At 42.6% G+C, this 141,042-nt stretch overlaps 14 protein-coding genes across 16 annotated transcripts; 4 read left to right on the forward strand and 10 right to left on the reverse strand.

Moving 5' to 3' along the window:
• The first annotated feature begins 15,762 nt into the window (after positions 1–15,762).
• Positions 15,763–16,992, forward strand: LOC311103509 (large ribosomal subunit protein mL64-like). Its single transcript, XM_084145084.1, has 2 exons — positions 15,763–16,164; positions 16,575–16,992. Exons 1-2 carry the CDS (start codon positions 15,764–15,766, stop codon positions 16,870–16,872), a joined length of 699 nt encoding a protein of 232 aa, XP_084001210.1. The 5' UTR covers position 15,763; the 3' UTR covers positions 16,873–16,992.
• A 13,305-nt stretch (positions 16,993–30,297) lies between these two features.
• On the reverse strand, positions 30,298–39,604 carry LOC311103911 (tetratricopeptide repeat protein 39A-like; the record flags this gene model as incomplete). Its single annotated transcript, XM_084145536.1, has 17 exons — positions 30,298–30,409; positions 31,981–32,097; positions 32,537–32,651; positions 32,870–32,981; positions 33,105–33,225; positions 33,351–33,442; positions 33,709–33,870; positions 34,028–34,087; positions 34,404–34,471; positions 34,661–34,769; positions 35,039–35,104; positions 35,225–35,324; positions 35,612–35,676; positions 36,486–36,562; positions 36,648–36,706; positions 37,221–37,352; positions 39,510–39,604. 17 exons carry the CDS (start codon positions 39,602–39,604, stop codon positions 30,298–30,300), a joined length of 1,662 nt encoding a protein of 553 aa, XP_084001662.1.
• A 10,106-nt stretch (positions 39,605–49,710) lies between these two features.
• On the reverse strand, positions 49,711–52,165 carry LOC311103913 (tetraspanin-16-like; the record flags this gene model as incomplete). The annotated part of the gene is made up of 7 exons (XM_084145538.1): positions 52,086–52,165; positions 51,526–51,723; positions 51,289–51,363; positions 51,031–51,138; positions 50,741–50,896; positions 50,560–50,643; positions 49,711–49,776 (listed from the first exon to the last, which is right to left on the reverse strand). Exons 1-7 carry the CDS (start codon positions 52,152–52,154, stop codon positions 49,711–49,713), a joined length of 756 nt encoding a protein of 251 aa, XP_084001664.1. The 5' UTR covers positions 52,155–52,165.
• Positions 52,166–54,943: 2,778 nt separating this feature from the next.
• Positions 54,944–64,525, reverse strand: LOC311103593 (tetraspanin-1-like). Its single transcript, XM_084145187.1, has 8 exons — positions 64,419–64,525; positions 61,690–61,765; positions 58,945–59,160; positions 56,714–56,788; positions 56,264–56,371; positions 55,961–56,098; positions 55,707–55,799; positions 54,944–55,483 (listed from the first exon to the last, which is right to left on the reverse strand). The coding sequence occupies exons 2-8, from the start codon at positions 61,744–61,746 to the stop codon at positions 55,424–55,426; spliced, it is 747 nt and encodes a 248-aa protein (XP_084001313.1). The 5' UTR covers positions 61,747–61,765; positions 64,419–64,525; the 3' UTR covers positions 54,944–55,423.
• Positions 64,526–65,921: 1,396 nt separating this feature from the next.
• On the reverse strand, positions 65,922–68,482 carry LOC311103610 (general transcription factor II-I repeat domain-containing protein 2-like). The gene is made up of 2 exons (XM_084145207.1): positions 66,527–68,482; positions 65,922–66,346 (listed from the first exon to the last, which is right to left on the reverse strand). The coding sequence occupies exon 1, from the start codon at positions 68,349–68,351 to the stop codon at positions 66,540–66,542; it is 1,812 nt and encodes a 603-aa protein (XP_084001333.1). The 5' UTR covers positions 68,352–68,482; the 3' UTR covers positions 65,922–66,346; positions 66,527–66,539.
• A 257-nt stretch (positions 68,483–68,739) lies between these two features.
• LOC311104413 (zinc finger protein 653-like) lies at positions 68,740–73,641 on the reverse strand. Its single transcript, XM_084146242.1, has 10 exons — positions 73,278–73,641; positions 73,007–73,044; positions 72,588–72,899; positions 71,902–72,449; positions 71,572–71,746; positions 71,311–71,401; positions 71,058–71,169; positions 70,778–70,892; positions 70,135–70,234; positions 68,740–69,907 (listed from the first exon to the last, which is right to left on the reverse strand). The coding sequence occupies exons 1-10, from the start codon at positions 73,571–73,573 to the stop codon at positions 69,730–69,732; spliced, it is 1,965 nt and encodes a 654-aa protein (XP_084002368.1). The 5' UTR covers positions 73,574–73,641; the 3' UTR covers positions 68,740–69,729.
• Positions 73,630–75,493, forward strand: LOC311104415 (ATPase SWSAP1-like). 2 transcript variants are annotated; one of them, XM_084146245.1, is made up of 3 exons: positions 73,630–73,997; positions 74,246–74,386; positions 74,474–75,493. In XM_084146245.1, the coding sequence occupies exons 1-3, from the start codon at positions 73,734–73,736 to the stop codon at positions 74,801–74,803; spliced, it is 735 nt and encodes a 244-aa protein (XP_084002371.1). In that variant the 5' UTR covers positions 73,630–73,733; the 3' UTR covers positions 74,804–75,493. The 2 variants fall into 2 exon arrangements, with proteins under 2 accessions (XP_084002371.1, XP_084002370.1); XM_084146244.1 differs by having other exon boundaries at positions 73,655–73,997; positions 74,246–74,804.
• epor (erythropoietin receptor) lies at positions 74,898–80,766 on the reverse strand. The gene is made up of 8 exons (XM_084146243.1): positions 80,480–80,766; positions 79,974–80,109; positions 79,604–79,770; positions 79,351–79,502; positions 79,029–79,185; positions 78,790–78,877; positions 78,570–78,657; positions 74,898–78,421 (listed from the first exon to the last, which is right to left on the reverse strand). The coding sequence occupies exons 1-8, from the start codon at positions 80,577–80,579 to the stop codon at positions 77,723–77,725; spliced, it is 1,587 nt and encodes a 528-aa protein (XP_084002369.1). The 5' UTR covers positions 80,580–80,766; the 3' UTR covers positions 74,898–77,722.
• A 3,141-nt stretch (positions 80,767–83,907) lies between these two features.
• On the reverse strand, positions 83,908–93,398 carry LOC311103317 (ras-related protein Rab-3D-like). Its single transcript, XM_084144867.1, has 5 exons — positions 93,251–93,398; positions 90,139–90,378; positions 86,650–86,768; positions 86,433–86,557; positions 83,908–86,222 (listed from the first exon to the last, which is right to left on the reverse strand). The coding sequence occupies exons 2-5, from the start codon at positions 90,376–90,378 to the stop codon at positions 86,035–86,037; spliced, it is 672 nt and encodes a 223-aa protein (XP_084000993.1). The 5' UTR covers positions 93,251–93,398; the 3' UTR covers positions 83,908–86,034.
• Positions 93,399–95,069: 1,671 nt separating this feature from the next.
• Positions 95,070–97,661, reverse strand: LOC311104323 (transmembrane protein 205-like). Its single transcript, XM_084146137.1, has 4 exons — positions 97,536–97,661; positions 96,909–97,017; positions 96,579–96,742; positions 95,070–96,401 (listed from the first exon to the last, which is right to left on the reverse strand). The coding sequence occupies exons 2-4, from the start codon at positions 97,006–97,008 to the stop codon at positions 96,099–96,101; spliced, it is 567 nt and encodes a 188-aa protein (XP_084002263.1). The 5' UTR covers positions 97,009–97,017; positions 97,536–97,661; the 3' UTR covers positions 95,070–96,098.
• A 316-nt stretch (positions 97,662–97,977) lies between these two features.
• LOC311104492 (uncharacterized protein) lies at positions 97,978–100,329 on the forward strand. The gene is made up of 10 exons (XM_084146346.1): positions 97,978–98,000; positions 98,112–98,188; positions 98,329–98,410; positions 98,600–98,822; positions 98,987–99,054; positions 99,156–99,211; positions 99,408–99,496; positions 99,604–99,677; positions 99,830–99,935; positions 100,098–100,329. The coding sequence occupies exons 2-10, from the start codon at positions 98,159–98,161 to the stop codon at positions 100,105–100,107; spliced, it is 738 nt and encodes a 245-aa protein (XP_084002472.1). The 5' UTR covers positions 97,978–98,000; positions 98,112–98,158; the 3' UTR covers positions 100,108–100,329.
• Positions 100,330–102,022: 1,693 nt separating this feature from the next.
• Positions 102,023–104,284, forward strand: LOC311104203 (transcription elongation factor 1 homolog). The gene is made up of 4 exons (XM_084145904.1): positions 102,023–102,087; positions 103,257–103,386; positions 103,507–103,577; positions 103,729–104,284. Exons 2-4 carry the CDS (start codon positions 103,271–103,273, stop codon positions 103,791–103,793), a joined length of 252 nt encoding a protein of 83 aa, XP_084002030.1. The 5' UTR covers positions 102,023–102,087; positions 103,257–103,270; the 3' UTR covers positions 103,794–104,284.
• Positions 104,285–105,879: 1,595 nt separating this feature from the next.
• On the reverse strand, positions 105,880–114,242 carry LOC311104202 (calponin-1-like). The gene is made up of 8 exons (XM_084145903.1): positions 114,040–114,242; positions 108,863–108,984; positions 108,595–108,661; positions 107,837–107,974; positions 107,349–107,465; positions 107,025–107,171; positions 106,618–106,837; positions 105,880–106,200 (listed from the first exon to the last, which is right to left on the reverse strand). Exons 1-8 carry the CDS (start codon positions 114,097–114,099, stop codon positions 106,136–106,138), a joined length of 936 nt encoding a protein of 311 aa, XP_084002029.1. The 5' UTR covers positions 114,100–114,242; the 3' UTR covers positions 105,880–106,135.
• A 9,334-nt stretch (positions 114,243–123,576) lies between these two features.
• On the reverse strand, positions 123,577–137,633 carry LOC311104204 (TLC domain-containing protein 4-B-like). Of its 2 annotated transcripts, none has more exons than XM_084145906.1 (7): positions 137,599–137,633; positions 133,197–133,349; positions 129,518–129,607; positions 126,237–126,295; positions 126,017–126,111; positions 125,774–125,847; positions 123,577–125,666 (listed from the first exon to the last, which is right to left on the reverse strand). In XM_084145906.1, the coding sequence occupies exons 2-7, from the start codon at positions 133,340–133,342 to the stop codon at positions 125,330–125,332; spliced, it is 801 nt and encodes a 266-aa protein (XP_084002032.1). In that variant the 5' UTR covers positions 133,343–133,349; positions 137,599–137,633; the 3' UTR covers positions 123,577–125,329. The 2 variants fall into 2 exon arrangements, with proteins under 2 accessions (XP_084002032.1, XP_084002031.1); XM_084145905.1 differs by lacking the exon at positions 137,599–137,633 and adding an exon at positions 137,244–137,591 and having other exon boundaries at positions 123,578–125,666.
• Between the last annotated feature and the right edge of the window lie 3,409 nt (positions 137,634–141,042).

The raw sequence follows: 141,042 nt of genomic DNA on the forward strand, positions 1-141,042 counted from the left end.
GCTTGATGGTTTTTGCAACTGCACTTGAAGAAACTTTCAAAGTTCTTGAAATGTTCCGTATTGACTGACCTTCATGTCTTAAAGTAATGATGGACTGTCGTTTCTCTTTGCTTATTTGAGCTGTTCTTGCCATAATATGGACTTGGTCTTTTACCAAATACGGCTATCTTCTGTATACCCCCCTACCTTGTCACAACACAACTGATTGGCTCAAACACATTAAGAAGGAAAGAAATTCCACAAATTCACCTTTATGAAGGCACACCTGTTAATTGAAATGCATTCCAGGTGACTACCTCATGAAGCTGGTTGAGAGAATGCCAAGACTGTGCAAAGCTGTCATCAAGGCAAAGGGTGGCTATTTGAAGAATCTAAAAATATAAAATATATTTTGATTTGGTTAACACTTTTCTGGTTACTACATGATTCCATATGTGTTATTTCATAGTGTTGATGTCTTCACTATTATGCTACAATGTAGAAAATAGTAAAAATAAAGAAAAACCCTTGAATGAGTAGGTGTGTCCAAACCTTTGACTGGTACTGTATATGATTATTTTAATATCTGTCAAATATCATGTTGTGTATAGTGTTCACAGATTATCATTTGCAAGAACATTGGATTCATTTGTTCCAGAAGATTAATAACAAAAATACCAGTTTGTCCTTCATTCTGCCATACAATGAGACACTACGCCTAGCCCTTTACTTCGGAATAGTCAGTAAACCCTATGTACAAAACCTAATACCCTAACATTTGTGGAACTATAGATCAACTTAAAATGTCCATAGCTTCTTAAAGGACAAGTGCAGTCAAAAATGTGATTTTCCTGTGTTTTTTTTATGTATGTTTCCACACTATGAGGTTGGAATAAAACTGTGAAATTGTGAAAATGTTCATAATGCCCTTAGTGTACGTTTTGGCCTGCCTGCTGTCATCAATAAGAAAGAGAGTTCCAAACATCTCTGCCAATAACAGCTAGTTTTCAGTTTTCCCCTCCCCACTCAGACCACTCCCAGACAGTCCTAGCAAAATTCTCGCTTGAGAAATTGCTCTTTGCTATGAAGCTATTTTTGTTTCTTTTTGAACATTTTAACTGAAAACAATCACAGTACGGTACTTAATTGTTACCCAGAAATTATTTAATATTGACATAAAAAGGGCTGCATTGAACTTTTAAGGAGAAGCTTAATTGACCACTGATGTCCTGGGAAAGATGGAAGGCAAATGTAACGTCAAAACTAATACATGTAACCACCTGGAAGAGACTCTTAGTCTGCCTGGCCAAATAAATACTAGTTGCATTTAACACAGGCAGGCCTGGCTGCATGCGTCTGCCACTGCCGTTTGGTGCTTGGCGTTGTGCAGCATGTGGCCTACAGATTAAAGCTTCAAATGAGGCTCTCTCCTGTTCATACCATGAATGCACCCTCTGTTTGACTACAAGGCCTGGGTGTGAGAGAGTGGAGGGAATAAGAGGCTGTTTTGGATCTCCTCCTGTACTGAGGGGGCATCCCATTATGATAGAGGACCAGGGGAGGACTTGGTCACATAGAGTTAAACCTGAGTTTCTTTTGCCACAATAAGCAGGATTGGCTTATTTACATGTGGGAAACAGCTCCAAACAGATTTCGGCACAAGACAGGTGCCAGCATTACCATCTGCTTTGAATTCTACCCCCCTTCTTCTCTCTCTCCTCTACCCTTATATACCCCCCAATCCCACTTTATCCAGCTGCTCTCTCCTGTTCTCTTTCTACCCATCATCAAGCAAGGCTCATTCTCTCCCTGCCTGGCTGACACATTTTAAGTACCTGGCTGAAAAGTGAAGAGAAAGCAAATAAAAAGGAATTAATGTACATCACACACACACACACACACACACACACACACACACACACACACACACACACACACACACACACACACACACACACACACACACACACACACACACACACACACACACACTTTCCCTTCAACCGATGTACAAATCAGTAAACATTGGAGGCGTATGTGTAGACCTATCATCCTAAAGTTATCACTGCAGGCTACTACAGGTTTCAGGGTGAGAAGTAAGGAAAGGAACAATTAAGTGTCACAATTTGAGATGAAATACTGAACTCCCATCACTGAGTTCTAATTTATTATACATAATAGGTTTAGAAGACTTCTACCAAACAAGACAATGACTGCAGCCTACATCCCATAGCTCCCTACATTTTTCTTATAGTCGGTTCATGTTGTCCTTAGTTGAACTCTTGGCTTAAGGTTCTCACTCACTGGTTTAGTGGAGGCCCGTCAATAAATCACCTATGAAAGTACATGAGGCCTGCTGCCGCCAACGCCAAACACAGGAAACCGTTGGGACTCCAAATTTATGTTCCATACTATTCTCTAAACTTGCTCCCACTGACTTGAAATGTGCTGTAAGCACTCAGGCCAACCATTTAAACACAGCCTACGTTGGCTATTCCCAAATCCGTTGTTTTTGCCTCTCAAGTAGAGAATATAAAACATTCCAATATGGTGAGATTCACTTTTTGAATAGAATATACTGTATTTCTTGTGAAAATATAAATTGTTCTGCTATAGTTGAGTTATGAAAATAGCATAGTTCAAATGAAACCATATTGTATTTTGTGAGCTTACCCAACGTTGAGGGCCAAGCCTCATTTACCATGTGGTGCCTGTGCGTTGGAGTCTCATTACTCTAACCTGTGATTCGCGCCTTGCCGGCATGAAGCTCCCGCTAATGAGCCCATTAGGACAAAGGAGAGTCCTAAATAAGCAGAAGAAAATAAACAAGCCAGGTGACAAATTGCTGCACGTTAGAGTTGAGACTTCTGTCGTCAGAAACCCACAGCCATTTTCAGCTTGTGCTTTGCTTTCTTCTATAGCCTTACTTTTGAGTTACACAGAGAGTGCCAATATTTTTGGAGGCTTAGAGAGACTTTTTGTCGTTCTTGTGAGGGACACAGATCTCGCAGGTGCTGTTTTCAAAAGCAGCCCAATTGCCAGGCACTTTTTGGCCGATCTTGAATGTTGAGCTGCTTACAGGGTAGCCTATTTTATTTACAGAATGCAGCCTTTCAACACTGTCACAAGAGACACTTTTCAAGATTTTCTCTTGCCTACTATAAACCTGTAACAGTCAGAATAATGAGTGTGTTCATGTTTCTAAAAGTGCAGACAGGGGCGTCATGCACCCCCAAAATCTGAGGGGGCACATAGCAGTAGCGGTGTGTGGGTAAAATCACTGGGGAAGCCAAGCCAGAAAAAAAAGCCATATTACAACCTATGTGTTGTGATAATTGTGTTGTTTGCAGTATAACCTGTTAGTTCATATGCCTTGCCACTGTGATATATAGGCCTTAGGCCGAGACAAGAAGATACAGTGGCAGCATAAATTCAACCACACCTTTGTTTCATCACAAAACTGGAGAGCAACATCTGTCCGGTGAAGTCCACAAAGCATATTGCATGTAACAAACAGTTACATTACCTACAGCATGGTCAAGCAAGTTAATGTTTCCGACGTTTTCGGACCACTAAACAACTATTGATTTAGAACCACGGAGAGTTAACGCAAGTCGCAAAGAAAACAGGAGCTGCCTCCACTATTCCAGCACCATTTCAACATCATCAAATCACCTATGCTTAGTCTAATACCAAAAACAATTTAGTCCAATCAATGTAAGGTAAATATGATGTGGCTGTCCATTGTTCTGATTTCTGTGTTTGTGTGTGTGTGTGTTTGTGCAAGTAGAAAATAACATGTTGACTCACCCTACTTGTAGAGAAACGCCAATGCCCTCTCTTTCATGTTGACGAAACGGTCTATGACTCTGTCATACAGTAGCCTACACGCTTAAATGTTTTGTTGCCCTAGGCTATCTGGCTAAAATGCTTGCTCGCTAGCCTAACTTTCTTTCATGGGCAACGTTAGCTAGCCTTTTTCAACATTAGCCTTCTACATCTAGCTACATATTGAACATCCATCCTCTTAGGCCAGGGGCACGATGTATGAATTTATGGTTGGATCAGAATCGCCATTATAATCATTGGTCAGTACGGAGAATTAAGTAAAACCACAAGTCTAAATCCCTATCTCCATCCATGGCTAATTTAGGAAAGGGCCAATTTTAGCTAGCTAGCTAACCACCGGAGGACAACGAGATGCAACAATCCAAGTTGTTTCTGTCAATGACATATTGCTCTCGATGTGATGTGATTGGAGGGATGCCAAATCCAAACTGGCTTCCCTTGACACTTTTTTTTTGGTGTGCCAGGACCATTCACAGTTGGGCTCACTCAGTTTACCTCAACACTGATTGGCTATTATTTTATAATTTATTTATCAAGGGAGGCCAAATGCTCGCTGGCTTCCCTTGCATTCAATGCTATGGGCGGCTGGATGTCATTTTCTTTTTGACCAGACAGCATCAGATAGATGACCTACACATACAGAGGGGTGCTATTTCGCTCGCTCGGACTCTTTCTCCGGGGAGATACATTCAGCCGATTGTGAAAGCCTCGCTTTCCTTGGCATCCATGAATACACGTTACATGTACACAAAGTACATGAGGATGGCTGTGCGGTGGAAGTTAAAGAATTTTGCATTTTTCAAACACCTGAAACAGCTTTTTCCTGTTATCTAGAGCTATAATCATTATGCTTAATTCTATGTCAAAAATATGTTTATTTTTCTGCACATTTAAGCATACCTCTTGTGCTGTCTGTATCCTCCTGACTGGTGGTTATTTTTTATAAATAAACTAAATATGCTTCTCTGCATCTCTGCTAAAATCTGGGTAAAATATTGAAAGGAATGTGTGTCATATTCAGTAAATGTAGTCCTTGCTTGCTTTTCTAAAGTCTACCAACCTTGCCAGCAGGCATGCCAGCTAAAATAGTTAGATTATCTATCTACTCTAACTTGATTGATAGCCTGAAATGGCTTCTTGGTAGCTAGTTATGAAGTGGGAACCTATCTGGGCTAGCTAAAGCCATAAAATTGCTCGGTGGCTAGTAGTATTACAGAGAAACAACAACAAAAACAAAACATGTTTGTTTTTTTTTGGGGGGGGGACAAATCTGAGGGGGCACATGCCCCTGTGCCCCCTATGGGGATGACACCTCTGAGTGCAGACTGACCATATCCCAAACCTGCCATGCATAAGTTGGCCTGCTGTTGATGGAGAGCTCATTTGGCAATAGATTTTTTATTTTTGGGGATAATCACAACAGCTGAAAAGCAATATGCTTACGCCTACTTACAACACAGTTATAGGCCTTATAAACGACATGACATGCCAGTGTCCCTGAATAAGTGATAATCTTTCAATATAGAGAGTACTGTTCCCCAATGACAATTATGAAGTATTGCCCAGTGCTTTCATTCTGTTCTTGGGAGAGTGTGTGAGAGTGTGACACCCATAATATTGATGTGCATGTGAATTTGTTAGCAGATTTGTTAGTGTACTGAGCAGCAGTACCACTCTGTACGGCCAGGGCACAGTTTGCTGCCTCTAATTCACAATTAACTGGACAGATTCATCCTCACTCTCCCAGCAGATGGTTTGGGAGCTCCAAATTTGTGAGCAAGTGCATGTGTATTGGTTTAGCGGCAGCTGTGGGAGGTAAGCTTTGCCCAATGTTCTGAGTCTAGCAGCTTCATGTGCAAGCACAGATAATAATAAGAAAAAAACCTTGAAATCTCAAAGATCAGGAAATCTCAAAAGAGCTTCTCTGCCAAGCCTTCCGTAAAATCCTCATATCATTCTCTGTATCATCTTTAGAGGCGGCCGCTGGTTTCATTCCAGAGTAATCCTTGAGATTATATCCGTGCATGGTGGACAATGAGCATATTGTTTTGATCTTGTTGCTGTAATCCAGATCAGTGCTTCAGCACCATATGCAGTAGGCTAGAGGTCAGCAGAACTGCAGCATAGACATGGTCTGTGTTGAGTCCTATTGCAGCACTGTGTACCACAGGCGGTTCAATTAGTGAAAATAAATCTGAATGTAAAATACACAGGATTATAATATTTATTTAGGGAGATCCTATCAACCAAGTGATATTTACCATTCAAGTAGATGGTAAAATAACTCCTGTAAAGCCTGATATTTCTGACAGTCATAACCATGCATTCACATTTCCTAAAAATACAACATACACACTGAGACTCAGTGATACCCCAAATTCTTACAGAGGGAGAGTGAAAACAAGGAGAGGATGAGGCCATCTGTTTTACGGTATAATCTGGAGGAGTCAAGGCTCATAAAGAAAGAGAAGACTAAGGCCAAATTGACAGTCAGTGGACAGGACGTCACGCGAGCCAGACGGATTTGCCTTGAGGAGAATCTATCCAGTGTGCACAAGTCCAATCCAGCTGAATCACCGCACTCAAATCTAATGTTTGGTTCTGGTGCTGCACTGTGGTTCCGCTAATGGAAACACCAAACATGCTGCTGTAACATTGGGTGACAAGGGCACCTTGGGTTTGCAGATGTTCACGCTGATGACAGATGGTACCGGTGCGGCTAAGGGAGCGACGGGGCGATGTCTGCGCCAGCCTTGTGCCACCTGCACCCCTCTTAAACTCCCTCTCTGCAACCCATTCCCATATCCCAAAACAGAGGGATAAATTGTTTGTGTGTGTGTGTGTGTCTGTGTCTGTGTCTGTGTGTGCATGTGTGTGAGTGTGTGTGTGTGTGGCATTACTCAGCGCCGTGGGATCACAGGGTACCAGGGATTGGCACGCTGCTACAGACAGTGGGTGTGTCTGAGTCTCTGGTTGGGTCAGGTAACATAGGCAGGATAAGCTGGAAGTCCTTCAGCATTTCCACTTCCCTGGAGATGGAACATACAACAGCACATGAGGTCAAATCTATCTGCCACATCAAGCTCAGATCTCAGGGTTTGCTGGGCTCTAGAGGTAGGCCTATATCTTTACTTTTGCAGTGAGAAAATGCTATAAGTTGCTAAAAATGTCTTACTGAGGTGGAAGTATAAAAGGTGTTTTTCCAATACTGGTATAAAGGGATATGGAAACTCAACGGATCTTAGTTACCAAAAGTATACTGATGCACAGACAGTAGTGATCACATTTGTTGTCAACAATTACTCTAAAACAGAATAAAATGCAATCCGTCAAGTTTGGGTGAGGACACAGATTTTGAAAACAGGCATGGCTTTTTCATCATGACCACACAGTGAGGTGATGGGTTAAAACATAAAGGGGTGCCATTAATTTGCACGGTGTGCCATGTGTAAAGAGACAAATGACTAGCTCCTGAACCACAGGAAACAGAGAAGGGGAAGAAGGGCTGTGAACGGAGAAGAGAGACAGTAATTACCCCCATTCATCTTCATGGGACCCCAGCACCCTGTTATGGAGACGCGCCCCCAGCGGAGTGCATCCCCACATTTGATAAATCTCTCCTTAAATTAGTAGCCACCGGTGGATAGGGCCTCCATCACTCCTTATGCTACCATTCATCATCTCATTAAGAGTTTGGGCCAGGGGTGGGTTGAGGACTCCCAACATTGTGGGAGACTTTGAGCTCTTCCAAAGACAAGCGGTATGGTGTAGGTTATGGTTGTTTATGGTAGGCCTATGTGCAGTCACATTGGATAATGATAAGAAATCACTAATTGGTTTAATGCGGTTGCCATCTTTTGGAGGAAAATATTTTGATCACAGGCCACTTTCCCTTTACCAATTGAGAGATATGTTGCTGCTACTGTTGCTGTTAGGTCTACAATGTAACAGAATGCCAAATATTTTGTTGTTGAAATTAAATCTATCATCCGTCTGTATTTATGTACCCATGTATGTATCTCTGTATGTGTTTACATAAGCGTGAAGAGGATCCATTCATGTGAGTTAATTTGGTTAAAATGCACCAGCGATTATGTGATGGCCCACAGGAAATGCAGTGAGGCTCTGGGAGTCCCAACCTGACATTAAAACTGCACTCTTTGCTGCAAATAAAGGCTCCCCCCCCCCCCCCCCCACGAGTCCCATGGCGCTCCAAACACATCACTAACCGGATCTCCATGTGGTACATCCATTACCGTAAAATACGCCGCCACTCCCCGCTGAACGCTCTACGCTCACCCCCCTCGCATTCTCGGCAGCCCCTTCCTCCATAAAACCGCTTACGCCGACAGTTCTGAATTGGGCTGTGTCCAAGTTTAACATTAGTGGGGGGGAGCTGTAAGAGTGATAACAGCCACAAATTATGCTCCAGTGATAGAATCTGCACATGGATTATTCCATACTCCGCAGTCAGTGAGCTCTCTACCATGAAGATGTTGGTTACATCATTGACTTACAATACAGTCTAAACCACAGTCATATACCCCTCTCTTTCATTTGGATGTGATATCCCATTGTCCATTGAACTTCACAGTGATCACTCAAGTGATTTATCAAGGTCAATTGACAAATGGAAACTCAAAGCTAAAGCAAGATCTGAATTTATATAACAAATGTGTCATAGTTCCTCCAAAAACATAGCAGCACAGCCTTCTCATCCAGTCAGCTTTGTTGTTGCTTTTTATCTTCTACAGTATAAACAGTATGACATCACTGCTGGTAAATTGTATATTTTTAGATTCACTGCGCTTTCATTTGGAATTTGTCTTCATAGCTCGTTTTAAAGAGGAGATGCTGACAAATCTGATTCTTGGTGCCAAATTCTGGATGAAGTACTTTTCAATGTTTATTTCCAACAAGAGATTACTATATTTGGGCCCATATGATTGTTATTTCTTCTTTGTCAACAAATATTAATGCTGACTGTGCAAATGTTATATCAAAGCCAAACATGTATGTGAGTGTCAGTGGAGTCTCCTCAGTGAATTTCATAAAAATATAAATAGTAAAACATTTAAAAATGTATCCTTTTTAGATAAAACTATGCTAAATATAATCACGTCACCAAATAAGTGATTAAAACACACTATTTTGCAATGAAGGTCTACAGTAGCCTCAACAGCACTCTGTAGGGTAGCACCATGGTGTAGCCGGAGGAGAGCTAGCTTCCATCCTCCTCTGGGTACATTGACTTCAATACAAAACCTAGGAGGCTCATGGTTCTCACCTCCTTCCATAGACTTACACAGTCATTATGACAACTTCCGGAGGACATCCTCCAACCTATCAGAGCTCTTGCAGCATGAACTTACATGTTGTCCACCCAATCAAAGGATCAGAGAATGAATCTAGTACTGAAAGCATAAGCTACAGGTAGCTAGCACTGCAGTGCATCAAATGTGGTGAGTAGTTGACTCAAAGAGAGAGAAAGACAATAGTGGAAGAGTTTTGAACAAATGAATTTATTCCAAAACGAAGGAGAAGCAAGAGAGATATAGAGAGATTGTCATTTTCTTTCACTTTCAGTTTCACTTACATAGCTAGCAAATGCAGCTAGCTAGTTTAGCCTACTCAAACACCCTGCTCAAATAGAGGGATGCTATGTTAGCTAGCTGGCTATGACTATCCAACACAACACTGGAACTCTTCAGAGTCAAGGTAAGCTTTTGGTTTTACTCATTTATTGCCACCGGTGAACTGCTTCATGACTGTACACTGTAACGTTACTGCATGATTGTAGCTGGCTTACTAACGTGTTAGTTCTATTAGCTATTACATTTACATTTTAGTCATTTAGCAGACACTCTTATCCAGAGCGACTTACAGTTAGTGAGTGCATACATTATAAAAAAATAAAAAAATAATTCATACTGGCCCGCCGTGGGAATCGAACCCACAACCCTGGAAAACGCTATGCTCTACCAACTGAGCTACATCCCTGCCGGCCATTCCCTCCCCTACCCTGGACGACGCTGGGCCAATTGTGCGCCGCCCCATGGGTCTCCCGGTCGCGGCCGGCTCCGACAGAGCCTGGATTCGAACCAGGATCTCTAGTGGCACAGCTTAGACCACTGCGCCACTCGGGAGCTATGTTGACTATGACCTTACTTTAGCTAATATGGTGACAACGATGTAGGCTGTGTGTAGCGGTTATGATATGGTTTGGAAGGTTTTTTCGCCTGGTCACATACAGTTGATGTGTTGTGCATTGAAGTCCACAAGCGAAGGGAAATGGTGAGAGGAAGGGAGCGCATAGATGCGAGAAGGAATACAACGTGGCTGCTAGGAAAGTTAACTGTGTTTACGTGTGATCAGAGGTGTATTCATTCCGCCGATTCTGTTGAAAAATGTTTCTTAAACGGAAGCAAACGGAACAAAATGGGGATAAACATACTTGAATTTGTCCAATAGAAACTCTCGTTTGCAACTGTTGGACTAATGATTACATCCTATATCAGCTAGATGCAGGCTACAGAGTACAAGGCGGTATTGAATGTGTCAGTCACCTCAAAAACAATTATTGACCTGTGTGCACCTACGTTGTAAACTTTCATTCATAGGCTCGGTTGTAGCAACCTCATGATGGGTAAAGGGAAAATTTGAGTATCATGTAGTAGCCTAAACCTACCACTGTTACATTGAATTGGGTGAATGGAATATGAATGAGTCATCCAATATGCTGTAATAGAAATACAGTGCCTTGCAAAAGTATTCATCCCCCTTGGCGTTTTTCCTATTTTGTTGCATTACAACCTGTAATTTAAATTGATTTTTATTTGGATTTCATGTAATGGACATACACAAAATAGTCCAAATTGGTGAAGTGAAATGAAAAAAAGAACTTGTTTCAAAGAATTATACAAAATAAATAACGGAAAAGTGGTGCGTGCATACAGTGGGGAGAACAAGTATTTGATACACTGACGATTTTGCAGGTTTTCCTACTTACAAAGCATGTAGAGGTCTGTAATTTTTATCATAGGTACACTTCAACTGTGAGAGACAGAATCTAAAACAAAAATCCAGAAAATCACATTGTATGATTTTTAAGTAATTAATTTGCATTTTATTGCATGACATAAGTATTTGATACATCAGAAAAGCAGAACTTAATATTTGGTACAGAAACCTTTGTTTGCAATTACAGAGATCATACGTTTCCTGTAGGTCTTGACCAGGTTTGCACACACTGCAGCAGGGATTTTGGCCCACTCCTCCATACAGACCTTCTCCAGATCCTTCAGGTTTCGGGGCTGTCGCTGGGCAATACGGACTTTCAGCTCCCTCCAAAGATGTTCTATTGGGTTCAGGTCTGGAGACTGGCTAGGCCACTCCAGGACCTTGAGATGCTTCTTACGGAGCCACTCCTTAGTTGTCCTGGCTGTGTGTTTCGGGTCGTTGTCATGCTGGAAGACCCAGCCACGACCCATCTTCAATGCTCTTACTGAGGGAAGGAGGTTGTTGGCCAAGATCTCGCGATACATGGCCCCATCCATCCTCCCCTCAATACGGTGCAGTCGTCCTGTCCCCTTTGCAGAAAAGCATCCCCAAAGAATGATGTTTCCACCTCCATGCTTCACGGTTGGGATGGTGTTCTTGGGGTTGTACTCATCCTTCTTCTTCCTCCAAACACGGTGAGTGGAGTTTAGACCAAAAAGCTCTATTTTTGTCTCATCAGACCACATGACCTTCTCCCATTCCTCCTCTGGATCATCCAGATGGTCATTGGCAAACTTCAGACGGGCCTGGACATGCGCTGGCTTGAGCAGGGGGACCTTGCGTGCGCTGCAGGATTTTAATCCATGACGGCGTAGTGTGCTACTAATGATTTTCTTTGAGACTGTGGTCCCAGCTCTCTTCAGGTCATTGACCAGGTCCTGCCGTGTAGTTCTGGGCTGATCCCTCACCTTCCTCATGATCATTGATGCCCCACGAGGTGAGATCTTGCATGGAGCCCCAGACTGAGGATGATTGACCGTCATCTTGAACTTCTTCCATTTTCTAATAATTGCGCCAACAGTTGTTGCCTTCTTACCAAGCTGCTTGCCTATTGTCCTGTAGCCCATCCCAGCCTTGGCCCGGTCTACAATTTTATCCCTGATGTCCTTAAACAGCTCTCTGGTCTTGGCCATTGTGGAGAGGTTGGAGTCTGTTTGATTGAGTGTGTGGATAGGTGTCTTTTATACAGGTAACGAGTTCAAACAGGTGCAGTTAATACAGGTAATGTGTGGAGAACAGGAGGGCTTCTTAAAGAAAAACTAACAGGTCTGTGAGAGCCGGAATTCTTACTGGTTGGTAGGTGATCAAATACTTATGTCATGCAATAAAATGCAAATTAATTACTTTAAAATCATATAAATGTGATTTTCTGGATTTTTGTTTTAGATTCCGTCTCTCACAGTTGAAGTGTACCTAGGATAAAAATTACAGACCTCTACATGCTTTGTAAGTAGGAAAACCTGCAAAATCGGCAGTGTATCAAATACTTGTTCTCCCCACTGTATGTATTCACCCCCTTTGCTATGAAGCTCCTAAATAAGATCTGGTGCAACCAATCACCTTCAGAAGTCACATAATTGCAAAGTCCACCTGTGTGCAATCTAAGTGTCACATGATCTGTCACATGATCTCAGTATATATACACCTGTTCTGAAAAGCCCCAGAGTCTGCAACATCACTAAGCAAGGTGCACCACCAAGCAAGCAGCACCATGAAGACCAAGGAGCTCTCCAAACAGGTCAGGGACAAAGTTGTGGAGAAGTACAGATCAGGGTTGGGTTATAAAGAAATATCAGAATCTTTGAACATCCCACGGAGCACCATTAAATCCATTATTAAAACATGGAAAGAATATGGCACCACAACAAACCTGCCAAGAGAGGGCCGCCCACCAAAATTCACGGACCAGGCAAGGAGGGCATTAATCAGAGGCAACAAAGAGACCAAAGTTAACCCTGAAGGAGCTGCAAAGCTCCACAGCGGAGATTGGAGTATCTGTCCATAGGACCACTTTAAGCCGTACACTCCACAGAGCTGGGCTTACGGAAGAGTGGCCAGAAAAAAAGCCATTGCTTAAAGAAAAAATGGAAGAAGGTACTCTGGTCAGATGAGACTAAAATAGAGCTTTTTGGCCATCAAGGAAAACGCTATGTCTGGCGCAAACCCAACACCTCTCATCACCCCGAGAACACCATCCCCACAGTGAAGCATGGTGGTTGCAGCATCATGCTGTGGGGATGTTTTTCATCGGCAGGGATTGGGAAACTGGTCAGAATTGAAGGAATGATGGATGGCGCTAATTACAGGGAAATTATTGAGGGAAACCTGTTTCAGTCTTCCAGAGATTTGAGACTGGGGTGGAGGTTCACCTTCCAGCAGGACAATGACGCTAAGCATACTGCTAAAGCAACACTCAAGTGGTTTAAGGGGAAACATTTAAAAGTCTTGAAATGGCCTAGTCAAAGCCCAGACCTCAATCCAATTGAGAATCTGTGGTATGACTTAAAGATTGCTGTACACCAGAGCAACCCATCCAACTTGAAGGAGCTGGAGCAGTTTTGCCTTGAAGAATGGGCAAAAATCCCAGTGCCTAGATGTGCCAAGCTTAGAGAGACATACCCCAAGAGACTTGCAGCTGTAATTGCTGCAAAATGTGGCTCTACAAAGTATTGACTTTGGGTGGGTGAATAGTTATGCACACTCAAGTTCTGTTTTCTTGTCTTATTTCTTTGCTTGTTTCACAATAAAACATATTTTGCATCTTCAAAGTGGTAGACATGTTGTGTAAATCAAATGATACAAACCCCCCAAAAATCAATTTTAATTCCAGGTTGTAAGGCAACAAAATAGAAAAAATGCCAAGGGGGGTGAATACTTTCGCAAGCCACTGTAAGTCCATGCTCATTAAAAAAATAAAGTGTCCTCCCTCCTCTTAAACGGCACTGACTGCCACTGGACTCTGTGTGTGTGTGTGTGTGTGTGTGTGTGTGTGTGTGTGTGTGTGTGTGTGTGTGTGTGTGTGTGTGTGTGTGTGCATTAGTAGGTGGAGGTAAACGTTTACTCTGGCATCCTGCTGAAGTGGCCAAACGTATTGTACATCTGGAGACTCCACGTGTGAACTCACGAAACATAATTATGAGATTAAATGAGTGCAATGTGGAAGGGGTCACAGAAATTAGGAAGGGTACAGTGACAATCATGCAATTTAAAAATTCATTTTACATGTGTTTATAAAAGTGTGGAGACATTTAATATTTAATCAAAATACCATATGGATGTCCTCTATAGGCACACTCACTGGGGTTAGAAAACTGTGAATCAATCCTTATGCATCCATCTCTACTCTCCATGGGAAGCCATGTTTGGTGCCAGGGCCTGCTGGTTTTCCCATCCTCTGCCAACACTCCCCAATAGATACCATGTACATTATCCTCATCCACACCATCACTGTGACCTCCACTATACCGGCCATGACCTTACCTCGATGCCTTTACAGCCAGCAGGCAGGAGGTGCTTGTCCACTAATGCGGTTCAGTTCTTTTCTCTCCTTTTCAACTCAACTCATCTTGTCCACACAGTAACTCTAGAAGTGAAGGTCCCTGCATAGAAAATGAGTTTGGGTTAATGTTAGTCAGTTCATATTTTGTTATCTATTTACAGATCCTCAGATCATTTTGAAAGCTTTTTGTGATAACTAGATTGGTTTATCTTATGATGTCCTACTTAATTCTGTTAAATCTTTATCTATATATCCCTCAGTCAGAAATAGACCATGGCAATGTGCTTGCCATGCCATCCCTTATCTTCTAACTGTTAACAAGCCTATTTGCCAGTGACTGACGTTGATTTGATCCCTAAAGCCCTGAGCTTGGTACTGGATTGCTCCTAAACCAAATTAAGCCTCTGTCACCCCTCTCCTCCTCCTGCCATGGGAACCCTACATCTTTAATGACGATGGAGAGCTTTGCGCAGCTCCCGCAAAACAAAAGCGGTGACATCTGTCTCAGTAAGTGCTGCACTCAAGATCACCCCATTTGTTCTATCTCCCCTTCTTGAAAATACATCTCAAATAAAAGAGGAATCGGTGGGAGGGGGCAGCTAAAAGAGGAAAGGAGGGCAAAGTTAAAACAAAGGATCTTTCTTTCAAAGTGTGTTTTCTGGTTAATTCCCCATATAGCATTCCTAATATTCAAAGAAGGTGTTAAATAGTCTATACTTCTCCCCTGGCTCAGGTTTTGGCTCTGTTGCCCACCTGCCCACTGCTGGTTCCAGGCCCCACTTGGTTCTTGAAAGGACATTTTCCCCCAGATTAATTTATAAATTTGAAACTCAAACCCATTGAAAAATAGTTTCCAAACTAAAAGTGGCTTGCAAGAGCATATGATGGTCGACTCATGAGAGATGTTGATATGATCATCATAATTGATGTCTGTGGCAGAATGTAACTTAATAAGACAACAAATAAGTCAGTTATTGAGCATAGCTCTATTTCATATGCACATGAGCCCTTAAAATAATGTATTTACCTTTTCCAGCATGACTTCCACTGATAAGACTGATTGGATACAGCCCACATTCTGTAGCATACAGTACAACCTTTCAAAATGAAGGCAATTTCGACCTAAACTTCAATATAGGCTATGGATAATAATTTGGCAACACAATAAGATTTGTTTTAATTATAACACTGAATAGGCCTAAAGCCTAAGAGTTTCAAATCAGAATTGTCAAGACTGTCTTTTGTCACAACACCTTTGATACCTCTATGACCCTCTAGTTTATGAAGATGACAACAATAACGGACAGGCAATGTTGTAGTCAGCTATGAGCAAGCAAATGTGACGCAACGAGGGTCCTCCGAACTTTGACACAAAAAATGGCGACCTCCATGCTGTGCAGGAGGACAGCAATATGTAGCTGGGTTATTCGAGGGGTTTCATCCTTAAAATCGTATAATCCTGCCAGCTCACACTGCGGGTTTCTACAGCAGATAGCAAATTATAATCCTAAACCACTAAAATTAAATCTGAAAGATCCATACATACCAGATAGGGAAAGCGAGAAAACTCCGGAATGGCAGAAGACAGCGAAGTATGACCGCAAGCTATTCGGGCGGTATGGTTCTTCGTCGGGAATCGACCCTGCAAAGCTGTGGCCCAACCATGCCCAGCTCAAGGAGATGATAGCAGAGGAGAGGGAATGGAACCCTCCGCTCCAGGTGATGTTGAAGAACGTTGAGGCGAAAACGAAGGAAGCAAATGCGAAACGTCTCGCGAGGTAAACATCCATGCTAACCAAGCTAATACAAGTTATCTTTTTGGGACCCGTCAAATTACATGTTTGTTTCTATGCAACATGCCATACTAGATAGCATTGAGAGAAATTGAGAATGGTAGCTAACTACCTCGTTAGTTACTGCATGACATTTGCCTATATGACTCAAGGCAACTAGTTACATGGGCATGACACCTCTCAATGAGAGGCCTTTGTATGTATGAATAACATAAATAAATATGCTCAACTGTCTGATAGGCTTTGGTTCCAATTTATACTGTTCTTTGATAGTTTTGTGGAAGTACAGCATTTTCTTGACAGGTGGATAAAGCTCTGTCTAACCATACCTTTTTATAGTAGCTTTTATGATTACATGATACTTCGCTAACACCCCCTCCAATCTTCCTCTGCAGAGAGAAATTGGTTGCAGCCAATATGGCCAAGATGCCTAAGATGGTGGCTGACTGGAGGAAGGAAAAACGGGAGGTGAAACAGAAGTTGAAAGACGAGAAGGCCCGTCGTGAAAGGCTGCTAGCCGAGGCTAGAGAACGCTTTGGCTACGCAATGGACCCCCGAAGCCCCAAGTTCCTGGAGATGGTCAGTGAAATCGAAAAGGAGGAGAAGAAGAAAAGGAAGCTGATGAAACGTAGACTAAAAGAAGAACAGAGCCATGCCCCTGCTGCTGCTTCCTCGGCTGATTCCTCATCATAAGGCACATATTGACTGACTTTGTAAATATGACTATTTAGTCAACTTTGTAAATGTATTGTCATTGTCAACTGTGTGTTTTGAATTTGGCTGCTGTAATAAATTAAACGCATTAGAAATAGGCCTAATGTCTCCATCATACCTTACTGACACTCAGGTGTCTTGTTTACTGAGCAATAGACTAGTAGCTAGTATAGAAATAAGGCTTTTCATGTGATACAAACAAGTTTATTATAGGAAAACAATTACACAATGTATTAAAAACAAACAAAATCCACATCTATATTACACCACATTTAGCCATTTGGCACACATTTCTTATCCAGAGACACAGCAGGAAAAACATCAAGAATCACATTCTTGAGTAACGGTCTGTCCTCAACAGATGACAGGAAGCTGTATGTCACATTCGGCATTTGACCAGCCGCCCTCTGTGGATTTCATATAGATGCAGGGGTGGCAGGCCGCATCGTTCTGTGTGTACCAGTTGTTGTAGAAGAATGCTGCATGGTCGGTCCACATCCACTAACCCTGGAGGTAGAATCTCCCGAGCCAGGCGTAGTGGTGTGCCATTCGTGTTAGCTGCTACAAAAAGCTATACTCTGTGGGGTTCCGAGCAGAGGCCAGGGTTCACAAAGAGGATACAGATGTCTGGGCAGTTCACAGACCGTTGTTCATCAGCCTCAGCTTCCCCATTTTCTGGCAGTAGTGGCAGAGCAACCTGAACCAACTTAATTTTCTCATTCCACGGTGACCATTGGAGCACCAACCAGCGGCCCAGTCTCTTCAGCCTCCTCTGGTACTGGAACAATGTTCAGCTGCTCCACCTTCAGAGTATAGATGATCAGGACCTTCATGGTGATACTGGTTCTTTGTCTCTAGTAGTAGGTAAATCACAGGTACTCTTTCTCAGGTAGGCAAGTGATGAGTGGAAGTTGCTCTGCTGTTTATATACTGTCCTATCCCACTTGATTTTATTTTATTAGGATTTCTTAGTCCTCATTTGGACTAATCTTCCAAGCACGCGGCATACAGTAAATTATGAATCTACTAGACCTTTTTATGGTGGCCCTGAACAGATGTAACTGGCAATGTTAATTAATTATTGATAATTTTACTTTTATGTAATGGTTCACACCCTCTTTTCAAAGTGGGTGTTTAAGGAAATGATAGTAAGCAATAAGGATGTTTTCTCTGCACTTGAGTAACATGACCACTCAGTGGCGATTTTAGCATATAAATCTTGGTGGGGCAAACATTTGTTTGGGGGGGATGCATTCCAGCAAAGCCACAACACAATACTAAACAATACATTAATTGCACTATAACAGTGACAAACGGTGCCCACAAGCTGTTAAGGCTTACATAAAGCTGTCCCAACAGCAGAGTCCCAACAGCAGTCCTTACCACACCTTACCACTGCTACACCTGGCTATCAGCTGAGCTTTGTCTGGCAGCGAAACAGTTCATTCAGCCTCATTTACTGACTTTAAAAAAACATAGCTGATATGGCTGACTTGCTTAAACAAATGTGGTTTCTACTGACAATTGAGATGTACAAACTATGGCATAAGGGGACGACAAGTGGATAAGAGGCAATCTGTAATTTTGATTAAGACATTAATGAGCGAGCTAGGATGGAGGTAGTCAATATAACTATTTGTTAAGCACTTTTGAAATGTACAGCGACAGAATTCAGAACATGGGCCGTTCTTACAGTGTTCTCCCTGTACACCAAGTCAGAACCGTAGGATAAGTAAAGGGGGCATATAAGCAGACAATGAAAGCTCTTACAATATTAAATGATTACATTCCTCTAAAACAGGTTATAGGCTACATGTGCACCACCAAGTCAGAAGAGTAGCCGAAATTAAGAGGGGAAAATAGACCAAATTATTAGGGTGAGGCACATGGGCTACTAACAGCTTACTACACAACATACACTTAGTATTAATTTATTTGCTACAGTATACATATCTCCCTGGCATACTACATCATGTATGTAGCAGCATACAATATATTTTTGGACTCACCTTGTTGTGCTGTGCTCACTTGAACAGGAAGGTGGCATGGCGGTCCTTCGTGGGCATATTTTGTCATCAAACTTTGTCATCAAAGTCTGGGATTCTCTGGATTAATGGTGCTTTCAAGACAACTGGGAACTCTGAAAAAAACAAGGTTGAATCATGATGACGTCAGTGATCTTCAGGTCGTAGCTCTAGAAAGAGGCCCGAGTTCCCGATTTACAATTCCGAGTTGGATTACCGTTCAAAACGTATTTTCCCAGTTGGAGCTAGTTTTTTCCCGAATTCCCAGTTGTCTGGAACTCACTGAAGTCAGATTTCCCAGTTCCGAGTTAACAGTTGTTTTGAGCGCGGCAGAAATCATGCTGGATTGACAGCATGGCCAATGTTGAATGTTTATCATTTTAAGCTTGGAAAAGAGACCCTCAATCCCAGAATTGGGACCACACACCCACTCCACTGAATAGCAGGCTAGTGATTGCTTTGCAACCCAGTTAGCCACTGATTCTTTCCAAACCACTCTTTGTTGAATTTGCGATTTCCAATTAGTTTTGTAATGTTTACAGTGGCTTGCGAAAGTATTCACCCCCCTTGGCATTTTTCCTATTTTGTTGCCTTACATCCTGGAATTAAAATGGATTTCTGGGGGGGGGTTGTATCATTTAATATACACAACATGCCTACCACTTTGAAGATGCCAAATATTTTTTATTGTGAAACAAATAAGACAACAAAACATAAAACTTGAGCGTGCATACAGTGAGGGAAAAAAGTATTTGATCCCCTGCTGATTTTGTACGTTTGCCCACTGACAAAGAAATCATTAGTATATAATTTTAATGGTAGGTTTATTTGAACAGTGAGAGACAGAATAACAACAAAAAAATCCAGAAAAACGCATGTCAAAAATGTTATAAATTGATTTGCATTTTAATGAGGGAAATAAGTATTTGACCCCTCTGCAAAACATGACTTAGTACTTGGTGGCAAAACCCTTGTTGGCAATCACAGAGGTCAGACGTTTCTTGTAGTTGGCCACCAGGTTTGCACACATCTCAGGAGGGATTTTGTCCCACTCCTCTTTGCAGATCTTCTCCAAGTCATTAAGGTTTTGAGGCTGACGTTTGGCAACTCGAACCTTCAGCTCCCTCCACAGATTTTCTATGGGATTAAGGTCTGGAGACTGGCTAGGCCACTCCAGGACCTTAATGTGCTTCTTCTTGAGCCACTCCTTTGTTGCCTTGGCCGTGTGTTTTGGGTCATTGTCATGCTGGAATACCCATCCACGACCCATTTTCAGTGCCCTGACTGAAGGAAGGAGATTCTCACCCAAGATTTGATGGTACATGGCCCTGTCCATCGTCCCTTTGATGCGGTGAAGTTGTCCTGTCCCCTTAGCAGAAAAACACCCCCAAAGCATAATGTTTCCACCTCCATGTTTGACGGTGGGGATGGTGTTCTTGGGGTCATAGGCAGTATTCCTCCTCCTCCAAACACGGCGAGTTGAGTTGATGCCAAAGAGCTCCATTTTGGTCTCATCTGACCACAACACTTTCACCCAGTTCTCCTCTGAATCATTCAGATGTTCATTGGCAAACTTCAGACGGGCATGTATATGTGCTTTCTTGAGCAGGGGGACCTTGCGGACGCTGCAGGATTTCAGTCCTTCATGGCGTAGTGTGTTACCAATTGTTTTCTTGGTGACTATGGTCCCAGCTGCCTTGAGATCATTGACAAGATCCTCCCATGTAGTTCTGGTCTGATTTCTCACCGTTCTCATGATCATTGCAACTCCACGAGGTGAGATCTTGCATGGAGCCCCAAGCCGAGGGAGATTGACAGATATTTTGTGTTCCATTTGCGAATAATCGCACCAACTGTTGTCACCTTCTCACCAAGCTGCTTGGCGATGGTCTTGTAGCCCATTCCAGCCTTGTGTAGGTCTACAATCTTGTCCCTGACATCCTTGGAGAGCTCTTTGTTCTTTGCCATGGTGGAGAGTTTGGAATCTGATTGATTGATTGCTTCTGTGGACAGGTGCCTTTTATACAGGTAACAAGCTGAAATTAGGAGCACTCCCTTTAAGAGTGTGCTCCTAAGCTCAGCTCGTTACCTGTATAAAAGACACCTAGGAGCCAGAAATCTTTCTGATTGAGAGGGGGTCAAATACTTATTTCCCTCATTAAAATGCAAATCAATTTATAACATTTTTGACATGTGTTTTTCTGGATTTTTTTATTGTTATTCTGTCTCTCACTGTTCAAATAAACCTACCATTACAATTATAGACGGATCATTTCTTTGTCAGTGGGCAAACGTACAAAATCAGCAGCGGATCAAATACTTTTTTCCCTCACTGTAACTATTCACCCCTCCAAAGTCAATACTTTGTAGAGCCACCTTTTACAGCAATTACAGCTGCAAGTCTCTTGGGGTATGTCTCTATAAGCTTGGCACATCTAGCCACTGGGATTTTTGCCCATTCTTCAAGGCAAAACTGCTCCAGCTCCTTCAAGTTGGATGGGTTCCGCTGGTGTACAGCAATCTTTAAGTCATACCACAGATTCTCAATTTGATTGAGGTCTGTGCTTTGACTAGGCCATTCCAAGACATTTAAATGTTTCCCCTTAAACCACTCAAGTGTTGCTTTAGCAGTATGCTTAGGGTCATTGTCCTGCTGGAAGGTGAACCTCCGTCCCAGTCTCAAATCTCTGGAAGACTGAAACAGGTTTCCCTCAAGAATTTCCCTGTATTTAGCGCCATCATTCCTTCAATTCTGACCAGTTTCCCAGTCCCTGCCGATGAAAAACATCCCCACAGCATGATGCTGCAACCATCATGCTTCACTGTGGGGATGGTGTTCTCAGGGTGATGAGAGGTGTTGGATTTGCGCCAGACATAGCGTTTTCCTTGATGGCCAAAAAGCTCAATTTTAGTCTCATCTGACCAGAGTACCTTCTTCTATATGTTTGGGGAGTTGCCCACATGTGAACACCAAATGTGTTTGCTTATTTTTTTCTTTAAGCAATGGCTTTTTTCGGGCCACTCTTCCGTAAAGCCCAGCTCAGTGGAGTGTACGGCTTAAAGTGGTCCTATGGACAGACACTCCAATCTGTGAGAGTGAAGTCTTGCATCTCGCTCTTCACAATATCTGCGGTGCTGCTTGTGGCAAACGTCATTTCGCAGAGTCTACCTTTAAAAGGTAAAATAAAATTTCATTAAATATGCATGTGTTTGTCTGATATGGACAGAAGTTGGACCAAACTATCTATATCTCTCTATCTATCTCTTTTTACAATGACTTAAAGCTTCATAATACATTTGAACGGTATAAGACAAATAATCCTTCATGTCATGAACCCTCTGTTTGAAGGAATATGTGTAAAGGATTCACATTAATAATTCATGTAATCTTTTATTTGATACTCAAGATTTTTATAGAAAAAAATAAACAGATTTGGATCATGTATTTGAGCCTGTGCTGTGCCAATTCATTAAGTCTTACACAAATATGACCTGTCCACTGTATTCTACAGCTCCCAAGCTCTCTGTGGATATAAGGGTTTACTAGTCTATTCTTTATGGCCCTCTCTATACTTTATTTTATCCCGGAATAGCAAATATTGGTGAGAATCGCTTCAAGGCTGGCAGCTCAAGATTACATTTGCCCAGTGATGACACGAGACAACAGAGTTGCAATTGTGTTTACTTTGTGTAAAGGGGTTCATCCGCTGTGGAGCTTTGCAGCTCCTTCAGGGTTATCTTTGGTCTCTTTGTTGCCTCTCTGATTAATGCCCTCCTTGCCTGGTCCGTGAGTTTTGGTGGGCGGCCCTCTCTTGGCAGGTTTGTTGTGGTGCCATATTCTTTCCATTTTTTAATAATGGATTTAAGGGTGCTCTGTGGGATGTTCAAAGTTTCTGATATTTTTTTATAACCCACCCCTGATCTGTACTTCTCCACAACTTTGTCCCTGACCTGTTTGGAGAGCTCCTTGGTCTTCATGGTGCTGCTTGCTTGGTGATGCCCCTTGCTTAGTGGTGTTGTAGACTCTGGGGCCTTTCAGAACAGGTGTATATATACTGAGATCATGTGACAGATCATGTGACACTTAGATTGCACACAGGTGGACTTTATTTAACTAATTATGTGACTTCTGAAGGTAATTGGTTGCAACATATCTTATTTAGGGGCTTCATAGCAAAGGGGGTGAATACATATGCACGCACCACTTTTCCGTTATTTATTTTTTATACTTTTCTGAAACAAGTATTTTTTTAAATTTCACTTCACCAATTTGGACTATTTTGTGTATGTCCATTACATGAACTCCAAATAAAAATCAATTTAAATTACAGGTTGTAATGCAACAAAATAGGAAAAATGCCAAGTGGGATGAATACTTTTGCAAGGCACTGTATGTCCAATGGCCGATGAGCACCGATACGTTTTATATCTATTGATATATACAGTACCAGTCAAAAGTTTGGACACACCTACTCATTCCAGGGTTATTCTTTATTTTTACTATTTTCTACATTGTAGAATAATAGTGAAGACATCAAAACTAAGAAACATAGGATAGCAGAGGATAGCCCTATTTGGTAAAAGACCAAGTGCATATTATGGCAAGAACAGCTCAAATAAGCAAAGAGAAACGACAGTCCATAATTACTTTAAGACATGAAGGTCAGTCTATACGGAACATTTCAAGAACTTTTAAAGTTTCTTCAAGTGCAGTCGCAAAAACCATCAAGCGCTATGATGAAACTGGCTCTCATGAGGACCAGCACAGGAAAGGAAGACCCAGAGTTACCTCTGCTGCAGAGGATAAGTTCATTAGAGTTAACTGCACCTCAGAAACTGCAGCCCAAATAAATGCTTCACAGAGTTCAAATAACAGACACATCTCAACATCAACTGTTCAGAGGAGACTATGTGTATCAGGCCTTCATGGTCGAATTGCTGCAAAGAAACAACTACTAATGGACACCAATAAGAAGAAGAGACTTGCTTGGGCCAAGAAACACAAGCAATGGCCATTAGACCGGTGGAAATCTGTCCTTTGGTCTGATGAGTCCAAATTTGAGATTTTTGGTTCCAACCGCCCTGTCTTTGTGAGACGCAGAGTAGGTGAACGGATGATCTCCGCATGTGTGGTTCCCACCGTGAAGCATGGAGGAGGAGGTGTGATGGTATGGGGGTGCGTTACTGGTGACACTGTCTGTGATTTATTTAGAATTCAAGGCACACTTAACCAGCATGGCTACCACAGCATTCTGCAGCGATACGCCATCCCATCTGGTTTGGGCTTAGTGGGACTATCATTTGTTTTTCAACAGGACAATGACCCAAAACACACCTCCAGGCTGTGTAAGGGCTATTTTACCAAGGAAAGTGATGGAGTCCTGCATCAGATGACCTGGCCTCCACAATGACCCGACCTCAACCCAATTGAGATGGTTTGGGATGAGTCGGACGGCAGAGTGAAGGAAAAGCAGCCAACAAGCGCTCAGCATATGTGGGAACTCCTTCAAGACTGTTGGAAAAGCATTCCTCATGAAGCTGGTTGAGAGAATGCCAAGAGTGTGCAAAGCTGTCATCAAGGCAAAGGATGGCTACTTTGAAGAATATAAAATATATAATCTATTCTGATTTGTTTAACACTTTTGTGGTTACTACATGATTCCATATGTGTTATTTCATAGTTTTGATGTCTTCACTATTATTCTACAATGTAGAAAATAGTAAAAATAAAGAAAAAACCTTGAATGAGTAGGTCTGTCCAAACCTTGGGACTGGTACTGTATATATATATATATATATATATAATTTTTTTTTAAACTGCACATTTTAGAGTGACCTTTTATTGTCCCCAGCACAATGTGCACCTGTGTAATGATCATGCTGTTTAATCAGCTTCTTGATATGCCACACCTGTCAGGTGGATGGATTATCTTGGCAAAGGAGAAATGCTCACTAACAGGGATGTAAACAAATTTGTGCACATAAATTGACAGAAATAAGCTTTTTATGCATATGGAAAAGTTCTGGTATCTTTTGTTTCAGCTCATGAAAAATGGGATCAACACATTACATGTTGCGTTTATATTTTTGTTCAGTGTATGAGATCTGATTGTCAGAGACTTGAATGAGATTAACATAAAACAGTCAGATCCAAAGACATAGGGATTGAAACTGGCTAAGGTTAGGTTATGGTTACAGAGGGATGAGGCTAGGCATGGGGTTAGCAAACCACCATCCGGAACCATATGAAATCGGAAGGCTGTATATAAACTCAGCAAAAAAAGAAACGTCCTCTTACTGTCAACTGCGTTTATTTTCAGCAAACTTAACATGTGTAAATATTTGTAGGAACATAACAAGATTCAACAACTGAGACAAAAAAAACAAGTTACACAGACATGTGACAAACAGAAATTGAATAATGTGTCCCTGAACAAAGGGGGGGTCAAAATCAAAAGTAACAGTCAGTATATGGTGTGGCCACCAGCTGCGTTAAGTACTGCAGTGCATCTCCTCCTCATGGACTGCACCAGATTTGCCAATTCTTGCTGTGAGATGTTACCCCACCAAGGCACATTTCTGGGGGGAATGGCCCTAGCCCTCACCCTCCGATCCAACAGGTCCCAGACGTGCTCAATGGGATTGAGATCCGGGCTCTTCGCTGGCCATGGCAGAACACTGACATTCCTGTCTTGCAGGAAATCACGCACAGAACGAGCAGTATGGCTGGTGGCATTGTCATGCTGGAGGGTCATGTCAGGATGAGCCTGCAGGAAGGGTACACATGAGGGAGGAGGATGTCTTCCCTGTAACGCACAGCTTTGAGATTGCCTGCAATGACAACAAGCTCAGTCCGATGATGCTGTGACACACCGCCCCAGACCATGACGGACCCTCCACCTCCAAATCGATTCCTCTCCAGAGTACAGGCCTCGGTGTAACGGTCATTCCTATGACGATAAACCCGAATCCGACCATCACCCCTGGTGAGACAAAACCGCGACTTGTCAGTGAAGAGCATTTCTTGCCAGTCCTGTCTGGTCCAGCAACAGTGGGTTTGTGCCCATAGGCGACGTTGTTGCCGGTGATGTCTGGTGAGGACCTGCCTTACAACAGGCCTACAAGCCCTCAGTCCAGCCTCTCTCAGCCTATTGCGGATAGTCTGAGCACTGATGGAGGGATTGTGCGTTCTTGGTGTAACTCGGGCAGTTGTTGTGTTGCCATCCTGTACCTGTCCCGCAGGTGTGATGTTCGGATGTACCGATCCTGTGCAGGTGTTGTTATACGTGGTCTGCCGCTGCGAGGACGATTAGCTGTCCGTCCTGTCTCCCTGTAGCGCTGTCTTAGGCGTCTCACAGTACGGACATTGCAATTTATTTCCCTGGCCACATCTGCAGTCCTCATGCCTCCTTGCAGCATGCCTAAGGCACGTTCACGCAGATGAGCAGGGACCCTGGGCATCTTTCTTTTGGTGTTTTTCAGAGTCAGGAGAAAGGCCTCTTTAGTGTCCTAAGTTTTCATAACTGTGACCTTAATTGCCTACCGTCTGTAAGCTGTTTGTGTCTTAATGACCGTTCCACAGGTGCATGTTCATTAATTGTTTATGGTTCATTGAACAAGCATTGGAAACAGTGTTTAACCCTTTACAATGATGATCTGTGAAGTTATTTGGATTTTTACAAATTATCTTTGAAAGACAGGGTCCTGAAAAAGGGACGTTTCTTTTTTTGCTGAGTTTAGTATACACCAGATATTGAGTCTTGATCTTGAGGATTGGTCTGAGATTACTTCAGACCAAGTAAATGCAGTCTTGCTCTTGTCATGGTCTCAAGACCCTGGGTCTCACTCTCAATATGTTAAAAAATACCTTAATATCATTGCAACCCTAAGGTGTCAGTTTCCTGGACACAGATGAAGCCTAGTCCTGGACTAAAAAGCATGTTCAATAGAGAATCTCCAGCACCCTACAATCATGTATGTACAGTTGAAGTCGGAAGTTTACATACACCTTAGCCAAATACATTTAAACTCAGTTTTTCACAATTCCTGACATTTAATCCTAGTAGAAATTCCCTGTCTTAGGTCAGTTAGGATCACCACTTTATTTTAATAATGTGAAATGTCAGAATAATAGTAGAGAGAATTATTTATTTCAGCTTTTATTTCTTTCATCACATTCCCAGTGGGTCAGAAGTTTGCATACACTCAATTAGTATTTGGTAGCATTGCCTTTAAATTGTTTAACTTGGGTCAAACGTTTTGGGAAGCCTTCCAAAAGCTTCCCACAATAAGTTGGGTGAATTTTGGCCCATTCCTCCTGACAGAGCTGGTGTAACTGAGTCAGGTTTGTAGGCCTCCTTGCTCGCACATGCTTTTTCAGTTCTGCCCACAAATGTTCTATAGGATTGAGGTCATGGCTTTGTGATGGCCACTCCAATACCTTGGCTTTGTTGTCCTTAAGCCATTTTGCCACAACTTTGTAAGTATGCTTGGGATCATTGTCCATTTGGAAGACCCATTTGCGACCAAGCCTTAACTTCCTGACTGATGTCTTGAGATGTTGCTTCAATATATCCACATAATTGTCCTTCCTCATGATGCCATCTATTTTGTGAAGTGCACCAGTCCCTCCTGCAGCAAAGCACCCCCACAGCATGATGCTGCCACCCCCGTGCTTCACGGTTGGGATGGTGTTCTTCGGCTTGCAAGCTATCCCCTTTTTCCTCCAAACATAACGATGGTCATTATGGCCAAACAGTTCTTTTTTTGTTTCATCAGACCAGAGGACATTTCTCCAAAAAGTACGATCTTTGTCCCCATGTGCAGTTGCGAACCGTAGTCTGGCTTTTTTGTGACGGTTTTGGAGCAGTGGTTTCTTCCTTGCTGAGCGGCCTTTCAGGTTATGTCGATATAGGCCTTGTTTTACTGTGGATATAGATACTTTTGTACCTGTTTCCCCCAGCATCTTCACAAGGTCCTTTGCTGTTGTTCTGGGATTGATTTGCACTTTTCGCACCAAAGTACGTTCATCTCTAGGAGACAGAACGCGTCTCCTTCCTGAGCAGTATGATGGCTTTGTGGTCCCATGGTGTTTATACTTGCGTACTATTTTTTGTACAGATGAACGTGGTACCTTCAGGCGTTTGGAAATTCCTCCCAAGGATGAACCAGACAGGTCTACAATTTCTTTTCTGAGGTCTTGGCTGATTTCTTTTGATTTTCCCATGATGTCAAGCAAAGAGGCACTGAGTTTGAAGGTAGGCCTTGAAATACATCCACAGGTACACCTCCAATTGACTCAAATGATGTCAATTAGCCTATCAGAAGCTTCTAAAGCCATTACATCATTTTCTGGAATTTTCCAAGCTGTTTAAAGGCACAGTCAACTTAGTGTATGTAAACTTCTGACCCACTGGAATTGTGATACAGTGAATTATAAGTGAAATTGTCTGTCTGTAAACAATTGTTGGAAAAATTACTTGTGTCATGCACAAAGTAGATGTCCTAACCGACTTGCCAAAACTATAGTTTGTTAACAAGATATTTGTGGAGTGGTTGAAAAACAAGTTTTAATGACTTCAACCTAAGTGTATGTAAACTTCTGACTTCAACTGTATTATAGGGTATTGTTTTTGTGTATTTGTATGATAACTTCACAAACGGAATGTCCATGTAAATGGACAATAAAGTATATCATATAGTATAAGGATGTAGAACATTTATCCCCTGGCCTCTGCCTCACATAGTGCACACTGTTGTGCAGACGGTTTATGAAAGACACTGGGTGAGATGTCATGATCTACTGATTAAGTTCATCAAGGAAGTAGCAGGTAAGGTTATACACAGTATACAAAACATTAAGAACACCTTCCTAATATTGAGTTGCACCCCCTCTTTTGCCCTCAGAACAGCCTCAATTTGTCAGGGCATGGACTCTACAATGTGTCAAAAGCCTTCCACAGGGATGCTGGCCCATGTTGACTCCAATGCTTCCCACAGTTGTGTCAATTTGGCTGGATGTCTTTTGAGTGGTGGACCATTCTTGATACACACAGGAAACTGTTAAACGTGAAAAACCCAGCAGCGTTGCAGTTCTTGACATAAACCGGTGCGCCTGGCATCCACAACCATACCCTGTTCAAAGGCACTTAAATGTTTTGTCTTGCCCATTCACCCTCTGAATGGAACACACACAATCCATGTTTCAATTGTCTCAAGGCTTAAAAATCCTTCTTTAACCTGTCTCCTCCCCTTCATGAATAAGGGAACATAGCTTTCACCTGGATTCACCAGGTCAGTCTATGTCATGGAAAGAGCAGGTGTTCATAATGTTTTCTGTACTCTGTGTATGTACCAGTCATACATCTTTATCTGTAAAGTCATAAAACGTCACCTCTTAATCAAAGTTTGTTATTTATAGGGCAATCTGGACAACGAGGGGTTACCTTCTACTTTGAAATATGCTCCAGTAAATGATAAAACAATAAAAGACTGGCAGCAAACTGACATATTTAATGTTTTTCAAATCATTTAATCACGTTTAACCACGCCTTTTTTTGTACAAGGTCTTGAGAGTGACAGTCTAAACTTTATTTGAAGTAATGAATATGAGGTTAAACTTATTTGAACTGACTATTCTCTGTACATTTCAGCAGGGACAACATACATAAAAAAATGTAGCATGACCTATTGATTATTAAGGTCCTTCTACACTTACTAATAAATATGTTAATACATTTGTTAAAATAACTCTGGGATCAAAGTAATGTCTTACGTTATGTAGTCTTATGTACGTCTGTCTTATTCAGTTATCACCAAAGTGGTGCTTTTGTCAAAATGCTTACAGTAATACTCAATCACTTTTAGGGAAGTTAAAAGCAAAACTATACCTCACATATCAGTACATACGAGCATTACTTCGATTGTTAATGAGTTCATTTCAACAACAACAAAAATTATCCACAAAACAGTGGATATACTGTAGTAAAATTGTTTTGAGCAACTGCCTCCCATCCACTGTTATGGGTAACCAGTACAGTGATATAAGTACCACACATTCAAACACTGAAGATAGAAGTCGACCCTAACCACAGATGTAGCATCAGGGTGTTCATCACCCAGTAGGTAGATAAAATGCCTCTGATCTAGGACCAGCAAATAAGGGCAACTTCTACCAACTCCCATTCAAAACTCAAGTATTTTAATCACGGAGAGACCACCATCCATGAAGGAAGGAGACTTTCCCCATCAAAGCAAGTAACATTTGGAGGCAGGGATCAAAGTGGCTGAGGATGTAAAAGAGAGCAAGTCTTCCTGGAACGTCTACACATGGCAGGGGAAGCAAGTCCAGTGCTTGCTCAGCACAATGACACCTGTTATACTACAGTGCTGTGATTTCATCTTGGTCACTAGTGTCAGCCTTGAGTTTGGAGAGGGCAGCATGGATTCTGAACTGGGTGCGTGACTCCATGGAGTACTCCTTGTAGTTATTTCTGAGGGAACAGAACAAAGTGGATAGGAATCATGAGTAAGACATAGTAACGGGGTAACGTTGTGTGTGTGTGTACTATATACAGTGAGCTCCAAAGGTATTTGGACAGTGAAATTTTTTGTTGTTGGGTTTGTGCCCATAGGCCTGTTGTAAGGCAGGTCCTCACCAGACATCACCGGCAACAACGTCGCCTATGGGCACAAACCCACCGTCGCTGGACCAGACAGGTCTGGGGTGATGGTCGGATTCGCGTTTATGGTCGAAGGAATGAGCGTTACACCGAGGCCTGTACTCTGGAGCGGGATCGATTTGGAGGTGGAGGGTCCGTCATGGTCTGGGGCAGTGTGTCACAGCATCATCGGACTGAGCTTGTTGTCATTGCAGGCAATCTCAAAGCTGTGCGTTACAGGGAAGACATCCTCCTCCCTCATGTGGTACCCTTCCTGCAGGCTCATCCTGACATGACCCTCCAGCATGACAATGCCACCAACCATACTGCTCGTTCTGTGCGTGATTTCCTGCAAGACAGGAATGTCAGTGTTCTGCCATGGCCAGCGAAGAGCCCGGATCTCAATCCCATTGAGCACGTCTGGGACCTGTTGGATCGGAGGGTGAGGGCTAGGGCCATTCCCCCCAGAAATGTCCGGGAACTTGCAGGTGCCTTGGTGGGGTAACATCTCATAGCAAGAACTGGCAAATCTGGTGCAGTCCTTGAGGAGGAGATGCACTGCAGTACTTAACGCAGCTGGTGGCTACACCAGATACTGACTGTTACTTTTGATTTTGACCCCCCCTTTGTTTAGGGACACATTATTCAATTTCTGTTAGTCACGTCTGTGTAACTTGTTCACTTTATGTCTCAGTTGTTGAATCTTGTTTTGTTCATACAAATATTTACACATGTTAAGTTTGCTGAAAATAAACGCAGTTGACAGTGAGAAGACGTTTCTTTTTTTGCTGAGTTTAGATGAAAACTATCTTGGTAAATAGTGTGGTCTACAGCTTATCATGAGATACTCGAGCAAAACGTAGAGACTTCCTTAATATTTGATTTGGCGCACCAGCTGTTATTGACAAATAGACACAGACCGCCACCCCTTTTCTTACCGGAAGCAGCTGTTCTGTCTTGCCGATGAACGGAAAAACCAGCCAACTGTATATTATCCATGTCGTAGTTCAGCCATGACTCGGTGAAACATAAGATATTACAGTTTTTTAATGTCCCGTTGGTAGGATAGTCTTGAACGGAGCTCATCCAGTTTATTCTCCAATAATTGCACGTTGGCCAATAGGACGGATGGTAGAGGCGGGTTACCCACTCGCCAACGAATTCTCACAAGGCACCCAGACCTGCGTCCCCTGTATTTGAGTATTCTCTTCACGCGAATGACGGGGATTTGGGCCTGGTCGAGTATCTGGAATAAATCCTTTGCGCCCGACTCGTTAAAGAAAACATCTTCATCCAGTTCGAGGTGAGTAATCGCTGTTTTCATGCCGAGCTGGAATGCAAGCCTGCTACATCCTACTACAGCTTGCAGGCTGTATCGGAACAACCAGTAAGAGGTGACTCACTTGGCCTTCACCAGTAATTTGATGGCCTCCTCCTTGCGGCCCGTGTCCATGTAGACCACACTGAGCTCCAGCAGAGCGTTGGGCACCAGGTAATGGTCAAACTTGATCTTCTTCTCACTGGAGGTTAGAGAACAGACGGCCATATCATTAACCTCTTAGTCATTTACACTGAGCATGTTCATCTATCACTGACTGTCTCTAGACATTATTCAGAATGCATTTCACTGCTATGAGGTCCTACATAACACTGCATTGCTCAATTTGCTGTGATAACACACTGGTGTGGTTTAATCAAACAGAGAACACATTGTTTGATTAAATACCATGAAATTATTTCCTTTTGGCATGTATGAGTTTGTTAAAAAAACATTGACACTCTCGATCTCAGGAAGAATAGCTGCTGTTTCGGCAAAGGCTAATGGGGGTCCAAATAAACCAATAAACTCGTTTTATAACCTCTCAGCAAACATGATACATATGCGTCTGCATGTATTTACCATCTTGTTATACAACACACAGATCCAGGTGTGTATAAATGAAAGATTACCCATCTCACCTGTTGTACACCTTGTTGAAGCATTCCTCTGCAGCCTGAATGTGTCCCTGGTTCTTCAGACACAGCCCCTTCAGTAGGTGGATCACACAGCGGTCATCCACTGAATACTCATTTGCTGCCAAAACAAAAAAGAACACAGATTATAAAACCATGCATTAAAAATTACTCAACACAGGCTCAAGCAGAATGTGTGTAGAATGAGTCTTTATCCATTCTCTTTTGGTGATATTATAAGAGTAGTTATTGCTTCATGGACAGCTGAGAGAAGTAGGCTGGTTTGGCCCAGTCAGTCTGACTGCCTGAAACTGGTTAGCCCCAGACAGGTTGCATTACCGGGAGATTCCAGCAGGGTGCGCTCTGCCTCCACCAGTGTCTGCAGCATGCCCTCGGTCAGCTCTGGCCGCTTGCTGATCATGGAGAAGCCGTTCCACATGTACATAATCTCCTACCGCAGTGCAGAAAGAGAGAATACTGTCAGAATCACACAAATACAACTGACCGTTAGCATTTTAGCTACAGATTTGTGTATGTCTTTATGCAGTTTTGCGTTTGTGGGGTGGGGTCTTACCAGCACAGGCACTGGGAGCCTCACTGGGCAGCTAGCTTTGTAACGTCTAGCCTTGCGAATGGCAAACTTCTCTGTGGGGGGAGACTTCCCTGCTATCTTTTGCTTGAAGGTGGACACCTGTCTAAGAGAGTGGGCAAAGACAGAAAAAGAGAAGGGGCCAGGAAAGAGAGGGGTGGTCACAATTAAAAGAAGGGACTGGGGAATTTCAAGTTACGTTTTTGTTGTTGTTGTGATGAGTTTGTTTACCTGAAGAGCTCAACCTCATCTTCCCCAAAGGGCCTAGCCTCCCCTGGAGCCAGCATGCTCAGGTAAGCAGCCTTCATGTACACATACATGGCCTGAAGGAAAGACAAGCCTTATTTCCGTCAGGACCCAGCCATACAGTAAGTAGAGTTTAATAATGTCAACAGTCTGTGGTGGGGAGAAAATACTGCATTGGCTTTAAAAGCCATACACTTAGTGGGCAGGTCAAAACCGTTGACTGAATTAAATTAAGAGTGTCTGCTCAAGTGGTTTTGTGTTTTCGATGAACATATGGGCGTGGGAATTGTGTCTTCCCAATTGGGTCCTAGGCTATACTCAACACTACAGCACACTCTCTTGCCTTGGACCAGTGGCTCTCATTGCTCAGTAGGTCTGCGTAGAAGTAGGCCATCCTCCACACGCACTTGTATGTGAAGCACCACATCAGCTCCCAGTAGCACATGTGGTGGAACTGCTTCCACTGCTGCTGAGCTTTGCAGCCATCCTCAAACAGCACCACCGCCTGGTAACACATCGCCATTACAGTACACCCCACCAGGAAAACAGGCACACACTGACTCATTCTAGGCCTATCAATAAAAACACCACTGCTAAATATGACTGAAAAAAGGGACAGATAACACAAATAGCATCACAAAGACATTTAATTTGAGGCTCACCTCATCAATGTTCCCCTTGATCGCCTCAGCCCTGCCTGCGAAGAAGAGAAATATGGCCCCCTGAAGGGAAGTGGAAAGAAACGTAAACATTCTCTGATAACCTGACAACACCATATATATAATACTTTGGCAGTGGCTAGCACTTGTAAAATGACAAACTTACACAATGGTAGCTCAAGCATAAGCACCTCCTCTGACTAAATGACCTATTACATGGTCAGTGCATTACTTACCCACATTACGCCCACATTGTAAACCTATTATTTTAGATTGTGTTTGCCAAGACATCTGTTGGTATCGGTACACATTGTGTTCCATACAGAGTTGAGTTTGCTTTGGGCTGGGTGAGAGCCTGGGGAGGAGGAGTGTCACTCACCTGTGGGTAGCGCAGCCGGAAAGGCTTCAGCAGCTTCTCAGCATCAGCCACGTCCCCCTCACCCGTCCCTGTAGAGTGATAAAGAAATGAAAACACAGAAACCCACAAACACAGTCTACCCTCTCTCTCTTCAGCTCTCTCACACACACACACGTGTATGTTATACATAAATTATGTTGTAATGTATTTCTGTCATGTCCGGACAGCCAAGTCAGTTGTGATCTCCATTCACTTCCTGGTTGTGAGGAGTAGAGTACCGAGTATGAAGGTGAGGAAGGTGTAGTAACAGAGCAACAGCAGAGCACACAGCATGGAGCGCAGGTTGTGTGTAGTGGCACCATCATTCAGCTGGGACAGACCATACTCCTGCACACAAGAACATACAGTATATGCTGAGGGAGAGAGAAACAGAGACAACCTGTAAAGCAGGGCTGCCCAACGCTGTTCCTGTAGAGCTACCATCCTGTAGATTATCTAGCAGACCTGATTCTAATAATGACCTGCTTGATAAGGTGAATATTGGGAATTACAACTAGGTAAAAAACTACAGCAGGCTAGCTCTCCAGGAACAGGGTTGGGCAGCCCTGCTGTAAACCAATCACTTTCTATATACAAGTTAGAATGAGCAACTATACCTTGTCTCCAGAGAAGCCAGCAAACTCTAAAACTTTGAGTAACCGAGGTGGGAACATGGAGAGAGTCTGTGGAAGACAGTACAGAACCCTGTGATACAGCATAAGGACTGACTGACATGTGGTAAAACACGTAATGATGTAACAAATGGGCCATTAATGGAATATGGGGATGCTTGTGGGACATACCAAGTTGAATGCTCCGATCCCAAAAGACACCCCTCCCTCTAAGTGAATGTGGTTGGGTCCTTGGAGAGAGCTGTTAGACTGTATGAAGGTGTGCAGCTCCCTGTGTCATAAAAGGCAATTATGTCATTCATAGTCTAACATGATTATACATAATGATATAATAGGCCGTAATAATGCGGGATTATTACACAATAAAAACACATCTAACTGACTGATAACTACAGACACTTACCAGAGAAAATGGCCATTATTGTTTTAACAACTGAACAGTCTGTTATTGTAATAGCAGTGCATAATTTGGTAAATATAATTATTGATTCCCTCTGTTGATTCACAATCACACTGTATAATGTTAGAACCATTTTCCCCTTCCTCCTGCAAACTTACTTGTAAATCAGGTAACTGTTGCGTACTTTGATTCCTCCTTTGATAAAACTCACCATGTTCTCATCCTTGAGGAAGAGGGAAAATAAAACATATTTTAACATAAGGTGTCAACTGGTGAGACAGTAATGTACTGTATCCACAAATGAATGAGGACAGGGGAAACCTGTTGGATCACGCTTTAAACTATGCACACAGACTCAAAACACCATGAAGCGGAAGGGGCAAACTACAATGTGTTTCATCGACTGATATCTAAATCAGTTGGATACAGTTATCATACATACAGGTAACGACCAAAATAAAGGAAACACCAGCATAAAGCGTCTTAATAGGGCGTTGGGCCACCACGAGCCACCAGAACAGCTTCAATGCACCTTGGCATAGATTCTACAAGTGTCTGGAACTCTATGGAGGGATGCGACATTCTTCCACTAGAAATTACGTAATTTGGTGTTTTGTTGATGGTGGTGGAAAATGCTGTCTCAAGCACCGCTCCAGAATCTCCCAGAAGTGTTCAATTGGGTTGAGATCTGGTGACTGAGACACACACACCCTTTAAACCCCCTATGCTCCTTTAAGACCCCTCTTTCAAAGTAACTGATCTCTTCTTCTAGCCATGGTATCTAAAATAATGGGCAACTAGGCATTTTTATACATTATCCTAAGCATGATGGGATGTTAATTGCTTAATTGACTCAGAAAACCATACCTGTGTGGAAGCACCTGCTTTCAATATACTTAGTATCCCTCATTTACTCAAGTGTTTCCTTATTTTGGCAGTTACCTGTGCATCAATGCTAAACGAAACATCAGCATTGTGTCATTAACCAGGATCAGTAAGATTTAGAATTGAGGACAGGAGGACCTGTCTTACCTGTAGGAAGGTGAGAGCTGCCCTTTGGAGCAAGCATTCAGCATAACACGCTTCAGCATGGAGAGCTTGGAGCTGTTCTGCAAACCCGCACACAAACGGTCAGTGGCTATTTGAAATCTGCCATAATAATAGGATGAGGCCCAATTAGAAAAGCGCTCTTACCTTCAGTTAGACGCTCACCAGGTGATTTACTGATATTACTAGGGGACTTTCGGCGAAACCTAAGAAGAAATGAGACCAATTATGAGCCTAACACAAAAAATCTCATTGAACAATGCATGTTTCTCATGTTAATCACATGGGCATTCATGTGGAACAACATTACAACACGACAGCCTTTCAACCACCTCCAGCAATCTCAAGTGTCCTTGCTTGCTGTAGGCCAGGGGTGAAAACGAACAGGCTCCGGACCTCATAGGGTAAGAGCTGAGTACCCCTAGACCATCAAGAGCCGCTCTGGCCATGCAAACACAGGCAAATTCCAGCACAGGCGCAAAGAGACCTGGTTGCCATGTAAATGCTCTCATTTGCCTGCAGGCTGATGGACAGGGGAATAATAGCCTTAGTGGCATATTAGGCCTAACTGTTAGAGGCCAGACCAGACCAACTGTCTGAATATTCCAGGATGTCCCTCTATTTACCTTTTGTGGATGTTGCTTGTGCCTATAATATGAACTAATGTGTTAAAGAGGACATGAAACAGATGACAGTGTCCATGTACAGTAGCATCCTCACCTCTGGCAGACCTCCTGGGCACTCTTCATGGTGTTGCCTGCATTGACGATGTCATCCTGCTGGAAGGTCATCATAGCCTGCATCTCCAGCACAGTGGCGTAGATCAGAGCATGGTACATACTCTCCTTTACCCTTCAACGCAATACACACAACATCATCATCATACACATCCACTGACAACAATCAGAAAACAGCAAGTATTTATCGTCCAGCGAACTTTTTAATTTCCTTTAGAAAAAAATGTGTCTTGCTTCCAATATAGGGACTGGCTTCACCCATTGGTAATGAGGAAATACAGTGGGGGAAAAAAGTATTTAGTCAGCCACCAATTGTGCAAGTTCTCCCACTTAAAAAGATGAGAGGCCTGTAATTTTCATCATAGGTACACGTCAACTATGACAGACAAAATGAGGGAAAAAAATCCAGAAAATCACATTGTAGGATTTTTTATGAATTTATTTGCAAATTATGGTGGAAAATAAGTATTTGGTCAATAACAAAAGTTTCTCAATACTTTGTTATATACCCTTTGTTGGCAATGACACAGGTCAAACGTTTTCTGTAAGTCTTCACAAGGTTTTCACACACTGTTGCTGGTATTTTGGCCCATTCCTCCATGCAGATCTCCTCTAGAGCAGTGATGTTTTGGGGCTGTCGCTGGGCAACACGGACTTTCAACTCCCTCCAAAGATTTTCTATGGGGTTGAGATCTGGAGACTGGCTAGGCTACTCCAGGACATTGAAATGCTTTTTACGAAGCCACTCCTTCGTTGCCCTGGCGGTGTGTTTGGGATCATTGTCATGCTGAAAGACCCAGCCACGTTTCATCTTCAATGCCCTTGCTGATGGAAGGAGGTTTTCACTCAAAATCTCACGATACATGGCCCCATTCATTCTTTCCTTTACACGGATCAGTCGTCCTGGTCCCTTTGCAGAAAAACAGCCCCAAAGCATGATGTTTCCACCCCCATGCTTCACAGTAGGTATGGTGTTCTTTGGATGCAACTCAGCATTCTTTGTCCTCCAAACACGACGAGTTGAGTTTTTACCAAAAAGTTCTAATTTGGTTTCATCTGACCATATGACATTCTCCCAATCCTCTTCTGGATCATCCAAATGCACTCTAGCAAACTTCAGACGGGCCTGGACATGTACTGGCTTAAGCAGGGGGACACGTCTGGCACTGCAGGATTTGAGTCCCTGGCGGCGTAGTGTGTTACTGATGGTAGGCTTTGTTACTTTGGTCCCAGCTCTCTGCAGGTCATTCACTAGGTCCCCCCGTGTGGTTCTGGGATTTTTGCTCACCGTTCTTGTGATCCTTTTGACCCCACGGGGTGAGATCTTGCGTGGAGCCCCAGATCAAGGGAGATTATCAGTGGTCTTGTATGTCTTCCATTTCCTAATAATTGCTCCCACAGTTGATTTCTTCAAACCAAGCTGCTTACCTATTGCAGATTCAGTCTTCCCAGCCTGGTGCAGGTCTACAATTTTGTTTCTGGTGTCCTTTGACAGCTCTTTGGTCTTGGCCATAGTGGAGTTTGGAGTGTGACTGTTTGAGGTTGTGGACAGGTGTCTTTTATACTGATAACAAGTTCAAACAGGTCCCATTAATACAGGTAACAAGTGGAGGACAGAGGAGCCTCTTAAAGAAGAAGTTACAGGTCTGTGAGAGCCAGAAATCTTGCTTGTTTGTAGGTGACCAAATACTTATTTTCCACCATAATTTGCAAATAAATTCATTAAAAATCCTACAATGTGATTTTCTGGATTTTCTTTCCTCATTTTGTCTGTCATAGTTGACGTGTACCTATGATGAAAATTACAGGCCTCTCATCTTTTTAAGTGGGAGAACTTGCACAATTGGTGGCTGACTAAATACTTTTTTCCCCCACTGTATATACAGTAGCCAACAGTAAACACCTCTATTTATTTTTCTATCTTCCTCTATCTCTTCCATTTCACTCCAGCTTGTGTGTGTATGGTGTTCATTTTCCAGGGCCTCTGTTCTGCCCGTTGAGCCCTGGGCGTCAGCTTCAGTAAACACTCCATATCCTGGAGAAGTGACAGGGCCTGATGCCTTGGGTAGCAGGAAGTGCAACACTTCACTGTTCACTGCACTACACCACACCACGTCACACCTCAACAGTGCTGATGTTGCACTAAGTTACACACCACTCAATGACAAAAGGCTAAAGGCTGCACAAATATGCCTCAAGACACCCTGTACACACTAATTGGCCAATGGAGAGTTTGAAGCACACTTTAGTCCAGATAGAGTTGCACTGTTACCGTGGCCGCAGTTTGTCCAGGCTCTCACTGAAGTGGTTGTTGAGGAAGAGGTCCAGGGCCTCCATACACTCCTCAAGGCACGCCTGCAGGGTCATCTGTGAGGAGCTGCACACACACACACTACAATGGTTACATGGACAGTAAGTATCAGCTTTATTATTGTCTCTCTTCCAGAGAAAGAAAATGTGTAATGGAAGGGCTCTAAAGCCCATAGGTAAGGTAAGTTGCCTGCAACAGTGTCAATACACACATGCACGAGCACCCCCCTGTTCACAGCAGTCTGCACACACCGCTCAGTGTCTTACCTTGATTACTGCATTGTTAGGTTTAGAGCTTGCAAGAAAGGCGTTTCATTTTACTTGTGCACATAACATTAAAACCTGGCACGGGTAGATCCAAAGCTTTCTGGTGCACAGTAAAATGAAGAAAAATTAAGAATATCCTTTTGGCCAAGCTAGTCCTGTCAAAATTCTCTAATGTATGCATTTATTTAGAGTCAGAACTCTTAGAAATCAGCTGCAAGATGATCTAAGAAAACTAGCATTCTTGTATGACTTCAAGATAACAATAACAGTGGGTTTCCCCCTCCACAAAGAGCTCGTCAACATACAACATATGTTCAACATAAAACATGCTTTGTGAGAAGTAATATGTGTGTCTAAAGAAAGCACTAAACTGAAACGACACTTCATTTGACAGGAATAAGGAAGAAAGGAGGGTGAGAGTGAGTCATGCTAAAATATTTTTTTTATCTTCAGCTATTCATGCATTGGCTGGTATTTTGTTGAATTATTTGATTAGTCATGAATCAGATGTATTCTCTTCAAAAGAAAATTCTCAAATAAACCCTCTCACAAAGTATTATTATTAAACTACCATCCTGATTCTGTCCATCTTAATGTCAACACAAAACGAATGTAGAGTAAAATAACAAATATCCTAAATAACTTCCAAATAAAGTAATGCAACTAAGTACTTGATCAGTAAGTACTTGTCTTGATTTTTTTTATATCGGCGTATTTACATTAATTAAATTGATGTTGAATAACTATATAAACCGAACAACCAAGAGAAAATTGTTCAGTGCAGTAGGCCAAGCTGTCTCGATGTTGAAACTTACTTCGCCGCGGCAGGTGCATCTTTCCCATTGGACATTTTTTTCTTCCGGGCACTCTGCCCAAAACACCTGTTTAAAAGTAGCCTACTCAGAAGGGTTTGAGGAAAAACATGAATTAGCAAATTGTTTTAATAACAAGCTGGGTGGAGGGTTGATTGATTCCGCTTCAGAACAGAAATTGAATTGAGCTGTGGAATCTTGTTGGGATTGTAATTTGAGAGGGAGAGTTGCAGAGTAGTCAAGTGCTCGAATGCCGTGTGTGGAAAAGAAGCGAGGACTGGATTGACTCCTCCTTCAACATCACCAGGCTCAATGGGTAATGTCTGGAAGGGATACTGCTTCTGTCAAATTGACGCATTTTGGCTAACTCTAACTCTTTTAGTAACCTTAATCTAATTCTCCTAACCGGCTACATCAACTCGCCTAACCTGCTGCTTAAATTCTCCTAAACCTGCTACGAAAAGTTAACTTTGACAAAAGCTGTATGCCTTCCAGACAAAACCGGCTCAATGCCACGCACACATTGCAAACCTGTCATAACCTTTAATTAAATAATGTACATAAGGGCTCAACGTCAAAATGGCTATTTCTTCGTTTAATAGTCATTGGTCTATAATATGGCCATGGCCCATTGTGTCCAATTTATGCACATCTTGGCAAAAATAATAGGATAAGAAACTGCAGTTTTCCAACAGCCTACATTTTATATTAAGTAATTAATTCGGGATTATATTATTTGTGTGTGTGTGTTTGACTCAGAAAATAAAGGAAAAGGTCACACGCGAAGCCTCTCTTATATCTGACCCTTTACATATTAACATTGTTCTGTAAACTGTATAACTCACTGAAGAGAGATGGAAAACCCTAAAAGTAAACACCAGTTCAGATGAATTCCAGTCTCACTGAAGGCATATAGAGCCCAACAGCGGAGGTGTGTGGCGAGTGGCGCAGCGGTCTAAGGCACTGCATCTCATTACCTAGTGGCATCCAGTGGCGGCTGGCCGATAGAGGGCGCTAGGGCGCCGCCCCCTTAAATAAAATTATTTAAAAAAATAAATAAATAAATAAATAAAAAATAAAATAATAATAATAAAAACATCAGTATGTCAATATTTGTGTGTTTGAAATATGGAATGCACACAGTAATATGTGTAAGATATGATAGAAAATCATATTCGCAACCTTTCCTCTGCCTGTCAAACGCCTCGTCAGCTCTGGGCGATACAGAAAGTGCCCCGAGGAGGCGGGTCTACGTAGCAGTTAAGCCAATTGCTAATTTAAGATATGAATGTATGACATAAAATGTAGCTAATCAGCGATTTTAATTCGAATCCAAGGAGGGCGATTATTTTATCGCCCCAAGCTCGCCCCTGATAAAATAAGGACCGGGCTCCAGTGGCGCCATTTTTACTAGACGACAATGGCGAGCGCAAACGTTACTCCTCCAAGACCCAACCCTAACTCGGTGAAATCTCTCCTCCAAGATCCGTTTGAGAGGAGAACTTTGTCAGAGAAAGTTCGGGTGAAAGAGCTGGGCCCAGATCAACCTGACCTCTCAATCAGACAGCAGGCTAGCGAGAAAGGGAAGCAGTATATGCGCGGCTTCTCCCGTAGCTGGTACACCAGGAAGGCTTGGCTAGCTGGGTGCACTGATGCTAATGCTTTATTTTGCTTTCCGTGCTTGCTTTTTAAAACGACGGGGTCAGATTCAGCATGGACAGGTACCGGAGTGAGGGATATGAAGCACCTGTCAGAGAAGGTAAAGAAACATGAGAACACCAGGGCACACATGGACAACTCTGTAAAGCTAGCTGTATTAGGAAGGGTGAACATTGCTACGCAGCTGGATGACGGCCACAGGATTGCGGTGAGGAAACACAATGAGGAGGTGGATAAAAACAGGCACATTCTATCCAAAATTATCGATTGTGTGAAGTTCTGTGGGGCTTTTGAGTTGGCCTTGCGTGGGCACGAGGAGACTGACTCCTCGGACAACCCCGGCATTTTCCGGGGCTTAGTGGATTTTGTTGCCTCCCTCGACAGTGTGCTGGAGGAGCACCTGAAGACAGCTACCGTTTTTAAGGGCACGTCAAAGACGATACAGAACGAGCTGTTGGACTGTATGCTGTCAGTGCTTAAGGATTACATCCTGGAGGAAGTAAAGAGTGCTGATTTTATCGCCATTCAAGCTGACGAGACGACTGACGTTTCCACCCACTGCCAGTTGGTGCTTGTGATACGCTACATCGATGCTAAAAGTAACGTCCAAGAGCGTTTTTTCGAGTTCATTTTGATCGAGAACGCAACCGCCGACACCATCGCTACAGCGCTGCTGGAGAGGCTCAGCACCATACTCTCACATGGACAAAAGGCCAAACTTATTGCCCAGGCTTACGACGGAGCAAGTGTGATGAGGGGAGCCACCGGCGGAGTGCAGCGTAAAATAGTGGATGTGTACGAAAATGCGCACTACGTCCACTGCTATGCACATCAGCTGAACCTCATCATGCAGCAGGCTACTTCACGCATCCCCAGGATCGGCACTTTCTTTTCCGACCTTGCAGGATTTTCTGCTTTCTTCTCCAGGTCTCCCAAGCGAACCACCGTGCTTGACGAAGTGGTTGCGCATAGACTCCCCAGAGCCTCTACAACACGGTGGAACTTCCACAGTCGCGCTGTAAACACTGTGTACGAGTACAGGGATGACCTCCTAACGTGTTTCCAGACCATCAGAGACTCTGGGAACTTTGATGCCCCGACTGTCAGAGAGGCGGGGGGCTTTGTGAGGATGCTCGAAGACGAGGCTTTCTGTTTTTTCCTGGCACTGTTCCACAAGATCATGCCAAATGTGGACATGCTTTTCAGCCAGCTGCAGAAGAGGAACATCGACCCTGTCTTCATTAAAGCACTTGTCCAGAGGTTCACAGACAGCATGCTAACAATCAGGTAAATAACTATATTTACTATTGGCTGAGAAAGATGTTGTTAGAAAGATGAATAGTTCACTTACAACAGTTTAAAAGCCTAAATGTGTCTGGTCATCAAAGTGAGTGATTATCATAGAGCCGTCACAATTATATTTGTTTTAGTATTTTAAAAGGAAAGAGAAGACACAATCAGACGTTGATAATAATGCAGGAAAGTACTACACAGTTTGTAATAATTATTCAGGTGTCCACCAGGTCAATTTCTAGAAGAGGCCTAGTTGTTATTGAAGATTAACTTTATTGCTAAGTTCACAGCAGAACAAAATGATGTTGCATCCCTCTCACAAATGTAATAGAAAAAGGCTTTAAAACGTAATAACATCAGTTAATTATGTACATCACAGGTTAAAAGCAGTTACTAGACATAGTTTGTGTGTATATACACACTATCTGTCTGTCTGTCTGTCTATATATATATATATATATATATATATATATATATATATATATATATATATATATATATAAAAGTCACTGGTTGTGTGTTGAGGGGGAATTACAGTGAGTTAAGAAGTCTGATTGCAAGTTATCAAATTAAACTTTATTTTTTGGACCCAGGGCCTCAATTCCCTCTTTGTGTGGGGACAGCGCATCTGACGAGCAGCAACAGCCCATCAAGCGACGGAGGATGCTGGGACCAGGAGAACAACAGAGGTTGGCTATAGAGGTAAGTTGTGATGTAATTGTCAGTGTTTCCCCCTAGAACTATTTTCAGGCCTGGTAGTATGTAGCCAAAACCCTGAACAATCAGCACCTTGGTAATCATATACTTGAGTTGGACATAGGCATGTGTCAGTCAGGATCACTTGCATCAAAATAGCTTAATTGCAAATTAAAGCTGATGATGTATCTTTTACAGGTATGTGATACCATCCTGAGTCATGCCAAAGAGAGGTTCTCCTTCACCCAGCACCTCATCAGCGCAACACTATTGCACGGAGAGTTGTTCCCACAACACAGTGTGAAGTTCCCCGATACAGCGCTTGAAACAACCGTGGAGGCGTACCCCATGTTGAACAAGGCCAAGCTCAAAACCGAACTGTCCCTCATCTATGAGAACAGTGAGTTCAAGGCTTGTAGTGGTGCAGTGCCCCTGTACCAGTTCTTCATGGAGAACAACCTTCAGAGCACTTTCACAGAGACTGCCAGCCTCCTCAAGATCCTCATCACCACACCCATGACAACTGCTGAGTCAGAAAGGTGCTTCTCTACACTGAAAAGGATCAAGACCTTCCTGAGAAACAGCATGACACAGGATCGCCTGAACGCTCTGGCCATGCTCTCCATGGAGAAGAAACTTGTCAGGGACATTCCTGACTTTAATCAAAGGGTCATTGAGAGGTTTGCCACTCAGAAGGACAGACGGGCAAAATTCCTGTACAAATAAGATGACAGACACACACACACAGAGCAGCTCTGGCCGCATGTTTCTTTGTATATAGTTGACCTTAGCATAAAAAATCCAGTTATATATGGTACTCTAGAAAGTCTTAATAGTGTCTTTGCTAATATTACTGTATATATGTTGTTTGTATCAATTAATTGTTGCAGTTCTGGAGCACATGAACAATTAGTCACATTTAGTATGATCATAAAATACTGTATGCTATTCTTCCAGTCAAAGGTTTGAGTTCATCCACTTGATATCCATTTCTATATTATACATCCTTTTATACAGTGTAAGATTTCCTATAAACTTTATAATAATTTCATGTTATTGTCCACTTTCCACTCTGTTCTGACAGCATGCCTGTTGCGTTGCCTGTTTACTACCAATGGTGAAAAGTTCACTTTAAATGCAAATGAAAGGCTTGGGTTTGTGTAATATGTTTTTGTGTAAGAATGCCTCAACTTTTTAATATTGGCATTAAATAATTACTGAATGTTTCACTGAGCACTGCTGTCCTGCAGTTTGTGTTAAAATATATCGCGATGGTTACAGGAAAAAAAAAGTATGGCACAGCCCCACCGAGAATATTTTTCACCAGCCGCCACTGGTGGCATCACTACAGACCTTGGTTCGATTCCAGGCTGTATCACAATCCGGTTGTAATTGGGAGTCCCATAGGGCGGCGCACAATTGGCCCAGCGTCGTCCGGGGTAGGCCATCATTGTAAATAAGAATTTGCTCTTAATGATCGGACCCTTTTTTTTCAATTTTCGCCTAAAACGACATACCCAAATCTAACTGTCTGTAGCTCAGGACCTGAAGCAAGGATATGCATATTCTTGATACCATTTGAAAGGAAACACTTTGAAGTTTGTGGAAATGTGAAATTAATGTAGGAGAATAACACATTAGATCTGGTAGAAGATAATACAAACAAAAAAACATGCGTTTTCTATTATTATTTTTTTCATAACCTTTGAAATGCAAGAGAAAGGCCACAATATAATATTGCAGTTTAGGCGCAATTTAGATTTTGGCCACTAGATGGCAGCAGTGTGTTTGCAAAGTTTCAGATTGATCCAGTGAAGCATTGCAATACAGGACTATTTTGTATCAAGTCTGCCCAAATGTGCCGAATTGGTCAATTGATACATTTTCAAGTACATAACTATAGAGAACATACAAAAATGATATGGTAATACAAAATGTAAGTTTACACACTCCCAGGAATGTCATACATGATGGATCAATAGCTTATACACTAACTTTCACACATCTAGATGGACGGGCGCGGTGGGTGTAGAGCCAGAGACAGCAAGGGTTCAAACTGTAGAACCCAGTTCCTACATTTGAATATAAAAATGGATTTTATCAAACAAAACTATGCTAAATTTTATCTCTGGGACCCTCAGGATGACAAATCAGAGCTAGATGACTGAATATAAGTACATTATTTACCTTCAGAGGTGAATGTATCAAACCAGTTGCCGTGATAAGTTTTTTGTTGTTGTGCACTCTCCTCAAACAATAGCATGGTATTTTTTTCACTGTAATAGCTACTGTAAATTGGACAGTGCAGTTAGATTAACAAGAATGTAAGCTTTCTGCCCGTAAAAGACATTCCTATGTCCTGGAAAGTTTGCTGTTACTTACAACAGTCATGCTAATCACATTAGCGCACGTTAGCTCAACCATCCCGGATACGGGACACCGATCCCGTAGAGGTTAACTGACTTGCCTAGTTAAATAAAGGTTAAATAAAAATACACATAAAACCTAGCGGTCAAACAGGGGAATGGTTCCAATCGTTTTTCCACCTTTAATTTTTCCTATAGGGGATTTTAGAAACACTTAAAATAAGGGCTGTGTTTCGTGTAGGCTTACCCTGGCGTAACATTTTGATAGCCATGTAAATCTCTCTCAGACAAGGTGACTTTTATCAATATACACTACCGGTCAAAAGTTTTAGAACACCTACTCATTCAAGGGTTTTTCTTTATTTTTTAAAACTATTTTCTACATTGTATAATAATAGTGAAGACATCAAAACTATGAAATAACACATATGGAATTATGTAGTAACCAAAAAAGTGTTCAACAAATCTTTTTTTATTTTTTTATTTTTTTATTTTTTAGATTCTTCAAATAGCCACCATTTGCCTTGATGAAAGCTTTGCACACTCTTGGCATTCTCTCAACCAGCTTCACCTGGAATGCTTTTCCAACAGTCTTGAAGGACTTACCACATATGCTGAGCACTTGTTGGCTGCATTTCCTTCAATCTGCGGTCCGACTCATCCCAAACCATCTCAATTTGGTTGAGGTCGGGGGATTGTGAAGGCCAGGTCATCTGATACAGCACTCCATCACTCTCCTTCTTGGTAAAATAGCCCTTACACAGCCTGGAGGTGCGTTGGGTCATTGTCCTGTTGAAAAACAAATGATAGTCCCACTAAGCCCAAACCAGATGGGATGGTGTATCGCTGCAGAATGCTGTGTTAGCCATGCTGGTTAAGTGTGCCTTGAATTCTGAATAAATCACAGACAGTGTCACCAGCAAAGCACCCCCACACCATAACACCTCCTCCTCCATGCTTTACGGTGGGAAATACACATGCAGAGATCATCTGTTCACCCACACACAAAGACACGGCGGTTGGAACCAAAAATCTCAAATTTGGACTCCTGACCAGACACATTTCCACCAGTTTAATGTCCATTGCTCGTGTTTCTTGGCCCAAGCAGGTCTCTTCTTATTATTGGTGTCCTTTAGTAGTGGTTTCTTTGCAGCAATTCGACCATGAAGGCCTGATTCACACAGTCTCCTATGAACAGTTGATGTTGAGATGTGTCTGTTACTTCAACTCTGTGAAGCATTTATTTGGGCTGCAATTTCTGAGGCTGGTAACTCTAATGAACTTATCCTCTGCAGTAGAGGTAACTCTTCCATTCCTGTGGCGGTCCTCATGAGAGCCAGTTTCATCATAGCACTTGATGGTTTTTGCGACTGCACTTGAAGAAACTTTCAAAGTTCTTGAAATATTCCGTATTGACTCACCTTCTTGTCTTAAAGTAATGATGGACTGACGTTTCTCTTTGCGTATTTGAGCTGTTCTTGCCATAATATGGACTTGGTCTTTTAGCGAATAAGGCTATCTTCTGTATACCACCAATTGAAATGGATTCCAGTTGACTACCTCATGAAGCTGGTTGAGAGAATGCCAAGAGTGTGCAAAGCTGTCATCAAAGCAAAGGATGGCTATTTGAAGAATCTCAAATATAAATATATTTTGATTTGTTTAACACTTTTTTGGTTACTACATGATTCCATATGTGTTATTTCATAGTGTTGATGTCTTCACTATTATTCTAAAATGTAGAAAATAGTAAAAATAAAGAAAAGCCCTTGAATGAGTAGGTGTTCTAAAACTTTTGACCGGTAGTGTATTCGTCTCTATTTACTCTCAGATTCAAAAATGCTAATTAGCGTCAAAGTAGACATCATGCAAAACTACAAATCCCTGCAAGCTCCTGCACTTCATCTCTAGCTGGCACCTTTGCTAACAGGTATTGTGTCAATTTAAAACTTGCACAACACAGTTCAAAGAATTGTCCATTTAAAGAAATGTAGCCAATTTAATAATTATTACATTTAACTAACATTAGGTAGTTAATCCAGAGATTCTTACCTTTGCCCCGATTTGGCAGTCTTGTCCAGATCATCATGGCATTTGTAGTTCTTTATGATTGCCACATTAGCAGCTAATTAGCATTTCATTTTTGGGAGGTAAATACAGGCGAATATATTGATAAAAGTCACCTTATCCTAGAGAGATTTACACGGTTATCAAAACGTCACACCAGGGTAAGCCTACACGAAACACAGCCCTTATTTGAAGTGACAGACAGTCCCTGTAATCACATCTAAATGGCCTTCAAGTGCCACTTCTTTTATATTATTTTTGAACATATTCTACACCTTATGAACAATAGTTGCAATAGATGTAAAAAATTATAATAAACATGATCAAAGCAAATAATAGTTCTACCTCAATCAGCTATTTTGTTTAAATAGAAGCAGCTATTGCATAGAATTGTATCAAGTCACCTTAATCTTAAATGTAAAAATATGCATGGGAGGTAGGTTAGATTTAAATGTCTTCTCTCTACACTTCACTCATTTATAATTTCACGAGGGTGCTGTTGTCATATTTGTGAGCACTAAAATTAAACTGAGATGATTGCAGAATACATATTCTGTTGGAATTTAACATAAAAGTGGGGCGGCAGGTAGTCTAGCAGTTAAGAGTGTTGGGCCAGTAACTGAAAGGTCGCTGGTTAGAATCCCAAAGTGGAAAAATCTGCTGTTTTGCCCTTGAGCAAGGCAGTTAACCCCCAACAACAACAGCTGCCCGGGTGCCAATGACGTCGATTAAGGCAGCCCCCCGCACCTCTCTGAATCAGAGGGGTTGAGTTAAATGCGGAAGATACATTTCGGTTGAATGCATTCAGTTGTGCAACTGACTAGGTTTCCCATTCCCAGTGAAAACATAGCTTTAAAATAAATATATTTAACTTTTAATATAACCAAAATAACAGATCAGATTTCATCTAAGGAAAACACACCAACTTTTATTGTTTAGCAGAACTTTATTGTTGCCTGTGGGGGTTGTTGGTGTCCTCCAGGTGTGGATGGACCCTTTGGCTTCACCAAGGATGCCTCATGAGCCCCAGCTTCACAAACAAAACCATGGCAAGGATCATGGAGGATAACTGCAAAGAGAAGAGAGGATAGGAAAACAATGACTTGAAGCCAAGCAACATTATCTGTTCAGCAACCAATTGCTATAGAATAGATAGTAAGCAAACTAAGAATACTTGTCAAAGAATGTCTCTTTAGGTCCTAATGGTGAGCTACTGTAGAAAAAGTATTACTATGCTTTAACAAGTACAGTTGTTTCCATCAATAGTCCTTAGGTCTGAGAGAGGTTAAAGTTATCCAGAAGACCTTGAGGGAGCAGTGTAACTCATAGGGAGATTCTCAATTGGGCAAAAGTCCTCTCCTCGACTCCTCCGTCCTCCTCTCCTCCATGACCCGGAAACCGATGTGGTCAAGTGGTCGAGGACAGTTGAAAATCGTTAGTAGGCGAACAGAGGAGTTTGCTCCCCTCCTCGATTACTTTGTTCGGCAAAGGATACTGAAGTGCATCCTCCGCAAAGAGTTTTGAAATCTGCCACACACCCTTTGAATCAGCTGTTTACTCGGAGGAGAAAAGCGTGCACAGATTTAAAAATGATACTTTACTAATTCTTTTATCTACATTTCTTTTTACCACTTTACACATGTATTTTGCGATTCCTCCTCTGTAAACGTCATCTGCTTGATGACGAGTTAGTGGAGAAAGAGTCATTTCATACAAGCACTTTTTTTTTTTTACACGTTTCTTATCCTCGACTCCTATCCTTGATTACCTTTTTCAAAAAGAGGCGAGGAGAAGACGGAGGAGAGGACGCAAGGAGTCAAGCAAAACCAATTGAGATTCTCCCATAGCATACCTCCATCATACATATGCAGCCAGCTGCTGATCCCAGGATGACACTCTGCTCTCTGATCACTGTGATGACCTTACCAAAGCAGCTCTTGGGGAAACACACAGGGGGCATTTGGCTTAAGGCTTTACAGCATTAGAGCACAGACTGATACAACATAGTGCAGTGAGGCACTGGGTTTGGTTACCTGTGGTTGGATCATACTTGGAGTGATGGTGATACCGTCACAGTCTGCAAGGGTCTTGTTCACGCAGCATGTCTTAGGGTAGTTCAAACCCGTGGTTGTACTGAACACAGAGCCCTTGAAATCAACTGTTGTGTTCTCAAAGCCACAGCATTTGAACTAAGAGATGAAAAACCAATAAAGAAATGAGAGACATTAGCTGTAATAACTACTGTCTGGGATGCTCTGGTGGTCGAAGGAACCAAATAGTAAAGCCAAGCCTATTTGGACCTTTCCCCATTAGAGCATCTCACCTTGATCATGACTGTGTTCCATGCTGTTGAGATGGGGTCTGTTGCCGCTGGGCCCATATAGGCAGTCATCAGGGAATTCTTGCTTGCGTCACGTACCATTAAGCTAACCTGTCACATATAGACATCACAGTTTATTGAAAGGCATAGCCTGGCTAGGCTATTTCATACAAATAATTCAATAATTTACAGGGCTCTACATTATGATATAGGTTCACCTACTTGATAATACAGATGCCAGCAGTGTTCAATTATTCTTACCAGATTCCGGTACGTCAAGACAAAAATAGTCCCAATGATTTCAGCAACAAACAGCATTGTCACGATGAAGAAAAACTGTTCAGGGTACAAAAAAAACAGGGATAGTGAAAATGTTGCCTCTTATTGAAGCTTGCAGGGGGAAAAGAGTGGGACATTTACAACTCTGCAGTAGTATAACACAGTAAGACAATTATTGTCAGGTGCCTTGAAAATGACTGCACAACTGTTGTCTCTCACCAGCATGATGAAGAAGCGGTTCTCTTTCCAAGCCCCACAGCAGCCGATGAGACCCGTGAAAGACAGCACTGAGCCCATACCAATACAGATGTAGCTGATGTAGATGAGCTGAGACGAGTAGGGGCCAAGGACATCCACAAAGGTAGCTGCTCCATATCTAATCCATGCACCAAGCCCCAGCAGCACAACGCCACTTATCTGGAGGGGAGAGGATTGTGCTGTTCTTTCAGTATTTATTTTTTTCATCATCAACTAATAAATTGCATTTGAGTTGTTATGGACTTGTCTATTTTTCTTCTATGTTTTGCCAGATAGATTTCTGAGGCTAGGTAATATTACAATGACAACAGCAGTAGTTGCTGTCTTCTTCTGTGTGTTTGACTTTTGCAATGCATTCACAACCCTAGGTTTTATGAGAGGGCAACTATATTTCTGAAGATATAGCTAGCCAAGAACAGTTTACATGATAGGTTAAAAATAATGTAAATTATTTGCATTTCAAACACAGGCACAGTTCAACGGGGCTTTGTTTGCTAGCTAGGCAACAGTTAGCTACTTACAACAAGTATCACACAAAGCAGCAACATCAAATACCGCATCCATGTGTACAGTTTGTCATGTCTAGCCATTTTGCGAGTTCGACCTTCTATAATCAAAGGAGAAAAGACATGACAAAATTATACAGAACAGGATAGGCTTATAATAATACTAGCTAATGAGACACATTTTTGGTAAACAGCTGAGGGATGGGGCTGAAGAAATGTAACTACTCTCAAATTCATAGATGGAGCTATGGAAGCCAGGACTGACAATCCATTAGATCCAAATGTTAACCATGTTTTGAAGCTGTACAGTGTTTGTTTATAATTACAAACAATGGAATAAATATGCATATATTATTTTGGGTTTTAATGTGGTAAGCAGTTTAACTAACGCTAAGCTCATGATAAATGTATGAGTTATATTCTTCAAGAGTAAATAGCTAGCTAATAGTATCACTAACTAAAAATATAGATAAAAAAATTGATGTACCAATCCCAGATTGCCCCTTTAATGTATACGACACAACAGTGGTAGGCCTGATCACCGACAACGATGAGACAGCCTATAGGGAGGAGGTCAGAGACCTGGCCGTGTGGTGCCAGGATAACAACCTCTCCCTCAACGTGACCAAGACAAAGGAGATGATTGTGGACTACAGGAAAAAAAAGAGGACTGAGCACGCCCCCATTCTCATCAACGGGGCTGTAGTGGAACAGGTTGAGAGCTTCAAGTTCCTTGGTGTCCACATCACCAACGAACTATCATGGTCCAAACACACCAAGACAGTCGTGAAGAGGGCACGACAAAGCCTATTCCCCCTCAGGAGACTGAAAAGATTCGGCATGGGTCCTCAGATCCTCAAAAAATTATACAGCTGCACCATCGAGAGCATCCTGACTGGTTGCATCACCGCCTGGTATGGCAACTGCTTGGCCTCCGACCGCAAGGCACTACAGAGGGTAGTGCGTACGGCCCAGTACATCACTGGGGCCAAGCTTCCTGCCATCCAGGACCTCTATACCAGGCGGTGTCAGAGGAAGGCCCTCAAAATTGTCAAAGACTCCAGCCACCCTAGTCATAGACTGTTCTCTCTGCTACCGCACGGCAAGCGGTACCGGAGTGCCAAGTCTAGGTCCAAAAGACTTCTCAACAGCTTCTACCCCCAAGCCATAAGACTCCTGAACAGCTAATCATGGCTACCCGGACTATTTGCACTGCCCCCCCACCCCATCTTTTTACGCTGCTGCTACTCTGTTAATTATTTATGCATAGTCACTTTAACTCTACCCACATGTACATATTACTTCAACTACCTCAACTAGCCGGTGCCCCCGCACATTGACTCTGCACCGGTACCCCTCTGTATATATTGCCTCCCTACTGTTATTTTACTTTACTTCTGCTCTTTTTTTTCTCAACACTTTTTTGTTGTTGTTTTATTTTACTTTTTTATTAAAAATAAATGCACTGTTGGTTAAGGGCTGTAAGTAAGCATTTCACTGTAATGTCTGTATTGTATTCGGCGCATGTGGCCAATAAAATTTGATTTGATTTGATTTAATAAATTACTAACATTAACGATCAAGTTCGAGGTGGCTTGGTTAGATTGCTAACGCGGCAAGCTAGCTATTAGCCTAGCTAGACTAGGTACTGTAGCTAGCTAACGTTAGTGACCTGACCATGGATCGCTTGCTACTGGTAGGTAGCTAATTTAGCTAGCTAACGTTAGCCAACATGTTCCTTTAACATGCCCAAAATTAACTAGTCAACCCTCTATGTTTAGACGTTATAGTTAAATTAGCTAGCTAAAGTTAGCATTAGCTAGCATAGGCAAAATGGTCACATGAAAAAATAAGGACCGTCTGTCCTTACTTTTAATAGGTCCAGACGATTTAGGCCTACTGCTATTAAGGCCTACTTGCTGCCAACTGTCTGTGTCTGCCTGGCCAACAGGTGTCATGTTCTCGGTCCAGTCACACACTTCGGTCAAAGACAGCACAGTATGAAGAGAGTCTAAAACTGCTTCACCAATAGAAATCCCCGATCACACTTGTAGACGATGTCATGGCGACGTCATGGCGACGTTGGCTAGCTAAACTCTTGCGTAGAAATATGTCATCGGGTCTACCTGTCGTCTCACACCGAACTGCGCATGTGCAGTCCTTGAAATCAAATGCACTCCTTCGATATAAAGTTTTTTTTTGCGAAAATGAAAACGTGTCAGTTTGTCGTCACTTTCACGAGGTTGGAGTAATAACATCTCGAATTTAGGTTGTGCCTTTAGATTTCACTTCTCTCATTGACTTTTTGAACCACAAACACCGGCCTGGTCGGTTTGGTCTGTTTCGCAAGCGTTCCCGGAAGTCTCGCGATGTTGTGCCTCTGGGTTTAGCAACTCCGTGCTGTTGTGAATCTCCGTTTTGCATCCTTTCTGAACAGACAGACACTAAAGAAAGAATCTCCAGTAGCCAGTGGCGATTTTAGCATGTAAATCTTGGTGGGCCAAACCAAAACAAAATAGAAGTGGGATGCATGCCAGCAAAGCCATTACACAACACTAAACAATACATGAATTGCACTATAATGGTGACAAACGGTGCCCACAAACTGTTAGGGCCCACATAAAGCTGTCCCAACAGCAGAGTCCCAACAGCATGTTTTTTTGTTTGTATTATATTTTACCAGATCTAATGTGTTATATTCTCCTACATTAATTTCACATTTCCACAAACTTCAAAGTATTTCCTTTCAAATGGTATAAAGAATATGCATATCCTTGCTTCAGGTCCTGAGCTACAGGCAATTAGATTTGGGTATGTCATTTTAAGCGAAAATTGAAAAAAAGGGTCAGATCCTTAAGAGGTTAAACTTATTTTCAGAGTGTTGCAAGTTGCAACCTTTTTATTCATTCTCCAGAGCATGTGGCATCTGTAGAAAATCAATTAATAAAATAATAAAAAGTGGCACATATATATATTTCCTGACAGTGAATTGATAATGTTATTTTAATATAAACCTTGATGATACTGTGCAGAGTGGAATGGACATAGGACACATTGCATTGCTTCAATCTAAATGTAAGACAGCATCATTTTCAGGTGAAATATGTATACAGTACAAGATTTCAATACAAATAGACATTTTCCCATATCCAATAATCTTGTACAGGATTTAATTTAAGCTGGCTCAGTTCAATGGTAGGGTGCCTCTCCTTATCACAAAGCTTCCTTAGATTTTTCTTCAGCCTTGGTGATTTCAGAGATTGTTATGCATCCATCCCCATAGTTGTCCTAAGGAGGGTCCAGAGATGCCATCCAGGCAGATGTCTCTATGGCCCTCCCTCCTCCATTGGTTTTCAGTCAATCTTTGAGCCTATTATGCAGTACAAAGTCATGGAGACAACCATCGCCAATATCTAGGGAAACAGGAACAGTAAATAAATGCTTAGGTTATGCAAAACTTTTAAACAAAGCCCACTGTGCGAAACTGAACACATCACATTCTTTTTGTTGAATTTGCATATCATTTGCATCAACGCATCTACATTTGTGGTATTTAAAAAAAGATCAAAACAATGAGAATGTGACCTTGCTATGTTTGATAGAAATTGACTGAGGAAGGGAAGGAGTCAACAGTACCTCAAGGACAGCGATTCCCAATGCCACTGCCACAATGCCAATACTGTTTTGATCAATCAGTTGCTTAAACTTTTGGAAGCAGCCGGTGATTGTCTGTGGGGACACACAAATGTAATACAGTTATTTAGACAGGCGAGGCCACTGGATGTCCAACTGTAAAGTGTGTTACATTCCTAAATGGGCCTTCCATTGATGAGTTTGAGTATGGATGGAGTGTGATTAACTTGTTGAGGTGATGAGTTCAGAGCTCGTACCAAGTTTGGACCCGCACTGACTACATTACAAAAGCTGGAAAAAGCACTGTGGCAGCACTGTTGAGGATAGAGATGGGTGTCTTTTTCAAATGGAGAGCCAGTGAAGTCTGTATAGTTATAGAATCCACAGCACTTCAGCTAGAGTGGACACAGAGACAGTTCATATTAGAAAAATTATATTGACAAAACTGAAAGATTTCTAATACACAGGCAAATATAATAATGTTATTTGAGACATTATTTGTAGGCCTAATATGTTATTTCCAAGGTATTAAAACAGTCCGGCAGGATATTGTAAAGTACCGTATCCATAGTAGCATTCCAGAGAGCGGTGACGTCTGAATTTGCTCCATAGTCCTTCCTAATGTTCTGAACCGCTTTGGTGCCCAGTTTCTCAATCAACTCACCTGCCTGAAAGACATAACACAAATCACACACTCTTAGAAAAAGGGTTCCAAAAGGGTTATTCGGCTGTCCCCATAGGAGAACCCTTTTTGGTTCCAGGTAGAGTTCCAGTTAGAACCCTTTTGGGTTCCATGTAGAATCTTCTGTGGAAAGGGTTCTCATGGAACCCAAAAGAGTTCTACCTGGAACCAAAAAGGGTTAATCAAAGGGTTCTCCTATGGGGACAGCCAAATAACCCTTTTAGGTTCTCGATAGCACCTTTCTAAGAGTGTCATCAAATTCTCCACAGAGTCCTTACCCCCCTTTAGCAATATGAGGTGAGTGAATGGGCTCTCTATGTACGCTTACCAAGGGTTTAAATACCAGGATCACCACTGCTCCAGCCACCTCTGCGATGAACACCACCAACACGATCACAAAGAACTAGAAAAAGAGGAAAATGAGACCGTAAGGAAGAGAGATTGAGAGATTGACTGAGAAAACTGTTTACAGTGTATTTACACACATTTGATACATACTGAACAAAAATATAAACACAACATGTAAAGTGTTGGTGCCATGTTTCATGAGCTGAAATAAAAAGATCCCAGAAATGACCCATAAGCACAAAAAGCTTATTTCTCTCAAATTTTGTGCAGAAATTTGTTTACATCCCTGTTAGTGAGCATTTCTCATTTCCTAAGATAATCCATCCACCTGACAGGTGTGGCATATCAAGAAACTGATTAAACAGCACGATCATTACACAGGTGCACTTTGTGCTGGGGACAGTTGTGCAGTTGTCACGCAACACAATGCCACAGATGTCTCAAGTTTTGAGGGAGCGTGCAATTGGCATGCTGATAGCAGGAATGTCCACCAGAGCTGTTGCCAGAGAATGTAATGTTAATTTCTCTACCATAAGCCGCCTCCAACGTTGTTTTAGAGAATTTGGCAGTACGTCCAAACGGCCTCACAACCGCAGACCACGTGTAACCACGCCAGCCCAGGACCTCCACTTCTGGCTTCTTCACCTGCGGGATTGTCTAAGACCAGCCACCCGGACAGCTGATGAAACTGTGGGTTTGCACAACCAAAGAATTTCTGCACAAATTGTCAGAAACAGTCTCAGGGAAGTGCATCTGCGTGCTCGTCATCCTCACAAGGGTCTTGACCTGACTGCAGTACGGCGTCATAACCAACTTCAGTGGGTAAATGCTCACCTTCAATGGCCACTGGCATGCTGGAGAAGTGTGCTCTTCACGGATGAATCCCGGTTTCAACTGTACCGGGCAGATGGCGTCGTGTGGGCGAGCGGTTTGCTGATGTCAATGTTGTGAACAGAGTGCCCCATGGTGGCGGTGGGGTTATGGTATGGGCAGGCATAAACTACCGACAACAAACACAATTGCATTTTATTGATGGCAATTTGAATGCACAGAGATACCGTGACGAGATCCTGAGGCCCATTGTCGTGCCATTCATCCGCCACCATTACCTCATGCACAGCCATATGTCGCAAGGATCTGTACACAATTACTGGAAGCTGAAAATGTCCCAGTTCTTCCATGGCCTGCATACTCACTAGACATGTCACCCATTAAATATGTTTGGGATGCTCTGGATTGATGTTTACGACAGCTTGTTCCAGTTCCCGCCAATATCTAGCAACTTCGCACAGCCATTTAAGAGGCATGGGACATCATTCCACAGGCCACATTCAACAGCCTGATCAACTCTATGCGAAGGAAGGGCCTCCTGAGTGGAGCAGCGGTCGAAGGTACTGCATCGCAGTGCTAGAGGCGTCACTACAGATCCGGGTTCGATCTCGCGCTGTGTCGCAGCCGGCCGCGACCTGGAGACCCATGAGGCGGCGCACAATTAACCCAGCGTCGTCCAGGTTAGGGGAGGGTTTGGCCGGCTGGGATGTCCTTGTCCCATCGCGCTCTAGCAACTCCTTGTGGTGGCCGGGCGCATGCACAATGACTTTGGTCACCAGCTGTACAGTGTTTCCTCCGACACATTGGTGTGGCTGGCTTACGGGTTAAGCGAGCAGTGTGTCAAGAAGCAGTGCGGCTTGGCGGGTCGTGTTTCGGAGGACGCATGGCTCACGACCTTCGCCTCTCCCGAGTCTGTACAGGAGTTGCAGCGATGGGACAAGACTGTAACTACCAATTGGATATCATGAAATTAGGGAGAAAAAAGGGGTACAAAAAAAAATATATATATAATAATAATAATATGCAAAGTAGTTGTCGCCCTGCATGAGGTAAATGGTGGTCACACCAGATACTGACTGGTTTTCTGATCCACGCCCCTACTTTTTTTTAAAGGTATCTGTGACCAACAGTCATGTGAAATCCATAGATTAGGGTTTAATTAATTGATTTCAATTGACTGATTTCGTTATATGAACTGTAACTCAGTCAAATCTTTGAAATTGTTCCGTTTATATTTTAGTTCCGTGTAGCTACCTACTCTACTGTGGAAAATCCTTAAAGGAGAGATGAGGAGCTTGACAATCAAGCTTGTTGACTGAGTCAGTATAAAACACACTGGTGACAACATATACTGAATAGCTCAGGTTTGAGGTGACCTACCAAGAGCAGCATACACCTGCTCTCCTTCATAGCGCCACAGCAGCCCAGGAAGCCTATAACCAGCAGCACTGCCCCCACAGCAATCAACAGGTAGCCCACGTTGAGGATCTGGCTCATCTCCGCCGGAGCATCTTTTATCCCCTGGAGGAACCCCAGGATGGAGCCGCTGTCCACCTTCACCCAGATCCCCACGCCCAGGATGGCAGCGCCCGCCAACTGGGGGAAGAGAGCATAGCATTGTTGGGTGGTTTCCATTCATTCAATGAAGACCACATCAACTGCTGCCCTTTGTCTTACCTAACATGCACATACAGTGCCTTCTGAAAGTATTCATACCCCTTGACTTATTCCACATTTGGTTGTGTTACAGCCTGAATTCAAAATGGATTAAATTGATTTTTCCCCTCACCCATCTACACACACACACACACACACACACACACAATACCCCATAATGACAAAGTGAAAACATGTTTTTAGAAATGTTAGCACATTCCTTGAAAATGAAATACAGAAATCCCATTTACTGTACATAAGTATTCACACTCTTGAGTCAATACTTTGTAGAAGCACCTTTGGCGGCGATTACAGCTTTGAGTCAGTGTATGTCTATCAGCTTTGCACATCTGGATTTGGGGATTTTCTTCCATTCTTCCTTGCAGATTTTCTCAAGCTCTGTTAAGTTAGATGGGGAGCGGCGGTGAACTGGAATCTTCAGGTCTTTCTACAAATGTTCAATTGTATTCAAGTCTGGGCTTTGGCTGGGCCCCTCAATGACTTTAATATTCTTGTTCTGAAGCCATTACAGCGTTGCTTTGGGTGTATGCTTGGAGTCATGGTCCTGTTGGAACGTAAATCTTCACCCCAGTCTAAGGTCGTTTGCACTCTCAAGCAGGTTCTCATTAAGGATTTGCCTGTATTAGGCTCCATTTATTGTTCCCTCTATCCTTACCAGTCTCCCAGTCCCTCCTGCTTAAAAGCATCCCCATAGCATAATGCTGCCACCACCATGCTTCACGATAGGGATGGTGTTAGATAGGGATGGTGTTAGATAGGGATGGTCTCATCAGACCACAGAATCTTTTGCCTTGTGATCTCAGAGTCTTTCACGTGCCTTTTTGCAAACTCCAGGGAGTGCTGTCATGTGCCTTTTTCTCAGTGGTGTCTTCTGTTTGGCCACTCTCCCATAAAGCCCAGTTGGTGAAGTGCTGTAGAGACTGTTGTCCTTCTGGCAGGTTCTCAGCCAAGGAACTCTGTAGTTCTGTCAGAGTGGTCATTGGGTTCTTGGTCACCTTCCTGACCAAGGTCCTTGCCCGGTTGCTCAGTTTGGTTGGACGGCCAGCTCTAGGCAGAGTCTGGGTAGTTCCATATTTATGGAGACGACTGTGCTCTTGGAAACTTTCAACACTCTAGAAATTATTTTATACCCTTCCCCAGATATATGCCTCATCAAAATTCTATCTCGGAGAGTTCCTTGGACTTCATGGTAAGGTTTCTGCTCTGACATGCACTGTCAACTGTGGGACCTTATATAGACAGGTGTGTTTCTTCCTACCATATCTCAGACTGCCCATCTTAATCTTTTCTTTTTATTGGCCAGTCTGAGATATGGCTTTTTCTTTGCAACTCTGCCTAGAAGGTCAGCATCCCGGAGTTGCCTCTTCACTGTTGACTTTGAGACTGGTGTTTTGCGGGTACTATTTAATGAAGCTGCCAGTTGAGGACCTGTGAGGCGTCTGTTTCTCAAACTAGACACTCTAATGTATTTGTCCTCTTGCTCAGTTGTGCACCGGGGCCTACCACTCCTTTTTCTATTCTGGTTAGAGCCAGTTTGCGCTGTTCTGTGAAGGGAGTAGTACACAGCGTTGTACGAGATCTTCAGTTTCTTGGCAATTTCTCGCATGGAATAGCCTTCATTTCTCAGAACAAGAATAGACTGACGAGTTTCAGAAGAAAGTTATTTGTTTCTGGCCATTTTGAGCCTGTAATCGAACCCACAATTACTGATGCTCCAGATACTCAACTAGTCTCAAGAAGGCCAATTTTATTGCTTCTTTAATCAGCACAACAGTTTTCAGCTGTGCTAACATAATTGCAAAAGGGTTTTCTAATGATCAATTAGCCTTTTAAAATGATAAACTTGGATTAGCAAACACAACGTGCCATTGGAACACAGGACTGATGGTTGCTGATAATGGGCCTCTGTACACCTATGTAGATATTCCATAAAAAAATCAGCCGTTTCCAGTTACAATAGCCATTTACAACATTAACAATGTCTACACTATATTTCTGATCAATTTGATGTTATTTTAATGGACAAAAAAATTGCTTTTCTTTCGAAAACAAGGACATTTCTAAGTGACCCCAACCTTTTAACGGTAGTGTATATATATATATATATATATTTTTTTTAATAGCTCCTTCGCATTCTCTGACATTCATTCATTAACATTTGATTATTTCACACTCTATAAAATGGTCCAAAATGACATGTCTGTGTCATAAAAAGTAGTAAAACCACGACAAATGTCATGTCTGTCCTTTTGTTTCATGTTCTCATAACGTTTTCCCGTTGCAGTTTAGATACTGTTTTTCTGGGACACAGAATAAGGCTAAGGAGTGATAAGGAGCGATAAGGAGTGTTTTGAGTGCCTGCAGATTCATTATTGTGAAGCATAAATGAACTCCATTGCTATTATCATCAATAATTTACTCAGAAAGATAAAAACATATCCAACTTACAAAGATGATGCCATTGAAGGCAAACATCATGACTTTGAGAAATCCGAAGCAACCCATTCTTGATGAATTATTCTGCCTGGAAGAAAAGAAGAGGAAAAGGGAGAGAAAGGGAACAATGTTATGATTAATCATCTATGGTAATGATGAGAATGTTTACAAATTCTATGGGACTTTGAATCATTAAGATGAGATCAGAGGTCAAAAGTCGGAACTAAATCTACTGCCTTTGTCAATAGCTTGCTGTCTATAGGCCTGGTTAGAGGAGGAAGCATAATGAGCAAAGGTTCTCTTTAATTAAATGGTGAAGTACCATCTTAATATGACAGCTAAAGTATGTACTTCTTACCTTGTTATTTATCAATGATATTTTGGAAATTGCATGTTGAGGGTTTTGGTCACAATCTTATCTTGCAAACTTACACCAGGAACCTTTCTGCACTTCCTGAATAAACATTTGACTCATTTTGAATGATATTGGAAGGTGACAGTTATGGTTTTGTGGACACAGAATCAGTCACTAAGGAAGCAAACATAAATTCTGTCAAACAACAAAGACAAAGCGTTTCTTTACAACTTTAGAGTTGTTCCGTGTCATTTGCAATGAATTGTTATGTCTGGCTATTTACGAGACGGATTAACAATTCTACACACTCCTTGATGCTGTTTGCTGTCTCTGACTTACCAGGAAACCAGCCCTTTGTCATCTACAGTAAGACGTGGGAGGGAAGGAGTGGGGAAAAACCCCAGCCACTTAACTTATCCTCCCTATCGCCGTATCGTTCTAGAACAGTCAAGAGCGCCCTTGCTTTTTTTTTTACTAATGTCATATGACATTTACTGACCAGTCCACTTTCCCAACACCAATGAGAGTTAAGTGAGCCTTTGCTTTAGAATGAAGGAAAGTCCACAGGCAATGACAAGGCAGCATGTCCCACTGTATTTTCATTTAAATGGACCCCTGAACAAATAAAAGGATGATCAGTGTTATGAAAATAGATTAAAATGATACAGAGGCAGACCATAATACCATGTCTGAAAACCCTCCTTCACCTGGGGCCACTACATTTTCAATGCAAAAGACATCTAATTACAAGAAAACTATCAAAATGTTGAACATGGTCTGCTCTTCAGATGAGAACAGTGTCCATCACCTGTCCAGACTGTACAAGGAAGTTGTAAGGAACTTAATCTTCCTCGCCCTCAGTGTCAATCGGGGGCCTATTAAACACAGGAGCCCACTACACACACACACAGATACATTGCAGGTTTATGACCTGTCACATTTTGCTAGTTAAACCATCTGTGGATCATCTCATCCTGCTCTGTTTTATGACCCCATGTGGTGCCCTTTACCGCTGTGTGCGTTTAGGACTGTCTGTCCCTAGTGTGTCTGACTGCATATGACCCCATAGGACGGGAACAGTGATTGAGTGACTAAACGACAGCTAGTTTGTACTGTACTCTTAATAACGGCAATAACAAAACAACAGCACTCTGTGGCAGTAGCACCAGTAGTGTGACAGGGAACTCTGTCAGGGAGTTTCTGATTGACGCGTGTCATTTTCTTTGTGATTGTATGATTACAGTATCCATAATAGTGTGTTTATCTTATACGGTCCCAGATAGAGTACTTAGAAAGAGAAATGGCATCGGCATACAGTACAAGTACTGAGAGATGGATGCTAAATGTCAGGATGTTTATCACTGTGTCAATGTTTAGCCATGAGCATCAGGTTAATCATATGAAAGGGGCCAGTGGGCGCATAGCAACACATCTTGAGTTGGTTTTCCCCCTTTCATTCCCAGAGCTTTTCTTGCAAGTGGCCACTCAACTTCCGCCTTCACAAAGCCATAGGCAACAGCAGTGGCCATAGTTGGCCTGGTGATGTATTAACAACCACAGTCACATCTAAATGACTAACCAAACATCCCAGCCAGGAGCCATGAACATTCAGTACAAAGACACCAACAGAAATGTTGAGGACTGCCATTTTGAGCTAGACTGTGAATTATAACCTCAGGGCACTGTATTGTAATGAGTCGACACATTATATTGGTCCTTTCATGTTTTGAAAAATAAATGGACACTGTTATTTACCCTTGTTTGAAGGCAAATGCAACACGAAGGTGAGTATAATATACAGTAGCTAGGGCCCTTAGGACTTTACATGCTTTGAAAATTAAAATGCAATAAACACAAAGCAGCTAAATAACCCACAATCCCAATGTAAAGAACATAATTTAGATAAGAGAAACCTAAAAACGAAATCAATAGCTACAATGATCAGGTGAATTTCCTGGAAAGTGTTCTTTAAGCTGCTGAATAATATGACAGAGTGAGTGGCATAGCTTTGTTGATATCATGTTAGGAATAATGTGGTATTCCGTCATGAAGACTGGGATAATGAATTAATCCTCTAGGGAGCCAGTGGGGACACACCTGGTGACAAACATTTCCCTTGTTATTCTCACTTACAATAACCTACCTTACAATGGAGTGGTACAACAGGTTACGTTGAGACCAGTGGAGGCTGTTGAGGGGAGGACGGCTCATAATAATGGCTAGAACGGATCCAATGGAATGGCATCAAACCATGTGTTTGACGTATTTGATACCATTCCACTGATTCCGCTCCAGCCATTACCACGAGGCCGTCCTCCCCAATTAAGGTGCCACCAACCTCCTGTGGTTGAAACGTAGAGAGAAAGAGAGGGAGTCTGAGGCTTACCTTCACTGAGGTGATGGAGGCTGTTGCTGGGAGAGCGAGTGTGGGTTTACAGGAGTGTGGGAGTCAGTAGACTGGCTGATTTACCGTGTCCTCAGAGAGTGTCCTGTATTGCGTTTTTCTCTCTCCTACACACACTCTCTCTCTCTCGTTCTCTTCCTGTGCTTCTCCGTGGCTGCAGGTTGGTTATAAACAGGGAGGGAGGGAAGGGGAGAGCTGAGGCAAAAAGGTGGGTTTGAGGCAGGCTTCAGAGGCAAGGAGCTCACTTCCCTGTGGAGTAGAAGTCCCACCTGAGGGAGTGTCACAGCAATGTTAAAGCTACATACACACAGGCATAAGCACATTCTTTTATCACCATTTTTACCTGTGGCATCACTGTATATTCAAGTGGGATTTTGGAGACGTGAATGGTATGGAAGCAGAGAAGGAATATATATCTATAGATTTTAAAGAAAATAGTACATACTATAAGACCTAACTTAATTTTTCACATGACTATGTGAGTTCCATTGAAGTCATTGTTTTATAGACATAAGATAATTAATCAGCCGGAATGTTTCTCTTGCTTAGAAATTAGCTCAGACTTTGACCTCATAAGTCTTCCTATGACACACACTTTTTTGTATATATTTTTAAAAAATGTAACCCCCCTTTTTCGTGATTACGATCTTGTCTCATCGCTGCAACTCCCCAACGGGCTCGGGAGAGGTGACGGTCGAGTCATGCGTCCTCCGAAACATGACCTGCCAAGCCGCGCTTCTTAACACCCGCTCGCTTAACCCGGAAGCCAGCCGCACCAATGTGTCGGAGGAAACACCGTTCAACTGACGACCAGGTGCCCGGACCGCCACAAGGAGTTGCTAGAGCGCGATGAGCCAAGTAAAGCCCCCCCTGCCAAATCATCCCCTAACCCGGACGACGCTCTGCCAATTGTGCGCCGCCCTATGGGACTCCCAAATAATGTTGTTGACTCATCCTATACTCGTATGTGGCCAAAGCTTAAATTGGAGAAAACCCCCTTTTTTTAAAACACCTCAAACTTGTATCTCAAACAGACGGTTTCAACAACGCTTACTATTTCCTCATAGAGTATGATGTCATCCTACTGAGGAGGATGAGCTGCCCAATCAGCGGTCTACTCATTAATATTTTTTACAACCGGTATACGCCCAACACCATTCTGTTGTTGGGTACGCCCACACCATTCCAACACAGAAAAGCTGATTTTTAACATACTTAATTTAAATAAATTGGAAGTAAAACTATTTAACTCATATTGTAATGAATTACCCTATCGGTCATATTTAATAGAAATCTGGAAATACTGGACAGTTACTTTAATACAGTACTGCGGTGAGTATATGATTTTAGCTAAGTCTAATGACCATTTATATCAGGTTAGAGCAGGGGTCCCCAAACTTTTTCCTGTGAGGGCCACATAACTTTTCCCTTCTCTGATGGGGGGCCGGTGTCCGTTTGTAACAGAAAAAGTGTGACGATCGTAGGGGAGCTTAAAAAATTTATTGTTTTCCAGAAAGCCACACATAACCAAATAACCCTTTCCAGGTTCTTTACAGAAAAAAAGTCAGGAAACAAATAATAACACTATTAATGAAATAAATAATAACTAAATAACCCTCTCTGAGTTCTTCACAGAAAAAACAGGAAATAAATAACACTATTTATGAAATAAATAATAACTAAATAACTCTCTCTGGGTTCTTCATAGAAAAAAAGCCATGGAACATTAACTTTCTGTTGTGCCATGCACAATCTTAACAGATAAAAGTTCAGCTCAGTTGTCAGAGCAGAATCTCTCTGACACATATGAGCAGTCTCTTAAAGTTCTTGTGTTCCTTCCTTATAATCCTTTTGTAGGTTCCAGTAGGCTTGTAGACACCGCTGTTTGCAGCTCTCTCTCATCAACTTCCCTGTGAAAACCACAAAGGAAGCAGGTTGAGAAACTGAACTAAGTGATACAGCACCTACACAGCACAATACATTTCACTACCAGTATGGTTGTAAAGATGGATTTTATCCCAGTAGATTTTATTATGATTATATTTGTTTATGCTCAGAATGACTCATTCAAGTCAGAAAAGTGAGCTTACCTATGTATGTTCATCAGTGTGAACTGTGGGCCTGCATCTGGCTGGTGAGAAGTTGAATATCAGGTTCCATTCTAGTTACAGCCAGTCTCAAGCACTGATGCAAATGTTCATCTGTCAATCTTGATCTCATCGGAGTTTTCAGCAGTTTCATGCGAGAAAAGGTTTTCTCGCAGATATACGTGCTGCCAAAAACTGTGGACATTTTCATTGCGTGTTTTTTGATGTTTGGATATGTGTCGTTTGGGAGGGCGGCATAGAAGTCAATGAGACTGTTGGGCTTGAATGCGTCTTTCAGAACATCACAGTTCTGTAACTCAGCCAACTCAAACTGATATGAAGGCTGGGCTTCATCAATGTCGGCAACAAAGGGGTTCTGAAAAAGACGGATTTCTTTTGCATGAACATGTAGTTCACTGAATCGCACACCGAACTCCGCCTTCAGCATTTCCAGTGCTTCCACGCACTTTTCAGCTGGGAACGGGACCGCTGGGTTCTCTGTCGACAGGTTTTGGGTAGCAGGAAGATGGACGAAGTTGCGCTTTTTCACTTGTTCCAAAAGCAGCGCTAATTTCACCTCAAATGCTTTTATGTGTGAATACATGTCGCAAATGAGTTTCCCCTCGCCTTGTAGCTGCAAGTTAAGGCTGTTAAGTATTTCTGTCACGTCTGTTAAAAATGCGAGGTGCCATTTCCATTCTGGGTCGATCAGCTCTGGGACCGTTTTGTCTTTTAAATGAAGAAATGCGTTAATTTCGGGTAGCAGCTCGTAAAAACGCCTCAAAACTCTGCCCCGGCTCAGCCATCGGACCTCTGTGTAGTACAGCACATCTCCGTGCGTAGACTCCAGTTCAGACAGGAATTCTTGGAACTGCCTGTGTTTAAGTCCCTTTGCTCTGATGAAGTTTATGCACGACACCACAACCTTCATTACAGAATCCCACGTCAACACTTTGCAGCACAGTGCTTGCTGGTGAATTAGGCAGTGGACTCGTAGCGGGGCGGTGAGACCCCTTTTTTCCAACTCCCGGTTCATGCGTCCTATTAGACCGCGAGTTTCGCCCACCATGCTAGGAGCCCCGTCAGTCGTGATGCTAGCTAGCTTTGACCAGTCCAGGTCCAACTTCTCCATGGTTTGGCACACTTTGTCAAAAATATCCTCTCCCGTTGTAGTCCCTTTGAGACTTTGGAGGGCTGCCAGCTCCTCGCATATCTCAAAGTTTGCGCTAACTCCACGAATAAAAATGAGCAGTTGCGCTGTGTCTTGCACGTCCGTGCTCTCATCCAGTGCTAATGAAAAAAGGTCAAATTCTTTCGTCTTCTGCTGCAGCTGGGCATATACATTACTCCCGATTTCTTCAACGCGTCTGGTGATTGTACTCGCCGACAGACTTACGGCATTAAATGCATCTTTCTTCTCGGGACACACCTCCTCCGCGACAGCATCCATACATTTCTTAACAAACTCTCCGTCAGTGAAAGGCTTACCGCTGCTTGCTATCAGTTTAGCAACCCGAAAGCTGGCCCGAACGGATGCCTGGTTCAGCTGAGCTTGGCGTACAAATGTATTCTGCTGAGATAGTAGTCCACTTTTTAGCTTTGAGAGTTTGTCTGCTCGTATTTGGCCTTGCAAGCTATCGTACTTGTCTTTGTGACGGGATTCATAGTGTCGGCGAAGATTGTATTCTTTGAATACCGCCACCGTCTCTTGACAGATGAGACAAACAGCCTTTTCTTTGCATTGAACAAAAAAATAATCGTTTGTCCACTGCAGGTTAAATACCCTGCATTCTGAATCAATTTTTCTCTTACCTAACCTTTTCGCCATTATTCCGTTCTCTCTTTGACAGGGCCGGGCCTAGGATTTTTTTTCTGGAGGCCAAATAGGAAAAAAATCCGATAGCGTCTCTGGTATTGTTCAGAGGGCCGGGCCAAATGTGCTGACGGGCCGTATCCGGCCCGCGGGCCGTAGTTTGGTGACCACTGGGTTAGAGCATTAGCATTCAAGTACCTTGACTAGCATTCAAGTACCTTGACTTACTCAACATCAATTAAATTATTTTGAACATTTATGTCACACCAGCCATTGGTGTCACATCTGGTATGTGTCTTACATTCATCCCACCATGCACTAAAAATACATGTTTGCCAGTTCATTGTGTGTCAACACTCACATTATGACTTTCCTTGCCACATCAGACAATCCTAAACTCCAATAGAGTACTCCTTTTTTAATTTTACATTTGTCTCAAACAAATGTCTCTTCCAGAAATATGTACATAATCTATTTAGGTCATATTCACATATTTTACATTGATAATTTCAGTGATACAGAAAACAGGAAAAGAACATTACTATAAATTAGCGATTCTGCTTTGGATCTTTAGAAAAAAAAGGTTTTCAAAAAGGACATTTGCCATTTTAGAACCACAAGACAACATCACTCTGTTCATAGACATACAGCACAACATAGACAGACCTGAAAGATGATGCAAGACTTTCACTCAAAAAGACTACTCCTTGGTCAGGTCAACGACAAAGACTGTAGACCAAAATATTACCAATTCTCTACTTCAATGTAGGCAGCCCACTTGTGTGACAACACAACTCTTCTTGCTGAATACATGACATCATGTCCTTTACATCCATGTACATTGTTACAATTAATACTCAATAGGTTACATTTTCATTTCCCCATGAATATGTAAGTTATGTTAGTTTGGGAATTTTACCAGCAGGCATCAGTTCATGTACATGTATTGACGTGAGAACACAACCATTAACAAAAATGACTTTTTTTCCAACAAGTACATTACAACTATGTGGATGACAAGTGTATAAAAATGAATTTAAAAAATAGAAAATCAATGGATATGTTAATAATATGGTATAGAGACAGTATGGTTTAGAGGCGTACAACACGTTATGTAAACAACTGTGCTGAAATGTACTACACCAACAGCAAGGCTGCCTCTGTGAGCTGTGTCCAGCACAGCTTTGAGAGCAGGGTCTAAAGCCCATTATAGGGAGGGAGAATAAGCAATGTCCTTAGTGTTCATTCAAAAGAGCTGCTCTTTCCCCAAAAGGGCATACCTGTCTCTATGGGCACTCTTCCTCTCTTGTTCTTTGTGTCAGACAGATTCAGTCCCTTTCTGGTCTGACCCTGGCCAGTTAATATTTAGTGCACATTCCAGCAGCACTGCCCTTCACGTTGCCTGTTTGTCTGGGTGGCTCTTTAACTTGTGGAACTTAACGCTGTCAAGCTTTTCAAACCTCTTGCCGCAGTGTTCGCAGGTGAAGTTGTAGTGGGCCTCGGGGGTGTGTTTCTTCATGTGCCAGTTGAGAGATGCTCGCTGGCGACACTGGTACCCACAGATCTCACACCTGCAGAAGAGGTAGAGGGGTGGAGGAGGGAGACAAGATGAAGGGGAAACATTAAAGATTATTCTAATCTGCAGAAAATGTTTTTAGGAGTGCAACCAGTAATGTCATTTCTGTTTGGCAGACAAAATTGCATATATTGTACAAAACATAAATATAAAATGTGTAGAGAAAATGAAATAAACTGTCTGGGAGTAAAAACATGTGAGTGATCAAAGTGTTTCACTCACTGAAGGGGCGTCTCTCCTGTGTGCGTGCGCCGGTGAACCTCCAAGTGATTCTTCCGTTTGAACGATTTCCCACACGTTTCACAGATGAAGTCTCGGACTCCTACACAAAGTTTGATGAAGAATTAGATCGGCATCTGCGACAAACTTTGTTGAAAAATGAGGGGACAAAGTTAGTTGGGATTGGGCACGGTCTGGAGGCGCAGAATTCAGATGCTTGTAATGTTGAGTCACTATGACTCAACATCAACCTCTCTGCTGATTGGGGCTCTCATCATTTAGATTGTATTTGGAAGTGGTTCAGAATCACCATTAGACATTATTGCTGAATGCAGCCAGTGTATTTAACAGCCATTGTATTTGGTAATTTTACATGGCCATTCTACAGACCAGTGTAAAGTTGGGTGATTTTATAACCAGGTCAGCAATCATTTCACGGGCAGCACGGTTAGATGAGAAGCGATTGTGAAGCATCACTCCTTAAAGTTCCATGCGGTCAAAACCATTCGCTTTAGAGACGGGTTAACATCCAAAGCTGTATTATACATGTCATAGCAGGATACATATGACTACATTACTACTATCTCATGCGCCAATGTATATCAGTATAGCCCAGATTTAGAGTTGTTTGTATGTGTGTGCCCACCTGAGTGGATGATCATGTGGCGATGCAGGTGGTTTGACAGATAGAACTTCTTCCCACAGCCAGGGTGGGGGCACACCTTGGTCCTCCCCTTCCTGTGAACCAGATTCACATGGTTCTGCAGGGAACATACAAAGAACAAAAAGTACATATTATGAATCACAGCATGAAATGGTAGTTACAGCAACATGTACATTTCTATTTCCTTTATTCGGAACTTGGTCGAGGTGTTCCAAATCAAGGCAAAATCTGAAGTGGAGAGTGCCTGAAAGAGTCTATTTACCTGAAAGCTGCTGATGGCTACATAGACCTGACTACAGCCTTCATACGGACAGTGGAACATCTTGAGCATTCCGTCTGCCTCGATGACAGGACCTCGTCTGCTCCTCCTACATCTGAAATAGAAAAGGGAGCGATGCCTGTGGTTAGTCTACAGAAGTGCTCTGAGGAAGTCAAGACGGGAATGAAAATGGCATGTCCATCCAAGTTTGTCTCTACAGATGTGATCCCCATAATTCTCCATGCTGGCCACTCACCTGCTCAGGCCTCTTTGTAGCTCCCTCTCACAGGTGGGCTCCAAGCCATGAGACTCAACACTGGGCTGGAGCAGCTCCTTGTCACTCAGGCCTGAGGGGTTGATGAGAAAAATGTCTCAAACCATTGGAATAGCAACATATTCTTCATTGATTCTTGTCAATGTCAGTATCCTTTAATAACCATATACAGCAATTACAGCATATTCTAATGCATTATCTGTCAGTGTAAGCAAAGGCTAAAATACTCTGTGCCAGCAGTACCTGTGATGGAGTCTTCCTCTGTCGTCCTAAAGTCTGCCCCTGACTGGCACATTTGGTTGTAAGCCACGCCCTCTATGACAGTGCAGGTGACCTCCTCCACGTCTCCGCCCCCCATGTTGAGCTGGATGCCCTCGGACGCCAAAGCCTCGTAGCTGGGGCCAGTGATGATGATCAGCTAGGAATGACAGGGAGAGGGACATAGGATAGGCTACATGTTAATATGACTACTATATAAGGCAGTGCTTTCAGAGACGACAAATACTTGATTTTGATAAAATTCCAAGACAAATGACTAATGAGTATAAGACCCAACACGTTTTTTTTTTTTACCTGAGAACCCTCCAGAGTTCCTCGCTGGTCTGGTATCTCACAGCTGGTCCCCACAGTCTGTAGTGTCTGAGAATCAAAGAGCTCCCCCTGCCCAGGCACCTGCATAGAGACTGGGACTGGATGGAGGTTGGGCTGAGTGTCTACACCAACTGTGTCACACATTTTCTGTGTGGTGTCCTCCTCATCGGTTTTGTCCAGTCTGTCAGTTAGGGATGCAGTCACTACAACACACTCGTAGCCATCTTGTGATGTACCCACTCCTTCATCTCCTCTGTCTCTTCTCAGGTCCTCCGCCTCCTCCTCTGGGTTGATGTCCTCCCCTACAGCATTGTAACCTGTCCCCTCGTTGTCAGACTCCTGGGCTTGCTGTCTGCCTGCCTCCATCACCACCTCCATCTCCCAGACAGACTGGTTCTCAGAGAGGTGCTCCGTTAGTGGAGTATCCCTAGATGGGGCCTCCATCCCTGGGAGCTGGCTGAGTGCCGTGGCCTGCTCCACCTGATTGATAGTCACCGGAGCTCCGGCCACTTCCAAATCCCCTCCTGCATCTAGGAAAGGGTACAGAATACAGATGCATTTAAATACAGGTTACCTGGTTTATGTCAAATCAGTGGTTCCCATACTGTTACATGTGACCCAGAACAATTAAAAGCCAAATTAGTATCTGAATGTACTGTATCTCTTACCAGTGAGCTGTCTGTGGGCATCTGTCTCTCTCCTCCTCCTCCTTGTCATGATTCCTCCGGTTTCCTCTGTCCCAGTGTCCCTGTCAACTTCCTCCTCCGTCTCTGTCTCCATCTCAGGATCGCTGGTCCCTCTTGGTGGCGAGGAGAGGTGCTGCACAAATGAATGGTCGGCATCACACTGCCAGATAGCAGAGGTGGAGAATCCAGGTTGTGGTTCCAGAGCTCTGAGCTGCGGTTCATGTGGGCAGGTCTGGGAGTGATCCTGGTACCAGGTCACCATGCTACAAAGGCTAGACACTCTCTCCTTCTTCCCTGTAAGAAAATAAGTATCAACAGCGACATAAATGTATCAATCAATCCCTCGTGTAGGGCTACCTTTCTTCATGGGTAAGTGGATAAAATGTGTCTTTCTTTCTTACCTCTTTTCAGTTTTGTACATACTTCGGGGGTGGTCTTCCTAGCGGCCAGGAATATAAATATGACAGTAACTTTATTGCATGAGGATACTGTGTTAACGTTAAGCACTATTGAGTTGATAGCACGAGCTAGCTAACCCAATTGATTAAAGGGGGAAAGGACTCACATTTATCGGAATGTCAACAGAGGACGAGAGAGGGGATATGCTACCTAAACAATATTAGTTACTAGCTAGTTTGATATTCTGATTTTATGTATTATTCGTAAACATACCCTCCGTATTTTTTCTGGTATCTCTCCCCATACGTGGAGTTGAGCAGGATTAGGTACTCGGCAAGTCCAGCGTCACTCAAACTCGTTCGCCGGCGAAGCTCACTCCAAACCTTGTGAGATTCTCCAAGATAAACTCGCCTAACATCATACTTCTTGCGGGACTCGAGACGTCTTTGTGCTCGGTCAGAATCCGTGAGCCTGGGACGGCCTCTACAACGCCTCAAAATTGATTTTATTTGATCCCCGGCTTCTTTAGCGTCCAGGGGACCCTCTTCTCCTCCATAGCCATCCGCCATCTTGACAACAGCTGTCTGTTGTTGTTATTCCTAGCGGAAGTTGTCTTACGGGAAGTGACACCACGTGGCGGGAAACGAAAATGTTCTTTGCACATCATGCAGAACGTTTTATCAACGATAAACCAAGTTCATACATGTAGATAGATAGCTAAAGTAAGATATGGCCGATATTTTGACGCTCGTCTTTAAGACATTTATCCAACACTCTGGAAAAACAAAGGATTTGAAAATCATAGCACCATCAAAATGCAGTACATTGGTGGTCGGAGACTGTAGCATCAACCGTTCGTTGCTGCTACTTGCGGCGGTGACGGCTGCCGCTGAATTGGGGCTCAAAGTGTCATTTTTCACTCAAGTTCAAATTCAGAGCCTTCCAGGATCGTTGCAGGAATCCATGTCCAACCTGAGCCCTGAAAATTTGAAGGTAATTAGCTATTCTTGTACTACTAGGCCTTAATAAAAGCTACCTAGTTTGGCTAGCATTGGTCCAGCATCTGTGTTATTTTGCACAACCTTGATAAACATAACACACAACACTCTCCATTGAACTCATCGTTGGTTAGCTCACTGACATTACAATTTCTTATCTTGACACCAAGCACTTTAAAAAATGCTTTCCTGAAAAGACCTAAGCAAACAGTTCTGATGATTATTGGCATTACTTTATTGCAGAAAATCAAGTTTGCATACCCCAGGTCCTTGGAAGATTTGCTTCAGGACGTGGCCTCTTTGCATGAATCAGCCTCTGGATCTGCTGCCCCTCCGTCGCTGATCATCGTGGACGGACTGGAGGGCTACCTGCGCGGGCCTGGGGTGAGTGGTGGCCTTCAGCAGGCAGAGCAGTCCTCTGCTGCACACATCTCTGCTCTGCTGTATGACACGGCTTCATTTCTCACACAGACCTTGGAGGAGAGAGCCGCTAGCCTGGCTCCCTGTCGGGTCATAGCCTCGTTCCAGTCCGAGTGGGAAGGGCATGCTGGTGGGGACCCCTCAGCCCCAGACCCTGTCCTCTCAGTGTTAGACCGCTACTTTCAGGTTAGGTGTACCTTGGACCGAGACTGGAACTCTGCCCCTGCTGTAGCAGGACCACAGAACACGTGGCATGTTTACCTCTCTGGTGCTGGGATCACAGAAGCCTCTCTTGCTAAGGATGAGGAGGACTCAAGTCTGGCACGAGAATGGCGACTGGTCATTCGCCCCAATCGCTCAATGGAGTTTACAATGGTTTGAAATCCATTCAATGACTTACCAGTGGACGAGGAAGAAATAAGAGACATGCAAAAAACATATATATACTTATATCAAGCAATTGCATTCCCAAAGACTGAGATGCAAGGGGAACAGTTTTTTCCAATGCACAGAATGGTTTACACTAGTGTTTAAAAAAAGTTTTCAGCAAGGTTTTTGCGTGAATTAAACTCAATCTTACTGTTCCTGACTGCTCTGCCACACTATAATTTTAGTTTGTTCTCCTCCCTTGCCCTGTTGTCTTATCTCTCCTACACAATGTGACTTCACATTTACCCATTCAACTCCCATTACATTACTTTTTTTGTCTAACCGTTGTACCTGTGGTGCTTTCGAAGATCATTTGTAGAGGGAAGATTAGGCTGATGCTATAGACGGGATAGCAGAGAACGTCACAAACGATCCACACCCTTCAATGGGGCAGAAAGCCGTGTGTTGTCATTCTGGATGGCCAGATAGCTAGCAACAATGACAAGAAACTGCCATGTGGGGAATCTTAAGTGGCTCGTTTCAGCTAGTTTTATCTTGTTCTTGATACCAATTCTTGTTTTGACTGATGTCACTTCTATGCTAATATGGCAAAAAGTTGCTAGCTAGCTAACCAACAACTGTAACAATTTATTTGAGAGACAACAAGTGCTCATTGTACAACTTTAATAAACATTGGAGACTAAATATAGTGTACATTTTGTCAACAATCTAAGCCAACCTCATCCATTTTCCCCCATAGTTGTGCACCCGTCGGTTTTATTGCTAAACAACCAACCCATCTATAGCTATTAGCTATCAGGGACTATTAGAATGTCTCCCCACGTTTTTCTCAACTAAAGGACAACAAGAACATCAAATGGTACACAGTTTACAAGCATTTCGCTACACCCGCAATAAAATCTGCTAAATATGTGTTTGTGACCAATAACATTTGATTTGATTTGCTTTAATGGCATACATTTTTAAGTCATATTAGTACAAAAATACATTGTGAAGATATCTAATATGGCGGTGCATCAGAATTGCTTAACATTTATGTTATATTTTAGGCATGATATTGACATTTTTGTTGACTATAAAGAGATACAGAAATTATAGATTGCCAGAAGTTCAGTTTAGGTAATCATCACAGTATTATCATAAAATGTAATGAAAAAATGAGGGAACATTCACCAGTTTGTTTAGAAACTAACACTGAAAATAACCGAAAAGCGAAGGATTTAAAAATAGACAAATTAGGAACTAGTTAATATTCTAAATGTTTAATAAACTAAAAATAAACAAAACATGTTTGATTGGAGCCTTTATTCTAAACAAATTTTCACGTTGGTTGTTTTTAAAAGATTTTCCCTTATTTACTAGGCTATGTTCTATACCTGTGTTCTGTGAGGGGATTGTGCTCCTTATCTTCTCTGGACAGATCAGGACCTCAGCTCATTATGCTAAGATATACGTCACTCATAAGGAAATTGTTGTGAACTTCACTTGTTATGACATCAAATACCCTTTTCCCCAATGCCTAGGCTATTCAACTACTGTCCACATTCTAAGGCCGGGACAATACCACTATCTCGGCAAAGAAACAAGACATTAAACGGATTTAACTTCTTTAGGAAATCATTTTATTGTCATCCAGAGTCATGTTTATTTATTTTCCAAGCTATAGCACACTATTTTACCTACAGCAGGTTTTTAAAGGACCAAAGAGTTTAGTCTGCTTTGTGTTTTCATTTTTGCCATGGAAGAAGTAATGCAATACCCTACCACCCTCAAACTAAACTCTGGACCTCGAAACCAGTTCCACTGCATTTTTTTCATTGTTCCCCTCTAATCAGGGACTGATGTAGACCTGTGTGTATGCAATTAATTATCAGGTAGAACAGAAAACCAGCAGGCTCCGGACCTCGTAGGGTTAGAGTTGAGTATGCCTGCCCTACCACATTGAGTTGTCATATTCACATGTGCTTATGTATACAACTGTATTTTTACAAATGGGACAACTTAAAAAAGGACAGTTTTTTCAATCTAACTATACATTTAGCCAAACCACAATTTTTGTTTGTTGGGTGGGAGGAATTACCTACATTTTCAACAAACTGGTGTTTATTTAAACCAATTTTTTATTTATTTTTTAATTATTTACAGTTTCAACAATTATGGCCTCTCAAAATGTATGATAATATGTAAGATTCAATGAGGTGACAATTAGATAGACAGATATACAAACATTCATACACTGGAACCATGATGACTTTTACAACCTTTGTTGATCTAAGCATTGCAAGCAAGAGGTGTACAATAGCATCATACTGAAATGTGACACATTGCCTAAACACTTTCCTGCACATCCTACAGTACCTCTTCATTCTTGCAGGAGCTTCATGTTAAGACCAGGGTTACACCAAGTGATACTCTTGTACAATACACGATAGACAAACACAATATTTACAATTAAGTGTCAACTTTATCTAGTTATTCCAGTAAAAATATAGAAAATAACCTTATAAATGTACCTACAAGATCCAATGATCTTAGATTATACACATTACATGTGTTTTATAATATCAGCTTTAGAGTGTTTCAGTTGTTCATGTATTTCTCAAACAGCTGCCTTCTGATGAAGGGATATTGTGAGAATGAGCTTATGACATCCAAAGAAATATACAATCCTTATCAGGGATAATTTTGACTTTTCCTTACCAAAGCCTTTTAGTTTACATTTTAGTTTGTCTGTTATCGCATAGTTATGAGAGTAGCCTACATCCTGGCTTTTTACATTCCACTGACAAGAAGATCGAGTCAATGTAGAAGCCTTGGCCAAACATCCCAATGGCAAATATTCAACTGTTTTTCAGCTTCATTGGACCTTTAAGCCTCAGTTCATAGCCTGTTACATAGCTTAGCCTTAATTCAGAATGCAAAGTGGATGGGCGTACCTATGGGTCTTCTGTGTGCAGGGATTTCGTTCTTGTACTCATTGGTATAGATAACTCCCTTCCCAATGTCATCGATCTTACTCGAGCTCATCGGACTGTAATCCATGGAGACACCCGAGTCGGCCACTGCCATGTAGGTGTACCCGGGGCCCTTGGGCGGCCAGGTGTGGTTTGGGTACTCAAAACTGGACTGTGACGAGAGGCGGCCCGACCCTGAGCTCTGTTGGAGGGAGCCTAAGTCTGACCGAGATTCAGAGGATGCCCTTCCAGAGGCAAAGAGAACCTGCAGGGGCAAGGTTTCCTCCAATATGTCATCAAGAGGCTCCTCCCCACTGTGGTTCTGAGCGTTGAGGGTGACGTAGGCATCGTGGGACTCCAGTAGAGACGACTGGGACCGGGGTGCAGGGTGCTGATGAAAAGCCCGGAGCTGGTCCATCAGCCAGTGCTCCTGGGGGGTTTCTCTCCACCCCTCCATCAATGCAGAGTCCACCCTCTTTAGCTTCTTGTCTTCATCCTCCTCCTCCTCTTTTTCACCAAGTGCCTCTGAGGCCTTGGGCGGCAAAGCGGGACCAAGGCTAACCTCTGAGAGGACCTCTAGTGGAGTCGGGAATTCCTCGGAGTAGAAGTAGGCTGGCCTCAACCATAAGCCTCCAGTGCTGTGGCCCAACCACTCCTATTGACAAACCGAATGAGAGAGGTTCAGGAGTCTGCACTAATATTGAGTCAAGATGAACAGACTACAATACACACAAAGGATATAGATAAACACTGCACAAGGTACTTCATACTGACTTTCATATTCCAAGGATACAAAGACTCACCTGAAAGTCACCGCCATAAACCGTAAAGAGGCCTTGGAACTTGCTTTCAGGGGTGGGAATGATTGGCCAGATGTTCTTCAACAGGAACCTGAGGACAATATTGTACAGCCTTATTCCATAAATCTACCACTGAGGATGTCTCTACAGAGGAGATCTCTAAAGAGTGTAGTTACAGTGGTATACTAAGAACTATGGAAAGTTGTTGTTTATGGAAACTGACCTGCAATGGGACATGAGCACAATGAGAGACAGCAGGGTGAGGACGAGAGCGATGATGAGACTCAGGGACACGATGAGAGGGTCCAAGTCTGCAAATAAGATGGCACAGCAACAAGGTTACACCAGGGATGAAATCCAAGGGAGGGAGCCCTCACAAATAGAACAAAGATGTTTAGCTCATAAGACAAACACATTCTTTTGGTGACAATGTGAATGTTGCTGCAGGAGAAAGAAGCTTACCACCAGGCATTGTTTCCATCAGTACCGGGTCAGTCCAGGCGCTCCAGTAGCCGCTGTAGCTGATGCCGTCCAGTTTGACACGAATGCGCACATTGTACTTGGTCCCTGACTGCAGACCACGCAAGATGAGCTCAGAGCTGGCTTGCACCTCCTCCACCTGAAGACAAGACGATAATGCATTGTCATTGACACATCTCTGCAGAAGGCCAATAAAGGAACGGCACCATTATTCACAAAGACTTCAAACGTTTCTCTTGTCTGGTAACAAACTTCTACCTCTGATATAAGCGTGTGTGTTGGTGAGGTGTGTGTTGTTCAGTACCTTTCCAATGTGGCTCCCTGCCATGGCGTAGCTGACCTCGTACATCATGCTGTCGCTCATGTACTTGAGAGAGGGAGGCAGCCAGCTGGCCTTCAGCTGCCCCTGCTTCCCTGTACTCGTCACTGTCAGATTGGCAGGCGGGTCTAACAGGACTGACACACAGACAGGAGAAGAACATTTCATTCCTAAATCCTGAGAAAAACAAATGGAATTGTTCCCAAAAGTCACCCACAGCGAAAACTCTATAACTCACAGACAAGTTCAACGAAGAGACTGCGGTTGTGGATCAGCAGGCCATCCTGAAACACCCGAATGTCAAGGGGCACAAATAATTGAGTCTGGGACAACCTGCAAAAATACAGTCTCTTGCCGCCTGCTGCTGGTAGGGCAGTTACGGCACACTCACAGCTGTTCTCATTCCTGCAGAGGAGGAGAGACATTTGGATTGTTTACACACTTTGTATCAAGTTTCTAGGCTAAATATACAATTGAGGTGATCATACTTCAAAACACATATTCATAGCAGGTACCCTCTACCAAGACCCTCTACCAAGACAGCGTGAGAGGATATGGTACACGCAGCAGCAATTATTAACTGAACACTTTGCCAGATCATGACTTACTGGTATGTGTATATGAATGAGTACTGATCAGCAGAGCCAGCCCTTTTCTCATCCTCCTCCCAGAAGCAGGTGAGGTCCCACATCCCCTCAGCAAAGCACTTTGGATTCTCTGGCTCAACGTGGAGGAGCAGAGCCACTGTGTGGACAAGGGAGGGAAGGCTTAGTCCACAAGGAAAATGGGTTTTGGGACCTTATTGGTTTTGACAATTTAGTAAACACTGCTGAAGACTTAAAGTAAGTCCCCAAACAGCTCCAGAGGAATGACTATTGATGATTAGTGATTATTATTAACAGCTATTAAATTCACCAAAATGTGCAAGGAAACACCAAAAAAAACTTTAGACAATTGATAACATGTCTCAAAATCTTAACCCAAATCTAAAACATCAAACATATGTCGAAATACAAAATATAACATGATTTAAAAATAAGTGTTGTAATTGTAAACACTTGTGTTATAGAAGGTGAAGAAAACAAGTAGGATATTTGGGGAAAATGTGTCCTACCTTTAGTTTCCAAAGCTTGTGCACCATGCACCATGGACGCCTTCTGAGCGTAAAATAATACACAAAATACCAACAGCTTATTCAGGTTATCATTTGTCATTTTTTTGTCTCCTCTGAGAACAAAGCGGCCTACGCGTTCTGTTGTACTGCATAACTGGTAGACAACCTGCTCCAAACGTCTGTTTTCTCCTTCTCGCTTCGTGACAGTCGGTCTCTGAGATACTATGGATAGCGCAACTCAGTTGTGTGCGTGCATCACAGGAGATAAGGTGTGAGCAAGTGTCCAAGCCAAGCTGTTTACTTTCTTCTCAAACCCAACTGTAGAGGTGGAGCATTCAAAGTCACAAAGTATTTTCACTCATGTCTGTGGGCGGGACTAGAATAAGTTTACAACGTGCTTCCAACGGGACAATATGTCCCACCAAACCACAGGAACCCTTGGAGAAAGCTGAGGGCCACAACACAACTCTAAGTGACAACTGCATTTAGTTGTAGTGGGCTATTTTTTCGACATGCATAATTGAGGTTCCTTATTGTGAGGAACAAAGGAGGCACGTGGCAGACATACACAGGTAATGGGGTACAAGTGTAGGCCTAATAACTGAAACCACACATGGAGCCAGTGAACTCACAACTCACGTAAACGGTCTCTTATCTCTGACCTACACCCATGTTTTTGAGCTCGACCTGCGCTATCTGTATTGCAAGGAGTAGTGTCCCGTGATAAGCATGGGGGCGTTTAGACTCATCCCAACCCGAGTGGCGCAGTGGTCTAAGGCACTGCATCGCAGTGCTAGCTGTGCCACTAGAGATCCTGGTTAGAGTCCAGGCTCTGTCGCAGCCGGCCGCGACTGGGAGACCCATGGGCGGCGCACAATTGGTCCAGCGTCGTCCAAGGTAGTGGAGGGTTTGGCCGGCAGGGATGTGGGTTTGTTTCCCATGGGGGGCCAGTATGAAAAAGGCTGAGGATTCCTCCTCATTTGGCACTAAGGAAGATCACTGATAACTCTAGCAGACACCAGTATATGATGTAAGACTATGATGTAAAAATATTAAAAGGTTACAAAACATTGGAAGGAGATTAACTGCAAAGGACACAAAGGCTGTGGGTAACTGGTAGGTGACAGGAAAGGGCACCAGGAAACCTCTTATTGTTGATGAGGACCATGGCAGTGTGGTTTTCTGTGTCGTTAGATAAAAAAACACCACAAACCCCCCTTTATCCAATGGGGAAGGGAGGTAGGATGTAAGGCCATAAATTATAGATGGTATCACCATAAAGACTAACCTAACCACATAGAACATGGGTCTCAAGCCTTTGTCCGCTTGAATGCATAGATGTTGTGCTTTCACAAGTTCTAATCATCTAAACGATTTAGCATCAGGATTGCACAATAAAACGACAACTCAGCATTTATTTTGTAATGAAGTCTTTATTTTCATAAACACATATTAGAAAAGGCATATACATTGAATAAGACATTCCATCAAACAGTTCCAGAGCCTTAAATAGGAACAAAACAAATATACATTAAGACACAAAACAGTATGGTTCCCCCTTAATAGTATAACAAACCTCCTATATAACCTATGGAATGCAAGACAACACATAACTAACCAATTCCACAGAAAAAATAAAGTTGTTGATGTTGAACATAATTATCAAATAAATATGTTATGGGACAGAGTACCACCATTTGGTAGTTCTTTAATCAACTGACATTAAGGTCTTTAGATAAACTGGGTATCAGTGCATCAGCATGTGATTTAGAGAAGTCCTCCTCAGGACTTTCAGTAAAGCCTCACCACTTTCAATCCAGTTACCTTCAGCAGCAGAAAGAAAAACACTTTAAATACAGTGACAAACACCACCCAGGAGAAAGCTTTACAACTTGGGCATAATGCAGATGGAATGTGGGTCTAGTGTTTTTACACAGCTACAGTGGGGGAAAAAAGTATTTAGTCAGCCACCAATTGTGCAAGTTCTCCCACTTAAAAAGATGAGAGAGGCCTGTAATTTTCATCATAGGTACACGTCAACTATGACAGACAAATTGAGAAAAAGAAATCCAGAAAATCACATTGTAGGATTTTTAATGAATTTATTTGCAAATTATGGTGGAAAATAAGTATTTGGTCACCTACAAACAAGCAAGATTTCTGGCTCTCACAGACCTGTAACTTCTTCTTTAAGAGGCTCCTCTGTCCTCCACTCGTTACCTGTATTAATGGCACCTGTTTGAACTTGTTATCAGTATAAAAGACACCTGTCCACAACCTCAAACAGTCACACTCCAAACTCCACTATGGCCAAGACCAAAGAGCTGTCAAAGGACACCAGAAACAAAATTGTAGACCTGCACCAGGCTGGGAAGACTGAATCTGCAATAGGTAAGCAGCTTGGTTTGAAGAAATCAACTGTGGGAGCAATTATTAGGAAATGGAAGACATACAAGACCACTGATAATCTCCCTAGATCTGGGGCTCCACGCAAGATCTCACCCCGTGGGGTCAAAATGATCACAAGAACGGTGAGCAAAACTCCCAGAACCACACGGGGGGACCTAGTGAATGACCTGCAGAGAGCTGGGACCAAAGTAACAAAGCCTACCATCAGTAACACACTACGCCGCCAGGGACTCAAATCCTGCAGTGTCAGACGTGTCCCCCTGCTTAAGCCAGTACATGTCCAGGCCCGTCTGAAGTTTGCTAGAGTGCATTTGGATGATCCAGAAGAGGATTGGGAGAATGTCAGATGAAACCAAAATAGAACTTTTTGGTAAAAACTCAACTCGTCGTGTTTGGAGGACAAAGAATGCTGAGTAGCATCCAAAGAACACCATACCTACTGTGAATCATGGGGGTGGAAACATCATGCTTTGGGGCTGTTTTTCTGCAAAGGGACCAGGACGACTGATCCGTGTAAAGGAAAGAATGAATGGGGCCATGTATCGTGAGATTTTGAGTGAAAACCTCCTTCCATCAGCAAGGGCATTGAAGATGAAACGTGGCTGGGTCTTTCAGCATGACAATGATCCCAAACACACCGCTCGGGCAATGAAGGAGTGGCTTCGTAAGAAGCATTTCAAGGTCCTGGAGTGGCCTAGCCAGTCTCCAGATCTCAACCCCATAGAAAATCTTTGGAGGGAGTTGAAAGTCCGTGTTGCCCAGCGACAGCCCCAAAACATCACTGCTCTAGAGGAGATCTGCATGGAGGAATGGGCCAAAATACCAGCAACAGTGTGTGAAAACCTTGTGAAGACTTACAGAAAACGTTTGACCTGTGTCATTGGCAACAAAGGGTATATAACAAAGTATTGAGAAACGTTTGTTATTGACCAAATACTTATTTTCCACCATAATTTGCAAATAAATTCATAAAAAATGCTACAACGTGATTTTCTGGATTTTTTTTTCCTTCTCATTTTGTCTGTCATAGTTGACGTGTACCTATGATGAAAATGACAGGCCTCTCTCATCTTTTTAAGTGGGAGAACTTGCACAATTGGTGGCTGACTAAATACTTTTTTCCCCCACTGTATAAAGGTTAAGTTATAAGTCTCCAGTACAATGTTTCACACCACAACGAGACCACTTGCTCGTGGTAGGAGATGAAAAGGGGAGATAACTTGATAAAATCAGCCAGCTAATATTAAACAGCGAGTCAGCATCAGCAGTTCACCCAGATGGATAAGTCTGTCTTTGTGATAAGCAACGGGAGAGAGTAAGCGCTCATGAATACTTTTGGCGGGCTTTGACCCAACCCCTCAGCTTTAGCGGTGCTTTGGCATGAAAACATAAGGCAGCTATCATGCAGAGACAGTGCCTGACCCTAACGGATGGCCAGTGATCAGTGTGGGGCTAGTGATAGGGAAATTGCAGTGTCTGTTAGTAACAGAGGGCCAGAAAAGAGACAAGGGGGAGATGCATGTCTCCAGTCCAGTTGGGCCTTGTATCCCACAAGTTATTTTTTCTTCTGAAGCGCTGGGGCACTGAAGCCATCCAAGCAGTACAATGGAATGTACTGTACATTCTTTGGGAGCACCATTGGTCTTGCAGTTGAGCATATGATTTGGAAAATGAATTAGCATGTGTCATGCTTGGCCAATCACCACACTTTAATTAGGCTACTTCATAGACAGTAACTTAGAAGTAAGAACAGTACAGTAACATCATGCAAGTAATGCAGGCAGTTTACACTGGCACATCCAGATTACAGGACAGGACACACTGTTGAGAAGTCGTGTGCAATTGGGTTGGAAAGTGTAAGAACAGTGAGTATGAAGGGCGGCACAGAGGGGTGAGCGAGGACATGCCAGAGCAGGTCACGTGACTCGCGTCAGTGTCACTAGTGTTATACGACTTCCTCCCAGACAAACGTCCTGGAGCACAACTCAAGGCCAATATTGCTCTAACATTGTTTGGAACAGAATCTCATACTTTGACCGATTCACCTTATCTTTCCCGTAAGCAGTAGTGGTTAAGAAAGTTTCGAGTAATAGCGCACAATTATTCTGAGGACATGGCAAAATGGCAGTGTCACAGAGTAAAGCATGGAGGTCAGGTAAATAAGGAAGCAAAAGGCCAAAGCAGCAGAATAACTCAGTTTTGTGATTGTCTGGATGATGTTATCTGATTCATTAATAACAGTTCCATCTAGATTTTGAGCAAGGATACGCTGGAATTAATTAGTCAAGACCAGACCGTTGGACAGTAAGAAAAAGGCAGCACTCAAAAGGGTACAACAATGACAACCCCACACTTCATTTTAACCATTTAGTTTTCCTTAGCCATTTTGTGCTGACATATTTGCGCTGTTCAAGACTTCATTCGGTCATACAACAGCCGAAATATGACAGCAAAACGTGGATTTTTGTTGGATTTTTATTCAGGTTTTGGGGTGCTGTCTTCTTTCTATCTGGTTTTGGATTCTGATAAGTTTAGTCCAATGAATACATTCAAAGCAGAGCACCTAGCCAAGGGGCATCCAAGACAAAAGCACCTTCTGCTCTATTTGAGTCTTAAACTATTATATTTTCATTCATTAAACTCTGAACACAACAATGACCTAAAATAATGACTACTGGAAACTATTTCATTATAACAAATATTCTTCACATTGGCATTTCTTTAAGCTGATTGAACTAGTTTTGCTTTAAAAGTAAAGCCATTAAATAATGGTTTCTCACAATAAATACTTTAAAAATGTTTGCCAGAAGAGCAGAGGGGAGGCCATGTGGTAGAGGCAGTTGACGGGGGGGGACTCGGATGAATACCAGCCCACCACAGAACTACTGTGTGAAGGCCACAGTACACAAGAGAAATGGGGCCTTTTCAGCTGGGACAGGAAGTAGAGCAGGGGATATGTGGGATAGCGCTGGATTGACCGAGGGGAGGGGACCGATGGTTATTTCTGCTAGCTGCTTTATGATTTTCAATGTAGTGGCTGTGTTAGGGGGTGTGAGGTTGGGGTGTAGTTTGAGAGGTGTACTCGCTCTACTTTAGGCACAGTGACAGGGTTTGGTGTGGGGCTGTGAGGAGGAGTGAGGCGGTATTTAGCAGCCACAGCCCCCATGGTTCTCTGGAGGCGAGTCCTGTAGACTGGTGCCCCTGTGGTTGGACATCAGGTTGGCATCTCCGTCCATGCTCTCGTTCATCTTCTCACAGATGACGTCTACCAGCCGCTCAAACACCTGCTTCACGTTGATGTTGTCCTTGGCGCTGGCCTCGAAGAACTGGAACCCTGTCAGACAGAGACGGGGAAATAGAGTAGAGCAATGACTTATTGTGGAGAGATTTCAAGAAAAGCAGATGAGATATTTAGGCTTAAGTGTTCTGTGTCCTGCTATATCTGTGTGTAAGTGTGTTCTCATGAGGTCAGTATGCTGTGGTTGTGTGACCTCTTGGTGTATAGTCTTTGCGAAGACTGCATGCTGTCGTGGATAGTACTCACCAAGATCTTCGGCCAGTCTCTGGCTATCCTCTGTGGGGACTAGCCTGTCATCCTCCAGTTCACACTTGTTTCCCACCAGGATCACCTGTGCGTTGTCCCAAGAGTATGTCTTAATCTGAGTTGCCCTGTATGACAGAGGTGAGAGTAGACAAATGCACAGTCTGAGAAGGCAGCAGGGTCAATATTGAAATTATGGAACCTTCCACCTTTCACTCACCAGTCCTGAACTGCGTTGAAGGAGTCCTGGTTGGTGATGTCATACATGAGCAGGAAGCCCATGGCTCCTCTGTAGTAGGCTGTGGTGATGGTACGGTAGCGCTCCTGCCCCGCTGTGTCCTGTGGGGTACATGATGGATGGTCATTCTTTACTGTGTTTACAGCAAACAGGTCAGGTTTGGGAACATGTTAAATTGTGTGGTATTTTGTGAGACCAGAAGGGGGCAATATTGACTAAGGCCTACAGAATTGAGACGCCAGAGGTGACTGTGTGTGTACGCTTTTAAATATTCAGCAAGTCTAGAAAAAGACTACAATGATTAATAAAAAAAACATACCAAATGGATATTTGACATAAATAAACATACTTCTGTGATACAGTGCCTTGTCCTTTAAATTGTCCTATCAGCCTAAACCTTCCCACCCAAAGCCACTGAACTTCAGAATATTATAAATTAAAGTGTCAGATACATGATTAAACAGAGTAACATCTACATATGCCATGTCCATCAACATAACTTCTTGTCAAACAACAAACCCTGGCCCACTAACAAAAACCCAGTGAGAATAAAAAGAACACAGAGGGCGTCAGATGTCTAACAGCTCTCGAGTGGCGCAGTGGTCTAAAGGCACTGCATCGCAGTGCTAGCTGTGCCACTAGAGATCCTGGTTCGAATCCAGGCTCTGTCGTAGCCGGCCGTGACCGGGAGACCCATGGGGCGGCGCACAATTGGCCCAGTGTCGTCCAGGGTAGGGGAGGGAATGGCCAGGGTTGTGGGTTCGATTCCCACGGGGGGACAGTATAAAAAAAATTATGTATGCACTCACTAACTGTAAGTCGCTCTGGATAAGAGCGTCTGCTAAATGACTAAAATGTAAATGTAATGTAAGCTCTCTGGTGCCGCAGAGCTGTAGACACCTGTTTATTGGAAACATCTTTCAATTAAGTAGAGGTTGAGTGTGATGTCAGAGTTGCTTCCCTGGAAAAGGTTAACATGAAACAAGTTGGCATGGCAACTATCCTTGGCTGTCGCTTGGTAACCTGGCCTGGGTCCCTCATTTGCATCGGAGGACTTTACATCACTGAATCGTGAGTGAGGGGGCCGGATGGGGATGGGGGGAGGTTGCCCAGGTAACAGTAGGGTCACTGAGGTTTATGAATGTTTCATTAGGACTAATAGTGTGCAGGGTAGTCAGCCCAAACGAACTGCCACCGATTTTAGAGATTGCAAGAAATAGAGCTGTTCTTAACATAGAGCAGGTGCCAGGCTAGAGAGACAAGTGCTCTGTAAGTGTGTGAGTCAGTGTATCCACAGCGGGGTACTTCTGTTAAATGACCTTACCCAGAAGGAGAGTCTGCGTCATTTTTATTTCATTTATGTATGAAAGATACCAGATGCATATCTTCTTATCTGATATGTGCAGACATGATGAAATATTTGGCAGGGTAATGGAACTTACGGTAGCATTAACCAAATACACTGTCCCCATGGCTCACACTGTCTCCATAACTATCTATACACCAAGTAAACAAAAGACGGTCCGCCGGTCCAAAAGCATATGCATGATGACAGTGAGTGTAAAATGGTTGGGGGTCGGAGCCATTGACATCACTAGGACCCTTCTCAGCATGCGTCACCTGGTCCTGCCGCCCACACAAAGCAGGGACACACTCTAAGCCCTATGCTTTGTGGTTCTGACACCAGGTGTGTGTGCCGTTGTGCAGTTGACATATTGCCATGTGGTGTATCCTCCTAGAATAAACAGTATGGTTCAGGTTGAGATTTTTTTTTAAACCATGATAAAGATAATTTAAAGCCTTTCTCATGCCACACAAAAGGAGGAAAGCTTGCACCAGTGTGGACAGGGCACCAACTGTTCACTCTTCATAGAGAGGTGAGACTCAGAGGGTTTGAGTGAAAACAGGATGCTGCGGATTAAACGCCCCTGGCCATTCCGGATAGGGTTGAGCATTAACTGTACACTTGCTCTCGAAGCCAGGGCTCATTTAATGGACACTTCCACACCTTCAAAGTACACGGAGGCAAATTGAGGAGGGTTTTATTTTCTGATTTGAAACTCACTGGATGTTCATCAGATGGCATTCAGTGCTCCCGGCCACCGCTGACAACATTAAGCCAAATCATGTGTCAGAGGTGGAAACCGGGTCAGTGCGTCAGTCAGCTTGGTTTGTGTGTACATTGGTGTGGACACGTTTTCTGCTGATTCATCTTGATAATTGAATACAATACAATAACATATTGGATGTTTGTCTTGTTTAATCATATGTTTAAACAGCCTTCACTGTACGTGGAACTAGTTTGCCTTGAAACACTTTCAGACGTCAGGGGACTAGGCTACATAGAAAGAAATGTATGGTCAAATCTGGTAGCCACAGAAGTATTTCCACAGAATCTGATATTTTTTCCACTAATTGGTCTTTTGACCAATCAGGTCAGCTCTGAAAAAGATATGTGAAAAGATCTGATGTGGCTGGTCAAAATACCAATTAGTGGAAAAAAGATCAGAATTGGTCTGCCTGTCCAATCACAGCCTTAAAGTGTCTAGAGCATGTGGTACCAGCAGCAGCAACACATTGCAGTAGTTTGAGATGAGAAACTGAAAGCAAGTTTTCAGCAAAACATACAAAAGAAATGGAGAGTAAAATCATTGGTGGAAAAAGTACTAAATTGTCATACTTGAATAAAAGTAAAGATACCTTAATAGAAAATGACTCAAGTGAAAGTCACCCAGTAAAATGCTACTTAAGTAAAAGTCTTAAAATATCTGGTTTTAAATGTACTTAAATACAGTGGTGGAAAAAATACTCAATTGTCATACTTGTGTCAAAGTAAAAATGACACGCTATAAATCTAATTCCTTATATTAAGCAAACCTGATGGCATGATTTACATAGAGCCTGGGGGTATACTCCACCACTCAGACATCTTTTAAAAACGCAGTATTTGTGTTTAGTGAGTCCACCAGAGGCGTTATATTGATAGGTGTGTAAATTAGACCATATTGCTGTCCTGCCTGAGCATTCTAAATGTAATGTGTACTTTTGGTTGTCAGGGAAAATGTATGGGAGTAAAAAGTACATATTTTCTTTAGGATTAAAGTGGAGTACAATTTGTCAAATATAAATAGTAAAGTACAGATGCCCCAAAAAAACTACTTAAGTAGTACTTCAAAGTATGTTTACTTAGTTACTTAACACCACTGGGTAAAATGCAAGGGCCTTGCAGATGAAAGTTGGTGATTGACCCACTATAGAATTATCAGCCATCTCAGTCAGAAAAACTACATTAAATAGCAAAGGATTTGGCCTATGGATTTATATTCCGGTTTAATACAGAAGACAACTTTCCTCTTTTGATGGGATGTGTATGAGAGTCCACTATGATGGCAAAAATGTGGCACAAAGGTGGCAATCATGTTGTAGAGACCATAGCTGGCATGTGGGACAAAATGCATAAGGCTAACTCACCCATATCTGTAACTTTATCCTCTTCTCATTGCGGAAGACGGTCTTGACCTTGAAGTCTATGCCCACGGTGGACACGAAGGCTGAGGTGAAGGAGTCATCAGCATAGCGGAACAGGAAGCTGGTCTTCCCCACACTGCTGTTGCCAATGATCAGCAGCTTGAACATGTAGTCAAAGTTCTGGTCAGCCGCATCCTTCTGAGCAGGCTGCTGCTGAAGGCGAGAGTCATTCACTGACGCCATCTAGAGGGGAAGGCAGAGGTGTGAGAGGTGATACTACAGCTCAGGGTGAATTAAACACCAAATCATCAGGATTATTTGAATTTCATAACAATACAACTCAACAGTTAGGTCAAATCAACATAGGCCAGGCCCAGTCCCCTAAATTGTTATGAACCAGTAATGAAAGGGAGGTTGCGGGGAGTTTTCAAAACCTGCTCATGTCATAGCTATTATGACTCAGTCACTTGCAGGCTGCAGCATCTGCCACTGGGTATTAAGTTGCACACCATAAAGACCATTTAGTGTCTGTCACTCATTCTTAAAAAAGTGGGAGGATGTAATGACTGCAAGGCATGGGCGTGAAAGGAGAGTCCATGGCCTCCCCCCTTGTCCTCAGCGATCAATCAGGGCTGCACACCACAGCTTCCCTCTGATGAGGACTGTCTCCTTGGAGACCGGTCCAGAACAAAGCCGCTAGGCCCATTAGTGGGCTAGGCCAGCTAGCTCAGCACGGCCATCTCAAGAAGTAGTGATATTTCACAACAAAGGGGAATGTAGAGGACGGTCCACAGACAGTATTGTGGGGCAAAGAAAAGCTCTTGTTGAAGCTGTATCTCTATGATTCCATGTTTGTGCCCACAGAGATTATAGGTGTGTGTGTGAGTGAGTCACTGCCCCTTACTTATAACATGGGGGATGAGCTGTGCGGTAAATGTGTTAAATAAGGCAACTGCATGATGTAATGGCCAAAAGGATTTTGTAAAGATACTGTGCAAAATGCAGGTCTGTACTATAATCCCCTATCACAAGGCACCAGTCAAACTTTCATCTGACCATAGCTTTGTGGGTCTAAAGTCATTGGATCATAAGTCCCACACTGTGTGTACAAAGAATATGCGGGAAACCCATTGGATCATGTTGTTTTCCCCTCAGAACGTAAGCCTGCTAAATCCTGGTCACGTCATGCACATTTACACTGTTGCTCAAGAAGTCTTAAGGCAAAATAATATTTTGGGGAAATATTTTTCTACCTTAAATCTGTGACAACTGTTGTACTGCTGAGACATTTACATGCACATTTTTAGTCATTTAGCAGACGCTCTTATCCAGAGCGACTTACAGTTAGTGAGTGCATCCATAATTTGTTTTGTTTTTTTATACTGGCCCCCCGTGGGAAACGAACCCACAACCCTGGCGTTGCAAACGCCATGCTCTACCAACTGAGCTACATCCCTACCGGCCATGCCCTCCCCTACCCTGGACGACGCTGGGCCAATTGTGCACCGCCCCATGGGTCTCCCGGTCGCGGCCGGCTACGACAGAGTTGCCTACATTATCCAATAGCGCTCAATTCAATATCCAGTTGTACCATAATGATATTATTCTCCAAGATATTAGAGACCAAAGTTACTGAATGATGAAGTGTTGAGAAACACGTGGCCACAACTCTTTGTGGACAAGTAGCATTAGATTACTTTGAGTAGGGGGTGATGAATTTAATACTGGCATGCCACACCATCTGCCACAATAACGGGTACATCTCTGACGGGACAGATATCACTGTATCACAGAACAGGCCTCCACTTAGTAGAGTTGAAATGGGAGTAATTGTTTATGCACTGGAGAAGCATTAGTTCTGTAAAACAAATAGAGGCCATTATGGTGAATAGGCCTAGCGTGGTCTCAGCTGGCACTGTTTGCGGAGTAAGGTCCCTCGAGTTCACCGACTCCCTGGCTGTTGTAGGAAAGTAACTCTTGATTGGTTGGCAGCTGTCTGTTCCCTATAAAATAATGGTCGTAAACACAGGTGAGGGAAGTATGTTAGTAAAATGTAGTGGTTTCAATATACCTGGACAAGCTCAAATCAATAGCACAATAAGTAGGCCTATACTTTTGGGTCAAACTCACCCACTCTACCCATCATATTGAAAGTTGTCAAGTGTCCATTCTCCATCTCTATAAGCCCTTGATCATGACTCTCAGTTTCATTACATTACACAAGTCATTGGACGAAGGCATCTTCTGTATGGGGGAGTTTAGTTTAAGAGCCCCACGCTCAATCTGTACATTAACAATCGTCACTTGAGGTACTGTTTTGGAAGCATAAGGACCTTATCTTTCATATCAGTGAGAAATAATTTTCAAAAAACAAAAAGGTTAAATTGATACACACCTTGATATGGTTAGTGTTCCCACAAGGCCATGTCACAGAGCTTGTTCACTGAAGACAAGCGGTGACCACCTGTGCTAATTAGCTATCGAGCGTGCTCTGAACACCTGTGTGTAAGCATAACTCGGGAAGTGTAGCAGACGTGTAGTTTTGTCAGATGGAGGCACCCACAGCTGTATGGATCTGTGCAAAACTGCTACAGTAAGTGTGTGCATCTTTTTTATTTGAAGGACACTTTTTCGCTAATGAATGGGGCATATGTTTTGAAAGCCATATAGCAAGCAATGATTGACGTTTCTAAACGTTGAAATACAGCGTCGGGATTGTAGTTCACATGAGGTAGTCGTGGGTGAAGCTAATGGCTGAAAACTAGGGAGAAGGCAACTGCCGCCTAGAGTTTGACAGCTATATCGCTATATGAAACAGAACTGCCAAAGTAGACCCTATGCAAAGAATGGGGGTGAAGAAAATCCATAGCTGACAATTTGTCGTTCGGTACTTCAAATCGCACCAGGTGCTCGAGGATTAATTGGCGGTGGCAACACTAGCAAGTGGCTCGAAAACCTGTTGTCACATTATAGAAACATGTAAAAGTCCAATGGAGTTAAGTAAATGAGAAGAGTAAACGAGAATACAATGGCCAGCAAATCATTTTCATTTGGACATGAAGGAAGCTGGACAAAGGCGCAGAAAATATTTAGCAAACTTTTTCCAACCACTTACCTAATCTTGGATACGGAATTTCTTTGCCTTTTCCTTTCAATGTTATTTCCTTTCAAGTGAAGAGTGAAAGTTCCCTAGGGTCTTCAACAACCTGAATTCTATTTCCGCCCACCGCTTTCTGCCTCGCCGTTTTCCTCTGAGCGTTTGTGGAATAGAACAGGCAGCTCCCGGATCTCGTTTGTGTACAAAGGAGCACCCTTCGAGAGCGCAGCAGTCAGTGTAGTGGCCACCTCACAGGACAGTATTCACACAGAGATATAATCTCTCTCACACACACTTCCAGCGAGCAAATTCCTGTACTTTATGATCCCTCATTCAACTCTAGCCTGTTTGGAAATAATAGCTTTCACAAATCAAGGCAGCATATACAGTATGTTTGTGTTTGACTGATGTTAATGTGTATTAAATTGTTGAATAAAATAGGGAATATTCTCAGCTGGGTCAGTCTTCTGATCTGAACTTCATAGAGATGCTCTCCAGTCTGCCAACCTCATCATTTATTAAGTATAACTCAACATTTGATAATGCAGAGTTGCAGATCATTAGAAATACACAATTGGGATCACTGCAAAATAAGTTCATATTTTCGTGCCGATACTGTAGGCCAACTTTGGAAAAAGCATCCACCAGTTAATAAATCTGAATTATTTCCATGAGTGAATAAGTGCACATCCATGACACTTCCTGGTGTTTTAGACCAGGGTTTCCCAAACTCGGTCCTGGGGCCCCTCTTGGGTGCACGTTTTGTTTTTTTCCCTAGCACTACACAGCTGATTCAAATAATCAAAAGCATAGTGATGAGTTGGTTATTTATATCATCTATGTAATGCTAGGGCAAAAACCAAAACCAGGAAGTGTCATGGATGTGCACTTATCGTGTTATGCAACATACTGTATGTTTTAAATGTATTCCTTAAAAACGTCTGTCTGTATAAGGTGGGACCTTGTAAGCTAAAAGTTACTTGTTATTATTGAATGAATTACCTCTTGAGCTGACAAAAATCCTAGTCCCCGAAATCTGGTAGTAGGCTGTTTTAAAGAAAAAAATAGGTTTTGTTTTTATTGGATAAAACTGTCCGAAATATAAGTATGACATATGGCTGGTTTCAGCTCGCCGCTGTGCTTCCAATGGTGTGCATTATACTGCAATACAGTGGATGTCAGCGGTACTACATGACCTAGTTTAAGAATCTCTGCTAAATGTTCATTGTCTCAGAGGCGCATGTGATGTCCACAGCTATAGATGGAGTTCCGTGTGAGGTAGAGAGAACTGCAAGATAATGTTTCTCGTCTGGTCTGGGAGAAACCAAAAAAAATGCAATTAGTCTCTGTAGGAATTTACATTTGCCCACCAGACTTCTTAAAGGTAGACTCAGCTATATGACGTATGTGCAAAAAGTCAACCGCATAGTGGGTACATTTCCACAGCAACTAAGAGCGTTGAAGCGCAAGGCTAAACTTCTCAGCTGTTTTGGTCCCGTACCTACAGTACCACGCTCTAACAGCGTGAAGCGAACCCATGCACATATACTGTGTGAGAGTGAAGTCTTGCATCTCGCTCTTCACAATATCTGCGGTGCTGCTTGTGGCAAACGTCATTTCGCAGAGTCTACCTTTAAAAGGTAAAATAAAATTTCATTAAATATGCATGTGTTTGTCTGACATGGACAGAAGTTGGACCAAACTATCTATATCTCTCTATCTATCTCTTTTTACAATGACTTAAAGCTTCATAATACATTTGAACGGTATAAGACAAATAATCCTTCATGTCATGAACCCTCTGTTTGAAGGAATATGTGTAAAGGATTCACATTAATAATTCATGTAATCTTTTATTTGAAAAAATAAACAGATTTGGATCATGTATTTGAGCCTGTGCTGTGCCAATTCATTAAGTCTTACACAAATATGACCTGTCCACTGTATTCTACAGCTCCCAAGCTCTCTGTGGATATAAGGGTTTACTAGTCTATTCTTTATGGCCCTCTCTATACTTTATTTTATCCCGGAATAGCAAATATTGGTGAGAATCGCTTCAAGGCTGGCAGCTCAAGATTACATTTGCCCAGTGTTGACACGAGACAACAGAGTTGCAATTGTGTTTACTTTGTGTAAAGGGGTTCATCCGCTGTGGAGCTTTGCAGCTCCTTCAGGGTTATCTTTGGTCTCTTTGTTGCCTCTCTGATTAATGCCCTCCTTGCCTGGTCTGTGAGTTTTGGTGGGCGGCCCTCTCTTGGCAGGTTTGTTGTGGTGCCATATTCTTTCCATTTTTTAATAATGGATTTAATGGTGCTCCGTGGGATGTTCAAAGTTTCTGATATTTTTTTATAACCCAACCCTGATCTGTACTTCTCCACAACTTTGTCCCTGACCTGTTTGGAGAGCTCCTTGGTCTTCATGGTGCCCCTTGCTTAGTGGTGTTGCATACTCTGGGGCCTTTCAGAACAGGTGTATATATACTGAGATCATGTGACACTTAGATTGCACACAGGTGGACTTTATTTAACTAATTATGTGACTTCTGAAGGTAATTGGTTGCACCAGATCTTATTTGGGGGCTTCATAGCAAAGTGGGTGAATACATATGCACGCACCACTTTTCCGTTATTTGTTTGAATTTTTTGAAACAAGTTGTTTTTTTCACTTCACCAATTTTGACTATTTTGTGTATGTCCATTACATGAAATCCAAATAAAAATCAATTTAAATTACAGGTTGTAATGCAACAAAATAGGAAAAACGCCAAGGGGGATAAATACTTTTGCAAGGCACTGTACATCCCCTTGTTGACAGACAATTTGGAAACCTGCAACCAAGTACAACACCACATATACACAAATAATCTCTAAATGGTGTGTAAATTGAGAGCTGTGTACACTATGTTGGTGGTTGTGCAGATAAACCCAATCAGGTTGCATAGGTTGGACAGACCATGATAGCGGCCAAAGGTGCTCTTGTAGGCCTTGTACTTGGGGTCCTGCTCCCTGAGTTTGGCGAAGGCTTCCCTCTGGCTCCCTCTCCCTATCTGGTTCCCCAGGCCATGCTCCTGCTCCACCTCCCGCAGCTTGAACATGACCTCTGTGGCTGACGGGCCGAACCACTGTGCATTTAGACCTGCCATGATGACTGCCACAAAGTACAGGGCCATCTATAGGGGAAGAACAATTTTTATTCAGAATTGTCAATGACATAGATGACGTCTATAATGTAGATACAATCATTATCTAAATCGGAAATAATTATTACATTTTGATCGCGCAATCTTAACGCTTCAGCGTTACAGATTGAATCCAGCCCTAAATTACAATATAGAATGTGATATGACCTGCAGGCTTTCGTGCCAATCCAGCAGCTCTCTGGGGTGGTAGACTGCATATACGGCAAGGCTGACAGAGTTGCTGCCCAGTAGGCAATAGAAATAGACAGGGAACAGCTTGCTTTGCACCAGCCCAAAGGTGTGCAGTGTTACCTGCTTCACCAGTGCAAAACCTGTGGGTGGGAAAAGGGATAATGGAAGTGAATAAAATGGGGAGACATACTGTGCCTCAAGTTCTTCATCTTGGCTTTTTTTTTATATGCCACTTAGATTGTAGGGTTTTGCTAACACTCGAACTGATTTCCTCTGCTCATCCCCTATCGATCCCAGTGTCATCACCTGCTATAAAGGAGACCCACAACTGCATTCCCCATGCGAAGGACAGCACCAGCAGGTGCAGCACTTTCACCAAGTCTGTGGGCTCCCCTTCTGTGACCATGGTACTGATCTGGGGGACAAAAAGAGAAAACAAAACTAGATAAATGTTAGCAAGCAAACCAGATGACTCATTAAGTTTCATTACAGCATTGGGGACACAAAACAAAAACACTTAATCCCCACTCAAAAGCCCTCTAATTCAACAGAGACCTTTGAAGCCCCTTGAAACAGCATCATTTGAGGACTGGAAAGTGACTGGAAAGCTTGATTAGCATGCACGTGATAGTGGCTTCGAGAGATAAGAGTTCTGACCTGTTTTCTAAGACTAATACTTCAAAGTTGGATAGCTAGCTAACTAAAATTCTAAAAATGATATACTGTTAATTGAGGATTACATACTTAATTCAATGCAATATCACATTTTGGGAATTGGAAACCATGACAGTGGAATGGCATTTGTCAGAAACTACATATTTTGCTAGCACAACTGACGTTAGCTAGCTAGGTGAGTTACACAAGTTTGCTTCTAAATGCGCGCATGCATGTAGTGTTGCAGTGCATTCCAAAGAGAGGAAAATGGCTTCTTACCTGTTTTCCTTATTTTTCTCAACTGAAAAATAACTATCTGGATGTGGTATGTTGACAGAAGGGAAACACTCTTTTCTCAACTCCCGTTGATTGAACACTAGAACAACACTTCCTATGTCAAACGCCAATTTCCGTTAACCACGCCCCCTAAGCAATATCTACAAATCACATTATTTCAGAATGAATATTACGTGAAAGTTATAACCCACAAACCAATCATCACTGAGATAAACCATATCGATTTTTACGGCCCTGCCTTGTCATTGTGACATACCCTTTATATCCACCCACTTACAATTTAGTTGGCTCAGGTCAGTTGACATGGACGACCAGAGGGCCTTGGTGAGTTGAAAACACATTTGGCACTCAATGTCATACAGTAGTACCAAAATAGTTTGTTAGAATGATTTTTAATACAATGTCGATTGTTGTTTCAGTTTGAACCACTGCCCCCTCCTGCTGAAGGTGTGTATGTGTTATTGTGTCAATGTGATTATCAGAAACAACATAACTTGAGAATGCCTGGTGTAATACTGTATGTTCATTGTTCACTGACTTTCTTGTGTTGTCATCTAGTAGCAGTAGGTGAATCTCAGGAGTCTCTCCGAGATGTTGTGGAAAGAATGAGGTCAGAGATTGAAACACAAGCCAAGGTGACTGACTGCTTCCTTCTGTAGAATGTAGTATGCATTTTTGCCATATTCACGATTGTCTACTGTTTTCTTTGATGGCTTGTATTGGTTACTGTTTTATTCAGGGGATATTGTTTCAATAAATATTTCCCGTTTTGTAGACTATTGATTCCCTGTGCAAAACTCTGTTCAAGCATGAGGCAGAGAGGACCCAGAATCTTAATACCATGGCAGTCCTTCAATGTAAGGGAGGACACAACACAATCACGCCTGAACCACACCTGACTCTTGATTCCCTGATTTATTTAATTTTTTTGAATGCATGGGTTACTCTTTACTTGAGTTGAACCCTCTGTCATAAGGGCTAAATAGCACTGTCATAACAATTACTTAACGATGACATAAACTGTACTCCTGTCCTTGTTCCTCCAGCCGAGGTGCACCATTTGGCTGCGCATGTAGCCACCCAGCACCTTGAGGAGCGTTTTGAGGGCCTGCGCTATGAGGTCTCCACTGAGCTCCACTACCTGCGCTGTCTCCTGTCCCACTCTCCCTGCTCCTGTCCTACTCTCCAAGCCTCCTGCTCCAGCACTCACCCCTCAGACATCCAGAGGCAGGCTGCCATAAACCACATCTCTCAGGAACTCTACCACAGGTAGATCTGGATAAGGCAGTCTGAAATTGTGACAGGTGTAGTGGGGATAGTTTGGTGAACTACACTTGTTTGATGATAAGTTGACTTTAGTTCAGTGGGATAATGCAGTAATAACAAGTAATTCCCTCTCCATTTTTTTCTGTGTATGTTGTCTGTTTCTTCAGTCGAAGAGTCCTGTGGGAGCAGATTGCTGAGCTAAGGGAGGAAGTCCACAACATTCATGGCCTGCTTAGCAAGTTTGATTTTATGTTTTTCAGAACAAGACCTTCTTCCATGATGTTGTTCTAATGGAGGCTTTTTTAAAACCTTACTCAGTTTTCCTTTCCTTTTTAGAAAAACAAAGAGATGAAACTATGCGCAGATTGACAGAAAAATACTGCAAAGATATGGTATTTCAGAGCTCACATTTCTCTCCCCCAAATCACTTTGACCTGAATGATTTCACTCATCAAACAAATGATACAAACTTTACACTTGAAACAATCTTCTGAACTGTACTTGGGCTATAATGATGTGGACTGCTGAAGCTTATCTAATGTTATGTGACATGTTCTGGAATATGTGTCTATCTGTCTCCATTTTCAGTGCTTGGAGAGGATGATTGACAGCTGTCAGATGAAGGACGACACTCTCAGACTGCAGAGGCCTCAGGACATGCTCAGGTCAAATGCAAGGTGAAAGCTCTGTGGTTAGACTAGACAAGCATGGGAAGCAATCTGACAGACTGCTATTACTAAAGGAATTATGATGATGCATCCCTATAACAAGTGTTCTCCCCTAGGTCCGATGTTTCTGAGTTACAGAATAAGCTTCAGACTATAACAATATCAAAAGGCAAGGCTCCCAAGAAAACGGGTAAGATATATGGTAATTGACTTTCCATTGATTTACAAAAGATGCGGCATTTGCATTGAAATACAAAGTGTATTTTTCTGTTTGTTGAGATCAGTTTTTATTGCTGTGTGCATGGTCTCTTGCATTGCATATTGGCCGAACTGAGAGAATAGGACAGAGGGTTATGCCAGCCAATTCAGATTCAGATGAAGGGCAAAGTGGAACATGTTCCAAAGGAATGACACCAAAGATCAAAGCAGAAATCAATGTGTCTGCCAGGTAAATCAAAGCACACTAATAACATGCTTTGCTGTTTTTCATCTATTACTGACAACAGTAATTCATGTTATATCATCAAATTAATAAGCACACGTGTTGTTATGTGTATGTTAGAAGGGTAACCACATTAGAACTGAATTCTTAATTTTGTCTCCGTTGCAGAAGGAAATAAAATTCATCGCTGGAATCCTCTATCTACCTTTTGCCCTACCTTGTCTCACACTGTCTTCTTAATGACAGTCAAATAAAAATAAAATTAGGCCTACACGGACAATTATGTTTGAGCTTTGTACATTCAACACATTTATTTATGAATAATTCAGGTAAAAGGCAGATTTTTTGTCAATAATTATATATTGTAGAATAACACAGGAGGTTGGTGGCACCATCATTGGGGAAGATGGGCTCATAGTAATGGCTGGAACAGAATAAATGGAATGGTAATCAAACACATTATTTCCATGTGTTTGATACCATATCGTTCACACCATTCCATTTATATAGCCCTATTTGGTAAAAGACCAAGTCCAAGAACAGCTCAAATAAGCAAAGAGAAACGACAGTCCATCACTACTTTAAGACAAGAAGGTCAGTCAATACGGAAAATGTCAAGAACTTTGAAAGTTTCTTCATTCTTCAAGGAATGGAAGACCCAGAGTTACTTCTGCTGCAGAGGATACGTTCATTAGTTACCAGCCTCAGAAATTGCAGCCCAAATAAATGCTTCACAGAGTTGAAGTAACAGACACATCTCAACATCAACTGTTCAGAGGAGACTGTGTGAATCAGGCATTGATGGTCGAATTGCATCAAAGAAACCACTACTAAAGGACACGAATAAGAAGAAGAGACTTGCTTGGGCCAAGAAACACGAGCAATGGACATTAGACCGGTGGAAATGTGTCCTTTGGTCTTGAGTCCAAATTGGAGATTTTTGGTTCCAACTGCCGTGTCTTTGTGAGAAGCGGTGTGGGTGAACGGATGATCTCTGCATGTGTATTTCCCACCGTAAAGCATGGAGGAGGAGGTGTTATGGTGTAGGGGTGCTTTACCAGTGACACTGTCTGTGATTTATTTAGAATTCAAGGCACACTTAACCAGCATGGCTATCACAGCATTCTGCAGCAATACGCCATCCCATCTGGTTTGGGCTTAATGGGACTATCATTTGTTTTTCAACAGGACAATGACCCAACACACCTCCAGGCTGTGTAAGGACTATTTTACCAAGAAGGAGAGTGATGGAGTGCTGCATCAGATGATCTGGCCTCCACAATCCCCCGACCTCAACCCAATTGAGATGTTTTGGGATGAGTCGGACCGCAGAGTGAAGGAAAAGCAGCTAGTCTCCTGAGTGGCGCAGTGGTCTAAGGCACTGCATCGCAGTGCTAGCTGTGCCACTAGAGATCCTGGTTCGAATCCAGGCTCTGTCGCAGCCGGCCGCGACCGGGAGACTCATGGGCAGCGCACAATTGGCCTAGCGTTGTCCAGGGTAGGGGAGGGAATGGCCGGCAGGGATGTAGCTCAGTTGATAGAGCATGGTGTTTGCAACGCCAGGGTTGTGGGTTCAATTCCCACGGGGGACCAGTATGAAAAAAAAATATATATGTATTCACTAACTGTAAGTCGCTCTGGATAAGAGCGTCTGCTAAATGACTAAAATGTAAATGTCTAACAAGTGCTCAGCATATGTGGTAAGTCCTTCAAGACTGTTGGAAAAGCATTCCAGGTGAAGCTGGTTGAGAGAGTGCCAAGAGTGTGCGAAGCTGTCATCAAAGCAAAGGGTGGCTATTTGAAGAATCTCAAATGTAAAATATATTTTGATTTGTTTAACACTTTTATGGTTACTACATGATTCCACATGTGTTATTTCATAGTTTTGATGTCTTCACTATTATTCTACAATGTAGAAAATAGTCAAAATAAAGAAAAACCCTTGAATGAGTAGCTGTGTCAAACGTTTGACTGGTACTGTGTTTGTAATTATTTGGGGATTGTATCAGCGGTTTATAAATTCTAAAAGGCGGGTTGATATATTTGACCAATGACAACCCGAAAAAACTCCTTACTCTTCCAATCAGATGAAAGAACTCAAAATAATTTCCGGATACAACTTCACATTGTTAGCGTCATTACTTGGGTCACTTATCTGGTAAGAAAATGCTTAATCCAGCGTGTTTTATTATATGGCTAACATGCAAACAACTAAATTATACATCTGGCACGATTTTAAATTACGTGTGTGATTCTCCTATTTGTTGATTGTGCATAGCTAGCATATTACAAAGCCAGTGTTCGGTAGCTAGCTAACACAAGCTAACTTTATTTTCCTCGCGCTCTATTAGCTAATACTATCTAACGTTAGCTGTCTCTTCAGAAATCATCCCAAAATAAACGGTTCATGCAATTAACAATATTGTTGGAAATGGACTTGTAGAATTTGCAGGACGTTTTGATAGAATGCAGTATTGTTGAGCTCATATATTATAGCTGCAAGCTAAAAAAAAAAGTCCATGCGAGGGGGGGAAACTAGCTACTACACACTTGTGCAGTGTGAACATGGCTCCAACAAAAGAAGAGTAACGTTAATCATCGTCAACATCTGACTTTTTTTAATTATCGAAAATAAAATGTAATTTGCATTTATGTGGAAAATACGTTCCAAAAACGTGTTTGTTTACACAAGCGTCATGTATTAGCTCGCACATGCGTACTAGCAGATGGTCTATAGTGGCAGAATATTGCTGCGTTTATAACATCTCGTAAATTTGCAAATACGAGCATACGACTGGGAAAAATAAATGTAAACGCCCCTCCAACTCGTCATTACTAATGGGAAACTGTCTATCATCCCTGTGCTCCAATTTGCTGGACTGCCCATATGATGAACTCTGACGTCACCTAAGAGAAATACCTCGATAACAGCAATTAAATTAAAAAACAAAACATGATTTATAAAAGTTTTTTAACACGAATATGTCTATGAGATTGAAATCTGTACATTTTCGTTCATGGTTGACGCAGCTTGTTTGCCATTAACCAGCAATCGGCATTCTCAACGAGTTCAAAGCACATGAACACACACATCTCATTGTTCCCAGTTTACAAGTAGTATTTTCCGAGTTTACGAGATGTTAAAAACGCAGCATATGACTCTTTGCCCAAACTCATTTGATTATCAGCACCATACACTTGATATAATAATGTATGGTAGCTAACATGATGAACCTAATTCTTTTGTATATAAAATTTGACCGTCAACGGAGAACTTGTATTGTAAACTCAGAAAAATGTAGCCAATGTTGCTATTGTATTTTACAGATTATACATCGAGAATGGGACGTCGAAAATCAAAGAGGAAGCCACCTCCCAAAAAGAAACTGACGGGTAACTTGGACACCCAATTCACCTGTCCTTTTTGTAACCACGAGAAGTCCTGTGATGTCAAAATGTAAGTTCACTTGGTTGTGTTGAACAGTATATTGTCTGGCTGTAAGATGTGATCACTGATTACATGTTGACACATATCCTAACACCCTATCCAAATGCACTTTTTATTTTATATTTTCAGGGAACGCACTCGAAACACAGGAATAATATCGTGCACCGTCTGCTTGGAAGAATTCCAGACTCCCATTACTTGTATCTTTTTGATTCTTTTTTATCACTATATTCACTTATCTACACACCACATAGCTCACAGAATGGGTTGTGCATTTGTTATAAACATTTTCAAATGCTCTCTTTACAACTCTCCCTCCCAAATGAACTTTTCCTTGACATTTGTCTCCAGATCTTTCAGAACCAGTGGATGTTTACAGTGATTGGATAGATGCTTGTGAAGCAGCCAATCAGTAGAAGTGGTCCCCCTGACTCTAATTCCTGTCTGACCTCACCCCTCAGTCCCTATGATGGGTCACATATCTCTGGCTGGGCCAGGGCTTTGTCAAGTAGTGATTGTGGAGAACAAAAGAAGATGGATAACACCTGTGAAATCTTCAGTGTCTACACACTAACGGATTTGATATGAAGAAAGATACACTTCCTGTCCTCCCTCTCTGTGACAGGGTGGGATGGGGGTAGGGCAATGAAATGTCCCAATGGTCCTGATCTTTGAGAATCCCACTAAGTTTCAACCCACCTCATCATTTGTTATATTTTATTGTTGGTAGATATTTCTTTAGACTTTCCCAAGCTGCCATGTCCCCCTTTAGTGGAGCAAGTAGAGTTCATTAATACAAATTTAAAAAAGGGGTGATCCTGTAGTTCTTTTTAGTTTTGTCATGATTTTTATTTCTTTTTTTTTTGTACGGGAATGACTTGATCAATAAACACAACAATGTAATTCACACCTAACTGCATCTGTCAAATACTGCTGAAATGGTTAATATATTTAGAACAAATATGAATGAAAAATAATCTGATATGGCCTGGTGGCAACAGTTTTTCACTCACAACCCAAATGAAATAATTGTAATTTTGATGTGTTTTATTGTATTGCAGCTAATTTCATTTTAAGTGAAAGCCAAATAAATACAAGATTTTCAGAAGACTGAACAATTGATAGTCAACAACATTGACACACATTTTAGACCAGAGGGTAATATTGCCAATTATATTTTGGCTAGGCACTGTTGGCTCTCATTCTAAACTAAAAATATTTTCTTAATGTACAATTGACTTTGCATATAGCTATTGGACATGTTACTATACAGAATAAGTTAGGTGTTTTAATAAAAGACGCCTCTTGTGGTACATAAGACTTTTACCTTAAGTCTGGAATGTAGTCTTTGTTTTTTCCCAAATGTTAAAGAGATTTCAAAACACTAGATGGCACACTAATGTAGGAAAAAAAATGCAACATGGAGACTTCTGCCTTCAGATTATTATGGGCTCAGCATCAAACAACGTTCCCTTTAAAGTATTAAGCCTTCAAAAGTTTGACAAATCATCACTATAAATTCCTGAGATCGGAACCTCAGTAGGGACACTCATGTAGCTTTATCTCCAATACCTCCTATTTAAAAACATATCACAATACTGCCCAGTAACAGATATCAGGACCTATCATATTTAACTTAAAGGGATAGTTCACCCAAACTAAAAAATAACATTGGTTTCCTTCCTGTAAGCAGTCTATGGACAAGGTATAACAGCAATCCATGCTTTGGACATGAGCATGCAAGGCATAGAGATGGGAGTTCTGTGGAATGTTCCAGGTGCAACACAGGAAGTGTCTGATCTTGAACAAGCCCCTTTTAGCAAGCAAACAAGCCTGCTTTTCAAAGGTTTGTTCAAGTTTGCACAGTTTAATGTTTAAACCATTAGCGGCTGTGTTAGGCTACATTATCCCGAGCATAAATATGTTGCTGACTTATGTTATTCATTTGCGACTGCTGGTACAAGGTGATTACTTAATGAATCCACAGAATGACCGTCACATCTTGCAGTGCTCAAAATCACATTACATTCAAGATCTGCGGTGGGTACACCATATCATGTAGTAGTTAGTGATACAGGGTCTGCTGTATTGTGCTTTGACTAAGTGGATGTTAATTAGACCGTTATCTCGTGTATAACAGCGTGCAGATGTTATGGCTCTCTGACCTGGCTTGTCCTACCTTTCTTCTAGTCATTAGCAATTCTATCCATGTGCATATTCTAGCAAGGTGATGCAAATAGCGCAACAATATATTAAAGCTGTGTGCCTTGGAGACTTTATAGGGGGATTATAATTTGTCTCATGCAAACTGGCCTACATGACATCCACATTAACATAGCTGGCACAATGGCTAAAATTGAATCTGCACTGTTTACCACTAATGAAGTATGTGAGATGGGTTGAATACTGCTGATAATACTATAAATATTCGAATCTATTTGCTTTTCACGATGCCTTTGGGGACTCACATTAATTAAAGTATCAGGTTTGAGAACCCTACTGATCTTCCAATGATTTAAAGAATACTATAAAAATGGCTGGTTGGCAGGCCTGTGAGCTCGAGCAGGGATGTCAGCGCAGCGCAGAGGTGCAAACACAGGCAAAGTCATAAGGAATACATCTGCTCAAAGCTACTAATCCATGTCCCTGTGTCCTGGAAGACTCAGTCTGATTCTGTTGGCCCGTGTCATCCAGAGGGATTGAATCCCAGAGTGGTCTCTGGTTCCTCAGGGGTTAGAGGTTAACAGCAACACGTCGGTCATTTCTTCTTTCCATTCAAGGAACTTTTTCCTGTATTCTCAATGTTTAAGCTGGATGGGGGATCTACAACAGAAAATCTCAAATGTAATAAACTATAAAATATCTATAACTAAAATATGACATAACCTTAAGATTGATTAAGGAATAGGTCTCTTGATATTTTTAGTATTTCATAGTACTTATTTTCACCATATTTGAATAGAAAAATCTCCATTGCAAAGTTGGATACTGCTCAAGGGGGAGAGGGGTGTGGCCCACTACATTAAAGTGATTTAAAATAACAAGGTCAAAGCCATTGAACCAGGCATAAATCCCCTCAAAGGATGAAATGATTTGAATGGTTGATCACAAAAACCACTGCCAGGGATGAGGATAATGAAAACAGTAAATAACAGTTTGGGTGGTCTTGCTGGTGGAGAGGGGTTCTTGGGAGGAGGGGACTGGGGTTATCCTGTTCTCTTTAGTCATAGTACATAGTACCGTCATACTCAGCCCTCTCCCCGTTGTTGACGAATTCATCGGGGTTGGAGCAGTACTTGTTGTCGTAGACCTGCCGAGGGAGGCCGTATGTGGTCATGCCCTGTTGGGACGCCATCTTGTTGGTGCCCATCTGCAGTGAAACGGTGGAGGTGTCGCAGTCCTCCAAGCCCAGACTCTTGTCATAGATGTGTCTCCTGGTGCCAGGGGCCGTCATGCCAGACTGAGCGAGGGAGAGAGGAAGAAAAGCAGGGGAGGATTAGATATAGGCTACAAAGTGTAATATTTTATATAATATTAATTGCTTTCATGATAGGCAGAGAGAGGGAAAACTCCCAAGATGTGCAGGATGTTAGTCCATTCTATCTCTACCAGAGAATATTTATTTGTGAAATCAAATGGCGCCCCACCTGATTGGCACCCTTATTGGTGCCCATCTGGAGGCTGATGGTAGACTGGTCCAGAGGGTTCTCCATTCCCCCCCTTGGGTCGTACAGGTGACGTCGCGTGCCATAAGATGTCATGCCCTTCTGGCTAGCAAGTTTGTTGGTACCCATCTGGACAGACAGCCAAAGGTAGTGCATTGGTTATGCCTGAACTATAATACCATTAAACCAATCCTATCGGCCAAACTCAAAACAAATGAATGTATGTTTTAACATGTTACTACTACATATATTCCACCTGTAATAACAGTGATATCTTAGTGTATATGATACAAAGACTGCTCTGACCTGCAGGCCGATGACATTGCGCCCTTCCTTCAGCATGTCTGGGGCGAAACGCCGCTGGTGTGCTGTTGCATACTTCACTCCCATATCATACTTGGAGTGGAAACCTTTGGACTGGGCCTGGGGAAAGAGGGGAAGGTTAGAAAAACGGATTATGATTTTAAAAAAAATATATATATACACATATGATTTAAAAAAAGATATATACATATATAAAACAAATGAACATTAAAAATATACTCTAGAAAAAAAAAATGAAAAAATTAGAAGAAAAAAAAAGTGGTTGTCCCACTGGCTATCATAAGGTGAATATGCACAAATTTGTAAGTCGCTCTGGATAAGAGCGTCTGCTAAATGACGTAAATGTAATAAATGTAGAAATTATGGATCCTCACGTGAAGTAGAAGTAGGTTTCTTACAAGCCACTGACAATACTTTCTGAATACCGTACTGTACAATGCACTGAGATTACTCTATGGGTTTCCACTCACAATTCCAGCCAGGGTGATGAGCGTGCTCTGGACCTGGGTGTAGTTGGTATTCTCAAACAGGTCGTTGGCCTCAAACAGATCGTATGGCTTCATTCCATAATCTGTGATGGCTCGGACAAAATTGCCAATGTTTTCCAGCTGGGCAATGAAAATGAAGAAAATAGAATTAGCCAAGAGTAAATGATCCACTGAGGTAAAAGCAAGAGTACACACAAAGAGGACACCAGTTACTGTGTTATTTCTTATTTCTTTAAACAGTCATTGTACTTGAGACTCAGGACTTCAGAATTATCAGCTGTCTGGGGTTTTCTTCAAAGCATTACCAACCTACTAGTTGGATAATCTTTTTCTCTTTTATTCCTGACAAAGGGACCACCACATGTGAGTGCATTTATTCTTAGTAACATTGTATGTCATGGATGATTCTTTGGAAGTGCCTCAAACCCTTAAAAAAGTGCTGTTTTCTTTTTGAGTCTCATACAAAGAGAGTTGAAGACGCACGCTGAGATGAGCCTCATTTAACAACGCAGCTGCAGTTTGGAATGTAAATAAATAAACACTATGCCAAGCAAAAGACTACCGATCTGGCTATATATTTTAGCGAGATCAGTGGCTGAAAGGTATGGAGTGGAAAAAACTACGGACTCTTGGCATGCTTATGCTGCTCAATATAATAACTATAGCCTACTGCACATCATGATGGGCATGATGTTATATAATAATACAAAAACAATTCCTCTGTCTCAGAACAAGCTTACCTGATGCCAGTTTTGAGGGGAAGTGTTAATCTTTCTCACAGATCCTGGCTGAAGTGTGTTGATAAGTCTACACACAAGGAAAGAGAAAGCACAGAACAACAGTCAAAATACTGTTCTAACAGTCATCATTAACAGTGGGGAAATGAATGAGGCTGAACGATATTAGAAGCCACAGAAAGTAATATGGTCATATGACACACAATATGCTCTGCCATTCTGCATGACATTCTGTACGGCCACAGTACTGAGGAGAGTATCGCTCACTCACTCGCACAAGATGACCCCATCCTTCAGGTTCTCCATGAAAGGATCAGCGATCTTCTTGCCTGTTACGTCCTGGATCCACAGCCTCAGCTCCTCCTCCTTCTGGGGGTCATACTTCTGGGCCAACTGAGGAGGCAGAGGTCAAAGGTTATACAGTGCATTCGGAAAGTATTCAGACCACTTCACTATTTCCACATGTTGTTACGTTTCAGCCTTATTCTAAAATTGATTAAATCTTTCAATCTACACACAATACCCCATAATGATAAAGCGAAAACAACGCAGTGAAGGGGTCTGAATACTTTCCGAATGCTCTGTAAATGTGTTGGATTTGACTGCATCCTAACATCTGCAGACACTCAGGTTACAGTCTTGTAACTGTCAGTTCTGCGTGATGAATGATCTTGTGACATGTGCTCAGCTACCTGAAAAATACTAATTATCTTCCAACAAACTGTAGTCACAGAACTATGATAATCATTAGAGCAGTTATCCCTCCTTCTACCGTTTCTTTTCTCATCTTGTAACAGAGGGATGACATTCCTTTCCACTTTCCTTTGAAAGCCTACCTGTTGTAATAAAACCTAACGATGAAGAGTAGAGTAAAAATCAACAGGAAGAAAATGAAAAATGGCCATGGGACATTCCTTTTTCCTGCATGGAGACATTGATTCTCCACTTCCTTGTATTTCCTTTTTGGCACAAACGCATCCCCCTAATACCAGAGATTCTATGGTGGGTCTGTAGCCCCCCTCTCGCTCTGCGCTCTCTCCTTTTCTGAATGTTCTATGCACTCACAGTCTGGGAGAGTGCTTGTGAGACCAGGAGCCAACACAAACAGGTATTTCAAAGCAGCAGGGTTTGCGTAGCTTTCAGTTCATCACACCAAACTTGGGAGAAACAGCTCTCCCTATTACTCCTCTCTGTGCTCCCTCTCTCACCTCTGGGTTTTCCAGAATCTGTCTTTTACAGTGAGGCGATCTACTCAGGCAAACCACACCTGATAATGAGATGCCAAGACCTGCAGACAGCACTTGCATCCAGCCAAGGTATTTTGGTCGGATTTTGATTCAACTTTTTCATTGTGGAGGTCAGGAATGTAATCAGAACTGGTTCCTTTATTTAAAGACGTATAAGTCTTTGATGCCAAAATTGGCACTAGATGCCAAAATTGGCACCAATCCATTGATTATATCATTGTTTTTCATGTATGAACTCAGTGGAGAGAATATAAATTAAATCAGTGTAGGCCATGGCATAAGGAATAAAATGGTGTAAGTTGATCCTAAATAAAATATGAATAAGTGTATGGTAGATACAAATGGGTGAAAGTAAGCCGGAATGGTCCGGTATGGAGTACCAGCAAAATAATTAGTGGGTGTACACCATACTGGTAAAACATGAGCCTATCACAATAATTAAAACATAGATTTCAAGAAAGCTGTAGGCTATCACACTATTTATCATACCGCATGTCATTCGCATGAAAAAATGAGCGAATAGACTTTAAAACTTGTGGACTACACTCCAAAATGCAGTGTGGTTCAACAATAACACAGACATTTTGTCAAGGCAGACATGAGTGGCCAAGACACGCGCGGAGAGCAGTGTACGCATCAATTCAGGTTACAAGACCTGTGTAGGCCTAATGAATGACGATGTCATTCATAACACTTTTTGGTGTTTTGTAAGTGATGTCTCTTTGCATTTATCAAAAGGCACTACTGTATAGATGCCAGAATTATTTTAGAGTGGAGTAGCCTAATAGTTGGAATAGTAACTGAAGTCAGGACACTGACTGTAGGCCTCACGTACAGTAGCCTATTATAATATGAACTCTTGCAGAATTGTGTTCCTCACAGTAAAATTATAGACCAAATGTTAATTTTGTCTCGGGAACAGGGGTGGAGAAATATGATTTATTTCTTTCAGCATCTTGATAGAATGCGATTGAGCGCTTTTAGGGACCTGTTGTGTAGCCTTAACGTGCAATTTCTTTCAGCTATATTATTAAAATTTTCAACCACATAAAATATGCATCAAGACAAACTGAAATACTATCAGAAACATGTTGGATCGTTTTCACAGCTTTTCATTTCCTTTAAACCGGTCAAACTGATGTCATTTGGAAATCTCCCTGGTCCCTAGACGTCCTCGCTCCATGAGAGAAGCAGAAATGAAAGATAAACTTTACCTATGTCAACTATACTGAACAAAAATATAAACGCAACATGCAACAATTTCAACAATTTTACTGAGTTACAGTTTATAGAAGGAAATCAGTCAATTGAAATAAATTCATTAGGCCTAGATAGTTTGTGTGTATGTATTGATATGTGTGCCTTTAAAAAAAAGTATGTAGTTCTGTCCTTGAGCTGTTTTTGTCTATTAATGTTCTGTATTATGTCATGTTTCATGTTTTGTGTGGACCCCAGGAAAAGTAGCTGCTGCTTTTGCAATAGCTAATGGGGATCCTAATAAAATATCAAAATACCCTAATCTATGGATTTCACATAACTAGGCAGGGACGCAACCATGGGTGGGCCTGGGAAGACATAGGCCCACTGGGGAGCCAGGCCCACCCAATCAGAATGAGTTTTTCCCCACAAAAGGGCTTTATTATAAACAGAAATACACCACAGTTTCCCCCTCCCTCCCTCCATGCCGGATGTGGAGGTCTTGGGCTGTCGTGGTTACACGTGGTCTGCGGTTGGACGTACTGCCAAATTCTCTAAAATGACATTGTAGGTGGCTTATGGTCGAGAAATTAACATTAAATTATCTGGCAACAGCACTGTTGGACATTCCTACAGTCAGCATGCCAATTGCACGCTCCCTCAAAACTAGAGACATCTGTGACATTGTGTTGTGTGACAAAACTGCACATTTTAGAGTGGCCTTTTATTGTCCCCAGCACAAGGTGCACCTGTGTAATGATCATGCTGTTTAATCAGCTTCTTGATATGCCACACCTGTCATGTGGATGGATTATCTTGGCAAAGGAGAAATGCTCACTAACAGGGATGAAATATGCTTTTTGTGCACATGGAACATTTCTGGGATCTTTTATTTCAGGTCATTGAAAATGGGACCAACACTTTACTTTAGATTGTTGATAATGCATTGATCATTCTATTGATTTATGACATTATTAGCAAGGCTTTATTTAGTATTCGAGATGAGCATCAAGTAATCACAGAAGAGATGCTGCAAGGATCTAATTATAGACAAGTTGACAAACAAATGTTTTAAAATTATAAGCAGAAAAATATCTAAATGAGGCTTAAAAACTATTCCCGCACCCCCTGTTGTTCAGACGTCCCTGCCTTTTGAAGTAATTAATTGACAATCAGATGAAAACACATGACAGGTCCTGTTTATGCCACATTAAAATGTAGGCTAATACATTTTAAAAGTTAAAGGACAAATCTTTACTATTAGGCCCGTAGAGATCCTATTAAATTAATAGGGATTCTATATTCAATTCTATAATTAGACCCATATAGATTTTTTAAAAGTGTGTACACACATAGGAGGTCCCTGTACCGTGAATAAATTAAATGTACTTTCACCCCTGGATACAAACAATCATGTTGAAGGTTGACATTCCAGTGAATCCACAAGGCCTTGTTCTGTCTGCCTCAACAGTGTTTTGTCATTCCCCACTGGAGTGTAAATTGTTTACAGAGAGACACTTGCTCAGGTTGTAAGACAGAGCTCAGGGACACCTTAAAAGGAGGTTTAGGTTGCTGACGTACCTGTCTGTCAGTCTCTGGAGCATATCCACTGTCATCTGATGTCATGCCACTGGCATTTACCATCCACAATCTGACATCAGCATTATGACCTTCCATGGCCTCACAACTACCATATATATATATATATATATATATATATATATATATATATATATATATATATATATATATATATATATATATATATATATATATATATATATATATATATATATATATATATATATATATATATTTACTACAGCACTAATGACCATGATGGCCAAGTATAAGGAAATGTTTGTTTGAAGAGTGCCCCTATGAAAGTGTGGACAGGAAAGCACTTTGTATGCAGGAACCAGGGCTCTTCCAACACAATAAGGTTGATGATAGGGATAACACATTCAGTTGTCATTGACAGACATGGAGTTGAGAGTTCTGGAATATCCTGTGATAGTTCTTTGATCCCATTGGCAGAGTCATGCTGTGTCCAAACTGAACATGGGTTGTCAGCAGTTATGACACATGCACACATATTGTGCATCGCTGTAATCGCACTGTCACTGAAAATACAATCTCTCCCAAACATCAGTGGGTGTTGACAGCCATGGTTGGTGTTGATGACTAATTTAGTCCTTGCCTAGACTTTAAAGGGGCAATCTGCAGTTCAAACAATAACAAAGCGGTCCAACCCGCCACTGATTTGGTAAATATCTTAGGGATGGGTCTGTAGAAATGTAACCACTGACGGGCTCTGATGATGGGATAAGAAAATTGAACTAAGCTCATGAAGGATTTATAAGTCATATTCTTCAAGAATCAATGGGTATCATGAATTTAAAAGTCAAAAAATTAATGTAGTGATCAGACTGCCCCTTTAAAAAATATATACATACTGGTAGCCTTCTAGAGACACCTTGAAACCAGGCCTTGTGGGCTCATCTGGGAGTAATTATGTCATTGTGCTCTGTGACAGACAGGTGAGGTGATCTCACCTGTAATCTAAACGACCCAGTTCAAAGTTATCAATCAGAGAAAATTAGTTTGGATGCCCTCACATATTAAACGATGAAGTAAACTGTCAGTATGGTAGGCTACCATTTATCAGTATAGGCCTAGGCCCTAGGCCTAATGAATAATCCATGACCACCTTTGACAGTCCAATTAGACAGTCCAAAAAGCCTACTCGACAAAATCTCCTAACAGAAAGCCAAAATATAATATTGGCCCTCGATATATCATTGGTTCCCCTACAACTAATAAAGCAGAGAGGATGCACGTGCTGACAACAAGATATGCGAGCGTGAAGTGCGCATCTTCCTGAACGCGACCATTCTCTTGGCCCACTGATGTCAATTACGCAAAGACCCCATTATTTTCATTTCAATTAAATGGAAAGCATTTAAAAGGAAAGCTAAGGCTACATGACATGCGAGATACATACCTTACTTTTGACCTCGGCAGAAAGTCCGAAGGATGGTCCACTTTTGAAATTCTTTGACATAGTTATCTTTGATTATTCACAGAGATTTTAAAATTGTGAAATACACCCCACTATCCTGGCACGAGAAAACTCACAGCAAAGTCCTCTTTATCCCTGGACTCCAATGGATCTGACAGACCCGCGGATGTTGCAGGAGTATTCAGATTCTGTACCGTTCTGCTCGCTCTGGTGAGGCTGTGGACCACTTTCCAACTCTTTTCTCAATCTTTTTTAAACTCTTCCCATCTGTGGATTTCTGGAGTGCGGCGCGATTGGCTAGGGCCGCCATCCAATCCCGACGTTGCCTCTTCCTCTGGGTGATGTCACCAGAATGGCATTAGACTCGCTCAGTGTCACTTTTTCCACCTTAAGGGGAATTGGATGGAGGATCCTTTTCAATTTCCTAATTTTACTGCATCCAATTTCACTTTCATTACCAAATGAAATAAATATCAAGCACATCACAAATTCATAGACCTATAGCTATATTTGTCAGGCCTGAAAATATTGACCAATCCATCATAAACCTGAAGAACCTTGGTTTATATTGTTGGGCAAAGAGGTTCAAGACCAGTGTAACCCTAATTATGGTCATGGTCAAGGACGGTTAAGAAAGCAGATATTAAAAAGGTAGGCTAAATGGATACTTTCTCACTTGAGCATCTTTGATTGATCACTTTCTTATGTAAAATGATTTCAGGATGAATAGCAATATGATTAATCCTGATAATAATACATGAAATGTATTCCAAATGTATTTACTTAGTGATTCACATTTGATAAGTATTCTTCCTTTACCATTTTCAACCCTGATGCTCTACAATTCCTGTCTAGGTTTTTCCATATCAAACTTGGAACTAAATACTTGAATCTACTTGTTGAAATGATCTGTTTGGCGTGTTAACACACTGGTGGTTTGTTGTAACCGAGTATTGGTGCTAAACCGTGTTATTGGAGGCTGGCATGCTAGTTGGCTATGGCGTCATAGGATTCGGTGCCCTGGACGGTTTTCACGGAAGAATACTGTACCAACTTAGCTAGCTGAATAAACTAAGTTAGAGTCTATTCCTAGAAAACATTGAACCGCTGTAGTTTACAACAATTATAATTTCTAAAGTGGAAGTTGGGAGAGTTATATTTGAGTGTTTCAGTGAAACGTAAGTGAGGGAGGCCCCGCTCTCTCGCTTTCCCAGATGTTTAGTTCATTTCATTCCGATCTCCTTTGCATTATTGTAGCCTTTTTCTGTAGCCTGTCAACTATGTGTCTGTCTATCCCTGTTCTCTCCTCTCTGCACAGGCCATACAAACGCTTCACACCGCGTGGCTGCTGCCTCTCTAACCTGGTGGTCCCTGTGCGCACGACCCACGTGGAGTTCCAGGTCTGCGGCCAACAAGGCTGAGTTCATCTCATGCTACCCTCCAGTCCCTCGACTTCTTGGCGCTGACGGAAACATGGATTACCACAGAAAACACTGCTACTCCTACTGCTCTTTCCTCGTCTGACCATGTGTTCTCGCATACCCCGAGAGCATCTGGTCAGCGCGGCGGTGGCACAGGAATCCTCATCTCTCCCATGTGGACATTCTCTCTTTTTCCCCTGACCCATCTGTCTATCTCCTCATTTGAATTCCATGCTGTCACAGTCACTAGCCCATTCAAGCTTAACATCCTTGTCATTTATCGCCCTCCAGGTTCCCTTGGAGAGTTCATCAATGAGCTTGACGCCTTGATAAGTTCCTTTCCTGAGGATGGCTCACCCCTCACAGTTCTGGGTGACTTTAACCTCCCTACGTCTGCCTTTGACTCATTTCTCTCTGCCTCCTTCTTTCCACTCCTTTCCTCTTTTGACCTCACCCTCTCACCGTCCCCCTACTCACAAGGCAGGCAATACGCTTGACCTAATCTTTACTAGATGCTGTTCTTCTACTAATCTCACTGCAACTCCCCTCCAAGTCTCCGACCACTACTTGGTATCCTTTTCTCTCTCGCTCTCCTCCAACTCTACTCACTCTGCCCCTACTCAGATGGTAATGTGCCGTCGCAACCTTCGCTCTCTCTCTCCCGCTACTCTCTCCTCTTCCATCCTATCATCTCTTCCCTCTGCTAAATCCTTCTCCCTCCGATCTCCTGATTCTGCCTCCTCAAACCTCCTCTCCTCCTTTTCTGCATCTTTTGACTCTCTATGTCCCCTATCCTCCCGGCCGGCTCGGTCCTCCCCTCCTGCTCCGTGGCTTGAAGACTCATTGCTTGCTCACAGAAGAGGGCTCCGGGCAGCTGAGCGGAAATGGAGGAAAACTAGACTCCCTGCGGACCTGTCATCTTTTCACTCCCTCCACTCCGATCCTCATTTATTAAGTCAAATGACACCGCTGGTCCTGCTCACACTACCCTATGCTTTGACTTCTTTCTCCCCTCTCTCTCCAGATGAAATCTTGTGACTTGTGACGGCCGGCCGCCCAACAACCTGCCCGCTTGACCCTATCCCCTCCTCTCTTCTCCAGACCATTTCCGGAGACCTTCTCCCTTACCTCACCTCGCTCATCAACTCATCCTTGACCGCTGGCCATGTCCCTTCCATCTTCAAGAGAGCGAGAGTTGCACCCCTCCTCAAAAAACCTACACTCGATCCCTCCGATGTCAACAACTACAGACCAGTAACCCTTCTTTCTTTTCTCTCCAAAACTCTTGAGCGTGCCGTCTCTAGCCAACTCTCCTGCTATCTCTCTCAGAATTACCTTCTTGATCCAAACCAGTCAGGTTTCAAGACTGATCATTCAACTGAGACTGCTCTTCTCTGTGTCACGGAGGCTCTCCGCACTGCTAAAGCTAACTCTCTCCTCTGCTCTTATCCTTTTAGACCTATCCGCTGCCTTTGATACTGGGAACCATCAGATCCTCCTCTCCACCCTCTCCGAGTTGGGCATCTCCGGCGCTGCTCACTCTTGGATTGCGTCCTACCTGACAGGTCGCTCCTACCAGGTGGCGTGGTGAAAATCTGTCTCCGCACCACGTGCTCTCACCACTGGTGTCCCCCAGGGCTCAGTTCTAGGCCCTCTCCTATTCTCTCTATACACCAAGTCACTTGGCTCTGTCATATCCTCACATGGTCTCTCCTATCATTGCTACGCAGACGACACACAATTCATTTTCTCCTTTCCTCCTTCTGATAACCAGGTGGCGAATCGCATCTCTGCATGTCTGGCAGACATATCAGTGTGGATGACGGATCACCACCTCAAGCTGAACCTCGGCAAGACGGAGCTGCTCTTCCTCCCGGGGAAGGACTGCTCGCTCCATGATCTCGCCATCACGGTTGACAACTCCATTGTGTCCTCCTCCCAGAGTGCAAAGAACCTTAGCGTTACCCTGGACAACACCCTGTCGTTCTCCGCTAACATCAAAGCGGTGACCCGATCCTGCAGGTTCATGCTCTACAACATTCGCAGAGTACGACCCTACCTTACACAGAAAGCGGCACAGGTCCTAATCCAGGCACTTGTCATCTCCCGTCTGGATTACTGCAACTCGCTGTTGGCTGGGCTCCCTGCTTGTGCCATTAAACCCCTACAACTTAACCAGAACGCTGCAGTCTGGTGTTCAACCTTCCCAAGTTCTCTCATGTCACCCCGCTCCTCCGCACACTCCACTGGCTTCCAGTTGAGGCTCGCATCTACTACAAGACCATGGTGCTTGCCTACAGAGCTGTGAGGGGAACGGCACCTACCTTCAGGCTCTGATCAGACCCTACACCCAAACGAGGGCACTACGTTCATCCACCTCTGGCCTGCTAGCTCCCCTACCTCTACGGAAGCACAGTTCCCGCTCAGCCCAGTCAAAGCTATTCGCTGCTCTGGCACCCCAATGGTGGAACAAGCTCCCCCACGACGCCAGGACAGCGGAGTCACTGACCACCTTCCGGAGACACTTGAAACCCTACCTCTTTAAGGAATACCTGGAATAATATAAAGTAATCCTTCTTCCACCACCCCCCCCATAAAAAAAATAAAAATAAAAGTGGTTGTCCCACTGGCTATCATAAGTTGAATGCAACAATTTGTAAGTCGATCTGGATAAGAGCGTCTGCTAAATGATGTAAATGTACTAATTTTGTTGTTGTTGATATCTCTTTGAAAAGAAGCCAAGAAAAAGTGATAAACACCCTTGTTGGCAAGTGTTTTTCTGCCATCTTGTCATTACACATACACCACCCCCATACACCGCCCTATACCCACACATATAGTGTGTTCCATAGAGTTTGATTTGAGGTCGTTGGTGTGACCTATATGGCTTGGGGGCCTGACGTCACTTGGAACAATGAGCTGGTTTTCCTCTTATACCCCAGTGTTTCACTCCACTGCTCTGCTCGTCCACAGGCAGATGACAAGGGAATGGAATGCAAAAGCCAGCGGGCTGTGGAGCGTCAAAGGGGAACAGGCAGCACTGCTCCCCAGAGTCGTATGATGATTCACCCTACTGCTGTCTGTCCCACTTTCACTCTCACACACATATGGTGGCAATGCGTTAACAGACAGGGCATGAGGGGAAGGTTCTGGAAAGAGCACTTTGAGGGGAATGGAGGATGGGGAAAGGGGTTATGGTGGTGCTGTGGGAGTGCTGGAATAGTGGAGTTCAAAGCTCACAATGATGATTACAAGTAGTTTTTAATATAGGGGTTTGTAGACAATGATGGACAATTAATGACATATTCCAGTTACAGTGTAATTACACGTTGGAGCATATCATTGGGACACAAGTGTGTTTTTTTGCAGGGCTTCTCAAATGAAGAAGAGAGGAAGTCAGGTGGACCTTCTCTGCCTGCGACCAAAACAAATTAACTATGTCCACCAGTGGAGAACAACCTGTTTTATAATGGTTTCTAGAAGATCACAGACCTGCCAACATTATAAAAGTAAGATTTGGGTTGAGAAGAGTAATATCAATGCCTCAGCTCAGACATTTGTAATTGCACTGCATTGTTGCGTAAAATATGTCAAGAATGTTTAGACGATAGATGAGTTTCAGCCTGATAGGCTAGCTGTAGTGGTAGTAGAAGTTTGAGTTTGGCAGACATCTTTACACACAGTAGCCTATAGTGTATAAACCAAGAGTTTACCAAGGATAGACTCTTACTGAGCTACTGATCTAACTATTGAGCACCATTAATAATGTTAACAACTATGTTATAACCCAATAGTTTACATTTAATAACAGGACATAGTCATGAAAAGAGTTTGAGGAACACTGTGAATCTGAGTGTGCACACTTTCACAATAACCAGAAAAAGATGCACTAAGCAAAGCTTAGATAGAGATTGTTTGTGAAGATAGGACTCATAAACCATAAAGGGCCAATCAGCAGTTGAAACAATAACCACTGTTTTGGTAAAAATCTGAGGGATGGAGCTGGAGAAATGTAATCACTCTCAAATTCATAGACAGAGCTATGGATGCAAGGAATGACCATCCATGATATCAACATTATAGTTTTAACCATGTTTTGAGGCTATAAAGTGTTTGTTTACATTTACTTTCTTTACAAACATTGGAGTAAAACAGGCTTATATTTTGGGTTCTGATGGGGTACGACAGTAAAACTAAGCTCATGAGGCATTTAAGTTAAATTCTTCAAGAATCAATGGATACATATCATTAATTTATGTCTAAAAATGGATGTAGCAGCTGTTGATTGCCCCTTTAAAGCTCACCTTAAAGTCTTGCTTTAGGTATGAGGCTGCGACTGTGATGACAAACTAAAATTATAGTGGAGCCTTATGTAATGTGGCCATAAACAGACTGCCAGTGAAATACAGAAGCGCACAAGCACAGAGAGAGAGTAGCTGAATGCGGGACCAAGCAAGGATCTTATAAACATCTCAAGGAGAGAAGAGGCACACAGGAGGAATTTGGACACTTTATTTGGGCATGATGGGAGAAGGAAGGGCCATAACTGGCTGGAGTAGCAGCCAAGATGTAATGTGATGTGAAAGTGGAATCCCTCAAACTGATAATCAACTACTGTTACATATTTGCTGTGCTGTGGGTCTTTTTTGGGTCATTTACAACAGAACATATGAGGTGAGGTAGAGGTATCATCCAGTGACAGGAAGCATAGGGAACATACCACACCTCCAGATTGGAAACCTCTGTTACGATGGTCTGTTTATTTGAATGCTAACATACTGGAAATACTGTCTTGAAGAGATGACAAGGTTCGGATAACATTACAACTTTAAACTCAAACTGAATTTGAAACACAAGAGTAATTAAAGAGCCATTAGAGAGGGTATACCTTGGTAGGAAAGACAGCTAGGCTAAAAACAGAGCTCAGGCAAAGGGAGCTGAGAAGAGAAGACAGGCTTTGGGAGAGCTAAGAGATCCAAGAGAGGCAGACAAATTGCGCAAGTCATAATATTTGACAAAGCAAAGAAATAACGTGCACGTGTGTAGCTACAACTGTTGAGAAAGATGGAGAAGCAGCGAGAGACAGAACTGCTGTTGTGGATCGTAGAGGGGCATTTCCAAAGTTCCAGCTCCCCCCTCTCCACACACTCATTCAGTCTGCCTGGCTATTTATGGTAGAAGGCCTCCTCAACCTAGGCTGAGAAGAATTCAGAAGGCTGGGTACTTAGCATCATAATTTGGGCTGTCTATGTACAGTAGGACTGAAAGTTTAAATAACTTCTAGGCTTGACTAATACATTTTTTGGTTAATTAATACCAAGTGTCTGGGTGCGTTTATAAAGTGTTTGTGTATAATAGCTGATCGCAAAGTGCTATTTGATAAACTGGTTAAAAGTCATGTGAAATCCCCACTGAATTGTCAAGGGTTTTAAGTACCTTGTAAAACAAATCTGTTATTTTTATAGCCTCTCAGAAGTCTGGAATGTTGATTTCAGAGTTGTTGTTTTTTAGTCTGGGAAAGCTTTCTGCATAAATACCTCCTCAAACATCCCAATAATGAATGCATTACTTTAATGTAACAATATGTTGCTCAATAGGGCTGGCTAAAGACATGGGGAGCATGCAGGCTGAATGGAACTGCTGAAAGCTGGAAAGATGCTATGTAAAAATGGAAAAGGAGATTTCACAAATATTTATAGACCTAAATTAACGAATCCGTGTTTTCAAATACACTATCTACATACAGATGTGACACAAGTAGCACCAACTGATTTGCAGATTCAGTCAAACTACAAAAACATTACAAGCACTGACGTCTGTGTATTTATGTTGTGTGCTAGTGTAGGTGACTTGGTGTGTGTTTTATGAGTGTGTAGCAGAAAAGATTTTCATTGAGTCACATGTGACCATGTTTGGTAAAGCTCTCCAGGCACAGTCTGTGACCCAGCCCCTTGACCGGCGCACCCTGTAGAGCTGGATTCAATCAGAGCCCAACAGTGGCTCAGCTGCTTCTTTCTCCACCTCTCTCTAACTACTGTAGAATGGGCAGAAGATGAGGGGTAGCTGGCACCCTCTCACACAGGTAACTTATCTATCCTGTTGCCTAGTCACTTTATCCCTACCTATTTGTACATATCTACTTACATTTCCTCATACCCTGCACATCGACTCTGTACTGGTACCCCGTGTATACAGCCAAGCTATCATTGTGTATTTATTTCTCGTCTTACTTTTTTAATGTATTCTGCATTGTTGGGAAGGGGCTGTAAGTAAGCATTTCACTGTCAGTCTACACCTGTTGTTTATGAAGCATGTGACAATTAAAATTTGATGGACTAGCTGGACTGGACTGAGCCAGACATACCTTTGAAGGCTTAGAACCACCCAACCTCAGAACACTGCTGTACGCATTCTGACTACTATACTATGATGCATCCAACATGCAGTATTTTTCATAAAATTGTCTCAGTTTGTGTACACCAGTGTAAACAAAATACATGAAAGTCAATGGTGTTTGAATTCTTACTCTGAAGCCAGAAAGCAATGATTGAGACAAAAATAAATGTCTGTCTTCAAATTTATTGAAGAGCAAAACTTTCAAGTAAGTCTCAACTTTCAGTGCTACAATGACATCATTAGTAGTGGTCATTGTAGACAATCTAAGTCACATGGTGTTGAGACAGGGGCCCTAAGGCCTGTGTATTGTTCTTTTCACATTAAAATATTCAGAAAATAATAATGTAACAAATTGCATTGCATTAAAATAAGAAATTTAAAAAAGAAAAAAAGAACAAAAAAGAAAAACACTGGCAACATTTGATCTATGCTTTTTTTCCTCATTAGTTTGTGTTCACTCGTATCATTACGATCATCATCACTATCATCACTTTATATTAATTATTTTCTTGCCTTAAATGTATTCCATCTCCGCACCTCCTTGTGACATAAATGATGCGACTGCTGCGGTCTACAAATATGCTCCACAGGTGAAGCAAGACTATCCGAGAGAGTCCACAAAGAGCTGGGGCAAGACTTCATTGGGTTATTTTCTGGCCAATCCATGGCATTTAGTACCAAATGGCTAAAAGTCTTGTGATGCTGCTAAGTTCAACCTTACAAAGATGAAAATACCTGCAATGCAGCTGAAATAAATGCAACGGTCCTACCAGTTCTTCCAGGAGCTACAATATGTCCTAATTTTTCACCAGGGCCTGAGACCATTTGTACCTTCTCTAAATACACAATGTTAGCCTTTCAAAAAGAGATAAAAGGCCACATGGTTATTTCTTGCTGATACAAGTGCACTCGGGCTTGATGTTACTGAAACCGCCATGTCACTTCCTCATTTCCAAAAACCAAAACTTTGACGATTTTAAATCACTCAGAGGTCTACATTGCAATTCAACACACCACAGACGCACTGCAGTCAGTGACAAACACTACACATCCAACTAACAGTTTGTGCTAACATTGGACAGAAGTACAACCTCTTTCACAGGCATCCGAAGCTGACTTAAATGCACACCACAGCCTACTGGAGAACCAGAAATCTCATTATCAGGTTACACATGTACTTGACTAATGAATGATACAAACATGTTGCACTATTCACAGCTTGAAGTATTGGAGGACTGGGTGAGAAGAGTGAGCAGAATCCCACTATCTTCTCAACCGACTTGAAGTAGCTAAATAACTAAATGTCAAGAATTACATTTCCAATCTCATCTTCATCCTGGTCATAACCAGCAGCGTGCCTCTTTAAGCCACTTCCCACTCCTCCTAATACCACTAAACCACCACAACATTCATATCGAGGCCTGCTCCCGTATTCAGAAGAAACACAAGCAGGCCCTACAGAGGGGTCAACTTTGGATAATACTTGTCTGGATTCATTATTGTGCAGGGTACAAAAATATATACATAACAGTATCCATAGAGAGAAGAGATTACAATAGCAAGAAAAAAAGGAAAACAAACACTAGTTTTACATTAAAATGTCATGCTAATCTCTACCTGACTGCATTAGATTTCCTGTTTGCGTAAAGGCACGACAATACAACCCTCCTCGGTGGTACATGGAGGGGGCTCAAAAAGTTATTGCTCCATCATGGGGAGTGTGCTTTAATTCCACAGTGAAAAGTCGAACATTTCAGACCCCCGTCCCAAACGATCTCAACGCTTTATGGACAGGAGGGGGACAGAAAACAAAACACTTAACATGCACTCAATACAGTTGGGTGAAAAACATAAAATGCACTGATTAAAATTAATTGCAGAGGAACCCATAGATTAATGCAATTCATATTTATCCTGTTTAGTGATCCAAACTAGTTATGGGAGACTATAAATCATCATAATCCAAAGTTTCCTTAACATGCTCTGTGAATTGAAATCAATCAAATCAACTTGATTTGAAAGGAAGATTTCCAACTGAGTTATACAGTATGAGAGCACATAACTACACCTACAGTATAACATTGCCAGTTTATGGCTGTTGTCAGATTGGTAATTCATAATTGATCATACATGAATATCTATATAAACTATTTTGAACATCATATTTCTAGCATTCCTATGGCTGACATTCTGTAGGCGGAAAAGCACCTAAGCCAGGAGAATGCTTCCCCCCAAAAGGGACCCGCTCTTGTTCCAAATTCAGTTCTCACAAAAACACAGAAAATAGAAGAGAGAAATGGAAGTTAAAAGCCCCAGCGGTGCCTCAGATAGAGAACAAGTGTGGAGTTTAACAGTAGTGTTACACTGCAGTGGCTGGGAAACTCTCCAGAGAGAGAGAGAAAACATCCTTTCCAGTCCACTGAACTAGAGATACTGGATGAGATCTTTTCAAAGGCTAAAACATCTTTACAGAAGGAGAAAAAACCTCATTGTGATTATTCTCATATGGAGGGACTGACAAGTCATTATAAGGCAGGGGAGGTAGAACAGAAGCATCAAACTGGATGGATTTAACCACTCCGCTGTGACAGAGGGTTATGATAGTGTAGTGAAGTTAAGACGCGTTGATATCAATTCCTGGTTTTGAGGTTGAGTAACAGGAGGAACAAATGGGATAACTGAGACCCCAGAGTCCGAAACAGAGCAGAGCCAGACCCTGGATGAGATGAGGCAAAAGCATCCAATGAAAAACAATGATTCTGGAGAGTTAGCGGTAGGATCCAATCCCCACATCCCTGTCTCCTTTTCCCCTGGATGTGCATCCAGGCTGTCGATGGGAAATCCAGTGGTGATTCAATCTGAACTGTTGCTGTGAGCGGGGGACCAGTCTGGTGGCGATGTAGGTGGTGTTCATAAAAAGGAGGCCACAGCAAATGCAGTAAGAGGCATTGTGGTATCTCTGTCTGTCAAACTAGCACACTAAGAGGTCCTTATTCTGTGGGCCAAGCAGGAGGCTCTCCTCTGGGTGGACGGGTCATGGAACTGAAAAGAGTAAAGGATGGTGGCCGGGGGAGAGGGGGAGTTTCTGACAGAGCCAGGGTACGTTTTCTTATTTTATTGCTTTCTACCTGTCCATCACAGGCACTTCAGATGACTGGACTTAGGTTGAAGTTGAACAAGAATGAGTGTACTTAACAGCTACTCTGCCATCTCCAACCAAACCCAGCCAGGGTACCACCACACCATCGATGAAACACTGAGGTACAGAAGCTAGTGTGGAACCAGTCTCATTCTGTGAGGCTGAAACTGATCAGGACCTGACCCATTCTGCTACGTTATTTCAGGGGATGGAGAGAATAGCAAGGCTGGGGCTAGTAGGGGCTATAAGAGCCCTTGAAGTCCTGTCTCGCTTTCACAGAGTCTCTGTCTATGTCCCCCCCTCCTGCCAGTATCTCTTAGTCTGTGTGGGTATTCACATGGTTCTGCTTGAGCGGGGAGACCTCTTTGGCCTTCCTGCCGCTGGCGCCCATCATAACCTTGTAGCAGCCGCGGGCGATCTTGTACATCCAGATGGTGTTGAGGATGTCCAGGGCGATGCAGGATGTGATCCAGGCCACCTGAGCACCGATGCCCAGGCGCTCAAAGGCCTCCGTGCCGAAGGTGGAAAATACCCGGGCCCAGTAGGGCGGCATGACGAAGATGCGCACCATGAAGAAGACCACTGCCATGGCCATGCCGTTGGCCACCACCAAGCGGTCCGAGCGAGGGTACTTCAGCACCTCGTAGAACCACCTATACATGGAGGAGAACAGGAATAATGTCAACACTGACAGAGATAGGGGCTGATAAACAGGAGAAGGAGTATTCATAAAACTATAGTAAAAGTGGAGCTAGCTTACCTTTGGTTCACAAAAGGTGTGGATAACTCTGAAATGAGACGGAAGTTGGCGAAATAGGGAAGCACGCCACGAGACTGCAGAGCATAAAGATGTATTACCACAAATAGACATGGGCAGAAATAAACTAAAACAAACTAAATGTGCAACACCTTTAAAAAGAACACTGAGTATTTCAATACCAAAACCCAAAGAAGCATCTAATAATAGCCATTGTGCTCATGGTATTTATTCCACCAGACTCACCAAGACATAACCATATGCATAGAGCGCCGCCAAGTGGTGACAGACAAAAAAGCTGTCCCCCATTGTGCTCCAGTTGGTGGCCAGAAGCACAAGGTCTACACAGAACAACAAGTGGGTGGTTAGCACACAGCTTATTATTTCCATCTACTGTCCACAGAGAAATGTGTATGGCTTATTATTATTATTATACAAGAGGATAAACATGAGGAGAGAGACTCACCATAGAGCAAATAACCACATGTTATGGCCACATTAAGTTTCACTAGTCCAGGCTCCCCCCTGTACAGCAAAAACAAAACAAAGTGTTATTTCAGAATAACAGTTGCCACATTACAGATGAATGCTAAAACTAAAACAAAAGCTACTTACGATTTCACATAAATCTAGTGAAGTCTACAGAACATTCTACATACAAAACATTCTACATAATGTATTATTGCAGAGTCTACTGCAGGGGTCTCCAACCTTTACTAGCATGAGAGCTACTTTTTAAAATGAAACGTCACAAGCTACAATTTATTTTCTAGCTTTCAAATAGGCACATTCTTCTCTTCTCTCCCCGGGTCCTTACTGCACAAGAGAAAGTAGTGCATTATGTTTACTGTCAATATACCTGGTAAAATGCATTTTTTGTGAAATTCCCCTTTAAATTGCGCATCTGGTCATTTAACATTTAATTGAAAAGGTTGAGGAAAGTATTTCTGTCAACCCACAAGACGGTTATCACATCTACTGGCTACACACGGAGTGATAGACAAACGCGCTTACCACACACAGACACGGGCAATATTGCTGGAAATTAATTGGCAGATATTGTGCTAGGCTTGGCTTTTTAAGCCAATAGTGGCTAACCAGGGGTGGGATAATGTCAACGTTGCGTTGATTAGATAGTAGCTGGGAGCCTGCGGTGTTTGATACTTGTGAGGTTTCTTTATGACAGTTTGCGGTGGAACACGTGAAAATTGCATGTACCTTCAGAATTCTTTAAGGAGTTACTCATAGGTGGGCTGCGAGCTACTGGCAGCTTGCGATCGACTTGTTGGAGACCCCTGGTCTACTGAGTAATGGCCATGTCATGAGTCATAGTCTTGCTACTACTAAAGATAACTGTGTCCAGGGAAGGTCCAGTTTAAACAGCACTGTGTTGACAAATGCGTTGTGCTCACATAGAGGGTGTGTTTCTGTTTGCCTGCTGTATCCTTGTGTGCTCTTGGACAAATACGTGTCAGGATGTGTGTCCATGTGTGAGTAGTAGCCTGCATATAGTACATACTGTAAGAATGAGTACCACTGTTCTCTTGACTGTAGGAGTGGACTGTATGGCTCAGGTGCTTGGACAAGGTTTTGGCAATGCCATGGTTATAGGTTCATTGTATCACATGGGCCACATTTACTGCCTAGGCCTGTGTGTTGACTGTACTGCAAGTGGCTCTTAACAAGAGCATCTGCTAAGTGACTGTGGTCATAATAATGTGTGTCTGCCTCAGTAAAGTGACATTGTAACTGATATTGGCCTCTCTCCATCACAGGGATCCTGTTGCTGCGGGCTGGGTCATGGCTCCTCTGTAACAGCACACCACGACGTGCCCTCTGGATTACACAGGAGAGGAGGGCTCCACATGACACCGCCCTCACTCACCTCTCCCAACCTTCACCCCAACGTACCAGTCTGTGTATGTCTGAGTGCAACATCCTCTCTGACCCCCACTTCTAGACTCATGTAACCACGATCAATGTTATGTGCAGCCAATCGTTTCTCCACTTCATCATGTCTACTGTACATCCTGGAGCCTACCATCAGCCTAATCTATTCACCCTTGTCGATATAGAGAATCAAAGCCATTCATAGATAAACTTGTGAATCAGTTAAAACTAAGAGATAAACTTCAGATAGTAGGGGTCAGGATGAAATGGGTCCAAAGGTTATCCGATGACATCACTGATCCAGGTACGGCAGGGCGGCAGATAGCCTAGCGGTTAGAGGCAAGCCAGCAACCGGAAGGTTGCCAGTTTGAATCCCGGGTCCGCGGGAAAAATCTGTTGGGAAGTGAGCTGGCAACCAGAGGGTTGCTGGTATCAAATCCTAGATTCCATTGCCTGCCGTTGTGTCCTTGAGCAAGGCACTTAACCCCCTACAACAACAGTGTGGTACCTCTCCAAAACCTGTATATTTACGTGTATGTATGTGTCTTTCAGAGGGATTGGGTTAAAAAGCAGAAGTCAAATTTCGGTTGGACCTTGTGTGCATTTGACCAATAGTGATCTTAATCTTACAGTAAGCCACACCTGGGGTTACATCAGTGAACTCTGATCAACCAACTGAGCACCATTGTTTAAAACCAATTGAGTCTGTATTCTGCTCCCACTGGTTACATCGCACTTTTCAAGCTCAGATAAACGCTTCGGATTGATTGGATTACGATGACAAAACCCTGGCAGAACTACCAGATTGACGTTGCGAGAAGCTGAATCTGTCACAATGCAGGTTTTAGGGCAGTTAATTCTGTGAAGCCCAGCACAATGCCAGTCTGTGGCATGTCTAAATGACGCTGTAATGCAATCAGATTGTCTGAAGATTTAATGCTTACGCCATTCAGTGTTGCAATAAGAGGAACTAGCTACTGCGCTAGCAAAATAACATGGCTAACAGTCTAAAGAGGAAAAGTAAGAAACTAAAAGAGATTGACAGGAAAGCAAATACGTAAATGACACAAAAGGATAGTACCAATACTACACAGACACAAAGACAAAGGAAAAAACCAAGACAACATGGCTGGGGGGTACAACAATCACACCCCTATGAAAGTAAAGGAACAACAAAGAACAGAGAAGGAAAAAGAGAGTAGTCTAAATGTGTGAGACATTAGGACAGAGCAGATGAAGGGTGGTGGCGGGGCTCCTCCCCATTGGCCCTTTGCTTTCCCTTTTCTCCGCTCCATCAGCAACAGACAGACAATGAGAGCGAGGGAAGTGCTGTATTGATCATACAGCCAGAGATGTGGGGTGCTGCTGGGGGGGGGTCAGGGTAGGGGGGGGACACACCAGAAGGAAGAGGGGGGCTGTAGACTGGGCTGCTGTTGTTTGCTATGAAAAGGAGCCTTGTTGGCAGGACTCTGGCTTGTCTGATCAGAGGAAGAGAAACAGAAGGAGAGAGAAGAGAGAGTAGAAGACAGAGAAAGAGAAGGGATAGGGAGGGAGTGAGGGATAGGGGGAAATTACCATTCCTCTCTTTCAGGATTCAATGATGTAAATCACACAGTCAGCAGTAGGAGAGAGAACATAGAAAATACAATGAAAGGACAAATCCACTGAATATACACCTCTCTGGAGACTCCACTGAGATTTCTCCTCTACTTCTCTCTGACAGTGGGGAATGGCAGCGCCATCATTCCCCTAATGTATAGATCGTCCCTCCCTCCCTTCTGTTTCCTTCCCTCCCTCTTGGGGTAGGCTAGTAGCCATGGCTGATGGAGTGACAGACAGTATTTCAGTTCATCTTACCAGACGGGGTCTGCGTTGACGGCATCATCAAACCACAGGATGTAGAGACAGAAGAGGCCCACAATCAGAGCATGGACAGTGGACACCAATCTGGGCAAGCACACAGAAACAGGGACAGTTAGCGCAATGGCAGAGAATGATGCAAGACTACCACCACGGCAGCAGTAATACCAATAAACAGTTCAAGTAACATAACAATAACATCCTTTATAGCACTGCGAACACAATGAAGAAACCTAAGCTCATTTGGGCCATGTGGAACCTTGGCAATGGAACTAATGAAGGAGAATCGTGTGTGTGTGTAACCATTATCAGGTCTCGTTGACCTCTGGGAATCTTTATCTGGGCCAGTGCTCCCACGGCTCTTATCTCCCCTCACACACAGTCCCCTCACTGTCACCAGACCCTGGGCACACCAGCTGTCCCACAGGCCTGGCAACACTGGCTCCACAGACCAGCCACTGTACGAGTACCATCATGTTATTTTAGTGTCACCATTATAAAGTGACTGTGACAGCGTATAACAGCCATGACCAAGACAGAGTGGAATTTTTTGGGGGTCAACGACAGTCGCTTATGAAACAGAAGGGGCAAGTGCGTTTGCTCTCCCGCTCACCCACTTGAATATCTAGCTAGTGACGTCGTGTTCCTTAGCCTATGCCTCAGGCCTCAGGCTTACATCCCTGCTGTGCAGCTTTCTGTAAATATTCTCTGTGCCCCTTTACAACTAAGGCGTAAATAAACGAAACACACTGACACACTCGGAGCCGTTATGCAATCCAACTGCAGCCACTATCAGTGCTTGACCTTTGGCTTGTTGTGCCATGGTACACACATCCTGTCGCAGTGTTCAGTGTGCATGACCCACTGTATGAACTGAGGCTCAGGGGGGTAAAGGGCAATGTTCCCTCTTAGCTGCCCGCGGTCACGCAGTAGCCCTGGGACTGCCACTCAGAAGAAATATCAGCCCACAGAGAGAAGCAAAGATTGAACTTCACTCAACTTTCTAGCAGTGGTCACAAAAAGGTTGATTGCGATCGACTGGTATATCTCCAAGGCATTCCTAGTCGATCGCCAAACATTTCTGTAAAAAACCTAATGATAAAGCGTTGTGTTCCTATTTTTCTTTTTTATTCGTCTCGGGCTGTTGGCAGTAGGTGCACCTGATTCAGCTGCCCTGCGCGCCGGGTAGGAGAACTGTTGCCATTTTGAACCAATTCATATGTCTGAAGGTACAAACTCTGCCTTCCCGGCGGGCCCGGAGCAAATCAAGTGCACTATAGGTCTACCGCTGGCCAATCGGATGGCTCAGATTACCGTGAGGGCAGTAACGTAGCAGGCATAAAGGAAAGCTACAGCAAAATTGATACTGTGAGATTTCAAAACCATGACTAGAGAGACTGTCAACGAATACAGCAAAGAGCTGCTGTTTTTATGAGTTAGTTCATGTTGAAGTTCTTACTCAGCACTGTCAACACTTTGTATTCAACACTTATAAGCCATAAAATGTGTGTTCTTCCCATTTCCACTCAGCCCTACAACAAGCACTGCAGCAGTAATGAATGGGTAGGAAAGTGTATCAATAGGCTTGTGTTGTTGTTATTAGCCGCTTGGGTCTTTTTAATATCGAAGAATATTTCACTTTCTCTGTTCATTAGAGTAACAACATGAATTTAAGCATGACACAGAAATAATGCGGTGCGACTATAACAATGCAGCCATCAGCTGGAAGACGGTGTCCCTTTTTGGTCAGTGTCAGTGGAGGAAAGGGAGAGCGGATGGATGTTGAGAGGCGGACCCTCATTCTGCTGTTCTCTCCCTCTGCTGAGACTGACCATCAGATGCAGGCACCATCAGCCCAGTAAAATAAAAAGCTAATTATTTAAATGTATGCTCACTCAGCTGTGCCTCACAAGTAATACAACAACGGATCTATTACCAGTGTGATCATATAGCCTACCTTGAATATAGAACTATAAATGTTAAAAATGTCACAAACATTGGCAGGGCAATTCAAGCAAAGCCAATATGTGGTGATAATGTATTGGGCCTATGGCTTACTGCACAAACCTGATTGCTACAGTACTGTTTTTAATTGGTTAATGTTGCATAGGCGTACGTTCTTTAAGTCATGTTTTTTTTTAATCTGAGCGATAGATCTCAGCTTGTATTTTGACTCAGAAAGTGATCTTGACTCAGAAAAGGTTGGTGACCACTATTCTATAGATTTCCCTGTTAACACGATCAACATTTCCCTTTACTGTGGCAATTGTGATCGAATCAACGCAATATTACCCACTTTCAATGCAACATACCGAAACAAAACCAACTATGCAAGAGATTTTGTTGTAGGCAGAACGCATTGGAGTAGAATTCTATTGCATTGACACGCACTACTCAGCCTGTACTCTACACAGACCAGTGCGACATAAACAAATCAGAACTGCAGTAGCTCTATATGCAAATAGACCATATATGGATCTGTGCCATTTACTTTGAACTGGACTGTGTTTACAGCATGCGTGGTCGTGAGTAGAAGCGCTTGTTTTGAGATCAAAGCGAGAGCTACATGTAGCCACGTGCACATTTTGTTCATATCCTTTGCTAGTTAGTGAGTTATTAGCCCAGTTATAGATAATATGTAGTCAGCAATAGGGGAGTGACTGCTTCCTACAAGAGCACAACCATGTACATTTCTAGACATATTTGAAAAGCGAGTCAGGTAAAAGGTGCAGTGTTGTATTTTGAGACCGGCTTGAATAAGCTAAGTAGCCATAAGGCAGAGGGGAGCATAATTTGTCTGATTCTCTGTAATAATGGTATGGAAATAATAATGCATTTTATTTTGTAAAGTGGTTTCTTGCATCAAATACCACAACATTTTCAGTCATCTCCTGGTCTGAAGGACAAGTGGATAAACAGGTTAATGTCAAGCCCTGCATGTTTTTTTCAAAAGTCTCATGGAATGTAGGCCTACATTGAACACCACACATTAGCTGCTACTGTAGGCTGAATGATAGAACAGCTATTTCCATGTTAAAATGTTATGGGATGCATTTTCTCCCTTGTTTTTGATGGAGGCCTACATTATGATCAAATAGCCACAGTAGCCTACATGGACACTGTTAAAACTGTAACTTAAAGCGGGTACAGCCTCAGTTTTTTAGGGAACATTGGTAAAGGGTTAATGGTGGGTACAGCCCACCAGGTCAAGACAAACTGATACCAGAGAAGAGATACCATCCAGTACATGGAGTACCTCATTACAAAACGGCAATTGGCAACTTTTGAACTTAACCCCAAACTAATTACACGTTTCTGGTCTTTGAATTCAAAGCCCAGCCCCTGACGTGTACTATGGATTGTTGATAAGATGACCCATGACAACCTAAATGACAATACTGTAGATAGATAATTAAGACCTGTCTGATTAGAGCTGCAGTATCAGCACAATAAAACCATTTGAACGCAAAACCAGTCCACTAGCAATGTAGAGAATCAATATCTACACAATCATTAACTTGTTAGCCTACATTTTGATCATTTCAGACCTCAGATTTCACATGAATATCAGTGTGCCTGGGTTAATGTCTGATAAAGGTGGGTTATAGCAGAGTGGGTACAGTACTAGTCTATAATGTGAAACCTGCTAGAGAGGCCTGTTGGAAGGGTATTGTACCTGGAGTTCCACTCAGTGAGCTTGGTGGGTGGCAGGCGGCTGTAGCCAGGGGTGAAGGTTGAGGAGAACAGTGGGCTAGCCACGGAGAAGAGCAACTGAAACCCCACGAAGCTACCAGCCACCACGGTCAACTCTCTCGTCTCCATCACTCACCTACAGTATACCACACCAGGAGAGAGACAGGAAAAGAGAGGGTGAGAGGCATGTACTGTTACTGTACAGAAGACACAATACCCCTAGACTGGCAGGGGGAATGTAGAGGGGGGCCGGAAGGATGGAGGGAATAGGAGAAGAAGTGGAGGATGGAAGGGATGGAGGAAAAACACAGTGGCAGAGGAGGGACAGGAGGGCAAGGGAGAGAGCAATTGAAAAGGAGATGGTGGTAAAAGAGCAGAAACAAGAGAAAATAACTCCTTCATTATTGGAAAAATATTTTGCAAGGGGATTAAATGTGCAATTGTGTTATAAATGTCAAAAATTTTATAAATTGATTTGCATTTTAATGAGGGAAATAAGTATTTGACCCCCTCTCAATCAGAAAGATTTCTGGCTCCCAGGTGTCTTTTATACAGGTAACGAGCTGAGATTAGGAGCACACTCTTAAAGGGAGTGCTCCTAATCTCAGTTTGTTACCTGTATAAAAAGACACCTGTCCATAGAAGCAATCAATCAATCAGATTCCAAACTCCACCATGGCCAAGACCAAAGAGCTCTCCAATGATGTCAGGGACAAGATTGTAGACCTACACAAGGCTGGAATGGGCTACAAGACCATCGCCAAGCAGCTTGGTGAGAAGGTGACAACAGTTGGTGCGATTATTCGCAAATGGAAGAAACACAAAAGGACTGTCAATCTCCCTCGGCCTGGGGCTCCATGCAAGATCTCACCTCGTGGAGTTGCAATGATCATGAGAACGGTGAGGAATCAGCCCAGAACTACACGGGAGGATCTTGTCAATGATCTCAAGGCAGCTGGGACCATAGTCACCAAGAAAACATTTGGTAACACACTATGCCGTGAAGGACTGAAATCCTGCAGCGCCCGCAAGGTCCCCCTGCTCAAGAAAGCACATATACAGGCCCGTCTGAAGTTTGCCAATGAATATCTGAATGATTCAAAGGAGAACTGGGTAAAAGTGTTGTGGTCAGATGAGACCAAAATCGAGCTCCTTGGCATCACCTCAACTCGCCGTGTTTGGAGGAGGAGGAATGCTGCCTATGACCCCAAGAACACCATCAAACATGGAGGTGGAAACATTATGCTTTGGGGGTGTTTTTCTGCTAAGGGGACAGGACAACTTCACCGCATCAAAGGGACAATGGACGGGGCCATGTACCGTCAAATCTTGGGTGAGAACCTCCTTCCCTCAACCAGGGCACTGAAAATGGGTCGTGGATGGGTATTCCTGCATGACAATGACCCAAAACACGGCCAAGGCAACAAAGGAGTGGCTCAAGAAGAAGCACATTAAGGTCCTGGAGTGGCCTAGCCAGTCTCCAGACCTTAATCCCATAGAAAATCTGTGGAGGGAGCTGAAGGTCCGAGTTGCCAAACGTCAGCCTCGAAACCTTAATGACTTGGAGAAGATCTGCAAAGAGGAGTGGAACAAAATCCCTCCTGAGATGTGTGCAAACCTGGTGGCCAACTACAAGAAACGTCTGACCTCTGTGATTGCCAACAAGGGTTTTGACACCAAGTACTAAGTCATGTTTTGCAGAGGGGTCATATACTTATTTCCCTCATTAAAATGCAAATCAATTTATAACATTTTTGACATGCATTTTTCTGGATTTTGTTGTTCTTATTCTGTCTCTCACTGTTCAAATAAACCTACCATTAAAATTATAGACTGATCATGTCTTTGTCAGTGGGCAAACGTACAAAATCAGCAGGGGATCAAATACTTTTTTCCCCTCACTGTAGAAAGACTGACAAAGTCTAGAAACTAGCAGCGTATGTGTGTAGGGGTCATTGCCCTGCAGTGTCCAGCGGTGGAGAGTATAGTTGAGTAGCCTGAGGACAGGCATGGATCAACTGCAGCACTATTACATAGTATCAACTGAGCGCTTGGGGTCCATGCTACCTGTTTACACTGTATTAAGAAACAGCCACCCAGTCCCTTGACCTCCTTTTCCCAGAAGAGGGATTATGATTCATGAAGAATTGGACTTTCAGTCAACTCAAAAAGGTCCTCAGAGCTACTGGCTCTTTGACTGAGGTCCATGACTGGTCATGTGTTCTCACCTCGACCCTCAGAGTTCAAGGAACTACAATACCAACATTGCAAAACCTGCATCTGCGACCATTAAGTCCACAAGAATCTGAAATCCAGAGAAAATGGCTACTTGGATGAAGCAACAACAATATTCTCTAAGGTTCTAATCGCTTTTCCAAGTCCAAACAATGTGCTGCCGCTTACAATTGGGTAAGGCAACTGATTAGATGACTGGTCACCAACAGGGAGATTCTACTGATATTGGAGAAAGTCTATTGTTTCTCTAATATCACTAGACCTAAGCCCAATATGTTTTAACCTATGCCATAACTGGCACATTAAACTTGTACAGTAGGTTCTAATACTCAAAAAATACAATGTTATGATACCATGTCATAACTACATACTGTTCTCTACCCCTATAGGCCTACATGAAAAGAAAATAGGACTGGACCCACAGAGCGACAGCCGGACAATAGGGAACGCCCCATGTTCACTCAGGGTCTACAGTGTCAACATCAACACGTTTACAGTACAAAGGAGAATTGGTACAGTACAGCCTAATGCAGCTTCAGTCTGATACAAACCAATTTACTGTTTAACATAGGCTACTACGTTCCACAGTTCCATGTGCTCTGAGCAAAATCATTTTTCAATCTCCAGATCTATGGATGTGAGGACAGGCCATTGTGTCAAGCTGATCAACACTATCACAGGAGACCTTAGCCTAGCTATTGCAGTGGCCCATACAATAACCCCAGCTCTCCCTGGAATGGCCTAACTCTGTAAGCAATCAGGAATTTGTAGTATTATCAAGATAGCATTTGGACCAATAAAATAGCTGTGTTTGAGAGAAGCCTCATTGTTCCAGAACACATTCCTGGAGCATGCCGATCATATGCTGCATGTGCTTCAATTATTCATTAGCATTCTTCACCTGGCAAGCTGGTTCTGACTGCCTAGGAGGGCTGAGGCGCACATACCAGACAACCACCATCCACTTTTGACCTTGTTCTCCTGCACTATATGCTGCTGTCAGCAAACTATGACCCTTTCGTTTATCGAGCAACATAAATTGCGGTTCAATTTCCCCTGTTCCAGTGGAAATATAAAACGTCCCCTCTCTCCTGCAATGCATAGGCCATTGAGGTGACCGTTTTAAGAAGACATAATGTTCAAAACATAAAATGAATTGAATATTTTTACAGTCTAAATGTAGCTAATTTGACGGTACAATTACGACTGGCATTATAGGCCAGCTGACAAGTGATGAGATTTCCTTTCACTCCAATAACGCAAATCTTGGGATGCAGACAAAAATCGGACTCTTCCTCGCCATTCACCGGTACGAACGCTTGTGCTAATGAGTACAATTACTTGCCCTGGCCTAGAGTTAAAAATAATGAGGATATTAAACATAACTGGTAAATGGTGTAGTGCCCTTTCTTGCGGAGGCAGATAGCTACATATCATGCATTACTTGTCAGCACAGCCTATAGTTCTCTGCGACGCATGACACAGCAAACGTGTGCTCGACAAGAAACGTGTAAAATCCTTCGATTTTCGGCAACATTGTCGCCAGTAGCACACTTTCCAGTTTAGCCACAAGCACAAGTAACGTTAGCCTAACCAAGCTAGCTACACGAATTGTCAGAGCAAAGTTATTGACTAGAAAACAGTACTACTGTATACAGCCACAATCAGGGTCGTATTCATTGGTCCGTCTTGCGGTCACTAGATGTTTAATACATGCAAATTGCAGTGCATTAGCTCGATGTGTTGTGAGGTGAACAAAATAAGTGAAAGGCTAGCTAGATAAATAAATAACTACCTGATATTAGTCGCATAGGTCTGAGTAAGTTGGTCTAGCTTCTGTTCAGCTGCCGTCTTCTTTCACTTTCTTAGCTAGCTAACTTAGCAAGTCAGCTAGCTAGCGGTAGCCCACTAGCTAGCTCTCTCCTAAATCAGCTAGCTAGCGGTAGCCCACTAGCTAGCTCTCTTCTCTCCTAGTGTACGTCCTCGTGAAAAAAGCTCTACGACGAAAGCAGCACCATTCATGCATAACCATTACAGTCGCTAGAGAATTGCGGATTCCATGCTAATTTCCCTGTCAACATGCGTTCCAAGTTTTACCTAAAATATAAAGTTGTAGACGTTTTATTTTGTAATTGACAGCTAGGACTAACCTGTGACGCGAACACGCAGATACCACCCATCCTCTAGCTCACACCCCTCGGTTTGGCCACACCCACAATGAACAAAGGCCACGTTCATTACAGCGTTATATTCCTCAGTGAGAAATACAGTGAACAGCTGATACCATTACCAATAACACGCTAAGGCTTAGTTAGCATTGTTGCTATGATGAAACCTGCATATGTATCATGTGCACAACTAAAACACGAAGAACTGCAGGCAGCTTGACAAGCTATTGAATAACACACCACAGCACTAATAGTTAGGTCATATTTTTACACTTGCCATAGGCCAATTAAAGCTAGGCATTTTTTATATGAGTACTTTCTATGTGTATTTTATTTATTATAATTGGAAACTGAAAGGGTTTTACAGACAGAGACATTATCAATCCAATGTCTTTTGAAAGGAGTGGTTATTTCTGTCATTGTATGGATCTGTGCTGTTAGCTACTGAGTCATCCTCCTGAGTCAAGGTTGTCTGTCTGGTTTCCCCATCACAGGAGGCTGCTGAGGGGAGGACGGCTCATAATAATGGCCAGGAACGGAGCAAAAGGAATGGCATCAAACGCCTGGAAACCATGTGCTTGATACCATTCCAACTATTCCGCTCCAGCCATTACCACAAGCCCGTCCTCCCCAATTAAGGTGCCACCAACCTCCTGTGTTCCCCACACACTTCCCATGTTGACACTTAGGTATTTGGCATTGATTATAGGCTAGACCAGGGGTGTCAAACGTACGGCCCGCGGGCCGAATCAGGCCCGCAAACGGGTTTAATCCGGCCCGCGAAATGATAAAAAAAAAAAAAAAAAAAAATATATATATATATATATTTTTTTTAAGTATAAAAATGGGCTGCAATTTTTCAATAAAATAAACTGCTGTTCCAATTGCGTCCACTGGATGGCGCAATAGCAATTGTGTTAAGCAAGCAAACTGTTTATACCGGGGCAGAGCAAGTAGGTCAAGCACGTGCAGCCAATGAGCTACTTTGTTTTGCCCGCAATATTTATTACGGCTTCTACTTATAACATTATGTGCTTTGGCACCCTCATTGCCCCAATATGTCTCTGTCAAAAAAGAGAAAAGTGGACGCAGAGTGTTCCAAGAAAAATGGTCATCCTATTTAATCACGGAATTGAATGGGAAAGCTGTATGTTTGGTGTGTTCAGAGCATGTTGCAGTGCTGAAAGAATATAACCTTTGTCACCACTATGTGAGTCTTCATGCCGACAAATATGACAACTTTCAAGGACAGCGGAGATGAGAGAAGGTGAATGAACTGTTGGCGGGTCTGAAGAAACAGCAGTCTGTGTTTACTCACAGCCGAGACATCAGTGACGCTGCAGTGAAAGCTAGCTACCTCATTGCTAATGAAATCGCAGTGGCTTCAAAACCATTTAGTGAGGGTGAATTTGTAAAAACATGCATGATGAAGGCAGCGGAGATTGTGTGCCCTGAAAAGCGGCAGGCTTTTGCAAATATCAGCCTGACAAGAAACACAGTTGCAGACAGGATTTCCGATCTTTCAGTGGATTTGGACAGCCAGTTGAAGCAAAAAGTAAAGTCATTTATTGCGTTTTCGGTTGCAATTGATGAAAGCACAGACATTACAGATGTTGCACAACTGGCCATTTTTTCATCCGCGGAGTTGATGACACATTGACCGTCACCGAGGAGTTCGTGGAGTTGGTGCCGATGACAGATACAACGACAGCAGCTGATATTTTTACCGCACTCGTCGGCGCGCTGGACAGGGTCGGAGTGGACTGGTCCCGCGCTGTCAGCCTGGCTACAGATGGTGCGCCCTCAATGATTGGGAAAAAAGCAGGCGTTGTGACAAAGTTCAGAAAGAAAGTGCAATCTGCAAATGGAGGACGTGATTTTTTGACTTTTCACTGTATTTTGCACCAGGAGGCTTTGTGTTGCAAGTCATTAAAGATGGATAACGTCATGAAGGTGGTCATCCAAACTGTTAATTTCATCCGATCCAGAAGCCTGAATCACCGTCAGTTTGACAGCCTTCTCAGAGAGAAAGACCACATCTATGGCCTGCCATACCACACTGAGGTAAGATGGTTAAGCCGAGGTGCTGTGCTGAGGCGTTTCTTTAATTTACGAGAAGAAATTGAACAGTTCATGGAAGAAAAGGGCAAACCAGTGTTAGAATTTCATTCCGCAGAATGGATGCCGTACCTTGCATTTATGGTGGATTTTACAGAGCACCTGAATAACTTGAACAAACAGCTGCAAGGGCGCAACAAAGTTGTCACGCAGTATTATGACAGCATACGTTCTTTCAAGTTGAAGCTGTCATTGTGGGAGACGCAACTTGCCGGTGGTGATGCAGCTCACTTCCCCTGTCTGAAAAATGTGTGCGCGACCCAACATGTGGCAGACATGAAGCGGTTCAAAGATAAAATAACTGGACTGTTACGGGAGTTTGAGCAACGCTTTCAGATTTATGTTTATATGTTTTTATGTTGATGTGCTATTGTTTTTAATTTATTTTATTTTATTTGTATAATTAACCTATTCTTGACTCTGTGGTTCTTGCACTTGTTTGGGGAACAGGATTTCATAATTTTTATCTACATTTCTGCCTGAGAAATGACACCCTGATATAGTTCTGTGATCTGTGAAACAGTTCTGTTAATCACTGAGGCATTGTGTGTTTATGTGTTCTTTTTCTTTAGAATTTTCAAATAAACTTGACGTGTTTTATGATTAATAGTGATGTTGTGCTTGTACTATTTTGGACACACTGTCCTCAGGCTCCAGCTTTATGTTGTATGTTGATCGTATTAAAACAAAGAAAACAATCTGAAGTTGTTGTTTTTAAGTTATATATACCATGATTTTTCCGGTCCGGCCCACTTGGGAATAGATTTTCCTCCATGTGGCCCCTGAGCTAAAATGAGTTTGACACCCCTGGGCTAGACCCTTTTTGTAAATAGAAGGCCCTGGGCTAGAGATCCAGTGACAGAGAGAGTGGAGTGCTGAAAGAGTGAAGGGAGACAGATGACACCGGTGAAAGTAATCCTATGGCTAACAATCAAGGGCTTCAAAGATTAACCAAACATGAACTGCTAATGAGAGCAGATTAAACACCACTCAGTCGTGCAAACAATCACGTCCTTGGGAGACATAATGCAATCACATGCAATGGAAATATAAAATGTAAACTACTTCAGAATTGTAAAAACAGTAATAGGATTTTTACAAATGCTATTTTTGTTATCTAACACTTTATTGATCGTGAAATATTGCACACAGTAGCACGTGTTTTATTGACATTCAGTTTAACATTTAAGGGAAATACTGTTTCCCTTCCTGAGGTTTCATGGTCATGAGTGCAGGCAACATTCAAAACTCACCCTACAAAAACTATGTGTGAGGGGAGTGTTTTGCCATGCCCACTGTTATCGGTAT

This window comes from Coregonus lavaretus, assembly GCF_964263955.1.
Source record: "Coregonus lavaretus genome assembly, chromosome: 28".
NCBI lineage: Eukaryota > Metazoa > Chordata > Actinopteri > Salmoniformes > Salmonidae > Coregonus > Coregonus lavaretus.

Bases quoted from the DNA above. Each gene is read 5' to 3' on its own strand.
- LOC311104323 (XM_084146137.1), bottom strand. From the start codon at position 97,008: ATGGTCACAGAAGGGGAGCCCACAGACTTGGTGAAAGTGCTGCACCTG. The intron at 96,743-96,908 runs GTGATGACACTG...TCCCACCCACAG, and splicing joins GTGGGTCTCCTTTATAGCAG to GTTTTGCACTGGTGAAGCAG. The intron at 96,402-96,578 runs GTCATATCACAT...CTTCCCCTATAG, and splicing joins ATTGGCACGAAAGCCTGCAG to ATGGCCCTGTACTTTGTGGC.
- LOC311103509 (XM_084145084.1), top strand. From the start codon at position 15,764: ATGGCGACCTCCATGCTGTGCAGGAGGACAGCAATATGTAGCTGGGTT. The intron at 16,165-16,574 runs GTAAACATCCAT...CTTCCTCTGCAG, and splicing joins AATGCGAAACGTCTCGCGAG to AGAGAAATTGGTTGCAGCCA.
- epor (XM_084146243.1), bottom strand. From the start codon at position 80,579: ATGACAAATGATAACCTGAATAAGCTGTTGGTATTTTGTGTATTATTT. The intron at 80,110-80,479 runs GTAGGACACATT...TTGTCCACACAG, and splicing joins ACAAGCTTTGGAAACTAAAG to TGGCTCTGCTCCTCCACGTT. The intron at 78,878-79,028 runs GTAAGCTTCTTT...TCTTATTTGCAG, and splicing joins GATGGAAACAATGCCTGGTG to ACTTGGACCCTCTCATCGTG.
- LOC311103610 (XM_084145207.1), bottom strand. From the start codon at position 68,351: ATGGCGAAAAGGTTAGGTAAGAGAAAAATTGATTCAGAATGCAGGGTA.
- LOC311104203 (XM_084145904.1), top strand. From the start codon at position 103,271: ATGGGACGTCGAAAATCAAAGAGGAAGCCACCTCCCAAAAAGAAACTG. The intron at 103,387-103,506 runs GTAAGTTCACTT...TTATATTTTCAG, and splicing joins AAGTCCTGTGATGTCAAAAT to GGAACGCACTCGAAACACAG. The intron at 103,578-103,728 runs GTATCTTTTTGA...ATTTGTCTCCAG, and splicing joins ATTCCAGACTCCCATTACTT to ATCTTTCAGAACCAGTGGAT.
- LOC311103317 (XM_084144867.1), bottom strand. From the start codon at position 90,378: ATGGCGTCAGTGAATGACTCTCGCCTTCAGCAGCAGCCTGCTCAGAAG. The intron at 86,558-86,649 runs GTGAGTGAAAGG...TCTGTCATACAG, and splicing joins TTCAACGCAGTTCAGGACTG to GGCAACTCAGATTAAGACAT. The intron at 86,223-86,432 runs GTGAGTACTATC...TCTGTCTGACAG, and splicing joins GAGACTGGCCGAAGATCTTG to GGTTCCAGTTCTTCGAGGCC.
- LOC311104202 (XM_084145903.1), bottom strand. From the start codon at position 114,099: ATGTCAAAGAATTTCAAAAGTGGACCATCCTTCGGACTTTCTGCCGAG. The intron at 107,466-107,836 runs GTGAGTGGAAAC...CTCTTTCCCCAG, and splicing joins TCATCACCCTGGCTGGAATT to GCCCAGTCCAAAGGTTTCCA. The intron at 106,838-107,024 runs GTGGGGCGCCAT...TCCCTCGCTCAG, and splicing joins CCAATAAGGGTGCCAATCAG to TCTGGCATGACGGCCCCTGG.
- LOC311104415 (XM_084146244.1), top strand. From the start codon at position 73,734: ATGGCCGATATTTTGACGCTCGTCTTTAAGACATTTATCCAACACTCT. The intron at 73,998-74,245 runs GTAATTAGCTAT...ACTTTATTGCAG, and splicing joins TGAGCCCTGAAAATTTGAAG to AAAATCAAGTTTGCATACCC.
- LOC311104204 (XM_084145906.1), bottom strand. From the start codon at position 133,342: ATGGAGACGAGAGAGTTGACCGTGGTGGCTGGTAGCTTCGTGGGGTTT. The intron at 126,112-126,236 runs GTGAGTCTCTCT...TGTTCTGTGTAG, and splicing joins ATGTGGTTATTTGCTCTATG to ACCTTGTGCTTCTGGCCACC. The intron at 125,667-125,773 runs GTAAGCTAGCTC...CTCCATGTATAG, and splicing joins ACACCTTTTGTGAACCAAAG to GTGGTTCTACGAGGTGCTGA.
- LOC311104413 (XM_084146242.1), bottom strand. From the start codon at position 73,573: ATGGCGGATGGCTATGGAGGAGAAGAGGGTCCCCTGGACGCTAAAGAA. The intron at 73,045-73,277 runs GTATGTTTACGA...CCTGGCCGCTAG, and splicing joins TACCAGAAAAAATACGGAGG to GAAGACCACCCCCGAAGTAT. The intron at 72,900-73,006 runs GTAAGAAAGAAA...ATTTTCTTACAG, and splicing joins ATGTACAAAACTGAAAAGAG to GGAAGAAGGAGAGAGTGTCT.
- LOC311104492 (XM_084146346.1), top strand. From the start codon at position 98,159: ATGAGGTCAGAGATTGAAACACAAGCCAAG. The intron at 99,497-99,603 runs GTGAAAGCTCTG...GTTCTCCCCTAG, and splicing joins ATGCTCAGGTCAAATGCAAG to GTCCGATGTTTCTGAGTTAC. The intron at 99,678-99,829 runs GTAAGATATATG...CTGAGAGAATAG, and splicing joins CAAGGCTCCCAAGAAAACGG to GACAGAGGGTTATGCCAGCC.
- LOC311103593 (XM_084145187.1), bottom strand. From the start codon at position 61,746: ATGGGTTGCTTCGGATTTCTCAAAGTCATGATGTTTGCCTTCAATGGC. The intron at 56,789-58,944 runs GTAGGTCACCTC...CTCTTTTTCTAG, and splicing joins GCAGGTGTATGCTGCTCTTG to TTCTTTGTGATCGTGTTGGT. The intron at 56,099-56,263 runs GTACTTTACAAT...TGTCCACTCTAG, and splicing joins GGAATGCTACTATGGATACG to CTGAAGTGCTGTGGATTCTA.